Source organism: Ricinus communis, chromosome 2 (genome assembly GCF_019578655.1).
Source record: "Ricinus communis isolate WT05 ecotype wild-type chromosome 2, ASM1957865v1, whole genome shotgun sequence".
Lineage (NCBI taxonomy): Eukaryota > Viridiplantae > Streptophyta > Magnoliopsida > Malpighiales > Euphorbiaceae > Ricinus > Ricinus communis.
Window position 1 is genome coordinate 3,436,266 of NC_063257.1, and position 141,484 is coordinate 3,577,749.

At 34.1% G+C, this 141,484-nt stretch overlaps 18 protein-coding genes and 1 pseudogene across 23 annotated transcripts; 8 read left to right on the top strand and 11 right to left on the bottom strand.

The window, feature by feature from the left end:
* The first annotated feature begins 1,029 nt into the window (after positions 1 to 1,029).
* Positions 1,030 to 10,951, top strand: LOC8288572 (kinesin-like protein KIN-4A). Of its 5 annotated transcripts, none has more exons than XR_007214722.1 (26): positions 1,030 to 1,972; positions 3,328 to 3,474; positions 3,574 to 3,723; positions 3,996 to 4,249; positions 4,619 to 4,806; positions 4,894 to 5,018; positions 5,120 to 5,156; positions 5,261 to 5,352; positions 5,469 to 5,579; positions 5,688 to 5,801; positions 5,963 to 6,056; positions 6,244 to 6,356; positions 6,629 to 6,727; positions 6,798 to 6,911; positions 7,018 to 7,134; positions 7,270 to 7,350; positions 7,657 to 7,728; positions 7,812 to 7,905; positions 8,148 to 8,179; positions 8,265 to 8,362; positions 8,441 to 8,539; positions 8,694 to 8,915; positions 9,138 to 9,318; positions 9,395 to 9,565; positions 9,648 to 10,217; positions 10,301 to 10,951. XR_007214722.1 is itself a non-coding variant. In XM_048370749.1 (25 exons), exons 1-25 carry the CDS (start codon positions 1,796 to 1,798, stop codon positions 9,858 to 9,860), a joined length of 3,195 nt encoding a protein of 1,064 aa, XP_048226706.1. In that variant the 5' UTR covers positions 1,030 to 1,795; the 3' UTR covers positions 9,861 to 10,951. The 5 variants fall into 5 exon arrangements, 2 of the variants coding, with proteins under 2 accessions (XP_048226706.1, XP_015575511.1); XR_007214723.1 differs by having other exon boundaries at positions 9,648 to 10,031; XR_007214721.1 differs by having other exon boundaries at positions 9,648 to 9,972.
* A 482-nt stretch (positions 10,952 to 11,433) lies between these two features.
* LOC8288571 lies at positions 11,434 to 13,773 on the bottom strand. Its single transcript, XM_002510130.4, has 2 exons — positions 13,265 to 13,773; positions 11,434 to 12,181 (listed from the first exon to the last, which is right to left on the bottom strand). Exons 1-2 carry the CDS (start codon positions 13,400 to 13,402, stop codon positions 11,816 to 11,818), a joined length of 504 nt encoding a protein of 167 aa, XP_002510176.1. The 5' UTR covers positions 13,403 to 13,773; the 3' UTR covers positions 11,434 to 11,815.
* A 1,721-nt stretch (positions 13,774 to 15,494) lies between these two features.
* LOC8288570 (probable inactive receptor kinase At5g67200) lies at positions 15,495 to 18,250 on the bottom strand. The gene is made up of 2 exons (XM_002510129.4): positions 16,678 to 18,250; positions 15,495 to 16,177 (listed from the first exon to the last, which is right to left on the bottom strand). The coding sequence occupies exons 1-2, from the start codon at positions 18,113 to 18,115 to the stop codon at positions 15,597 to 15,599; spliced, it is 2,019 nt and encodes a 672-aa protein (XP_002510175.3). The 5' UTR covers positions 18,116 to 18,250; the 3' UTR covers positions 15,495 to 15,596.
* Positions 18,251 to 30,545: 12,295 nt separating this feature from the next.
* Positions 30,546 to 34,616, bottom strand: LOC112534114 (uncharacterized protein At4g06744-like). Its single transcript, XM_048371486.1, has 2 exons — positions 33,299 to 34,616; positions 30,546 to 33,209 (listed from the first exon to the last, which is right to left on the bottom strand). Exon 2 carries the CDS (start codon positions 32,008 to 32,010, stop codon positions 30,697 to 30,699), a length of 1,314 nt encoding a protein of 437 aa, XP_048227443.1. The 5' UTR covers positions 32,011 to 33,209; positions 33,299 to 34,616; the 3' UTR covers positions 30,546 to 30,696.
* LOC125368598 lies at positions 32,685 to 34,588 on the bottom strand (annotated as a pseudogene).
* A 5,347-nt stretch (positions 34,617 to 39,963) lies between the features above and the next one.
* Positions 39,964 to 42,212, bottom strand: LOC8288566 (probable WRKY transcription factor 7). The gene is made up of 3 exons (XM_002510125.4): positions 41,106 to 42,212; positions 40,887 to 41,012; positions 39,964 to 40,767 (listed from the first exon to the last, which is right to left on the bottom strand). Exons 1-3 carry the CDS (start codon positions 41,948 to 41,950, stop codon positions 40,605 to 40,607), a joined length of 1,134 nt encoding a protein of 377 aa, XP_002510171.1. The 5' UTR covers positions 41,951 to 42,212; the 3' UTR covers positions 39,964 to 40,604.
* Positions 42,213 to 51,680: 9,468 nt separating this feature from the next.
* On the top strand, positions 51,681 to 54,833 carry LOC8288565 (low-temperature-induced cysteine proteinase). The gene is made up of 5 exons (XM_002510124.4): positions 51,681 to 52,262; positions 53,119 to 53,354; positions 53,472 to 53,612; positions 53,850 to 54,299; positions 54,416 to 54,833. The coding sequence occupies exons 1-5, from the start codon at positions 51,776 to 51,778 to the stop codon at positions 54,509 to 54,511; spliced, it is 1,410 nt and encodes a 469-aa protein (XP_002510170.1). The 5' UTR covers positions 51,681 to 51,775; the 3' UTR covers positions 54,512 to 54,833.
* Positions 54,834 to 54,972: 139 nt separating this feature from the next.
* On the top strand, positions 54,973 to 57,064 carry LOC8288564 (probable cysteine protease RD21B). Its single transcript, XM_025157900.2, is given in 3 exon segments — positions 54,973 to 56,332; positions 56,512 to 56,557; positions 56,560 to 57,064. Coding segments are annotated over 3 exon segments (387 nt in total). The 5' UTR covers positions 54,973 to 56,038; the 3' UTR covers positions 56,607 to 57,064.
* Positions 57,065 to 59,661: 2,597 nt separating this feature from the next.
* LOC8288563 lies at positions 59,662 to 62,022 on the bottom strand. 2 transcript variants are annotated; one of them, XM_015718459.2, is made up of 7 exons: positions 61,436 to 62,022; positions 61,229 to 61,282; positions 61,016 to 61,147; positions 60,829 to 60,961; positions 60,680 to 60,721; positions 60,515 to 60,571; positions 59,662 to 60,429 (listed from the first exon to the last, which is right to left on the bottom strand). In XM_015718459.2, the coding sequence occupies exons 1-7, from the start codon at positions 61,576 to 61,578 to the stop codon at positions 59,857 to 59,859; spliced, it is 1,134 nt and encodes a 377-aa protein (XP_015573945.1). In that variant the 5' UTR covers positions 61,579 to 62,022; the 3' UTR covers positions 59,662 to 59,856. The 2 variants fall into 2 exon arrangements, with proteins under 2 accessions (XP_015573945.1, XP_002510168.1); XM_002510122.3 differs by having other exon boundaries at positions 60,829 to 60,937; positions 61,436 to 62,010.
* A 12,022-nt stretch (positions 62,023 to 74,044) lies between these two features.
* Positions 74,045 to 76,093, top strand: LOC8288562 (protein SRC2 homolog). The gene is made up of 7 exons (XM_002510121.3): positions 74,045 to 74,496; positions 74,583 to 74,687; positions 74,807 to 74,933; positions 75,012 to 75,083; positions 75,170 to 75,218; positions 75,337 to 75,619; positions 75,825 to 76,093. The coding sequence occupies exons 1-7, from the start codon at positions 74,454 to 74,456 to the stop codon at positions 75,887 to 75,889; spliced, it is 744 nt and encodes a 247-aa protein (XP_002510167.1). The 5' UTR covers positions 74,045 to 74,453; the 3' UTR covers positions 75,890 to 76,093.
* Positions 76,094 to 77,231: 1,138 nt separating this feature from the next.
* On the top strand, positions 77,232 to 80,289 carry LOC8288561 (mannose-P-dolichol utilization defect 1 protein homolog 2). Its single transcript, XM_002510120.4, has 8 exons — positions 77,232 to 77,581; positions 77,686 to 77,839; positions 78,167 to 78,239; positions 78,325 to 78,391; positions 78,499 to 78,558; positions 79,077 to 79,137; positions 79,234 to 79,275; positions 79,821 to 80,289. The coding sequence occupies exons 1-8, from the start codon at positions 77,435 to 77,437 to the stop codon at positions 79,922 to 79,924; spliced, it is 708 nt and encodes a 235-aa protein (XP_002510166.1). The 5' UTR covers positions 77,232 to 77,434; the 3' UTR covers positions 79,925 to 80,289.
* A 1,112-nt stretch (positions 80,290 to 81,401) lies between these two features.
* On the bottom strand, positions 81,402 to 83,476 carry LOC8288560 (F-box protein At1g47056). Its single transcript, XM_002510119.4, has one exon. The coding sequence runs from the start codon at positions 83,194 to 83,196 to the stop codon at positions 81,586 to 81,588; it is 1,611 nt and encodes a 536-aa protein (XP_002510165.1). The 5' UTR covers positions 83,197 to 83,476; the 3' UTR covers positions 81,402 to 81,585.
* A 1,892-nt stretch (positions 83,477 to 85,368) lies between these two features.
* Positions 85,369 to 88,787, top strand: LOC8288557 (protein DCL homolog, chloroplastic). Its single transcript, XM_002510116.4, has 3 exons — positions 85,369 to 85,910; positions 85,985 to 86,099; positions 88,375 to 88,787. Exons 1-3 carry the CDS (start codon positions 85,489 to 85,491, stop codon positions 88,540 to 88,542), a joined length of 705 nt encoding a protein of 234 aa, XP_002510162.1. The 5' UTR covers positions 85,369 to 85,488; the 3' UTR covers positions 88,543 to 88,787.
* A 6,727-nt stretch (positions 88,788 to 95,514) lies between these two features.
* LOC8288556 (cyclin-D3-3) lies at positions 95,515 to 97,593 on the top strand. The gene is made up of 4 exons (XM_002510115.4): positions 95,515 to 96,312; positions 96,423 to 96,624; positions 96,734 to 96,864; positions 96,961 to 97,593. The coding sequence occupies exons 1-4, from the start codon at positions 95,773 to 95,775 to the stop codon at positions 97,222 to 97,224; spliced, it is 1,137 nt and encodes a 378-aa protein (XP_002510161.1). The 5' UTR covers positions 95,515 to 95,772; the 3' UTR covers positions 97,225 to 97,593.
* An 8,650-nt stretch (positions 97,594 to 106,243) lies between these two features.
* Positions 106,244 to 108,586, top strand: LOC8288555 (probable isoaspartyl peptidase/L-asparaginase 2). Its single transcript, XM_002510114.4, has 4 exons — positions 106,244 to 106,514; positions 106,835 to 107,068; positions 107,782 to 107,868; positions 107,963 to 108,586. The coding sequence occupies exons 1-4, from the start codon at positions 106,353 to 106,355 to the stop codon at positions 108,461 to 108,463; spliced, it is 984 nt and encodes a 327-aa protein (XP_002510160.1). The 5' UTR covers positions 106,244 to 106,352; the 3' UTR covers positions 108,464 to 108,586.
* Positions 108,587 to 108,975: 389 nt separating this feature from the next.
* Positions 108,976 to 109,553, bottom strand: LOC8288554. Its single transcript, XM_002510113.3, has 2 exons — positions 109,395 to 109,553; positions 108,976 to 109,315 (listed from the first exon to the last, which is right to left on the bottom strand). Exons 1-2 carry the CDS (start codon positions 109,404 to 109,406, stop codon positions 109,079 to 109,081), a joined length of 249 nt encoding a protein of 82 aa, XP_002510159.1. The 5' UTR covers positions 109,407 to 109,553; the 3' UTR covers positions 108,976 to 109,078.
* Positions 109,554 to 109,915: 362 nt separating this feature from the next.
* Positions 109,916 to 112,951, bottom strand: LOC8288553 (D-3-phosphoglycerate dehydrogenase 3, chloroplastic). The gene is made up of 5 exons (XM_002510112.4): positions 111,890 to 112,951; positions 111,406 to 111,782; positions 111,201 to 111,311; positions 111,002 to 111,097; positions 109,916 to 110,683 (listed from the first exon to the last, which is right to left on the bottom strand). Exons 1-5 carry the CDS (start codon positions 112,428 to 112,430, stop codon positions 110,012 to 110,014), a joined length of 1,797 nt encoding a protein of 598 aa, XP_002510158.1. The 5' UTR covers positions 112,431 to 112,951; the 3' UTR covers positions 109,916 to 110,011.
* Positions 112,952 to 120,635: 7,684 nt separating this feature from the next.
* LOC8288552 (probable carbohydrate esterase At4g34215) lies at positions 120,636 to 122,396 on the bottom strand. Its single transcript, XM_002510111.4, has 2 exons — positions 121,610 to 122,396; positions 120,636 to 120,979 (listed from the first exon to the last, which is right to left on the bottom strand). Exons 1-2 carry the CDS (start codon positions 122,204 to 122,206, stop codon positions 120,776 to 120,778), a joined length of 801 nt encoding a protein of 266 aa, XP_002510157.2. The 5' UTR covers positions 122,207 to 122,396; the 3' UTR covers positions 120,636 to 120,775.
* Positions 122,397 to 125,906: 3,510 nt separating this feature from the next.
* LOC8288551 (probable carbohydrate esterase At4g34215) lies at positions 125,907 to 127,281 on the bottom strand. The gene is made up of 2 exons (XM_002510110.3): positions 126,522 to 127,281; positions 125,907 to 126,236 (listed from the first exon to the last, which is right to left on the bottom strand). The coding sequence occupies exons 1-2, from the start codon at positions 127,113 to 127,115 to the stop codon at positions 125,928 to 125,930; spliced, it is 903 nt and encodes a 300-aa protein (XP_002510156.1). The 5' UTR covers positions 127,116 to 127,281; the 3' UTR covers positions 125,907 to 125,927.
* Between the last annotated feature and the right edge of the window lie 14,203 nt (positions 127,282 to 141,484).

Here is a 141,484-nt window from a genome sequence, read left to right on the forward strand (position 1 = left end):
ATGGTGGTGCTTTGATTTTACATAAAAAAGATGAGCTGGTCTAGCAAATGTTTGAATGCCCAAACCTGACAGTCAGACATGAGGATTAACCTTTAAAAGACATTTAAAAAGGAAAAAAAGAAAAACGAATTAATTATATGTGCCACAAGAGAACCCGTAAAGAAAATAAAAAATAAATAGATAGACAAAATTTATGGGACCATATATAAGAAAGAAAAATAAAAAATGGAGTCTGTGTTTATGAATTATTCTGAGCGAGTGAGAGAAATAGGGGGAGCGGGGGGTCCACAAGCAAAGGATTTTATGTAAGCAACTAGAAAGAACAGCATGTGAGGAGGGGGAGACCACCAGCTGGCTGTGTCTATTTTGTGGGTCTCTGTTTCCGTCCTCTCCCTTTACTTCTCTTCCCCTCTTGTCATTTTCCATCACTCCCCTTGTGCTCACGGACTCATACAAACCATATACCATCTACTAAAACTACCCTTCACCCACACACATATATGTATATATGTAACAGGAAATGCAAAACAATTATTTTAAAAAGGGTATTCTTCAAGACTGCCATTTCATTAATTAATTACGATGATGTTTCTTAATAGATATTTGAGGAACACGAATACGTCCGTGAAGAGATAGTCACCCTAGTCAAATTAAAGATTCAATTAGCACCTCAAAAATTGAATGGGTGCATGTGCATTGTAAGACTAACAAAAATCATATTTCTTTTTTAGAATTTTCTCATGTTCAAATATGAATCAGGAAAATCTCAATCAAAACTTTAGAAAATCCTTCAGGGGTGCATCTTAGTTACAGTCAGTAAATGAACATGTACAGCAAGAAACGTATAATGGGCAATCTCCAAAAATTTCACATGCAAAGCGTATACACCTGATCTTACTGGGTGCCGGAAGCTTCTGTAAAAACTAAAAACTAAATAAAATCAGTATTAATGATTCGACATCACGTGGCTTATGTGCTGTGATGGAACCTTTTTTTTTTCCTTACATTATTCTAGGGACAATCATGAATCATAAAACATCATAATACGTTGAGTTAGCTGCACTTCCATTTTCACTTCCTCTTAAAAGAAAAAAAAGAAAAAAAAAAAAAAGAAAGATAGAAAGAAAGAAAAGAGAGAGATGGTATTTTTATTTAATTTTTATATGGGCTAATACGTGAAGTGGAGTAGCTAAAAAGGGTAAAACGGTAATACCGGTGGTGGGAAAGAAGAAGGAAGGGATGGCAGCAGCCAGCAGCACACTGCAGGTGAGGTGAGAGAGAGCCGTTGAGAGAAAGGGCAAAATGGGAAAGAGTGATATGAAAGTTTTTACAACAAAAGCAACCGTGTGGGCAGGTGCTGGTTAGCGCAGTGAAGGCTAAGGAAAATGATAGTGGTTGTTGTCTTAACAGTTACCACTTCCTTTACTTTGCTACTACTGCTGCTACTTCTAATATCCCTCTCTTTTGCCGCTATTTCCCCAACTACCCCTTTTCTTTTCTCTCTCTAAGACCAAAACTAAACCAAAAAAAAAAAAAAACAATCTTTTGCATTGTTTATGCTTAGCCTCAGCTTCTCTTCTTGCTATAGCCTACACTGTTCTTGTTGTTATTGTTGTTGCAGTATCGCTTTCTTGTCCTGAAATTCTCCATTTTCTTCAGACAATGAGAACGGGTTCTTTTCACAGACTACACTAGTGATATTTTTCACTTTCTTTTACCTCTTATATTTTTCTCTCTCCATCTATCTCTCATTCTTTAAATTCCTACTCTCAAAATCTTCCATTTTTCTTGAACAATGGAAGCTCCTCCTTCTCCTTCCCCCGGTGTTCCTTCTTCTCCTGGTACTAATAACAGTAGTGCAGCTGCAGAGGATTGCTGTGTTAAAGTTGCTGTTCATGTCAGACCACTCATCGGCGATGAACGTGCTCAAGGCTGTCAAGATTGTGTCACGGTCGTATCAGGAAAGCCTCAGGTTTGTACATGCCCAATCAAGAATCTCACACTTCACTGTTTCTCAACTTACGTCTATCCCTTTTCAATACATAATTCTATAAATCCTTCTTCTTTTAGTTTTCTGTCGTGAGCCTGTGAATTAATTAGTGTCTTTTGGAGATCTAGATCTTTAGAGTTGGTTATTGGGCTCGCGTTGATTTAACTGTTTAGTTTATTGAAAAGTGGCAAATTTCAGAATCATGCATGATTGGGTTCAATCAAAGATTAATTACTGAGTCTGGATCAGAAGCTAGTCAGTGCCTGGCGTTTCCATATTTTTTTGGTTAGCTTTTCATAATTGAGGAATGTACATAGTATTAATAAAGGCTTGAATGACTATGTGAATGGTTCATTTGTCACTTTAGGAAGTACAGTAGATTGAATTTCTTGTTAGAATTCCAATTTTGGAATTGCTTAAATGTGGTACTTTGTTTGCTTTTTACGAAATCTGCTGAATAATCAGCTACGTTATCACTCACTTCTGCAACTTCCTTTTCTTTTTTAAATTTCTTTAAATTCCAAGGAAAACCAAATTGACTTGACAAAACATGCTTCTGAAAGTTCTGAGGTTTTAGATTGTTGTGATAGGCAATAACCACTACGAAATTTCTGTTTAGCTTAGCTCCAATTCAGTTATTCTTTCTATTCTTTGAATTGGTAATATCTTTAACTAACATAGCCTACTAGCATTGCTTGTTGTATCTCTTATATCGTGCTTATTAATTTCCAACTCAGATCAGATATACTCTCTCTGCTCTGTTACAACTCCTACCGATTTCTCTTATCACCTAATTCAATTGTAAAACCTGCTCAAAGCTTATTTGTCGTGTGGGAATCATACCACTGCCAGACTTATTTTCTTATAGACGCAGCATTTTCAAGCTGCAAAATTCTATGGTAGTTCAAGTTTAGACCCACTTACTATTATTATTAAGCTTCTGCAATAGGTGGACTATCTAAAGAGTTCAATTTTATGCGAATTCTAGCCACCAATTTTCAATCCTTCACGCAAACTAGTTTATGATGCCACTATGGTAGTATAGATATATTGATCACATTATGTTCACATTCTGTATCATCTGATTCTTAATGGATGCTTTCTTTTGCCATCTTTTCCGTTCTTCTGCTATGCCGATATTGCAAAGATCACAATTATGGAACACTTTCAACTTATTATGATGCCACCTATTCTTTGGACACCATAGAATGCTAAAGTCCATAATATCATAATTATGGAGCTTTTTTTTTTTTTTTTTTTTCTCTGGATACCCAGTTTTTGGATTGTCTATTATGTCCTGACAGATCTGAGATATGTTTGTTGTCACTATGGTGCAGGTACAGATAGGCACTCATTCATTTACGTTTGATCATGTTTATGGGAGCAGCAGTTCTCCCGCATCTGCTATGTTTGAAGAATGTGTTGCTCCACTAGTTGATGGCTTATTTCAAGGATATAATGCGACAGTTCTTGCTTATGGTCAGGTAAAGATTTACTTTTTATGGAAACTTATTCTAGTGGAACAAAATTAAGTAAGCAGTGCAGTTTCTTTTTCCTTATGATCAACCTTTGATCTGTTGCAGACGGGATCAGGGAAGACGTATACAATGGGCACCGGATTTAAAGATGGTTGCCAAACAGGAATAATTCCTCAAGTCATGAATGTTTTGTACAGCAAGATTGAAACTTTAAAGCATCAAACTGAATTCCAACTGCATGTTTCTTTCATTGAGGTGTGTACAAACATCCCAATATCCCCTTCTCTGAAAATTAGCATCATCAGTCATTGTGTGTGGATGAGTATAGGCTTTCAAACGCAGCTAGGCTGTAATGTTATAGTAATTCCTACCATATTTTGATCTTAACCCACTAGCAAATTATTGTTTAAGCTTCTGCTTGGTCTGGAGGCTGGCTTATTAAATCTTAGTTACTTGCATTTATGTGCATCTCTACAGATATAGAATTTTTGTAGCAATCATCTAACTGGAAATTTTTGATGCAAAAGATTCTAAAAGAAGAAGTACGTGATTTGCTGGATCCGACTTCTTTGAACAAGCCAGATACAGCAAATGGGCACACGGGAAAAGTAAATGTCCCTGGGAAACCACCAATACAAATTCGCGAAACATCAAATGGTGTCATAACACTAGCAGGATCTACTGAAGTTAGTGTCAGTACGCTCAAAGAAATGGCTGCTTGCTTAGAACAAGGATCATTGAGCAGGGCAACAGGGAGTACAAACATGAACAATCAATCAAGGTAGATTTTTGCATCTTATGAATTGAGTATTAAATATCTTATTCTATATCTTTATCATATGAGAAGATTTTGTGAAATCAAATTTCATTTTGTATCTATCGGTGCACGATATGCATTGCAACATTAGGAAAAGAGTTATAATCAAATTAGTTTTTTCAACTATGGGGCCTGTTAGTATACCAGAAAAACAGAGAAAGTAGGAATATATTTTGAATCAGGTAATGGACTCGATTATGATGATGCATCAGTAGATTTTATATCACCAAGCTAATTCGAAGATACTGCATCTCATTCAATTCTTATTGTTGAAGCTGGAGTCAGTACCACTGTCTCAAGTGATGTATAATTCTGGTGAATTTGTTTACGCAGTCGTTCGCATGCAATCTTCACCATCACACTAGAGCAAATGCGTAAGCTTAACCCTGTATTCCCTGGCGACAGCAGTCCTAATGAGGGCATGAATGAAGAGTATCTATGTGCCAAGCTGCATTTAGTAGATCTTGCCGGTTCAGAGCGAGCTAAAAGAACTGGTTCTGATGGTTTGCGTTTTAAGGAAGGTTGGTGGCAGTGCTTGTGATTTGTTGCATAAGAGATTTACTTTCTGGTTTAAACATCATCAACGAACAGTTTTATTTTCTAAATAGGAGTTCACATCAACAAGGGCCTTCTTGCGCTTGGTAATGTTATTAGTGCACTTGGTGATGAAAAAAAGCGGAAAGAAGGTGTTCACGTGCCTTATCGGGATAGTAAATTGACTCGACTTTTGCAGGTATTTCACACTCTAGAAATGCCAAATCCCTCATCTTAGTTTAAGGCCCTTCCTATTAATTTTAAATTCACATAATTATACTAAATTCATATCTTTGGCAGGACTCACTTGGTGGTAACAGCAAAACTGTTATGATAGGTAATTTTGTATACTTAAGTATTCAATCCCTTGGGATTCCTTTTGCCTTCTCATTTGCTTTTTCAATGTGTTTATAACACCGAGTGAAATTTTTCCTTTCCTAGCTTGCATTAGTCCTGCTGATATTAATGCTGAGGAAACTCTTAACACTCTAAAATATGCAAATCGTGCTCGCAATATCCAAAATAAGCCTGTGGTAAGTTTTTATAATAGATTCTGTTTTTCTTCAGAACCCTTTTCTACATGTGCACAAAGATATAATGCGTTCATAAAGCATCATGCACAAACCTTTTCTGTTTTCATTTTTGATAGGTGAATAGAGATCCTATGTCCAGTGAGATGCTAAGGATGCGCCAACAACTAGAGTATTTACAGGCTGAACTTTGTGCCCGAGGAGGAGGTTCTTCATCAGATGAAGTTCAGGTCTCTGGGTTCTCTAAGTTTACATATTCCACATTTTTTTTTCATGCAATTGCATTATTTTGAGGAAATACATGCACTGCAACATATTTTAGTGTTCACCTTGTGTAGGTCCTCAAGGAAAGGATTGCTTGGCTTGAAGCTGCTAATGAGGATCTTTGTCGGGAGCTTCATGAATATCGCAGCAGATGCACTGCTGTGGAGCAACGTGAAACAGATGCTCAAGTATGTGATATATGCTTTCTGATACTGATGTTTCTCCTTATCTATTATTTCTATGTGTCAAATTGGACTAAATTCATGGGCATAAATGATTGGTATATCAAATCTAGGCTTTGTTAATCAATTATAAGCTGCATATGTGAATGTGAACTTTTATTTCTCAGGATGGTAGCACCTGTTACGTAAAAACTGATGGGCTTAAGAGGAGTTTGCAAAGTATAGAGTCGACAGATTATCAAATGGGAGAAACCATGTCAGGTAAAATTCCTGTTTTCTATTACTTGCTATTATATGGTCTTTCATATCTTCTCATTACATTTATTTTGAAGCTCTTTTTATTCTCCTTTCTCTGTTTAAGTTTTACTTTTTTAACAAAGCACAATTTCATTCCTTTGGCTGTAAGTTGTAACACTTCTGTTTGAACTGTAATTGTCAATTTAAGCAGGTGATTCCAGGGAAATAGATGAAGAGGTAGCAAAAGAGTGGGAGCACACGCTCCTGCAGAATACAATGGACAAAGAGTTACATGAATTAAACAGGCGATTAGAGGAGAAAGAGGTATAATATGTTTCTTATTTATGATGATAAAAGCATATTTTTCTGGAAGTACTTACCTGAACCTTTTTATATGCTCATACTATTTCTTTTAGTTCTTTTCTCTTAAATTTGTTTGGCAACTCTCAATTAGAGAAATCCATAATACACAAGGTGGTTTTAGTAATCTGCTTCCATCCAACTTATATTTTATCTGCTAAGAGTCACTGTTACTCATTATATAACATATCTTATTTAGTTTTATTTTTACGTTGTTACTTTTGCCAAATGAACAGTCAGAAATGAAACTTTTTGGAGGTGTTGACCCAGCAGCTCTCAAGCAACACTTTGGCAAGAAAATAATGGAATTGGAGGATGAAAAAAGAACAGTGCAGGTAGGAAAGAATTTAGCTTACTCCTTGAGATTAAAGAGAGATATTTCACTTGTTCATATTATTATTGCAGCAAGAGAGGGATCGTTTGTTGGCTGAAATTGAAAATATTTCAGCTAGTTCTGATGGTCAGACACAAAAAATGCAAGATATACATGCCCAGAAATTAAAAGCACTGGAGGCACAGGTGACCATGCTTCAAAGAACATTTCATGTGTTTGCCTATTTGAGGACAAAAAGATCTCATAAATATGTTAAAGTTGTAAACAATCTTCACAACTTATGTGCACCAGATTCTGGATCTGAAGAAAAAACAAGAGAACCAGGTTCAGCTTTTAAAGCAAAAACAAAAGAGTGATGAAGCAGCAAAGAGATTACAAGATGAAATTCAATCCATAAAGGCACAGAAGGTAAAGAATATTGCAATGTTTCACATTGTTAGCTCCTTACAGAACAATTTCTACTGTAAATGTTGCTAATTTCTTATCTTTTTTTGTTTTTTCCTTCTTTTATTTTTGTTATTCTCTTCTCTTCTGAGGGTGTAGGTTCAGTTGCAACATAGGATCAAACAAGAAGCAGAACAATTTCGACAGTGGAAAGCCTCTCGCGAAAAGGAGCTGCTGCAGGTGCTTTTCCTTTTTATTTTGTTAACCTCAAGATTCTGCTCTACCCCTGGCCTAATTTTGCTATCAGCTGGTTTGTTGCCTGCAATTAGATTAGAAAGAATGCTGATCGATTAAAGGTTTTAAATAATTGGTAGAAAGGCATTTCGATTTCATGTATGTTACAGAAATCTTCCATTTGTTCATGAGGAAACAGCAACATCTTATAAATACTATTGTCCCATTACTGTATTTTCTTCTTTACCAGCATATTATGATCCAGCTGTCAATGTAGAGCATGTATTTACTCTCTTTTATTTGCTTCTGTAGTTGCGAAAGGAGGGGCGAAGAAATGAATATGAAAGGCATAAACTACAAGCTTTAAACCAGCGCCAAAAAATGGTGAGCTCAATACTGTTTCTCGAATTTCCATTACTTTATTTTTTGCACATTTTCAGCTGTTTATCAGATTTTCTTTGTTTCAGGTTCTTCAAAGAAAGACAGAAGAGGCTGCAATGGCCACCAAGCGACTGAAGGAGTTGCTTGAAGCTCGCAAATCTTCTGCTCGTGAAAACTCAGGTATGCTTATTGTTTTATGTTGTTTTCGTGTCTTATGATTTGGAGATCCAATGTTTTCATTTTGTACATAACTCCACTCATTTGTAAGACATAAAATGTTGAACATTTCCCATCATCAAAGGATAAGCAATCAATTTTAACTACTTATGCCTTTTGCTAGAAGTATTTGAATGCTTGGGATGTTCATGTAGTGATTCCTTTCCCTTTATATGTCGAATGACTAATAGTATGCCATCTTCCAGCTATTGCTAATGGAAATGGAACAAATGGACAGGTAAGGGTCTTGGCTTCCCTCCTTAGTTTATGTTCGTCTAGTTATCATTATCCTGTATTTTATTTGACTTTACGTGCATATGCAGAGCAATGAGAAATCCTTACAACGTTGGGTTGACCATGAGCTAGAAGTCATGGTGAATGTGCATGAAGTTCGATTTGAATATGAAAAACAAAGCCAAGTGTATGTATTTAATCTACATTTAACTTCGTCTTGTAACCCATTCAAATAGTTTTATGTTAATATTGCTGCAATCCACAGACGAGCTGCACTTGCAGAAGAGTTAGCTGTGTTGAAGCAAGTGGGTGAATTTACCTCAAAGGGCTTAAGTCCTCCAAGAGGAAAGAATGGTTTTGCCAGGTACAAATTCTGAAAAGTTATTTGTTTTAGTTTTTCAAACTTCTTCCCCTTTCCATGTAGTACAACTGACGCATTAAACATCATCAGGAAGATAGAAGAGCATCATTTCTAATAAATTTCGTAATTCTTTGAAGTGTTTCTCCTGCTTTTTCAGGGCTTCTTCCATGTCACCAAATGCAAGAATGGCCAGAATATCTTCACTTGAGAACATGTTAAGCATAACATCTAATTCACTTGTTGCAATGGCTTCACAACTTTCGGAGGCAGAAGAACGAGAGCGTGGCTTCACTAACCGTGGCCGTTGGAATCAACTACGTTCAATGGGAGATGCAAAAAACTTGCTTCAGTATATGTTCAACTCTTTGGGAGATGCAAGGTGCTTTTTTTAAACATCTCTCCTGAAACTACATTCAGTGTCTGGATCTAACTTAACTGTTTTAAATTCAGCATAGTCTTTGGCATACTGTACAAGAAATAGAAAAAATTTACAATTCCATGTTGAATCATGGCAGTTGGTGAATTTTCAGGAATTGATTTAGGAGCAGTATATACTTTATCTCGGATTATGTTGGCTGATAAATTCTATTCACTCAATTAGTTTTCACATATTGAGCAGATGTCAAATATGGGAGAAGGAAATGGAAATCAAAGAAATGAAGGAACAATTTAAAGAACTTGTAAGTCTCTTGCGACAAAGTGAGGCACGGAGAAAGGAAGTAGAGAAGGAGTTAAAACTGAGAGAGCAGGCTGTTGCAATTGCCTTGGCTACATCAGCTTCGGTAATATGTCTTAAAATTGAAATTATTTTACCAAAATTTATTTTTAACATATCTTTAACAACTTTCAACGCTTCAGGCGGGTCATGAACAGGGAAACTCCCCCATTTCACTGAAACATTTTGCTGACGACATGAGTGGTCCCTTATCTCCAATGTCTGTTCCTGCACAGAAACAGCTAAAATATACTCCAGGAATTGCTAATGGATCAGTCAGAGAGTCAGCAGCATTCATAGATCAGACGAGAAAGGTTTGCTTCTTCCTTATTTCACAGTAAGCTTAAATCTGGCTTCTCATTTAATTAAGAAATAAGGAATTTTCTGTTGGTGCAGATGGTACCTCTTGGGCATTTGTCAATGAGAAAATTAGTAGTTGCAGGACAAGGTGGAAAGCTATGGAGGTGGAAGAGAAGTCATCACCAGTGGCTTTTGCAATTCAAATGGAAGTGGCAAAAGCCGTGGAGACTGTCAGAAATGATTAGACACAGTGATGAGACTATCATGAGGGCAAAGCATCGACCGCATGCTCTGCCACGTGTGGTGTGATTCTCTGTTCACTAGATTATTCTTTCCCAATACTCATCTTTGACCTATAAGTATGATCCGTCCCATGCCACAGAGCAGACCTACAACCAGATTGGTGTATACTTCGTGCAAGGTTATCTTCAATCCTTCTCTTTTCCTCGCAAGGGTAGTTTGTGCCTGTGCGTGCTATAGGTAACCAGTGCTGAAAATTTTATCTAAGAATGCACTAACCTAGGCAGTTGGCTTTCTCCATTATGTTAAGCGGCTGCAACACAAATCTTCCATTCAGAGTCAGGAAACTGCAGCTGAGGAAATTACCTTCCTGCTATGGTTGTCAAATTGCTTACTGGAAAAATAGCTAGCTAGCATTTTACCAAAGTACAAAACCAAGTTATATATATATACTTAACAAAGATCCACAAAATATCATTTCAGTGAAAATGCCCTTTTCCTGTATGCAGTGCTGGGAGTGGCTGTTGTGGAGCTCTGCTTATGGTTGTCTTGGATGAGCTGATTTTGAAAAATTTAGGTTTGTAATTTTGGGATTCTATTGCTGTGATTAGTGCGCTTGGAGCATCTTGTAGAGCACTGTTAATGCTGCCGATAATTTAGCCAAATATTTACGAGGATCCGGAGGCCTGAAATGGTGCTAGTAGTGATGATACACTGGTAAAACAATATCTTCCCCAGATTTATAATGTTTTGGTATATATCAATATATATATATATATGAATATATATGTTGTGTCAATAACAACAGTTTGAGGGAAAAAAAACTGTCCCATCAAGTATAGAAATGTATAACAAAGGTCTAGTCTTCTTTTTTTCTTTTCGCTTTTCCACAATTGTAAGTTTGTTTCTAATTTGTTCCAACGTTTGTTATGTGTAAGCACAATATTGATTCCGTTGAAAGGATTGCACCTTGTAGCATTTCTGTCTCAGGACAAGAAGCACAAAGATGTTGTAGATTTTAACATTTACCGGGTGCATCGATTGTATGTACAGATAAGAATGATTTTGTTCCCCCTGTGTACAACTGTTACAGACAGTAACCGATGAACTAAGTGCAAACTATGACATTATATTGATACAGTTAAATAATTTTTATTTTATTCTTTTTATTGTTAAATATGCAGTTCCATTGTATGTGAATATCTGAGAACTCTGAAATATTAGTATTACCTCGTCTACATAATAAACCCTGGAAAATATTAACATCATCATAAGTTTTTAGCCATCAACCCCCTCATAGTCCCCTGCATGGAAAAGATGCAGCAGCATATTATTGTCAAGAGGAGAGAATCACACAACAGCCCACACCCGGGTTGCTTATGTCTTGCGTGTTATTTTATTTGTATTTGAACAGCGGCTAAATCCTTGCCAATGTAGGGGAAATTCCTCCTTCCATCTCCAATGCCGTCCACGTGCATTCTGTATTCTCTCTTCCAAATATGTAAAAGAATTGGTGGAAGACTCCACTACTAAACCTCAGTACAAAAACAAAAAACTCGAACCTGATGTTTTTTGCGAATTTGCGCTAAAGCAACAGAATATTATTGCGAAAAAGGAAAAAAAAGAAAAGTGAACTAAAAGATGTAAAAGTAACACCATTAAGAAACTTGAAGAATAACTGCCTTCAATATGATTACAAAATTACATATAAGTACACTAATCTGATTCATGTGATTATTCAGATTCTTCTGTCAAACCAATTGCAAACACTCTATAACTACTGTAACAAGGGGAGCACATCTTTTTTCCTGTTAAAAACTTTTGGCCCGTGAATGGCCTGTAAACTATTCTTCATGCAATTGACATTTTGACCAAGGATGGCCACATCTGGCATATCGGATGATGAAAAATATCCTTTGAATCATGTCCTTTATGTACTCAAATGTATAAGTAGGCAACGGTAGGGTAGGAAAGCATGTCAAAGAGAATTGCAATTTATGTACTCTTTCTATGTTCTCTCCCCATCAGATATTGCAACACCAGTAAGCATAGTGCTCATCTCTGCGATGGTTACTAACAAGACCTCCGCACTGTAAACAGATGAAGCTGCTCCCATCTGAGAATGCATCCAACACAATTTGCATCCTTCCTGTTTCTGCGAGTATAGAGTTTCCATGAGCATCTGGTGTAACTGATGGTCCACCTACATTATGTGCTGATGGTTCAGATTTGGAAGGCTGGGCTTCAACAATTGCACACTCGGCAAACAAAGAAGCAAGTTGATCAACAGCAGTGTTCTCTTGCACCCTGTTTCTATACAACTCACGAGCACGATGCAGGGACTGAAACACAGCCTCATCCCCACCTTTGGTACGCATTGCCATGACAACCTGTAGCAAGCACTCCATAAGGACTGGATCTACATAATTTTTTAGATTTGTTTCTTATATATTAAATTAATTTCCGCCTTTTTGTGGTCTGTGCACAGCAATTTATAGAGATCTACAAATTGTATGTATATGAACTTTCGATACTAATCTTAAGAAAATATCACTGAACATTCTATATATGTTAACAATAAGACCATATAATGAGTGCCATAGCTAACTACATTGCCATAGTAGTTAGTCTTCATATGGAATCGATTTTTAACCCATCACATGCCGAAAAAAGCATCCCCATAGGAACGACAGCACTACAGACTAGTCATAGCTGCAAAACTGACTGGCGGGCTTTTGTATGATTGTATGGCAGGCAATTCATTAAAATCAGCAAAGCAAGAAAAAACAGGGAAATGCCAAATCAGAGCCCTTCTTTACTTCCGTTCTAAGAGATACCAATAACGTCATGATTCCCATTGTGTTACAAGATGGGGTTGCCTTCTTTTTTAAATGAAAGACGGTAACAAAATGCATTGCCAATTTCCATTATATGCAATACTTATCGAGCCGGTTGGAGTTTAAAAAAGGAAAAACAAAACAGATAGCAAAAAAGAAAAGAAAAGAAAAATTAGAAGGCATTTTAGAACTTATGTACATATCTATTAAGCCATTTAGTACACGAATAAGTCCTTAGATATAAGAAAAGTGAAGTCACAGAAAATAATTAAGAAACCAATACAGGAATAGCTAACAAAGCTAATCTGGCTACCATTTGAATAACATATACTCATTTTTTCCTTTAAACAAAGAAAAAAAAAAGTGAAAAGGATCTAAAGCATAGTCAAACAACTTGTGAAGATCAAAAGTAAGCGAACTCATTTCTTAATTTGGGCAAAATGGTCCAAATAAAACATGAAGATTAATAAATGTTAATCGAGAACATACATAAGATGTTAGAACTAGGTTAAATATAATTATTATTTTTTTTTTAAAAAAAAGCATATATAAAACTCAGAACAGAAATGCTAATTCTGATACTCAAAATCATGATTAGAGAAAAGTAGGCAAAAGGATAAAAGTAATTTGTTATACCGCTTGAAGAGCCTGAGTAGGTTTTCCCTGATTTATAAGCTGACGAGCCAACGCCAGCAACTCTCTTACGGCGTCGTTTTGAGGCACCGACTCTCTCTCCGTCATCTCTGTGTCCGTACCGTCCATGGCATCTGGCATTTTTGTTAATTATTAGGTTCAGCTTTTCCCAATGTTTTTTTCATTCCTTTTCTTTTGCTGAATTCAAATCAAAACGTCCAGAAATGCACACTTTGTTTTTAATTTCTTTTATTTTTCTTGCTTTTAGCTAGATGATTCTAGCAATTTCTGTTGTGGCAGAAATTATGTTCTCTTCAAACTCTCCCAAGATGAATCAATTTCTGGACTGGGCTTTTGCGCTTTGGGCCTATCTCCTTTTCCAAAAAATGTTTTTCTTTTTTTATATTATTTTCATTTTTAATTTTCTATCCTTTATTTTCTGGACAGACGAACAGAGAATGCTTTTCCTCATAGCCTATGTTTGGAATGAAGGGAGGAAAATAAGAGAGTAGTTTAGCAGAAGAATTATGCTATTAACTAACTATTGCAGCAAGCACACATGGAAGAAAATCTTCTCAGGCTGCAGAACCAAATTCAACAAGTCCAGAACCACCATTACTGCCAATAGAGGTCAAAAGCAATAATTGTTGGTGGGCACCTGGGCTGCTGTTGGATCTTGGACAACAGTTGGGTAATTAATTGGAAAAGCATGACTACTGTGTTAGATATTTAGAGCTGTTGTGTATGTTTAGAGTCGTGTCTATTTAGCGTGACGATTGTGTTATATTTATCACAATAAAAACAAAATCACTGATACAACAAGTCATTACATAAAATTATAATAATTAATTGAATATCTGTAAAATATAGACAAAAATGATGACATTCATCATCGAGAAATAATTATCTAAATCAATTATTACACAACTATTCATGTAATAACATATTATATATATATCATTACCTTACATATAATACATTAGATCATTATTGGTTAGACATTTATAATTATTTTAATTTTTCGTAATAAGAAACTAAAAATTATAACATATATTAGAATTTGAAAAATCATCCATTGTTTAACACTTAGTATAGGGGTTTGAGATCCAGAATTTGGAATCTCACTTTTAATTCACGTTGAAAGAAGTCTTACACACAAGTTATTATCAATATATCATCAATTAATTATTAGCTTCTCCAAATATATCATATCATATCACATGATAATTGAACGGGATAATTTTTTAATCTTATAAAATCTTTAAGATAAACCAAGTATGAATTAGAAGATAATTAGAACGCATCAAGAATGTTTGAACTAATCAAGAATGTTATCATGACTATAGAATTCTTCCCATGTGACTTTGCACATGGCTTGAGTTCATTCATTTAGATATACTTCGTTATGAATTATTCCCCTGAAGGATGATGAGTTGCCGTAGATGGCAAAGAAAAAGTAGGAATCAGGGTTCTAAAATGGAGAGAACTTTGCTAGACATCAAATAAAACTCTGCTCTAACAAATATTGGTATGTAAAACCTAAAGAAATAATATCGTCACGACCTACAACCATAATTTAATTCCTTAAACAAAAGAGAAGGTTTTGCAGTGGTCCAAGGCAGCAATTGCTCTGATCTCCCTGAATCCGCCATGAACACAGACTGGATTCTGGCGGAGCCATCATCACATACATAACATAGTTAGATATAACTAAAAAATGCAAAGAAATGTTCTCTGCAGTACAACCATACTATGCGTATGCCTTTTTTAAAAAAGTCTTTAGCTTGCACACATAAATATTAAGATGCTCTACTCACAAATCTGTTGGATGGATACTCTTGTCTTGCCCAACGCTCTACTCTGATGTATTAATAGATTTTAAGTGAGATTTTACGGAATGGGCAGCTTATTTGTGCTCTTACATAAATGTATATTTCTGTGACCTTGCAAGTTGCAGCTACACAGCCAATATAAGGACCCCATTGTACCCACAAAGTCAATGAGAAATGACTGCTCCATTTGCTACATTCTGTCAAGGTATAGCTGTAGTTCAAAATATCGCCATTGAATTTGATAGTTCACAAACGGAGTCCCATTTCATGTTAAAGATCCAAATTCAGTTGTCTCTAGAATAATCATACAACAGATTTATTGCTCATTTGATACTGTCCAACATGAAAAACTAATTTCTTATTTTCATGTACAACAAACTAATTAAGCGGTTAGGCGAGAATTGAATGTAGATCAAAGACTTGCATATAATGTAGGATGCGTCTTTATATCACCCTATTCCTTCACTCTATAATAAATATTGTAGGGGGTACATATAATAACACTAGGACATGACAACATGTTGGTCCACTTCACTATCCTCCAATAGTACAGTTTCTTTAATCTCTTGTAGCATCTTTAGTACTTGCCACATAGTGGGCCTTTGCTCGGGGGAGGTCGAGCTACAAGCTAAAGCAACCTCAAGAAGCATCTCTAATCTACTATCTTCACTGCCATCATCTTCCCTAGCGGACCTTACCCAATCCATCATATCATCAGGAACTAAAAATGGAAGCTGGGACGGAGGCTTTCCAGTTAACAGCTCTAACAAGAGAATCCCAAATGAGAACACATCAGATTTGGAGGTTGATTGGTGAGTTGAATTACGAGTTTCTGGTGCTTTGTATGCCGTGGCATCTGGGTTGTTATTGTCATCTTGTAATGACTGTGAAGTAGCGAGAACGGCAAGGCAGTAATCGGCAATACATGCCTCGAACTCAGGACCCAGAAGTACATTTGAGGACTTGAGATTGCCATGGACAAGCCTCCATGCTTGGTGGATGTAAGAGAGGCCTTGTGCTACATCCTCTGCTATCTTTAAACATGATGTCCAGTGGAGTGGTTTTGCTCTTGTTGATTTCGAACCTGCATTTCCACATCATCCCTAATTATTATTTTCATGTTTTGACCTTCTGGTCAATCCCGATCGAAAAGAAAAAAAATCTTATCCACGAGGCAGCACATTTAAATACTACAAGAAAAGACTAAAGGTGAGGGTCCCACTCGTTAACGTATACGTGCTCAGAATTAAGCAATAGCTGTAGGACCCGTCAGCTTGCGACGAAACAAAATTCTATCAGGCAGGTGGAATCCACGCGCTAGAGGCCACTAGCTCTAATTAAACAGCTAACAAGATTCTATTCTATTATGCTCGTAACACGAAAAAGACACATCCATCAGGAAAGTGCTTTAGTTGATTTAATAATCAGAGTTTTAGTAAGACACAAAAATTACGCCAATTCCCAACGCCGTCCAGTAGCGAGATTCTTGGTGTTGGGGCAAAGTTAAGTTAAGAATTAAGATACAACCAAGTCTAGTCTAGTGTAATTGAGTTCATCATAAGAAACTGAGTCGAACTCGCTTACCGTGAATGAGAGAAAAGAGGCTGCCGTTAGGTTGATAATCATAGATAAGAAGCCTTTCTTCTCTAGCTTGAAAATAAGCTCTAAGAGGAACTAAATTTGGATGCCTAAGTCCGCCAACTGACTCCATGTGCCGCTCAAAATCATCTTTGCTGTTGCCTTGCAATTTACTAGCATCAAGCCTTTTAACACACACAATCAGACGATTATCTAACACCGCCTTATATGTGGTCCCAATTGTGCCTCTACCTAACAACTCAGCTGAAGCTCTCATAAGCTGATCCAGCGTGTAAAGCTGTGCCTCACCCGCACAGAATAATAAACACCCACTCTTCCCTACATGCATCCCTTGCACTCTTTTCACCTTCTCTTCTAACTCATTTTCTTGCTGATCTATTTGCATCACCGCCGCTACAGCAGCAACGCCGCCGCATCCGTCTGATGTAACTGTCTCTTTTGATTTCTTTTGATTCCTCTGTTTTCTCACAGCCATTGCAAAGCAAAGAAGCGAACCGATGAAAATAAATACACCTGATGCAAACCCGATGATTAATGCTGTTCTCTTGTGTTTTGTTTTGGAGCTCGGTTGCGATAAGTCAACGCCATGTAATTCGGCACTTTGACCAAGCGTTACTGCAGGCGGCGGAGATGAAGGCGGCGATGAACCGAAAAATGGGGGACTAGGATGGCATTCTTTGTGTATAATCTCTCCGCAAAGATTAGGATTTGATAGAAAGGAAGAAAGATCAAAACGAAGTAACGTAGGTGTAACAGGAACTGCACCAGTGAAATTATTGTAGGAGACATTGAAGGTTTTAAGAGATGACTGGTTTAGCGGAGGAATGCTGCCATTGAACCGGTTGGAATCGAGACGGAAGGAGTACAGCCGGTCTAAAGAGCTTAACCAGGTAGGTATAGGTCCGGATAAATTGTTGTGGGAAAGATCGAGAGTGCGGAGCCTGTGGAGCGAACGGAGAGAAGGGGGGAAAGAAGCTGTAAAAGAGTTGTGATCAAGAAAAAGGGACTTGAGATTAACGAGTTTTGATAAATCAGGAATGGGACCGGTGATTGAGTTGTTTTGCAGACTGAGGACGCGGAGCTGGTCAAGGAGAGTCAAAGTGTCGGGAGCAAAAGTACCGCCAAGATCTAAGTTGTGAAGAACCAGACGGACCACTTTTCGCTGGAAACATTTAATTCCTACCCATTCACAGAAATGGGAGGTTGTGTTTTGAGAATAAGGCAGATTGCTGTTTAAATCGACAGTAGATTTGAATGCGAGAAGCGCAGTAGCATCAGAAGTGGTGGAAGCGGCGGTGAATATGGTAGAAAAGGAAAGCAAAAGAAAGGCATTTGAGAAGAGAAGACGAAGCATTTGTGGGATTGACTGGGGAAAAGGGCAGGGGCAAGTGTGTTGTTGAAAAAGTATTAGTGTATTTTTCATTTCATTCCCATTCCCCGATATGAGTAAAGACTGGATGGTGATGGGTGAAACGAAGGGTGCGCTTCATGACAAAGCATGTAAGAGCTGAGAAGAAGCAGCTGTCGGGTCTGCATGCCCTCAGTATCACGTGAAGTAAATGAAATTAAAACGGAGTTAACTCTATACTCTCTAACTCTGCATTTTATTACATCAAATACTACTACTTATATTCTATTTATTAGTTACATAAGTATTATATCCATCATTTTTCTGTTTTAAGTTTAACAGTATGCTACCAACGAGTATTTTTTCTTCCAAAAAAATCTTTGACAGTGACCGTCTTTTATTTTATTTTTTTTAAGTTAAAGAGTAAAATCTCTAGCTAAGTTCTTAACTTGTTATTTATGTTTTAGAAAATTTGAAGTAAACACTAACCTATCATTTGTTTCGTCCAGTAATAAGATTTTAAATAAATATAACATTTAAGATAAATTATAATATTTAAAAGTTTAAAAAAAAAAAAAAAAAAAGTGAAATAGAAAGAATTGGTAGGATGTTCTAAAGAAGCAAAGGGTTTAAGAATCTAAAAGGCTTGAACACTAATGAGTCCCAATATCTAAAGCTTTTCAAAAGCTAATTTGTTCTGCCTTTTCCTTGGAGAAGAGAATCCGTGTGATACACTGGTTATAAGACGGTGTGGCATGTGAATTTACAGTTAGCATGCAGCAGTAATGCATTCGAACCTAAACTGTTGACTAGCATTTGATTGCTTTAGGAGTTGATTGATAAAAAATTCAATTCCTGATGTAAATACAGTGAATTTATGGAATTTGTGGTTCATTGAAGAAAGATATTTTACATTATAAATTTTTTTATGTAAACTTAGTATATATATTACAATAAATAAAATAATAATATATAAATTTTAAAATTAAATAATTAAAATATATTATTATTATTTAAATTAATAATACATATCAATCAATCTACCAATAAAAATATACAGCAACAGCAACGTTAGACTACCTGCATTTCATCGCACCTCTCCGTACCCTCTAGGACAAAAGTTCATACATCATACCATACATGTAGAGTACAAATAGATGGGTATTGGTGAGTGTCGATTACATAAATCATTCATTCATATATTACTCATTTAAAATTTATTTAGATATTCAGATTTATATAATCCATATAAATCTTCATCCATCCATTTATCTAATTATTTAATTAGTATTAGTTTAATTATTTTAAATACATTATTATTATTATTATAGAATTTATTTTTATTATTATTATTAGTATTCAAATTTAGTAAATTATTTTAATTTTATTATTGTCATTATTAGAAATAAATTTAACAAATACAGTTCTTTTTTTCCTCAATTTTATTTCTATAATTTTATTAGCATCACTTTCTTTCTAGTGAAATTCTTTTTATAGCTTCTTAATGTATAATTAGTTTAATATTTTTTTTATTATTATATTAAATTTATCAAAAAGAAGTATGTAAGACCCATAAAAATATTTTGGTGAAATTTTTTTCTTTTCTTCTTTTTATTTTTATATTTCTTAATTTTTTATTATAATATAATTTTGTGTCAAGATATATCCATTTATTTTTATAAATAACAAACATGACAAGTTTCATTCAAAAAAACTCTATATAACAAATCTCTTTTACTTTCATATTTTTTTATTATTAAACTAAATTTTATTAAATTTAATTAAACTACTTAGCTATTCATCTCCTTTATTAATTATAGTACATTACTTTCTCTATTTTGAAATAAGTGTTATTTAAAAAAAATATTATTTTAAATTAATATTATTTTAAGTAACTAATGAAGTATTAATTACTTCTTCTTAATTTTATAGTTATTCATTGTGAGAGAGAAATTAATAATGGTATAACAAAAACAAAATATATTAAAATAAAAAAATTATAGAAATTTTATGTATTTTAATAAATTGATATTTTATTCATATAAAATATTTTTATAATTTACTTTCTCTTGATTGAAGCCATTGATGTTCGATTCTGATCAGTTTGATTTTTTCGAGTGGTCACCCTTAATTATATGGGATAGGCTTTTCAAAAGCTACTATAACTATAAATTTTTTCTTAAAAAGTTATGTAACAAGTAAAAGAATCATTGATTTAAAAGATGATTAACAGTGGACTCAAATTTTAGTAAGAATAAAAGTAGACAAATAGAGAAAAAGAAGTGGTAAGCCTCAGTGAATTTTGTCTTATTACATAGGTCCTTGGTTCGACCTCCTAATGAGAATTGAGGTCCTTGCGCAGGCGTCTCATCCCAAAGACTTGCTTGCTCGCTGGGAAGGATACAGATGGGGTCCATTGAAAGCAAAGTAAAAACGAGAAGAGAAGGATTGTGCTTTAGTTCGGCTTAGCTGGTCTTCATGGCATGAAGAACTCGGGTTTGACAAAAGAATAAAAATCAAGTTGAGTCGACTGTGATTCTTCTTGTTCCACCAGACGAAGCACGCTACGCTAGTCGAAACTTTCAGCTGCCGTTTCGGCTTACGACTTTTTAACTTGAAAGTGAGCGAGCCGGTTGAGTTTGTTTGGCAGTAGTATTCCTACCATAAAAAAAAAATGCCTATTATCTAATCTAGAAGCTTTGCTAAAAGCAAGGTCGCTCTGCTTCGTAGACAAGACTCGTTCTGTACTTGACTTACGAACTACTTTCAAAACTTTAAAATTTCAAATTTAAATAATATTTTATAAAAGAAGATCACATTTAATTGCTAATAATATATTTTTAATCAATCATTGAAGGATGAAGATCACTTAATAATTAATCAGACCCTCTTTAAATTATTAATTAATCAAAAGAATGATTTTATTGAAAAGAAAAAATAATAATAATAATTCAAATAATGAATCGTAAGAGTGACAAAGAGAAGTAAGCATGATGGTCCAAGCATTTATTGATTCATTCTGTCCCTTTCTTTTTTGAAATATGTATCACAATTACTTTACAATTTGATATTTTAATTTGAAAAGATATTTATTTACAATTTTAATTCAATAAATAAATAATATATAAACATAAAAGATAAATAGTTCTTAAAGCGTGTCACTATAGCAATTTTAGAGCTTTAAAATCTTAAGTGTATTTTTTAATTAACTAAAAATATTGACTATCTGAAAGAATGTAATTACATTGATAATATAAGTTGCAATTTTTAAAATCTAAAAATGAGTAAATAAAATTTGTTGTTTAAAGATCATTATTTATAGTTAAATATTAAAATTATTGAAAAAATTATATCTGTAGTTTTGATTGGGACAGTGTTTTGTATGTGATATAATTTGCAATGTATACTTCCCAAATTGTCGAAATAAAAATCATGGAATCAATTTATCTTTTTCACATATCTCTTTGTTTTTTTTCTTTAATAATATTTCCTTATTTTGCCTTTCTAGTTATAAGAGTTCAGGATTATGGGTGGGTCTGGTACTGCAACCAAATTATAAGATTGCAGGCCTTTTGTCCGATTAAGATTAGGGTAGATGATCGGAATGATCCCGATACAGACACAAGACTCAATTAAATTTCCCGTCCAGGCTGATACGGCAGATGGTAGCGTGAATGGGAACAAAATAGACAGATCCATCCTCTACGTTTCATTATCTAGTGGAGCAGCAGTCAATATGCATTTCTGGACTGAGCAGTTTTCAATTCTTGAGCAGGAAATGGTAATTGGCCGGATGGGTCAGATTTTGCTGTTTCGTCTTCCTCTACCAAGAATGGAATAATAAAAATAGCAGCTACTATAAATAATTATAATTCATAATTAACTTTTAAAATATAACATAATTAAAGTTCGGTTAAATATCATTAAATCAAACTTGAATTTGAGTAGTGTAATTAATGAGTTAAATAAAATTTGAATAATATTCTAATTTCGTTTGAAACTAATAAGATTCTATTTGAGTAGCCTGTATGAGTATTCAATTTTATATAATTTAAACACTATTGGTATTACATCTAAGTAATGAATTTAGAGCTCACATTCAAAAACTTATTCACACTTATTAGAAGTTTAGTGTAAATTTAAAAGAAAGAATGATAAAGTTAAACTGAATTAAACCCAAGTGCTTTATATATGTAATTTAATCGACTTTAAGTAAAATAGATTTAGAAGAACATGTTTTTTTCTTAAAAAAAAAAAAACTATAATCATTTTTAATTTTTTTGCAATTTTTTAATTCTTTTATTTATATGTTTTTTATTTTTATTTTTTTTATAAAATATACTAATAATATATATAAAGAATACCAAAATAATATCTTTTATTTTAAATTATTGTAAAAATCAGTCAAATGGGGTAGATTTATCATTTTTATTTTCTATACTTATATTTAGTATTTTTATAATAATTAATATATTTTGATGACATAAAGATGTATGTTTTAAAAAATACTATAATATATTAAAAATACTAAAATGTTATTGAAAACACATAAAAATATAATTAAAATAAATAAACAAAGAAATATAAGAATGCTAAGAAAGATTATAATTTTGTACTTATAGCAATTATTTAAATTTTTATAATAATAAAAATAAAAATATATATAAATAATAAAAATGATATTATTATAATTTTATTAAGAAAAATAATACTAAAAAATAAAGTATAATTTAAAAAAGTTATATAAGTATTTTTTTCCAGATTTTAAAAATAAAGTTCACAGTTCATTTTCTGTATACATATAAAAATAAAAAATAAAAACCTGAGCCTAAATTTTAAACTCAAATTTGGAGCTCAAGTCAAGTGGTGCTCAGGTTTGAGACTGTATTGGCTCCATTTGGCTCGATTGCACCCTACTCCACTTTCCTGTTTAATCCAGAAAAACAGGAAAAACAAAATCCGGCCCAAAGTTTTGAGTCTTGAATGGTATCAGTTAAAGGGTACCGTATTTCAAGAAAGTAGCAATTGCTATAACATGGAGCCCCTCCCTCCCTCCATCAGTCTCTGTTGATCCAACTCCATAAACATGTCTAGTGGCGAGACAAGTTAAAAGATGCCTTCATTTGATATGAAATTTTATAAATTATTTTTTTTTAGAAAATTGTACAATGTGAAAATTTTTATTATTTTTCTTCAATTATTAATTCTTTAAATTATACACTACACTTTTAATTTTTATAAGATTATAATAAAATAAATTATTATTATTATTATTATTAAAATTATTAATTTTTATTTTACCACGTACATTTATTTTTAACAATAAAGTTTTTATTCTTTAAATTATAATAAATTGAGTTTAAAATAATATTATATGAAGAATTAATATTTTTAAATATATTTTTTATATATTTATGAAAGCTAGTTCTTTACCCACTTTGTTATCATTTAATCGTCAATTATTTTGATTATAAATAATAATATAAGTTAAATTTATATATATAATTAAATAAATTTTTAAATATTTTATAATTAATTAAAATATTTGAAATTAATAATAAATTAAATACTTTTAACGTCTTTATTAGTTTTTCCATATTTTAAGATTCTATTAATACAAAAATATAAAAATTATAAATAAATTAATACAAAAACTATAAAATTATACATAAATTTGAATTCTACATATCAATAATAAGTACATGTGTCAAAACTAAAAATTATATATATTATAATATAATAATATGTTAAAAAAACTATTAGACTAGATACATATTAATATTCTTTTGTTCATTTACATGTACTAAAAGCCGGGCGGATAGCTACCCGAGTATGTGAGATGGCAAGACTGAGCCGGGCGGATAGTCTTGTCAAGTGGTTACTGAAATTTAAAAATGTGAGGAAATGTAAGGATGAGTCATCTGATCCTAATATGATAGAAATAATGTGGAATTGAATTATTTGACTTGGTTGAGTTTGAGATTATTTGCATTACGTGAGATGAAATTATATGTTTATGAGAATAACCGAAATGGTTGATTTTGTGATTGTTAGTTAAGTGTTGGTATAATTTTCCCGTATTGATAAAGATTTGATAATTCTAGCCTAATATACTATAGTTTAGTAAATTAAATGCTTATTGAGTCGCTAGCTCATTCCTTAGCAAATTTTTTTTTCGTTAGTGCAGTTGTAGATAGCCTTACCGTGCATTGCTCTTTTGCATTAGTCAATATTATCACGTGGGCCGGAGGAGTTATCTAAAAGTATTGGGGCATTTTGGAAACTTGTGTGAATTAAACTCACTGTATAAATATTTCTTATATATATTAAGTATGTCATGCCACTTAAATTGTATGAATGTATATTGTAACTAAATAGTAAATTATGTTTATAAAGTTATATATATATATATATATATATATATATATATATATATATATATATATATATATATATATATTGCTATTCAATAGGAAGTTTGAGTTGGGGTGTTACATTCATTGAGGGCAAAGCTGCTTGCCCCATGCTCGATACGGGTGCTATGCACAACTTCATGGACGTGCGGCCCAAAGGAGTCGCACGATTAAGGCTGTCAATTCGGAGGCAAAGCCTGTGCATGGCATTGCGGAAAATGTGAAGGTGCAAGTCGGTGATTAGCAAGGTACGCTAGACTTTATTGTTGTGCCTATGGATGATTTTAAAATTGTCTTTGGTCTAGCATTCTTCTACAAAGCCTATGCCATTCCGGTCCCTTCTATGATCTCTCTAGTGATCCTCGATGCTTCTAAGCTTCGGGTGATTCCCTTGAAGAGCATGGCGAAATCCAAACCTGTTGTAATTTCTGCCTTGCAATTCAAGCGGGGTCTCAAGAACGGGGAGTGTTACGTCACAACTATAAGAGAACTCAACGAGGAGGACGATGTTGAGCAATCTACCCTGCATTTGCCACAATCCATCGAAGCAGTCCTTGACAAATATAAGGACGTGATGCCACCGAAGCTGCCGCAAAAGTTGCCACCAAAGCAAGATGTGGATCACCACATTGAGCTCGAGCCTGATGTGAAACCTCCTGCCATGGCACCTACCGCATGACACCTCCGGAGCTGGCTGAATTGAGAAAATAGCTCCAAGACCTACTTGATTCAGGTTATATTCGGCCATCGAAGGCCCCATACGGTGCGCCAGTCCTCTTTCAAAAGAAGAAGGACGGTTCGCTACGTATGTGCCTAGACTATCGGGCTTTAAACAAGATTACCATCAAGAACAAGTATCCAATCCCCTTGATTGCCGACTTGTTCGATCAATTGGGGAAGGCTTGATACTTCTCAAAGCTAGACTTGCAGTCTGGTTACTACCAAGTCCGCATTGCATCTGGTGATGTGCCGAAGACAGCATGCGTGACGCGATATGGAGCTTTCGAGTTCTTGGTCATGCCTTTCGGCCTCACTAATGCCCCTGCCACTTTCTGCACACTCATGAACAAGGTACTCCATCCCTTTCTTGATAAGTTCGTGGTTATTTATTTGGATGACATTATTGTATACAGCAACAGTCTTGAGGAGCATGTGCAACACCTCAAGCAAGTCTTCTAAGTACTCCGCGAACACGAGTTGTACGTGAAGCGCGAGAAATTATCATTCGCGAAAGAAGAAGTGGAGTTCCTTGGCCATCGAATCAAGGATGGCAGGTTGATAATGGATCCAGCAAAAGTCAAAGCCATCCAAGAATGGCAACCTCCTTCCAAAGTGCCCGAGTTGCGATCTTTTCTTGGGCTGGTGAACTATTATCGGTGGTTCATCAAAGGCTATTCGGCTATCGCCGCCCCATTGATGGAATTACTCAAGAAGAATAAGGCATGGAATTGGGGTGAGGAATGCCAAGCTGCATTCGAAGCCTTGAAGGATGCTGTGTCAATGGAGCCTGTCATGATGCTGCCCGATTATGGAAAACCATTTGAGGTGCACACGGATGCCTCGGATTATGCCATTGGAGGCGTCCTCATGCAAGATAGGCACCCTATCGCCTATGAAAGTTGCAAGCTCAATGAAACGGAGAGGCGGTATACTGTCCAAGAGAAGGTAATGACTGTCGTCGTCCACTGCTTGCGCACATGGAGACATTACTTGCTCGGCAGTAAGTTCACTATCTTAACGGACAATGTGGCTACAAGCTATTTTCAGACTTAAAAGAAGCTGAGTCCTAAGCAAGCACGCTGGCAAGATTTCTTAGCTGAATTCGACTACAAGCTTGAATATAAGCCAGGCAAAGCCAACATTGTCGCTGATGCGTTGAGTAGAAAAGCGGAGTTAGCTTCCATTGCTGCTAGCACGCCGAAGAGCGACTTCCTTAGCCGCATCAAGGAAGGAATGCAGCAAGACACTTTGGCCAAGAGCATCATCAAGCTAGCGATCAAGGGAAAAACTCGACGATTTTGGGAGAAAGATGGCCTTCTCCTCACTGTTGGCAATCGAGTCTATGTGCCGAAGTGGGGAAATATGCGGAGAGAAATTCTGAAGGGGTACCATGACTCCTTGTGGGCTGGACATCCCGGCATGACTCGCACACTTGCGCTAGTCCAGCAAAACTACTACTGGTCGTAACTCAAGGACGATGTGGAGGCCTATGTTCGGACCTGCCTTGTATGCCAACAAGACAAGGTGGAACAACAACAGCCTGCTGGCCTACTTGAACCTCTTCCTGTCAGTGAAAGGCCGTGGGAGAGTGTCTCAATGGACTTCATTGTGGCCCTGTCGAAATCCGAAGGGTTCAGAAGTATCATGGTTGTTGTGGATAGATTTAGCAAGTATGCTACTTTTATCCCTGCCCCGGCAGACTGCAAGGTAGACGAGGCAGCTCGTCTCTTCTTCAAGAATGTTGTGAAGCTGTGGGGCTTACCGAAGAGTATAATCAACGATAGAGACCTTCGGTTTACCAGCAAGTTTTGGCGAGAGTTGTTCAAGTTGCTGGGCACAAACCTCAACTTCTCCACAAGCTTTCATCCGCAAAGCGACTGCCAAATGGAAAGGATTAATGCCTTGCTGGAACTCTACCTAAGGCACTATGTTAGTGCTCACCAGCGAGATTGGGCAAAACTGCTTGACGTAGCCCAATTCTCGTACAACCTCCAACGAAGTGAGTCCACAGGTAAGAGTCCCTTCAAAGTCATTATGGGACAGCAGCCATTGACACCTAATGCCATTGCTACTGGCTATGGAGGAGCCAACCCTTTCGCCTATAAGTTTGCAAGGGAATGGCACAAAGAGGCAGATATAACAAGGGCATGCCTCGATAAAGCAGCAAAGCGCATGAAGAAGTAGGCTGACGTGAAGAGATGCCCCAAGGAATACAGCGCTGGCGACTTGGTGATGGTGAAGCTGCTGCCTAATCAGTTCAAGTCCCTCCGCAAAGTGCATAAAGGCTTGGTAAGAAGATATGAAGGCCCATTCCCAATTGTAAAACGTGTTGGTGCTGCTGCCTACCAGCTCCAACTGCCCTCGAGATTAAAAATCCATAATGTCTTCCATGTGAGTATGCTCAAGCTATACCACGAAGACAAGGAAGACCCGAGCCGTGGCGAATCTAGAAGAGCTCCAACAGCCGTTGTCACCGAGTTCGACAAGGAGATTGAATGCATCCTTGCAGATAGAGTGATAAGAAGAAGAGGAGTTCCCAACTACACCGAATACTTGGAGGAGGTGAGAAGCCTATAAATACCCCCTCCATTCATCATTTGTAACATACAAGAGGATACAAGAGGAAGGTTGGAAACTTAATAAAGTTCTCCATATTTACAAAGCTCAAGTGCTCTCAACTCTCTACCCTACCCAAGTCCTAAACCCCTGCTGCCTACTTTGCTCACCTACAATCTCTCCTAATTCACATCTAGGCTTACTTAGTTCGACTTTGTCAAGCAAGTTAACTAAGTGTCGCGCGACTTGGCTAACCTCTAAGCCGAAGTTTCGTGACAGTAGGCTTGCTTTGAGCAGTCTAATTTCTTCAAAGTAACAGCACCGGAGGAACGACCCAAGGCTGCGAGAATGTCGCCAGTGGGCTTGCGCTGCGAGATTCTCGCCAATGGGCCTGCGTCGGCAATGGGGGGTATGCGTGAGGATTCCTTACCAACCGCCGACGAGCTGCCGGAAGGATCATTGTCGAAACCTGCCCTGCAGAACGACCCCATGAACATGTTTACTAATTGCAAGGGGGAGTGGGGGTCGCCATGCCCCCAGTCCCTTGATGTCGGCGAGAGGGGTGGGGTGGGGCTTTGCCCCCTCATCTCTGTCGTCGGTTGTACAACCAACCGAGTAAATGTTATAATTTGCGCACAAAGTAGTGTGTAGCAGAAACCTTCTATAATTGAGTTGGAATTGAAAGATATAACAAATAGGCTCACAGCCCTTCTTCCAAATAGTAACTTAGGCCTCGCGCCGCTTGTTGATCTAATTTTTTAATAAGAAATAAGTTATTCATATTTTATAGGAAAAATATTAAAAATATATTTTTTTGAATTTTTTTTATCAAATCTGTAGTTTTCTTTTTATCTTTTTAATTTTTATTGTATTAAAATATTAAAAATATGATTTTAAAATTTTTTTAAATTACGATTTTGATTTTTTTTTAGTTTTTCTATGTTGCTTTTGAGTAAAACTAAAAAATGATTGAAAATTAATAAAAAAAATAAAAAATAATTACATTACAAATTTTAGAAAAATATAAAAGTAGCATTTGTTAAAAAAGATTTATACAATAAAAATGTTATTTTTAATAAATTTAAAATATTTTTTTAAAAAGTATTTTATTTTATTTCAGCTAAGCTTATTCCCTGTAAAAAAAAAAATTAGTAGCAGCAGTGCCTAAGAATCACAAATAACATAAAGTTTGACATAATCCAACAAATTTTGACCATGCCCTAACTTGCCTTATCCATGAAAAATGATAAAAAAACCTCAGTTACTGCTGTTGTGGTTAGAACCGAAGATGTTCCTGAATTTGGCTCTCTAATTCATAGTAGTTTATTGGTATTGGACCAGAAACCTCTTTTCAGTGTGTTTTGCTAGGAGACAAGCTAACAAAATTATTCATTTGCTTGCTAAGCAATCTCTTTTTTATATTAGTCCCATGTATTGGGTTGAGCCACCGAATTGACTTGGAACTCAATTTTTGATTGATGTTATGTTTTCTTCTTCTTAATGAAAGTTTGTTTTATATATATATATATATATATTTTGCTTTTTTTTTTATATGACATAAATAAAATGACACGTAAGGCTAACATCACAAGTGTTCTAGCATTTGTCTTGCATCCTTTACGGGGTGTCTCCACCTTCAATCTGATGATGATGATGCTCTCTCTGCGTACATGAACTATGTATTTTCTGCTTATGTTCTTTTCTCGACAGTTCTTGAAATATCAGAACTAGCAACTTTGCAGCATATAATTGCCCTTATATAATATCTTAATTAAATTTTGAATTTCAAGTGATAATCATTTCGTAGGAAAGCTGATATTCTGATTCATCTGTTTTCAATTCCAAAAAAGAAATCTAAAAAAATTAATTAATTGAATGTGTTGTCTATTTAATCATTTTAATTCATCAATTGGTCAAATTAATAAGGCCAACGAGAGTGCAGGATAGTTGGCCATGAGAGATTTACATAAAACTTGGCAGCAATTTGCATAGTATAATACATGGGCATAATTTCATACAACCGAAGCATATTGGTATGTGGAACATTCTTATTACCATGGAAAAGAATATTTAAAAAGGAAAGGATGCAATTTCAAAGGCATAGTCCAATGAAATATTCTTAAAGCTTATCATGAAACACAGCAACACCCACTTACTTAGTATCAGCCGCTCTCCATTAAAAGAAGAATTAAAGAAAACATAATAAAACTAAGAACACTGACCAGTGACAAGGCTGTGCATACTTTTCTATCCTAGCTGCTTTTTCTTTAATTAGTGGCCCACTTTCTGAGCTGGACCACATGGTTTAGGGCAATGTGGGTTAGTTCAGCATTCTTCTATGTCTCTTGGAAGACCTTCAAAGTCTCCAGGCCAATCATCATTTGGAGTAGGGTTGAGCAGTGCCCCATTGAAAGATACTTGCATCAGCTATATGTGAAAGTTGCAATATAAAAAAAGCTGCCCCCATTCACACTCAGTGTGGGCAATTCTGGGACCAGATCCTCTGAAAGAAAATAAATAAAGAAGCACCATTCTTTTTTTTTTACCCAAAGCGTGCATATTGATTCCTCATTATATGCCCACCATTATCTTTGTAAATTTAAAACACAGTACATATTTGGCTGGGTTATCGAGAGGTATAAATCTTGTCCTGCACCTGGCATTTGTAGAATGATTGCTTTGATGGAAAATCATTTACTATGTTACACACAAATTAACCTGCTATCATTTTCCCAGCCACCGTGAACTATTGGCTCTGGCTCTATTGAAATACGTGGATCGAATGAAACCAAATGCTTGCTTGCTCAAAAGGAAGCAAAGGAATTGACGTGGAATGTCAAACTTATATTGCATAACTCAGAGTGAAAGAATTAATGACTATTTATGCAAACAATATCTTCAAGAATTACAAATACAAAATAGTCATGTGGGTGCAAGAGGGAGCAAAATAAGGATAGGGCAGTGTGGTCAGGGCGAAGGAGCTATTTTAGGAATCATAGAACTAAAAGGAGGCTTACAAGGAATGTAAGTGTAAGACCACATGTGCGGGCAGAACCTGGGATGTGCAAAGAAATTTGCACATTCCATTATCGATCTTTGAAAGGGAAGATCAGGAATGCAGTTGTTTCTAACATCAAGCACTCCTTTCGCTATCAAAATCCTACACCATGGCCCAACTGTTGTAAAATAATTATCAGACAAAGATAAGTTAACCAAATTTTCCATCTTGCAGACCAACTCTGGCACCATACCAAACAACAGATTACCAGCAAAATTAAGCTGCTCCACCTTCTGTAGACAAGCCAAAGATAAGGGTAATGAACCAGTTAGTCGATTGTTGCCTGCATCGAACACTACGGCCTCTTTCAGTAGGCCAATCTCATAAGGTAAACAACCTGTTAGCTGATTGTTTAAAAGTAGAACCTCAGTTAAAGAAGAAAACGCCTTGAAAATCCCTCCTGGTAATGGACCAATGAATTTATTGTTGGCCAAGGTGAGATAAAGAATATGCGTGTTTACTATATTGTCAGGCAAATTTGTCATGAAATTGTTGTTGTTGAGAAAAAGTGCATCAAGTTCTTGTGTAAATAATTGAGGTGGGATTGCCCCAGAAAAGAAATTGAATCTAATGTCCAAGAATGTTAAGCCATTCATGCCAAGGACAGCTGTAGGAAATGGACCTGAAAATAGGTTGTTACTGATGTCAAGCTCGTAAAGATAGGGAAGTTTAGCAATATCTGGTGAGATGGTACCAGAAAAGAAATTAGAATTTGCATGAAAGAGTGCAATATCAGGAAGCTGATCAAGAAAACCATCAAGAGTAGCAGCAGAAAGTTGGAACCCATTGAAATCTATAGAGGCAACAGCTATGGCTGACTTGTTATCTGGAGGATTATCACAAAAGAAGCCTTTGTAGCTGCAAATATCTGAGCCCACCCAAGTCTTAGTGATGCCAAGAGGATCTGAGGTTATGATGGACTTGAACTTTTGGATGATAGGGTATACAAAAGCCAGCCTTTCATCAAGAAATACCGAGAGTTCCGTTTTGAGAGGTAGAGTTGGGATTGGGGGTAGAGGAACTACCAATTTTGGACAGTCTAGAGTAATAGGCATTTTCTGATTCTTGTAGTTTTCATTGTTGCAGCTTTTCCCGGTGCTTTTTGCTCTACTACTGATAGGAAATTCTAGTGTTTCTCTATTAGGGTTAATTGCTACAGTGTTGTTGAGAATGAGAGAAGTGAGGATTATGGAGAGGGTTGAAGCTAGTAATTTGGTGGACATTTTGATTGCAGAGATGTATGTAAATTGAATGATATGATTCTTTGTTTATGGTGAGGAGGTGGGAACAAAAGCAAGTGCCAGGACCAGGAGAAGCCAACTGGAGGAGGGAATGAATTATACTTATAAGAGATTGCCACATCCGGAATCATCCATGGAAGTTCTTTACCTACCTTAAATTAATTGTTTTAGCTCTATTTATAACATGATTTTCTTATTTCCGACCAGAAAATGAGCCACTATCACTCCCATTGAAATAGGAATCTCCATCAACAATCTCAAAGTAAATGGCATCAAAATTGACCATAACTTATAATCTCTCTCTCTCTCTCTCTCTCTCTCTCTCTCTGTTTTTCCTTTTTCCTTTTTCCATCCATTTAATAGTTATGCACAAACAGCATGGTACATTGGTATCATATTAATGGAGTAGGCATTAACATTGAAATAGGAAATTCTTTTTCTATCTTTGTTTAGAATTGAAATAACATTGCTGACATAGCCAAAATGGAGCTAATTTTATCTTCCAAAATCAAAATTTGAAAATAAAATAAAATAAAATCTACTTTCATTGCCCTTCTCAAAAAGAAAGGAAAAGGAAAGGTCACTTTGCGAGTGGATTCCAATTTCCAGTTGACGGCAATAATGGGTCCAACTGGGTGGTTCTGGTCTTCAATCACTTAGTTTTATGCTTTGTTACAACAAATTAATCAAAATAATTATTACTTTGCAATTGCATAGTGATTTTAGAAATATAGGTGTTCTTTTCTTGATCACATGTTCGGATCAAGCAATATGAACCATGAATATACTAACCCTGTAATAGCTCAGCCCAAAACCTACAGGCACAGAGACCTGACCTCATCTGGGCCTAAATCACACAGCCTGTTCCAACATTCTGTGCTTGAATCTACTGGTTTGAGGGCTGCGATTGTTCGCTTTAAAGCAAAGATCATTGTTGATGAGTCACAGCTTATAAGATTGAGCCCATCTAATATGCATCTCTTGCATCAGGGGTCTGTAATTGCTTACACCGTTTCTAGACAGAAAAACTGATTCTGTCCAATTTCTGTTCTTAACAGTAGCAATTTTGATGATAGGGACTCTTGAAATATATATATAGCAGCGACATAAGGCTCCTCTGCTAAATTGCACGTCCTATTTACACTAACAAGGATCATAGAACATGAAGCGCAATATAACACCTACACCATAACAGCAATCTATTAACCATTACTACCAATCTATTATTTCAAAATGAAGAATCCATCAGTGAAGTCCACTCTGCACGTACCATACATTAATGAGGCGGCTTTTCCAGGGCTTTATAGGACCGTGGAGCAGGAGCTTCATCCGCAGTAGGAGGAGATGTAATTTTCATGGAAGAAGCAGGAAGAGTACATTAAAAAAACGAAAAACTACTCCCACGAGGGCAACTCCTAGTCTTTGCAAAAAACCTCGCATACTCAACTGCTGGTCTTTGAAAAGGTAGCCCCCTGATGCAGTTCCTGTTCACATTAGTCTTCTTGCTCTTATCAGTGTCCTGCATAGATGCCCAACTTGGATGAAATAGTTATTAGTGTAAAATTGAATGCATTTGTTTGCCTGCGTAAAACCTCAGGTATAGGTCTATAAAACATGTTATGAGCCATGTTTAAGTACTGCAGCTTTACCAAGCAACCAAAAGGCTGGCGGATCTGACCCGTTAATAAGTTGCTTCCAACATCGAATACTGTTGCATTCAGAAAGTATGCAATTTCGAATGATAAGCAGCCTCTCAGCCTGTTGCCTAAAAACAGGATCTCTATCAGTGTATTCCAGGCTCGCCCGATACTTCTTCGAATTGGTGCTGTAAAGTTGTTGTTAGCTACAGTGATATAGAGTGCTGGAGTGTTGCCAAAGTTGGCAGGAATTGTCTGATTGAACTGATTATTATTTATGAAAAGGACATCTGTGTCAATGTTGAATGCTTGAGCTGGGATATCACCAAGATAGTTGTTGAAACGAATATCTACGACGGTTAACTTTTTTGCAGTAAGAATATTTGCTGGGAATCCTGCCATGAACTTGTTGTTAATCAAATCAAGTTCGGAAAAATCTAGCGTAACTGATTGAGGTTTGGATTTATGGGGCCGCTAAAATTGTTAGAATTTACATGGAAAATGGCTATATCAGGCAAATTCATGATAGAGCGATAGAAATTCGAGTTGCCACCAAATCTAGCGCCATTGAAATCAATAGCGGCTAGGCCAGTGATGTTCCAATCAGGAACGGTGTCGCAAAAGAACCCTTTAAAAAGGCAGTAATTGTTGCCAACCAGGTCACTGTATAGACTTTGGGGTCAGATGTTATATTTCTTTTAAGTTACTGAGTGATAAAGAGAATTCTGGCTCTATTAGCTACGGGACCAGGGTTAATGTCAGTTCGGCGTGGCATGAGACGGCGTGAAGGAGGGTAAAGTGGTGGCCTAGGCCGTACGCGAGAGAAAGGGAATAGGCCGAGGTGGTGCTGAATTTGGAGTTTGAGCAAGAGAGTGAGAGGAATATGTTTGTAGAATTAAGATAAGAAGGAAAACTGTAGACATGGCTAGCGAGCTTCAGTTAAGAGAAGTGTAGGATGTGGGAGGAGCTGGCAAACAGATGACTACTTATATATTAGTTGCTCATTGCTTACTCTTAGTCACTGTTACTTTTTTAATTGAGGTGTGGGGTTCACTTCTTTATTCTTTTGATATAAGTGCAGGCCAGGTTCTTAATTCTTGTTTTTAAGATATATATATATATATCTTACAAATCTTCACATGAATGTTGATAATACTTACAAATATTAAGATCATAATCGCTTTATTTGATCCCAGGCTTAGCCCAATTGCAGATACTTGATGATTATTAAAACATGCACTTCAGTTTCCCAGTAGTTGTTTCTACTTAATCTCCTTGTCTATTTCAATGAAACCTCGTACCAGACATTTTTTTCGAGCCACCGACAGTGAACAGGGTCCATAGTAAAGTTTCTAATGGGATGGAGGTAGTGTAATTGAATTTTCTTCGTTTCCTGAAAGATATGGAAATCTTCTGCCTCAATTATTAGTCAGAATTTTATATTTTACAATAATAATTGTCTGATAGGGAAGGTTAAGAGGCTATATATATCCAAAGCTTTGATTCACTTTAATCACCAAAAGTATTAAAGTTAAAGCACTAATTTCTTATCGTTTCCTGTCTTGACTTGAAACAAAGACCTAAGAGGGATAATTGAATGCTTATTAGATAAGGGGTCTGGGAATAAAGACGTCTCCAATATTTTACCAGAATGTTCGTTTTCCTCTCCTGGAAATTGAAACTCTCTCATTTCACCACAGTATTGTACACTAGATTTCATTACAAAATGTCAATCTACAGTCCAGTTCATTCCAAGCAGTTGGAGACTGCTCTTAAGAAAATAAAACCATTCAAAGACTCTTTATGTTCATAAGGTGCACTCATGATATTCCAAAGTAGTCGGAGACTAGTTCGAAGAAAATACGACTATCAATTTTTGTTTCCGTGTATCAGAGGGACCAAACAGAACGCTCAAACTATGGACGCCGATTTAGATGTTTCTCGATACTCCAATATATGTGAAGAGAGTTGCTTTTGATCATGTCAAAGCCGATATGTCATCCTCTACGGCTTTAGTGTTGTTTTTAGCTGCAAATATATACATTTATTTAACAAAAAATTTCACCTACTGCATTGTTTGAGCATTTCGGCCAGAGCCCTCATTGATTTGGTTCTGACATGAGCGTTCTTTTATAGTGCTTTTGGGGCAGTATTAACCCGCACCTTCCCATGATCAAACGTCCTTGTATTCCAAGTTTTTCCCCTACTTCCTTTTTTGTTAGATGCCTGCAACCTTCACAATCAATAAGGTCTAAGGCCTTTTCTTTTTTTCCTTTTTAAAGAAGAAATGAGTGACCAGGGGCGGTTTTAACATAAGTGGATCAGAGTCACTGGATACCTTTTGTGTTTTTTGATCTGGTTTTTACATAAGCAGGGGCGGTTTTGTGAATTCTTTGACAGCCAGCATTGCCCAAATTTAGTATCACATTTATTAGATGCGAGTTGGTTGCGTTTCTCCAGGCCGTATAGATAAATTGGTTAATCATGTTCGTTGTGTGATTATATTAAGGAAAAAAAATCATGGAATGATTGCTTCAGTCTTCGTTGACATTGTACCTTAGATTACAAAAAGCCGTGCAAAGTTGCAAACGGAATGACGACCAATTATTTAGTTTTAGTTTAGAAATATTCTTTACTGACTAATTATATTAAGATATTTGATAAAAATTTAATAAATAATAGTTTATAGCTAATTTATTAATTTAATTTATTTTTTTATTTAAATACTATTATTTTTATTAAAAATTTATTAACAATAATTTATTTTAAATTAATTTTATATAATTAAGTTGTTATATTTTAAAATAAATAATTATTATTTTAAAATTATTTTTAATAGTTAAATAATTATATTTAAAATTATAATATTTGAAATTAGAAATTTTTATTTAATAGAATCTAAATTTATCTTAAAATAATTTTTATAAATATTTTTAATAATAAATACAATTGAGCTAAAAAATCAATTATAATATTTTTAATTATTATATTATTTTATATTATTAAATATAATAAAATAAAATAAACTATTTTTAATGATAAATTATACATTTAATAGTTATTTAACATATTAACAACAACCACCGCTAATAAAATTCTATCGAATAATTTAATTTATTAGTCATCAGTTATCGGCCAACCGCTACCAGTTGAACCATATAGTATTTAAACTGATATTGGATTCATTTTTCCAACATGGGTCGTTGCTATAATTCAACAAAACAAAATAGGTCACTAAAATGATTATTATTTTTTATTTTTTTTTATCTCGAAGATCAGCAACTCATTTTTGCCCATAAGCCAACTACAAGATTATTGAATTTATAAAGACAAATAAAGTAAAATTTTTAAAAAAAATCATAAAAGTGCATAGCAGTATTCGCTAGTGTTATTTACGCTAAGAGAAAGAAAGTCAATCGTCTGTTTCCTTGCAAGACTCAATGTAGATTGAATAAGTAATTACGTAGACCCATAGTTATTTGGTAGGTACTTTAGTATCAGGATTTTAAAATGCCAAAAACGGGAGGGAGGGGGCCGTCCAGGCAAAGATATGGACAAATTCTATATAATTTTATTGTGCAAACAGGCCTGCAAGCTTATATCTAATCCTTCTTTTCCTTGGAGTCAAATTGTGAAAGCAATATATTTTTCTAATTATTAATAAGGGAGGTAGATATAGTATTGGTAATGGGAATAACGTTAGCATTTGGATTCCCAAGCTTTCTAGATTTAGTGTGCTTTCCCCTAAACCTGAAAATTATAGATTTAGATGTGGTATCTGACCTCTTCAAATCAGCATAGAGAATGGGATGTGAGTCTAATAGGAGCCACTTTCTTTATACAGGAAATTTAAATCGTATTCAGCATTCTAATTGACCTTGCTAATAAAGAAGATAAAATAATTTGGCATGTTGATTCCAAGGGGTGTCTGTCTACTAAAACAGCATACAAATTCATTTGTAATCATTTTAATAGCAATCAGGACCATTCTAGACCTCCCTCTTATAGACCCTTATTAAATGCATATTGGAAGTCTATTTGGAATTTCTAATTTTCCCCAAATCTTAAGACCTTTCTCTGGAGAGGTTCTAGAAGTTGTCTGCCAGCTAGAGTCAACCTGTTCAAACGGAAGATTGTAGATTCTCCTCTTTGTCTAGTTTGTAATCAATCAGAGGAGAGTGCTGAGCATATGTTGACTCTGCTAAGGCTACATGGTTGGCTTCTAATCTCGAATTTGTGCCCAACTGCTTATCTATGTCCTCCTTTTCTGATTGGTGGACTCAATTATCAAAACCGGGGAAGAACAGTGGCAGGAGTGATTTCATCATTCAATCTGCTGCTATTTGTTGGCAAACATGCAAGAATAGAAACAATATTTTGTTTAATAACGTTTTGCCTAATCTCTTTTGCAAGCTGTTTTGAATGCGAGGAAACTTATAGGGAATATGTTAGCAGTGCTTTGTAAAGATCAATGTCCAAGCTCAGAGCAGAGAGCCCCCCATAATTCCTTGAAATGGAGTCCTCCAATAAGGGGTTTCTACAAGTTTAACAATGATGCTACTTTCGATGAATTAAAAGGAAAAGCGGGTGTGACTATTGTTTGCAGAGACTTCAGAGGAAAGCTTATAGATGGAGGCTCTTGTGTTATTCAGGTTTCTTCTCTTCTTTTTCTTGTAACTATGGCCCTTCTGGATGTAGTCAATCTAGCTTTAGAAATGAAAGTGTCGAATTGTGTTTTTGAGTTAGATATTTTGATCCTTATAAATTCTCTAAACCTCGTAGACTTCTGTTCTTGGGAGATTGAGTTTATGATTTTTTTTTATTTATTGGAGAAGGCTAAAGCCTTTTCACAGTATTAGGTTTATGCAGGTCATCAGGCATATAAACAAAGTTGGTGATTGGATAGCTACATCAACTCCGAATTCTTGTATTCCCAATTGATAAGCTGCTAACAAGTCTTGTTATCTTTGGTCCCTTTGAAAGGGAGATTGCTAATATAATCTTTTAATGGTAAAAAATAACATAGGAAAGAAAAAAGTCAAATAAACAATTTTGTCCTTATTGGAAGTTGGGTTACAACATAAAAGATAATAATTATGTTAAAGCATGGGTGTCATTATATTAAAGCATGGATGCTAGATTAGAAATAAATTATTTGATGTTATATGATATCAGTGGCATAAATTCTTTTATAAATTTGAAAAATAAAATAAAAATATTACTGATTTTTATATTTATATTGTATATAATTGTTAAATAAATAATTTATTATTTTAATAATAAAATTTTATTCAATAATCTATTAGTTTAATAATAAAATTTTATTCAATAATCTATTAAATCTAACATTTACTAATAACAGAGATGAGCAGGCCCATCAAATGGTGTAATGATCATAAGCCTAAAAGCTAGACAATGGCTTAAATGAGTGGATTCATGTCCAATCCCTTTTAGCTGTTATCCGAGAAGATCTTGGCCCATTCTAAACCACGAACCCTGGCCCACTGTTATTGAAATCGATAACTAATGGTGTAGCCAACGATGAATTATCCTGGCATGGTATTTGGACGGATTGAAATCCCAATTCCATTTGTGGTTTAACCTAAACCTAAAGGAGAATCCAGAAGATACAGACACAATACATGCGAGTAAGCTTCGGATATACCATATGATGAAATATAGAGCTTCAAAACTTTAGCTTTCAAATTTACGCTTCTTATTTGTTTAGCATAAAAGTGTGCAATTAAAGTAAAAATTATCATAAGAGACGATCAATAAATATTTTTAAAACACCGGCTAATAGTAATGTGAAAAGAATAAACGTTAAGAATTAATGAAATGTTAATTCAATTGCATTAATCATTAAATCATCTCAAATGTTATGAATCCATGCACCGGAATCCAAACACATAAAAAATATAGGGAAATGTGGAGGGACAATCATCATAACCCCAACCGACCACTTTGACTTTGTTCCCAAAAATAGGTGGGTCACAGTTGTACTCTCAAAAGTCGCATACACATTTACTAAATTTCAGATTCTCCACCACAACTCCCAAACCCAACTAAAATCAATCCATGATCACAACTCCACCTAATTGAATACATCTCTTTCCTTACAAAGATGCCACAATCGAAGTAAGAAGAGAGATTGGGCCAACCATCATCCACTAGGCAAGCTAAGCATCTCTCTCTCTCTCTCTCTCTCTCTCTCTCTCTCTCTCTTCTCTATAATAGTACATTACTCCTATTACACTATTGGGTTTGGGGTCAGAAAGTCAAACAATGCAACAAAATAGAGAAAAAAGAGGAGTCAAACAATGCAATAAAGGAGAGAAAAAAGAGGACATTTCCCCCTCAAAAAACAAATGAATAAATTCTTATACATTGCCTTGCCCTTTGACTGCCCCTTTTCACTTTCACCCATCAAATTTAAAATTAAAAAAAAAAAAAATTGCATATAGCATGAGTGGAAAAGGGAACAACTTCAAGTGGGCAACCTTGCGAGATCCACCACCATTTAACTATTTTTTCATATCTTTATATATATATATATATTAAAATGCACAATTTTAAAAGATGAGTATAAGAGCATAAAAAAAAATTAAAAAAATTAAAAACCTCCCCACAACTTGCATGATTCAACTCCCCCACCAAATCCACGATATCTACTCTTTTCTTTCTTTCTCCCTTCTTTTTTTTTCCCATTTCAAGACAAAGTCTTCAAGGGGGTTTATAAAAAAAGAGAAAGAGGACAAAAACATAGGAATCCTATATCTTCTTTCTTAGGCAGCCTAATGTAATGTACCCACTAAGCCCCTCTCTCTCTCTTCTGCATTGACTATCTGAGCAACGAGTATCATCATGAACGGATGTGATTAAACTATCCAAGAACTTTTCTCTTTTCTTTTCACAGCCGTTGGATGAGTTGACTTCACTTCAAGATGATTCAAGAACTCGTACCGCAGTCGCATCAGCGGTGGAGTGTGAATGATTGTGGTCACCTTCGTAAGTTACAATCAGCATCATCGGATCATCCAAAGCTCTCTCCACATGTTTGCGAGCTGGGCATCCTCTCATGCTACTGCACTTATAATATCCCCTGCAAATATAAGATGAAGAACATTAGTAAATCCTCTTCAAAAAAATTTATGATTCGAACCCATTTAATAATCACTAGAATTAAGAAAGATAATTAAAATAGAAAACGTTTAAACAAACCTCGGATGAGGAGAGCCTTTGATAGGCTTTTGGCCATATTTTCTCCAGGAAAAATCATCAGGTGGAATATCAGCCATCTTATTACTAATTGCAGGAACCCTGATTACTCTCTTAACTCTCGATTTCCTGTTTGATCATCAATAACTATAAATTTAGAATAAACCCATCAAAATAGATCAAGAAAAGAGTTTATGATTGTTAAAAAGTCGGATGACAGACCTTTTCTTGGAGCAATGGCAGCGGCTAGAAGAGGAACCGCACTTAAGAGCAGCATCGTCCATGGAATTACACTTTCTTTTGAGAGAAGTAGAGGACAAAGGAGGTTTACCAACAGATGAAGCAGGATTGGCAAATTGAAAGCCAGAGGACATAGAGCGTTGTAAGCTATCAGTTTCCCCAGTTAAAGAAGACATGAATGAAGTGGCAGCAGAGATTGATGGTGAATTAGAGAAATTAATGGAAGGAGCCGCTTCGCTTCTTTCTGAAAACCCATTCTTTGTAACTAAAAGAGGAGCCTTTTGCTGCTGGTGCTGATGTTGATGATGGTGATGGTGATGATGATGATTGTTAGGTAGAGGGGGTAACCGATGAATCGGGGTTGGTTGGTATACTCGAAAAGCAGAAACTTGTTCTGATTGCTGTGAATTAAGAGGTCCAGCAGAGGGCCCTGGATCTTGAACTTGCTGATGCTGTTGTGGTGGTTTTGGATGTTCTTGCTGAGTAGGAGAAGCAGGAGATGAAACAGGCGCTCTGCGAAAGCGGGCATGTCCAGTTCTTGTAGTTCGACCGAGCAAAGAAATGACTTTCTTGAAGTTGTTGACAGCGGCATCTGTAACAGCCATGATATTATCTGTAGATGGAGGATTAGTATCACTAGAGTTTGAAGAAGAAGAGAACGTTTCAGAATAGTATTGTGGTGGCTGTTGAAGTTGATTTTGCTGAAGTAATTTAATAACCTCCTCAACGCTTTGGATCCCAGCAGTGGCTGCTTCTCTCACAGCATTTTCTTGCAATTTAGTTGCAAAACTATCACCAGAATAACCCATCATAAGTTCCACAGCCATCTTTCTAACACCATACAATATGATGTGCAATCCCCACAACAAATAGAGAGAGAGAAAGAGTCATATAAATATAAAGAAGACCGACTGGAGAAGAATAGAATCAAGAGGGCAAAAGAGAGGGAGAACTTCAAAGAAAAGAAAAGAAGAAAAAGCAAAAGCGGAATGTGAAAGATGACAATTAGAAAAAATATAGAGAGAGATTTGGAGTCAAACTGATGCCCTCTCAATGGCAATGCAATTGCAAGCCCACGGAGTGACTGACCAGTCTGCTTTAGTGTTATTTGTATTCCTTTGCCGTCAAACATTCCAACAAATGAGTAGTCTCCACGTGGCGGGTATTGTCAGGATATTGACCGCCTCTTTTATTTGGTGGGCCCCACGGTAGAGGATTGGAGCCGGTTCGGATACCGTGTAAAAAGGATGGAGATAAGGTCTATAAGGTGCTAATGGAGCCGTTAGATTTGATGACTGGGTAAAATCGGAGAAACGAAAGAAAAGAAATATGGGTTGGAGACAGTGAGGTAGAGTTGACCTTTAACAGCTTTTAACGCAAAAGTCGTATTAAGGGTATGTTTACGTGGGACCCCTTAGGGTTTCTCCTTTACCAGACACCAGAAGCTGCGTCAAAGCCTCGACCCTCAAGTCACATGGGATTCTTCCTTCATTCATCAACCAAAACTATTTTAATTCGCTTTTTTCCTGTTCCATTTTCTTTTTCTTTAAAAAAAATAAAAGTAAAAGTTTGAAATTTGTTACAATTATTACCGTTGATAAAAGGAAACCAAAAAGTTTCAACGTTGCTAGATGTGTGTTTGGTTTATTTGACAGGGTCCCACTCAGCCATGCATGGACCTACTCGGTGATGCATATAGCCTATACGGGTAAAGATGCTCGCAAGTGGACATTGACAAAAGCTTTCTTTCTCATTGAGTAATAAAAAAAGAGACTAAATTTATAGCAATATAGAACATAAATATAATAATAATAATAATCTAGAAACATTATCATTAAAGTCAAACTTTCTTTATTAGTGTTGTTTACTAAGAATATGAACAAATCGAATATATGATTTTGTGCAATATTATCATATAAGTGTTCAATAATGCATATTGCTTAATATCTTTCAATCTTAGTTGACTTTCTAATTGTAGTGGACATCATTTGTAAGAGTTGGGAATCTCATTGTCTTATTAAAGAAAACATTTGAGTCTAGTTGATATTTACTAATTTGAACAAGAGATTTGGACTCAAATATTTGTTCATACTGTAACAGTTTATATGGCTTTACTGATGATTTTCTTTTCAGAGATTAACAGAAAAAAGACTTAAAGAAATAGACGGTTCAGTGCTTTTTTAACTCTTGCTGTGTTTTATTGTATATGGGATTGCGGTGTGAGGGGGGAATCTCGATTTGAACGAACAAACACATGGAGATGAAGAGGGAAAGGAGCAGATGTTATGTAAGACCTTGCAGAGTGGAAGACACAAGGCAAAAGGAAAACGCAGGAGATGACGTGTTCTCTTGGAAATCTTTGACTTATTTTAATGGGAAAAATAGCAACAGCAAAAATAATGGGTTTGGCACAATCATTCACCAACGACTCATCAAAGGAGTCAACCTCCATTTACTTTTATTAGTACTATTATCAAAAACTTTTATCTCCACTAATAGGGTTTCTTTTTATTTAATATTTGACACTCCTCGCTAAAATAAATTAATAAATAACTAATATTGCTTCTAGTATAATTACCATGTTTAACAGATAAATAAAAGTAATTATCATATTTAAGATAATATTCTTTTCTTGACAACTCCGCGAATAGTACCGAGTAAACTTTAAATCCACGACTCGTGAGCTGTTTGAAGCATTGGCAATCTCCTCTAATAGACTTTTTGTAAAGACTACCCACTGCCAAAATTCAAAAGCCAGGGTTTGAGTTTTTCATTTCTTTCCCCACTGTTTGAGCAAAATAATAACGACCCAAAAAAAAGACAAACATTAACAACAAAAGAATAAAATAAAATACAACAAGGGTTACCTCAATTTTTGTGGATCTAAAGTGCAGACAGCTGGGGCTACAGCCACCGGAGAAATTGACACAAGGAACGAGTCTGAATTGTTGAAATAGTGTGACTAATTTGAATTACATAATGCATGTGGTGTTGGATTTTATATAAATAATCAGAGCAGTAGATATGGAAATACGTGAAGCTCATTAGTGGAAGATGACTGAAATTTCAAATTGGAAATACGTGTAGCATTGATCCCCGGAGGATTTTCGAGTTAATTTTGTTCAGGTGTGGTTTCTAAATTCATAGGAGTATATTTATTTTTTCTTGAAAAATCCTTTAAAAAAAGAATGGTAGATCGAGAATATTATTTATTATGACAGGAGAATGGGTTCTTGGCTTACTTCCATAATTTATGGTAATGTTGGTGAGCAAATTTAGAAAGTCAGCACTTTGCAGTCACAAATCAGGCATGATTAATGCCTATATTTTAAAGTGTAATTCGTTCATAAATTACCCATCTCCATACTTACAATTATTACCTATTGTTAACTAAACAGAAAATGCCTATTTGTATCATCAACTTCTGCAGCAAAATGTACACTTAAGATACATTATTATGGAATATTGATTCTGATTGAAAATGAAAAGGAAGAGTTAGGTGTGTCTGATTTAAATGCTGGGAGCTAGTTGATAATAGTTATCATTTGTATCATCTCTGATCTATTAGCATATTTGATTTTTTTTTTCTTTTAAATTATATTATTCCTATAAAATAAATGAATAACAAGATGACTTTCTTTCTAATTAATTTTGATACATTTTCTTTTTAAAATTTGTCACGAAAAGATTTTATTAATAGTTGAATATTTATGAAAAGGAAATTTTATATTTATGGGATTTATATTTGACACCTTACATTTCTAAAATAGCTTCTAATATATTTTTCTTATATATATATATATATATATATATATAAATATATACAATCAAGCTATTAATAACAAATAATTTGTTAAATATTTTAGAGAAAAGTACCCGATATTAGGAAGGAGCTCATATAACACTTCTCAGTAAGAAAATTTAAAGTTTTGCTTAAAAGAATTGATTTATTTAAAAGAGTGGGAGTAGGTTTGGATGGTCAAATGATAGTGAACAAAATGTTCAATAAATGTGACACTTGTTGTCCTCAGTGCAAGAGCAAAGCTTTAAATTGCCAATGGCCCGTGATAGTTTCATTGATGGGCTGGACTGAATCTGCATCTATCCTAATTCGGTTGTCCTTGTCTATCACTTTCTTCTTCCAGGCCTTTCCTCCCCACCGCACGATTATTCATTTTCTTTCTCGTAATAAATAGAATTTTGATACTTTTAATATTTTAATATTAAATATTGATACACATTTTATTATTTAAAATTAATATTTATGTTTCAATCACCTAGCAATTTTATGTATAGACAAATAATATTATTAAGTCTACAAAAATTTTATGTTAGAAGAGGATATGCAGTGTGCTGATTGGATAAGTTTGTAAATCTAAAACTACCACAAATTGGGTTATTGTCCTCTAGTACTTCAATGTTCAAGTGCCTGTTCTGGCCCATCAAGAGTTACTTCATGGTCCTTGTCAAAATTTAGTTGGATAATTGAGCTTCAATTCGTTTTTGTATGGTTGAAGCAACTCACTATAAAACTTCAATTTGTAAAGCCGCCGAGTAGACAGAATTAGTAAAAATTATATAATTAAAACTGCATATGAATCGAACGAGAAAGAAAAAGAATAGAGAAAAAATTGATATAATTGTGATTCTCTATTAAAAAGGAATATGAAATAAAAGAGGATCAAATTCCCTTTATTCTCTTTTAGACGGTAAAATTATTTATATTCCAATTTCAAATATAAAAAATTTCAATTTAGAAAGAAAAAACTAATTAATTTTTTTTATTTAAATTGTTACATGATAAAAAATTTAAAATTTAACCTGATTATTTAGTATAACCAAACACAAAAATGTAAATATTTTTTATCTTCTTCCTTTCATTGTTTTTTCTTATCTTTAGAGTACCTTCCCTTCCATTTCTCTTTTCATTATCAAATATACTGTAAAGTTGCATTGCATGTCAGGAAAAACAATTAAATTAAAATTAATAAATACTTTATAAATATAATATCTACCAACTGTCATGTGCATATTTATTTTTTATTGATAAAATTCACGCATAGGCTTATAATCAGTTTTGTTATTTTATGATGTCGAATTACGGCTCCTTTAATATAACATTTTATTGTTTGGCATAATAAAATAAACTACATTAGTTTCAAAAGAAAAATCAACTACATATGGAGGGGAAATAGCCTTTTTAACAAATAATAGAAAAGCTATTCCTTGGCCATGCAACTCCAACCTTCCAAAATATAGTAAGGCACATAACATATATTTTTTGTATTTGTGCTCGCATTATTTGATAATTCTTAATATGTACTTCTTTTTAAAGTAAAAAAAAAAAAGATATGAAGTTATAAATTATGATAAAAAAAATTATTTCACTATTAAAAGTCTCAACTGATAAAAATTTAGCCATCATTATTATATTTTTCTATTTGATAATATAGGTTAGAGTTTAACAACTTAAAACGTAATTATTTAACCTATAAATCAATATTATCATATCAGTGACTTTTTAAATCACGATTTAACGGTTAAATATTAGATTTAGAAATTTATTAAGCTTCAAATTCACGTTATCAAACACAAGTAATATAATAATGATATCGATCGGTGTAAAGATAGCTGAATTCTTAGAAAATTGAGACTTTTTAGAAGTGAGGTACTTTTTTTGCCATAATTTATTAACACATTTTTTTTTTCTAAAAAATAATTATATACTAAAACTTGTCAAATATTGAAACCACATGATATTTTTATATATTTAATGATATCAAAGTTATATATACAAATATTACTATATAAAAAAAAATATTTTTTTAGTTAAAATTTTAAAATTTATAATTTATTATAATTGAAAATTTATTTTAATTTATAACTTGCCTAAATTTTTATCAATATATTTAGAATATCACTTCAATAGAGGGTTTGGTGTACTCAGCTAGCAGGGGGGACTCCTACACCTCTTTAATTGTATGGGCGGGTAATATAAGCTTTGAGTTGAGATTATTCATTCAACAGCTTTTGAGGGGTGAGGATCTCCTGTCGATCAATTCGGACAAAGGTGAAAGGTTCTGATTGGAATGGATTTTCTCTATCAATAATACGTGTAATTTGGCTTGGTTCTCATCTAATGCTATATCTCCCCAGGTGATAGATGAGGTTTTTGGAAGAAGATAGATAAGGTTCAAGAATATACGAAATTAAGGCTACCACGTAACAGCAACCCAATCACCTCCAACAAAAGAATAATAAAAAGCCATGTGATGTACATATCAACAAAAAGATTTTCCATTTTGGATCAATTGTTTAAGTTTGAGCTTACTACTAAAATTAACATGGGATTTATTTGAGAAAATACTTTTACACGAAAATAGAAAGATTTTGATATCGCATCAAAATGATAGAAATTATAACAAATTTTACATTATTCTAGGGCGAATAAATTAGTAGTTATTTGATTGTCTTTATGTATTTAAAGTGATTGTCTTTATCATTTTACTTCTTGCAACTTGGAGGGTGGCAGTTACACTAACAGTCAAGTGGAAACTACACTTGCCCAGCCATGACTACAGACTCTGAAGATTTGTGACATCAATGCATACGCATATTGGTTTTCAGCTGATGGAAATTGAAGGCCTAAGCGTAAGCCCTTTTCGAGTTTTACGATGCTATTTATGATGGAGCCGTTAAAAACTGAATCAACGGTAAATGAGGACTCGTAACTGTCGACCACAAGTGGGTCCAGTCCACATCAGACATTAACAAGTGGGGATAGGGTTGGACCATCATTCCCAGCTGATGCCGGGAAGCTCTACAAAAGAACAATAAAGAATCTGCAGAAAGTTAAAGGTAACCCACTTCAATGGGAGAGATCAGAGAGCAGAACTCAGTTTCAAGTGAATCTGAAATCTGAAAGCAGTTGGGTGTTTCTGAGAGTTTAGGGGAAGGCAATAGTAATGGGATAATGGTGGAATTGGATGACACAGATTCATGGCCCTTTTGGATGGCTGTGACATTCAGTCCGCATCGAAACAATAAACAACTGGTTTGGGATCTCAGATCATCCCACCTTTATGGGCTGTAGGGCCATTGCTTCCTCTCTGTCACGGCTCATTGACTGGTTTCACATGGGTGATGAAGGTTTAGAGAGGCGCCTGCAGACGGATAAAACTTTACTAATTTTAGGAGAACGAAGATTCAGTTTTATTGCAGTTGCTGCTGCAGAATTTTTAAATAGAATGAATCAACTTGCTTCTCATGGACCGCTTGTATCTGGATTGAATCTTTGCCTCTATTGCCTTTTCCTTTCTATGACCTTATGTTATTATTTCAATAGATAAGACACAAGGAATAATGCTAGCCTCTGAATATTGCTATAATAATATGTCAGTTGCAATTCTGATATATATAAACACTTTTCTTTTTTGGTTGAAATAATAAAAGTTGGGCTTTCATTTTCATTTCCAAGAACAGTTTCCTTTAGTTCAAATATTAGAGTAAAATATATTTCTAGATACGTTGCACCTACTAATTGATAAGTTGCATAAGCTATTAAAAAAGTAGATATTAATTTATTATTATTCAAAATAAACAAAGAATATATACAAAGAAAATTTCTTATAGTTATGTTTTATATGAAATTATTGTTAGATAGTAAAAGATTTCGGCCTTGATTTAAACTAGTAGTAAATAGAATAAGTTATATATATATATATATATATATATATATATATATATATATATATATATATATATATCATTGTATAAAAGAATATTTTATTAATATTTTTATTATTTTAAAATTTTATTTATATATAATGTATCTTATTTTTAATTGTTATTATTTTATCTAATAATTAATTAATAGTCAACATTTTTTTAATTATAATTTTTCTATAGTTATAAGTTTTTTATTTAATTCTTCGGACGTATAATTATTCTGCTTTTCTACCGATTGAATTTCAACATGAATATTGTTGGAAAGCCACGAATCAATAAAAATGTTAATGACCTATTTGGTTTTTCCCTGTGGAGGCATGAGCATTTGAACCAACCTCATGCACTTATTATGGAAGATAGAACCATAACTGCATTTTGTACTTTAATTACAAATTGCATTTACGAAAAATGAGATTGCCGTTGCCTAATAGAATTGTAAACTAAGAAGATATTAAACAGAAAAAAAAAAAAAAAAGTCAATTAAGCCACATCTTTCTTCATATTGTCGTGAAAGGAACCGCCTTCTATTACTGTCGTTACTTTAGGCATGTTGTAAAAATTTCCACCACATACTTTTGTTTTCTTTAATAATTTCCCACCCACTTCCCAATAAAATATCAAATGAAACCAATCCTGAGCACTCGAAGTGAAATGCGATACTCCTGTTCTATTCAATATAAAATTAAATATTTAAATCTGTGTTTAATTTCATGTATTTGAAGCTTCAGATTTAGATTTGAACTTGAAACAATCTCTGTAGTGTTTTAATTTATTAAACATTTTTCCTTATAAGTTTTTCAATTGAAATATTTTATTAAGCTTTCAAAAAACTAGTACACCTTATTAAGTCTTTGTTTAAGCAAAAAAACAAAAAGCAAGGAAAATTATTAAAAGCAAAAGAAGAAAATTGAGGAGAATATTAAATATTTATTTGAAATAGTCATGTCAAAAGGCTATCAAAAAGAAATATCTTTCAATCAGCGACATGTACAACTTTTCGTATGATCAGAAGGTATCTATTTTTATTTTTCTTGTCCATTCATAAATTAATATTATTAAAGATTCAAAGAATAACCCACCGCATGGCCCATCAAGTTTGCAATTTCAAAGCTTTCTTTTTATTCTCGTCATTATGGATTCTTCTGCTACATAGATTTTTTTTTAAATAAAAATAGTAAATGTAAAAGCTTTTTCCTTCCAAAGCTTTCTTTTCATTTTATTTTTCTTTTATGTAAAATCTTTTTGATAATATATAGTTGTATTTGGCCGTTGCATATATGGACCTGAAAATGACTTGTGGCCTTGAGATGAGTAAGAATTTAAAAATACTACCAAACATTTGTTGTGCTAGTGATTAATTCTTTTTGGCCATTCAAACCACAAATAAAGAAATAGATTAATGCTGTTCCTGTCAGGCAATAGCAAGGCACAATAATTCACGCCATATGATAATGTTTGTTTCTTAAATCTGTTTACTATATCCCCTCTTTCTTCTTTGTTAGATATATATATATATAGTTTATATCCAATGCAAGCTAGTCATATGACTCGCCGTTCTGTGACAGACCTATCAGTATTACCTTACACTTTTTGTACCGTTTAGACTACTTGGGCTTCCTCAGTACTAACAATCTCTTGCTATTGATAAAATTCACTATTAAAAGTTGTTTATGAGAAAGAAAAAAAGCTTTTCAGAAGGGTTTTAATTCTACAAGTTAATTAGTGAGTAAATTTACAATGATAACCGCGCATGAACAAAACTGAGAAAGCGAAAGAGGGGCGAAATTATTGATGCTAAGTCGAAAGAGGAAAATACTCTGGCGGGTCCTACTGAAATTGAAAAAGAGGGGCAGTCCCACTCTCGGACTCCCACTTGCTTACTCAACCTACCTCCAAATGTCCAGTCCAGGTGACGTGGCCATCCTGTTTCCCTCACTTTTTTTAACCGCATACCATTGCTCCTGGTTATTCATTGGTGCAACATCTCTCAGTCCCGTTGAGCTTTAATCCAATCCGACCCGTCTTATTAAAATATCAGAGCCCTATTTTAGAGCAGCATTATTTTTTCCCTTTCAAGAAGATACTTCTTTTTAGCTTCTTATAAATTATAGTACACTTTTTTTATTATTATTAATTTTAGAAATAATAGTTAAATATGTTCTATATTAGTTAACATATGTATTAAGAGTGACGAAGTAATCAAACAATAAAATAAATTTACCGAATTGATATTTTTAAAAAATTTTAGATTTTATTCTATATGCTTTAAAATAATGGTTTGATTAACTGTTCATCCATCCATATATATATATTATAATATAATTTTAACACATACTGATAGAATAATGTAATGACGCTATTTTAAAAAAAATATTATATCAATTATATTTTTATTGGTTAATTAAAGAAAATTAAAAAATTTCAAATTATTATTTTTATTAAAATTTGCAGCTCTATAAAACTATTTAATAGAGGTTTAAAAAGAACAATAATAACAAATTTATTTTGCAAGTCTTGTACAAATTAAAAGTGGGCTATTTCTTTTGGGAGATAAAGTATTGTACCCACATCTGCCTCACAAAATAAGCGCGTGAACATCAGTTGCTTGACCACCGCTCCTAGTTCCCTGGGACTGGTTGTGGCCTCCCATCTCAGCCAATCAAAGGACGTCCACGTTGGCTCCCTAGTCTCTGTTTGGTTTCATCCGTCATTTATACTTTAAAGAAAATTTCTAAACTTTCATTTCCCAAAAATAAAATAAAAATCCTCAAATTTATTTTACCAAATCCCCAATGGCTTACTATAGATTATGTCAATAAATACACCCTCTCCTTTCTCGCCTTTATAAACCCCGCTACAGCTTCTTCATTCCAACATATCAATCCATTAGCAAATCCACTTCTCCCAAAAAGCAAAAACAAAAGATGGGCCTGTTTAGTTCATCGTCAGCCATGTTCGTGTTCTTGTTTTTCACCTTCACCTTATCTTCAGCTTTGGACATGTCAATCGTGTCCTATGATCAAACCCATCTAACTAAATCAAGCTGGAGAACGGATGATGAGGTTATGGCTATATACGAGGAGTGGTTGGTGAAGAACGGAAAGGCCCATAGCAACAACAACGCTTTGGGAGAGAAGGAGAGGAGGTTTCAGGTTTTTAAAGATAATTTAAGGTTTATTGACGAACATAACTCTGAGAATCGGAGTTACAAGGTTGGGTTGAACCGGTTTGCTGATCTGACCAACGAGGAGTACCGGTCTATGTACTTGGGAGCACGAAGTGGTGCTAAAAGGAATCGGTTGTCTAGATCCTCTAATCGTTACTTGCCACGTGTCGGAGATTCGTTGCCGGATTCCGTTGATTGGAGGAAGGAAGGTGCTGTTGCTGAAGTCAAAGATCAAGGAAGCTGTGGTGAGTTTTCCTTACAAATAAAATACGTTTTTATTTAAATTTAAATTTTTTTAATTCATTTAATTGTTTTGTTTGATTATCTATATTTTACAAATAACTTTATTTGGACAAGCCAAACAAAGAAATTGCTGAAGAATATTAATTCACATCAGCTGAATTAATTTTGTTTTATCCTTTTTGACATCCGATGCTGTATTAGTTTTGGATAACTAGTATTTGTATTAGGGATTTCTGAAAATAATTAAAAATATTAATTCTTTTTCGGGAAGACAATTATATAAAAATATCGTCAGAGGTTAACTATAGTTTTTTTATAAATCCATGGCTGCCCTCGTTACAATTAAAAGAAAAAGAAAAGGCTTATCGTGTAGCTCTTAAAGAAAAATCAAGTAACTTTGTAAATTATGCAATTCAAGAAAATTTCTTTTATGAAGTATTCTGATTAAAGAATTAATAGTTTATTATTGAATTTAGTAGCTACAAGTGAAATGATTGCATGATCTTTATGAATTGGTTTCCTTTCGGTTGAGGGGTCATGAGGAATCTAAAATTTCGGTGGGTGGACCCCACCCCACTAGCGACATTAGCTATTTGGACCCGGCACCTTCGCACTCATGCCCAACAAGTTTGGATCTTTCATAACTCACCAAAAAGATATGCAGCCTTGAAATAATAAAGGAAAAAAGAAAAAGAAATACTCTTCTGTGCGCCAATTTAAAACCTCAGTTAGTGATTAATTTTATAGCGAGAAATCAGTTGCTAGATCATCTGGAAACTCTTTGGGTACTCGAATCTTTGTGTGTAAAGATGTCTGTGTACACTGAGACCAGTTACTGATTATTGATTTGATATGAAGGGAGTTGCTGGGCATTCTCAACAATTGCTGCTGTGGAAGGGATCAACAAGATTGTTACTGGTGACCTCATCTCTTTATCTGAACAAGAGTTGGTGGATTGCGATAGATCTTATAATGAAGGATGCAACGGTGGTCTCATGGACTATGCCTTTCAGTTCATCATCAACAATGGTGGCATTGATTCTGAAGAAGATTATCCTTACCTCGCTCGTGATGGCACATGTGACACTTACAGGGTTGGTGATCTTTTCTCTACAAGTGAAAAACATACTTGCACGCAAAAAAAAGTTAGAATCGTATTCTTTGTACAAGAGATGTGCTTTCTAACTCTTTTGATCTTTTGGGTTTTGTAGAAAAATGCCAAAGTTGTTACAATTGATAATTACGAAGATGTTCCTGTTAACGATGAGAAGGCATTGCAAAAGGCAGTTGCAAATCAGCCAGTGAGTGTTGCAATTGAAGCTGGTGGCCGGGAATTCCAGTTTTACCAATCCGTAAGGATTTTCATCCCATTGCCTCTCTGTCGTTTTAACATCCATAAATGATTCAGAATTGGGTTTATAGATATTACGAACATCTAAATAACTGAACTTCGTTAAGGTCAAGTTCTTCTTTGATTAATTGAGCATTCAAATATTCTTTTGATCGAACTGCAATTAATCCCCGAGTTGCTAGATTCATTTCATATGTATGCTTATTTTTTTCCTTTTCCTCTGCTCTTGATCTTTCAGGGTATTTTTACCGGAAGATGTGGGACGGCACTGGACCATGGTGTTGCTGCTGTGGGTTATGGCACTGAAAACGGAAAAGATTATTGGATAGTCAGGAACTCATGGGGTAAAAGCTGGGGAGAAAGTGGTTATATCAGGATGGAGAGAAATATTGCCACTGCAACAGGAAAATGTGGAATTGCAATTGAGCCCTCTTACCCTATCAAGAAAGGCCAAAATCCCCCAAACCCTGGTCCTTCTCCTCCATCTCCAATAAAGCCTCCATCTGTCTGTGATAGTTACTTTAGCTGCCCAGAGAGCACAACTTGTTGCTGCATCTTCGAGTATGCTAAATATTGCTTTGAATGGGGATGCTGCCCACTTGAGGGTGCTACCTGCTGTGATGATCACTATAGTTGCTGCCCGCATGACTATCCCGTTTGCAACATTAACGAAGGAACCTGCTTAATAGTAAGGGCACTTAACTTCTTAGTATTTGGCAACTTGTGTATTTGCTTTTCCTGTATTACTTGCAGTTTCTCTACTATAGAGTCCTTATGTGTGGAGTGTTCCTTACATTGCAACAGGGAAAGGACAACCCATTCGGAGTGAAGGCAATGAGGCGTACTCCTGCCAAGCCACATTGGGCTTATGGGCTTGAAGGCCGAAAGAATAGTGCTTAGGCAAAAGTTAGGTCTTTGAGGCAGTAGATGGTAGAATGAAGAAGGGATAGAAGTATCACACCAGTTGCTAATGCTGTCCTTCTTGGTTTCTACGAAGCTGCATGTCTTCATACCAGCATTGAGATGGATGGTGCACTAAAGCTTATTAGCCAGATGCTGAAGGTGTAAATAGCTTCTTCCTAATTTATGATGTTGCATTTTAAAAACAGATTCCCTTGCACTATCCATTTGTAAATGTATCATTTAGCAAATATGGCTTTCATGATTTGGTTTGTCACAATTCCTATGATATTCTGAATTTGCAAAACATCGATGACATTTATCTTTTCTGCGTAATTAGAATTATTATTAAATATGTGATTCAATTCACTTTTTTTACCTTTTTTATGTTTATATAAGTGAAAGGGCAATCATATGTAATTATTATCTAATTGATAATTTATAGATTATATTTGTCGCATTTTAAAATTAATGAAGAGCAAATATTTTATGACATTCAAACTAAATCAAAAATTTTACTTTCTAAAATAATAAATTTTTTGTATTAAATACCTTTAATTTTTATGATAATTTGAGAAATATACTTTTATGGAAGATAAATTTGTGTAAAAATAAGAGTCTAGTTTTGTGTGAATATTTATAAATACCATCTAAGGGTTGTTTTATTACTTATATTTTTATTTCTATTTTCTTGGAAATAATAGTTTAATGTTTTAGCAAATAGTATTTTCCGTTTAATTTTCTTTTTAAAAGATACAACCTGGTTAAAAATAAGTCATTTTTATCAGGAAATTAAATATTATATAAAATAAAAAGTTGGTGGATTGTAAAATTGTGTCTTTATTGTCATTTCAATCGTGGTTTGGATGAAAAGGAAATTGCTAATTTTCTTTTTAAAGAAAAAAATAGAATGAAAATGCCTAATGGGAAAAACGTCCTCCGTGTCAGTGATTCTCTCTTTCATGGGGGGACTGGTCGTTAGCCTCTCTGTCCCAATTAAATCAGATCCTGCCTTATATTTTTATGTTTTAAGCTCATCCTCATTTCAATTTGCCAATCCATTATAGAAATTTACTAATCATTTCCCATAAATAAAAATAAACGTCTTTAAATTATGAAAATTACATGCTCTCTTTAGTCTATATCAATTATTAAAATCCTCCCTCAAATGAAAAGAATAAAAAAAAAAAGAAAACAAATAAAATTCAACATCCTCTTAAATTAAATTAATAAATACATTCTTTTCTATTCTGGCCATTGACTCAGTACATCATTTTCGTTACAACTTCAGACTCATTTGACTAATTTATTATTAATAGCTATAATTATTATTTTTAGATAATAATTGATTAATAATATATTTAGTAAAATTATTTATAATTAATTGTTGTTTATATATTTAACGAATAATATAAACATTAAATAAAATAGTTAACACGATAAATTTAAAATTAGATAGATGACTCATCATCTAATGCCACTCTAACTAGGAATTTAGATCCATGGGTAAAAGCTGGTTATATCAGGATGGAGAGAAATACTGTCAGTGTATCAGGGAAATGCGGAATTGCAATGATGGCCTATTACCCTATCAAGAAAGGCCAAAATCCTCCCAACCCTGGCCCTTCTCCTCCATCTCCAGTAAAGCCTCCAACTTTTTGTGATAATTACAACAGCTGCCCTGTTGCGTCTATGAATTTGATAAAATACTGTTTCGCATGGGGATGCTGCCCTCTTGAGGATGCTACTTGCTGTGATGACCATACTAGTTGTTGTCCGCATGACTATCCCGTTAACACTGTCGAAGGAACCTGCTTAATAGTAAGGGCACCTAACTTTTCTGTCCTATAAATCTTCGTATTTGGCAAGTTATATATTTACTTTTCTTGTTTTCAAGTGAAAGTATTGTGTGGTATATGTAGTTTTAAAGTTACCGGATGTACAAGTGTCTTTCTATGTACTGATTCTTCTTATTACTGATTTGGGAATTCCTGCAATAGAGCAAGGACAACCCGTTTGGAGTGAGGGCTATGAGGCGTATACCGCTAAGCCACATTGGGCATATGAGCTTGAAGGCAAGAAGAGCAGTGCTTAAGCAAAAAGGCAGGTCTCTGCGGTAGTGGATGATAGAACTAATCATGCCACTTCTTGATGCTCTCCTTGGTTTTTTACGAAGCTGCATATCCTTATACCATCATGTTAAGATATATGGATGGTTTACTAACGATTATTAGTCGGGCGCTGATGATGCAGATAGCGTCTTCCCAGTTACCATGTTGCGTTTGAGGAACCGATTTATGTTGGTCGGCTTGCACAGTCCACTTGTACATGTTATGATTTAGAAAATATTCCACCATGATTTGGTTCCTGAACACCGATCAATGTTACTTGCATCTTGCAGAACTTTAATAATATTTATATATTCCGAATCTTATTCATCTTCTTTTTTCTATTTCTCTTCGTCTCCCCTAAGTTTAATTTCGATATTCATTAGTTCAAACAAATATCAAATGTATGTACCCGAGAGTGTTTTATAAATTGTGTTACACCACTCTGAAGAAGACTTTAATTCAGTTAAAATTTAAGACGAAAGCAAAGCGTTGATGCTTTTTGGTTTTTCAGGTATTGGATGAAACGTGCATTATGAAAAGAACAATGAAAAGTGTTGTATATTGAAAATAAAAATTCTGAGTTCTTTACAGGAAGATGTTGATATATATACATGATTTGTTGTAATGAGAAAAATATTGTAACGGTTGCTTAACAGTTCTTTCTGCTAAGGGTATGGGTTGAAGTGACATTTCCTGTACAGCAGGAAATGTTGCTCCTTTTTACCTAAGGCCTGTGATGATAGGTCTGCACAAGCAACCTAGCTTGTGCAGCCTCTCAGACCTCAGCTTCTTTTCCTATTGCTTCAACATGCATCTTTGTTTGACCATTCACGATCTCAACTACATCACAAACTAGATATTTGTAATTAGGTTAGGATCTTTTGCAAAGTACTTTTTGTTGGGTTCTTCTTCTTACTAGATCCGCATGCCTTGTTTGGTAGTAAAACAAAGTATCTTTCTCATGCGAAGTGTTATGGAAGTGTACCTCAGGACCTAAGAATTCAAGCTTAAATTCTCTCCCTCTTTTTACCATAAAATTAACCATGACTTCGTAATATTATAACTTTTTCATAACTAAGACTTTATTTCTATTAATACAAAATATAAATAATTTATTCTTCTTGAAGAATTTAGTCAACACAGTTGATCTGCAAGATAAAGAGAATTATAAATCAAGCTCTGTATTTGAAAACCATTTAAATACTTAAATCAGTAAACATTTAGATTTAGAATAAGTGTTTAGTAATTGCATTACTTGAGCTTGGTGTAAGCTTCCAATATTTATAGAGCTTGCTTACAAACATTGAAATGGTGGGATTAAACTCTAAATATTAGGGCGCACAACTTACTGTTCTATAGGAAGTGGAAAAAGTGGGTGTGACTCTTTTCTACTCATGTAAGACGAGTTACTTAACTCGCCAGGAATTTCCAAATTGAAAGAAAATGCATCAATAGGAAAGCAATCTTTTTATAGTTATGAAATATCGTATTCGTTTTCTTTTAACTCAACTAATTTTTTAAAAAGATTTTCTTTTTACATAAAATCCACTATATTTTCATAAGATCATTATTTTTCTTGTTTAGAAAATCTTTTTCTTTGTTTGCAAAATCAATATATAATTAGATTTCCGGAGAGATTTTAGTAAAATGATCATAGAAAGTTTATCGAATATGATAATTAATTAAAATCCATAGAATATGATTATGAATTTAAAATGGCTTGCAAATATGAGTCAAAGTGTGTCGAATTCTAGTTTACTTTTTTATACAAAAAGTATGTCAATTTTGATTTCTTTATTTCTTTATTTATTTTTGTGTTAGATGTAAAGAGAGTTAGAAATTAATTATGTATAAATGGATCTATTAAGTAGTTATAAGTTATTGATCTACTTTAACAAGTACATGTTAGGACAATCTTTAGAAAAAGAAACCAATAATTGATTATAGCAGGTGGAAGGAGGATAAACGTAAGCATCTAACAACGACGGCGACCAAATGAATGTGTAATTAACAAAGATAATATCATAACAGCTAATCCTGTTTGGGTTTGGACACAAGAAAAGGGAAGAAGAAGTTAATGAGAAAAAAAGAAAAGGGTTGGGGTTTAGGATTGGGGACCATCCGTATCAGTGTCGGGGTTGGGTACTAAATGTCGCACGAAACCATCTTCAACTTGATCCAAAACCTCAATTATCTGTCGTCATTTTTTGTCATCATTTTGATTTCAGGGACCATTTTGGCATATGCTTCACCACCACTAACCCCAAAAGGATAGGGATACACCACGGATGTTCAACATTTCTCCCCTTCCCCTTCTATCAGGGGATGCTCCAGACATCATTAATCCCTGTAATTCAAAGGCATCCCATCAATCATTCATGCCAATACTTTGCATTTTTAATTATAATATCTAAATTAATGATTAATCGAGCTTGTCTTAATTGATATACCTGATTGACTTTAACTATGCATATTGCCGTCAAAACCTTAATAAGAAATCATTAACGAAAAACATATATATCATATTATTATTACAAATAATTAGATAATGGTACATTATATTATATATTATAGTAATATTTTAAAAGAAGTGAATTCAAATTTATCTAAATTGATTAATCTTAGCGCTTGTAATTATTTCCTATCTAGTTTCAGATGAACCACTACTTGATTCTACTTCTTTACACTCCTACTTGCTATTTATTCTCATTATTTTCTTTATTACAACTTCTTCCTACAACTACTTCATATTTCGTCTAACAATTTTATTATTATTTGCTATATCTTTGCTCTCCTTTCTATAATCTAATAGTTGGATTGGTAAAACTAATTACAGTAACTCTTGGATTCTGATTCCTATCAGAAAAGCATGCTGCATGCAGAAAACAGTAGTCAATTTAATTCATTTATTTTCGAAAGATGAAACTAACTTTGGACGCATCAAAACTATGATTTTTTTTCTTAAATATATTTTATTTTCTCCAACTTATTTGTTGTGGGTTTTTTTCTTTAATTGAGGGGGACATGATACTAATTTGATTCGTTAAACAACAATCTTATAGTTTTTATTACATGATAGTTTATGAACAAAGGCGTACGTAGATGACCTAAGATCAGGAAATATCATCCAACAAAGCAAAAGCCAATGATAAATACAGTTTGGTACTCCTAATTAATTGAGGTTTATTGTACTTTATCCCTGCCTCAGGAGTCCAAAGCCAGCTACTCCATTTTCTACTCTTGACTAGGGTTTATGGAACTTTTTTCTTCATGAGCAGCATCTAATTGACATGAACAAGACTCCAGGTTTCTATTAGAAGGTGGAACTTCTCTTGCTAAACCACAAGTATCAACTTTGGAACTCTGGCTTCTACGGTTACTGTTGTTGCAGTTAACTAGAGCTGTGTCAAAGGCTTCAATGCTACCACAGGATGATGGAACGACAGAAGGTAGCTTGGATAGCAAAGCTCCCAGACTGCAAGACATGGTTGGCAAAAGAGTTGGAATTGACCAAATGGGTGCTCCTGCAATTCCATTTTGTGGGTTGTTCCAACCCAAGCTGATGGACTTGATAGGATTGTCGTCGAATCTTTCATCAAACAATCTCTTTTCTCTAATTATTTGGTGCTTGTTATCATCAATTGAGAATGTTGTTTCTTGGCTCTCTACCATCCTGGTATTGGGTTTAAGAATGTATGGATGCTGGATTGGTAGGTACGGCCTTTGTATGGCAAAGACTCCTGGTATGCTCTGGAGATAGCTGAATTTCCTTTGTACATTAATCACCAGATTGAGATCTTCCGCTATCTGGAATATCCAAAGAGAATCATAATCTGAATTAGTGCGCACTGAACAGCACAGAGAGGGAGGGACAAAGAATGAAGAAAGAGACCTTGTCAAATGAACCCAACTGAATGATGCCTTCTCTGACTGAAATGATAGCAATTGTCTGTGAATCAATAAAAGTTGAAATAAACTTTAAATGGTTAAGATGTTTGTTATTCTACTTCTTTTCTTGATCTTGGTTTTCTTGAATGAGCTAGTGAAAAGAACAAACCTGAATGCCTGAATTAAATTGGAACTCCCACGCTCTAGGTTGCTGTAATCAGGAAAAATTTATTTGAAAACCAAGTTAGAAGGGAAGGGTACACTTTACACTTGCATTGGTTCTGTTAAAGAGTAACATTTTGCATTTGATCCTCTTACAGGCTCAATAGACATATTCCACGAGGAGATGAAGTCAGGATCGTTCTCACTTGAGGTTTTTTTCAACACCCATTTATGACTGTTATCTGCTGCAACTTTCCCTACTAACCTGCAATAGTTGCCACATAATATCCTTCAATAATTTACCAATGAAATTGTGTGATTTAAAGGACCGCAAAATTCTCACCCTTCGCCATAGTTATAGACCTCATGAGACATTTTGAAGAAAACATATGATCCAAACCTCCCTTTCATGTACCCACTTCCTGCTTTCTCACACTCAAATAAATCGCAAAATCCATCCTCCCAAACAAGAATCCTGAAAGGGAAAGAAAGGTTAACCAAGATGCCAAAAGTTGTAGTAGAAAAGACTTAGTTTTTCAGTATTAAAAAAGGTTACCAGTTTCTTTTGTTTCCTTTGGAACGATCAAGGGCAGTGCCTCCGTAATCCCACCTGCAACAAAAGCAATGTGGCCTATAGCCGTCAGGCACACGAGAATTTGGACTAAAAGAGCTATTCCTTAACACTCATTCTGATAACGAAACCAGGCTTATTGGGCTTCTTTTAGTAGTGAACAAAAATGACTCTGGGAATCACAATTCTTACTTTGGAGGAGGATAATTCCTAGGCAGTATTCTCCAAAAGACTGCATAAACCCATTTAGAAAATTTAGAAGAATCTGAGCACGTACAAAGGCTTCTTAGTGTGTGCTGTAATAGACAGTTAAGCATGGGAAATCCACCTTCCATACTCACACACGCACAGAAAGAGAGAGAGAGAGAGAGAGAGAGAGACGCAGAGAGAGAAAGGGAACAATGAGCAAGCTAACACTTAGACAAAGAGTCCTAGTTTAGAGACACATTTATTAAATGAGAAAAGAATTGCCATAACCCAAAAACCAAGCGACAGATGACAAATCTGAACGCGCTCTAGCTAACCCATTTTTATTGCGGAGCACTTAAAACTTAAAAAGGGGAGGGACCTGTGCAGTTAGGGGTTTAAAATGGGTTCATTTCCACATTTAATACGCATTAGACGAAGGGCGAGTGCGCATGTCCCTTCTTGGGCAGACAACTTCTCCTAGTTGTAGATGGAACCTTCTCTCTTTTGTTTGTTTCCTTTGTGAGTACGATGGGACTATTCTGACTTCTACCGCCCTAAACACATTTAACTCTTTTTCTTTTTCTCATTCTGAAACTTTTTTTTTCGTTTGCTCTCTAATTGCTTGTATGAAGAAAAAGAAATGCAGATTTAACAAAACAAACCTTTTAACAACTTCTTGTAAGCTAACTCTACAGAAGTGCCATCAATTCTGAACGTCGAAAACGCATAATGTAATTGCCATTAGCAGAAGATGTCCCTGTAATTGTCTGTCTTATACTAGCAGTGGTCCTGAAAGGTGTATTGATTCCATCACTGTGTATCTACCAAACTTTGCCTTGAACATGGCCCGCCCTATATGTGTATAACAAACTCTAACACTTGTCCCTATCTTAAATACACATTAGTATTGGCTAAACTAAACAGTTGGTATCTCAGATCTTCCATGATTATGCAAACTAAATACAAAATTTAGGGACACTCAGCATAGGTAGCTAAAAGACATGACCATGAAAATAACATTTCCTTGACAAAATGGCACATACCCCACCATGACAGACCCTATATGATAATTTTTCTCGACATAATGCATGGGACTAGATTAAGCAGAAAGAGGCTATAATATATATATACTTTTAGATAAAACTACCTTCCTCAAAGACCATGACAGAATATCAATCAAGTTACAGTGGGTTTGGAAGTTTATGTTAACAAGCTTCAACGGCCTACAATTAACCAATTGCACAATTTCATTAACTAAGGCGAAGGAGTTCAATAGAAACACAACTTTCTTGGTACCTACTTCCACTACTTATGCCCAGGCGTGAGAAATGAATATTTGCTAAAGCTGATCAAGGGAACAGAAGTTGGATCATTTCTCAGAAATCATGAGAGCTAGCTACTAGGAAACATACTCTTAAGGGATATTTTGATGAACAAACTAGCGGTCAGTGCGACAACTTGACCAAGCTACATTCCATGCTCCAACTCAGCTTCCCAATCTGAGAGCACCTACTTTTAGCACCTTTGCAGAAAATGCTTTTCCATGGGGAAAGAAGCATCATTACAACTAAAGGAAAGCAATCTACGGTTAGATTGATAGACCTACAAATGTATCAATTAGTCAAACACCGATTCAGATTTCCACAAAAGAATCAAGCCTTATTTTGGCCACCTGAAGAAGGTGGTTTCCATAATCAGAAAACTGATTGGGAAAGCAATGCCCCCACCCCTTTTCATGGGTACTGGTTCATTGGCTAGACTTCCAAATTCCAATTTTTTACCTATACGGTTGCTCTCGATTACTTGCATAAAGATTTAGATACCTAATTCCGGTATAAGCTAACTTTCTCAAGCATATAAAATTTTAAAAAGGAACACTTGTTCATTTCTCTGCACTTAAGTAAACCTAATTACCTTAAAAATTTAATTATTTTATAAAGCTGGGCATCCATAGCCATAATAAATGAAATCAGCATCTAAGGTGTGTCATACTATAGACCCACAAAATATCGCCAGTCAATTCACATTTATTACCCAAAAGATAATCTCACCAACTCAACACAATAAACTTTAGATTTTCACTTTAGAAAAATAAAGGAGGCACCATATAAACTAGCAATTTTACCGCAAACTGCACAATTGTAATCCTCCAATTAAAGTAAACTTGCAAAGTAAAATGGGAGGGTGGGCAATGAAAGGTGATATCAACATCTGCATTAGAAACGCAGAAGATATTGGTCCAGGTTGAAAAACACAAGATAGGGTTATGGTGCCCCATGGTGGGGGGCGGGTCAATTTAATGACAGCTACACGTAGTAAGGCAAAAGAGCATCCCATTCCTTTGAAAAAGGACAACAGCACGGCACTCACCGCCCACAATTATCACACTCCCCTTATTTTCCTTATCTCTTTGGATTGAACATTTCAATAATAAGCTTCCATTGGTGCAAATCTTTACGCCATCTCATCCAACAGGAAGCCATATCCATTCTATGCTGTGTTCATTGCCCTACTTCTGTTGCATTTCTGTGCAGGCATCTTTCACGCTGCCACAAATAAATATGATCAAGTGTTTTCCGCTTGAGCTATAATCCAGTGTATGAGTATAAAGGTTTTATTACTTGTGATTTCTCACTCTCAATTCTGGCAATCAAGATCATAGAGAGTACCAATTACGAGCTAAAAGTATTTTATTTGCAAGACTTAACGAAAGCGTCATATTTACAATTACATTTGGAAAACCAATTCATTCAATCATATTTTACAGTTATATTGGGAAAACCAATTAATGCAACATTGAACTGAAGTAATTCAACTCAAAATACACCTTAAGGTCATATATACAGCGAATACGAAGAAGAGGAACATAAGTAAGCTAGAGAATCACTAAAATTTAGTTTTTATTCATTAACAACTGCAATATTTAATTAAGAATACATATTAGTGTAAGCTAATTGAGCTCAACTAAATTTTATAAACCTCAGTACAATGAGAATCATTCAATTTCAAGAGCCGAAATGTCCAAAGATCGAAACACTTCTTCTTTCAATGGTTTTTCTCGGCAACCAAGCAGAGAAGAGAAAGAAAGCAAAGGAGGACAGCGACTTGTGGGGTTTGGGCGGGGAAGAATCTTTGATGATTAGGATCACCAAAACTAGGGATATGTCAGAAGCAGTGGATGTGTCGGCTGCGAAATATCTGCACCTGGATTCATAATTGGCCGTTTTCGATCGGAGAAGCGCGCGCCTGCAGTGTTCTGTTTGTGCTTGATGAAACGACAGTGGGTACGATTGCTTAAGGGTCGTTTTCTTGGTATTCTAAACGACACACAATTTTATTAATCATCCATAAAAGATTATTTTGCAGGCAAAAAGACAATATTTAAGAGGTGTTCGTTCGTTTTCTCAAAAAGAAGAAAAGAAATAGTTGTTCGTTGGTGAATAAATAGGATAGAAAAGGAAACTGAAATAAGTAAATCTCCTTAAATATAATTCTGAAATTGAAACAAATTTCTCTATTAATAAGTACTAAATTCTCGTCTGTTTATAAATAATTAAACGACTAAAATAATAATAATTTATAAGTTAAATGTATGTTATTTTTATATATTTATTGCCTATAATAAAAATAAAACAAATATTAAAAAAAATTAATTTATAAATAAAGTTCAATTTTTATGAAATAAATATATATAAAATAGAGATTTTTTGTCTAGATTTGATGTATTATGCACTAAATTTTTAAATGATTGTAAAATATTAATTAATTTTAATTAATACAATCAAAATATAAAACACTCATATGTAGATTTTTTTTCTATTAGTTTTAAATGTATATACTAAAACTAAATAAGAATTTTCTATAAAATAATTTATTCATGTTCTATTCTCAATCTTATTTTTGATTTTAAAATTGACTCGAGATCGTTGCTATATTTAAAGAGTCATCATTTTCTTACCTCCATCACGTAGCAAAATATATCAAACTCTTAAAAACTATAATTTCTCATTTTTTCTTTATGTTTGTCAAAATGGTTTAACTTAGGTGTATAATCGAGTTGAGCTAAGTTGAAATATCATTAGAGTTATGCTCGATTTAATCTCAAAATTCTTCGATCAAATATTTCCTCTTAGCTCGAAATTTAATTTATTGATATATTTGAGTTTAATTTAATTACTTTATAAAAAATATAAACTCAATTAAGTCTCCTTTTAATTTGAATTCAATTTAGCTCAAACACAATTAGTACATAACCTGTCAAATAGTAAAAAATAATAAAAGTTTAATTAGATTTATAAATTTTGTCAAACTAAATATTGTCAACTTGACAAACTACTTAAATGGTTCAAGTTCAAATTTAATGAGTCAATTTTAAATATTTATTATATGCCTTCTTTTAGTATACATTTAATGTAATTTACATCTATTAAATTATAGCTATTACATCTTTATTTTTTAATCTTACCATTAAAATATGTTACTTAATACTTACTAAATAAGTAATAAAAAATGAGAGATTAACTTATTACCTTTACAAGTGGCTACCTTCTTCATTATGTCTTCCTTCTTTTTTCTATTTCTTTTCTTCTTCCTTTTTTGTATTAACCATGGAGCCAAATTTCGTGGAATTTCTCGAAGGGGAAAATTCCTTTCTTCTGTGATAGCTCCCATTTCAATGTCAACTTTCTCCTTTGAAATGGGATAGCTAACAAAACCATCCCCAAGGTTTGGCATGATTATTATCGCCCCCTTTCTTGATCCTCTATGAATGGACGGAATTTATTCATTAAAGGTGGGATTTTGGTGAAGAATACTTCTATCGCATTTCTTTATGGATTCTCCTTTTTATTTATTGTACCTCATTTAATCAATCAGTTTAATATTGTAATTTTTAATTTAATTTAATAAGTATTTAAATTTATTTTTTTATGATATTTTAACACTCCTTAATATATATTTTCCTTCAATCCGTCTACATGCAATACATAAATATGTTTAAATATTAGAAAAAAATATAATTCTAATATTATGTTATGTTAAATTGAAAGTTAAAGGTATTTAGATATTTAAAAAAAAAAAAATTGAAGCACTAAACTAACTAATCAATACAAATTCTCATAGGTGGTCAGCACATGACAAAATTAGGATGTGGGAATAGGATTTTAACAAAATTATCTCTCAAAAGAAAAGCCAAGGATACAAGCAGCTTGAACATGGTTCCTACATTCATTAAGAACAAAATGAACACCAAAGGACAAAGAAATGCTTATGGCCCTATAACCCAGGCAATGAAATCTTCATTTCTGATAAAGAACAAACTTTCATTCATTCCTTTACATGTGCAGCACAAGAAAAACAAAAACAGTAAAGTTTTCTTTAAGTTTATGGAATGTTGTTGAAAACAATTTTCAGAGTATTATGCTAAGCTTGCCAGTCTACCTCCTTTATGTCTATAACACATGTATCAAATAAGCTCATAACACATTTCAAATATAAAAGGTGAGAGGGGACTCGTTAAAACCTGATAACTTAATACAGCAAGTGAAAAATTATTTTTTATTTATCCATTATAGCAGGTCACATTTATATGTATAGAACACCCAGATGTGTGCTAGAAGGACTCTTATCGTATTGATTTTGAACAGCTCACAGGTTAGTGGACTGAATTACGTTCCAAAACTGGTTTTGTATTTGGTGCTAGCACCGTAGGTGCTTCGGTTTTTATAGCCGTTGGATGAACGCCTTGACGTTTACTCATTGCCAGTTGTTATTTGTAGGAGTTTACTCATGTCGTTTAATTTGAGAGACCTTTGGTATTTGGCATTTGACAATTTAATTTTTCGTTCAAGAACAATAGCCAGCATCCATCTGTAATATTAAGAGACGTTATTGTTTAACTACATCTGAACATCGTGGTTTGGGGTGGACTCAGAAGTAGGAACCAACAATCAAATTTGTCAAATATACATTTCATTCACAACGAACATGTTGAACATAATTATATAAAGCTTATTAACAATAAGCTTGAAGTGCTTAATAATTAAACAAATGACAAAAGAGAAAGAGATGCCTGTGAAAGATGATTTTATTTGATACTAAATATTGCCTTATATGGACACATATATTTTCTACTTTCATGAGATTTACAAAATAAAAAAGAAAATAAATAGCTTAACAACCCAATTCATAGCTAATTTATAGGAAATAAAATAAGCCAAAAAGTTACAAACCCTTATCAAGAATTATTCTAAAACAATAAGATAAACTTAATCAACAGGGAATCCACGAGCTGGTGTTGATTTATTCAATACTCCCCTTCAACATCAGCTTCTGGTCTTTTCACCATGCCAAGTTGATTATAGAAATTTTCAAGTTTATTGCTGCCCAAGCCTTTTGTAAACAAATCTGCAGCTTGTCTTTCTGTTCCAACATGCTACAACTGAATTTCTTCTTGCAAGACCTTCTCTCTGATAAAATGATAGTGCACCTCCACATGTTTAGTTCTTACGTGAAAAACTGGATTTTCTGCTAATCTTATGGCTGACAGGTTGTCGCAATATAAATGAATGTCATACTTTATTGATTGATGCAAGTCCTTCAATAATAACACAAGCCAAGTGCTTTCTTAAGCTGCCATCGCCGCTGTTCTGTATTCTGCTTCTGTTGTTGACAAAGACACTGTCGGTTGTCTTTTGCTACACCAAGAAATTGCTCCAGACCCAAGCATGAAAACATATCCAGTAGTTGAACGTCGAGTATCATGGTCACTTGCATAATCGGCATCGCATTAGCCAACTAACTTGCAATCTCCACCTTTCTTGTACATAATACCATAGCCAAGTATATTCTTTACGTATCTCAAGATTCGCCGAGCTGCTTCCAAATGGGGATTCTTTGGATTTTGCATGTAGCAACTTATCAGACCAATTGCAAAAGAAATATCCGGCCAAGTCAAAGTTAAATAGATAAGGCTACCTACCAACCGCCGGTACATCGTAGCATCTTCCAAATCTTTCCCTTCATAAGCACATAATTTTACATTTCGCTCCATCGGTGTCGTGATTGGCTTGCATTTAAGCATTCCAAACTTTTTCAATAAATATTTGGAATATTTTTGTTGCTTGAGATATATTCCTTCATGCGTATGATCAATCTCCAGACCAAGGAAATGCTTGAGCTGTCCAAGTTCTTTCATTTGAAACCGAACTAAAAAATTCTTTTTGGTTTGGAGAATCTCTTCTTCATAATCTCTTGTGACAATTAAATCATCTACATACATTAGCACAATAGCTAGCTTCACTCCTTCAGCTTTGACGAACAAGCTCGAATCTGCAGATGTCACCAAATAACCACTATAAGTAAAAAATTTAGCAATTTTACCATACCATGCCCTCGGTGCTTGTTTTAGCCCATAGAGTGCCTTCCGAAGTTTACACACATGCTCAGGATGATCTTTACTCTGAAAACCTATTGGTTGATTCATGTAGATATCCCGGTCTAACTCCCCATATAAAAATGCATTCTTCACATCGAGCTGCCACAGGTTCCAACTTTTACTAGTTGCGAGTGCTAATGGGACTCGTACAGTAGTAAGCTTTGCAACTAGACTAAACGTTTCATAATAGTCTAGTCCATATTGTTGAGAGAATCCTTGAGCTACCAAACGAGCCTTGTGTCTCTCTATTGACCCACCAGTGCGATGCTTTATCTTGTACACCCATTTGCAGGAGATAGGCTTCACATCTCTTGGCTTTGGTACAAGCTCCCATGTCTGATTTTTCTCTAAGCAGAAATTTCCTCTTCTATAGCTTTATTCCATTCATGATTCTGACATGCTTCCTTAAATGTCTCTAGTTCCGTTGCATCTGCTTCTTCTACTAAGGCGGCATTTGCGTATCTAGGATTAGGCTTTCTGATCCTTGTTGATCTTCTAGGCGTAATTCGTGTTTTTGCTTCATTAATGTCTCCTTCTTCGCTTAGTTGTTGATGGACACCGGTTTGGCAAGGACTTTGGGCTACTTTTTCATTGATCTCACATCTTGATTTACATATTTAGTTTCATCCGATCTCAATTGAACTTGAGAAGTTTGCAACAGATCAGTAAAGACATATGAATCTGAAGATACCTCTTTGTTTGAGGACCACCATGAAGGGGCTTCATCAAACACTACATTTCAAGATGTGTAGCATTTTCCAGTTACTAGATCGCAACAACGCCACCCTTTCCTTTGACTATCATATCCTACAAAGACATATCTAACAACCTTTTTTTCCATCTTGCTATGTAAGTGATCAGGTATAAATACATAGCATATACATCCAAAGACTTAAAAAATGACCAACAGCAGGCTTTATGTTCCATATTTTTTCAAAAGGTGAGAGAAAACATAACCTTTGTTGAGGAAGTCTGTTGATCACAAATGATGCAGTTGTCATTGCTTCTGCCCAAAATCTGCCCGGAACATTCTTTGCATGAAGCATGCTTCGACAAATTTCTGCTAAGTGCTTGTTCTTCCTTTCGGCTATGCCATTTTGCTGCGAAGTGATGACACATGTAAATTGATGGCGTATTCTGCACTTCAAGAGAAACTCTAAGAACTCACCTGAGGTGTACTCTCCCCATTGTCTGTACGTAGACAGTAAATACTTATACCAATTTCTGCTTCTGCCACTTTCTTGAACTCTTTGAATTTTGAAAGAGTTTATTTTCTTCATAAAGTAAACCCAAACATACCTCGAGAAAGTGTCAATGAAAGTTACCATGTACCTCATCCCACCAATGGAAGCTTGTTTAACTGGTCCAAACACATCAGAGTGAATCAACTGTAGTGGTTCATTGGCTTTAAACTTTGACTCTTCATACGAATCGGTGTTATTCCATATTTGACGCACATGCGTTGTCTGACCTCACTTCAAGTTGTGGGAGTCCCTATAGCATTGACTTTCTCATCATCACATCTAGCTTGGAATAGCTAACGTGACTTAGTCGCATATGCCATAGATCTGTTGTCTCGTTCCTCCTCGCCTTGTCTACGTATGCTGTTTCTGCAGACATCACATAAACTGATTCCGACCTTTGCCCCTTCATGATTGGCTTTTCTATGATCTTAACATGATTCTGATATACTTTTACATTTTGTGGACCAAACAAAACATAATAATTAGAAGATGTTAATTGTGCTACTGAGAGAAGACTTTTCTTCATACCTGGGACATGATAAACATTTTGGAGCAGCAGCTCTGTATCATTACAATGGGGAGGGATTACTGTATTACCAATGTGAGCGATTGGCAATTTTGAGTTGTTTGCCGTCACCACTACCCGGCTTCCTTTGTATTCTGACATGTTCAACAACTTCTCTTTATCACCGGTCATATGGTTTGAGCAACCTGAGTCAACGATCCAATCATTCTCATAATCAATTTGATTAAATGTTGTTGTACATGCTATTTCTTCTTCATCTGCAGCAAAAAATGCCTCAGCATCCCACTCGTCTTCACCTTTGGAAGTTGCAACATTGCTCTCCACACCCTTCTGCTTAGACCAGTAATCTTTCGCCATATGGCCCTTCTTTTGGCAGTTGTAGCACTTCCCTTCAAACTTTCTTCCATTGCCAAATTTCTTAGGACCTCCTTCTTCATGGACACTCGATTTACCTTGATGACTTTTTGCCTTGTCATCATACCTTTTGGAACCACCTGTGACATGTTGCTTAGAATTCCACCTGCCTTTATTGGCATAGAGTGCCTCTTATTCACTTTTCAATAAGACTCCTCCCATTTGCTTAGCTAAAGCTTCTTGGCCAACTAGCAAATTTTTGAATTCTACGAGCGACGGATGATTTTGCCATCCTTGAATGGCAGCAATAAAACTCCTAAATTCTGGCTTCAAACCATGGACAATGATCCTCTTTATCCTGGTAACGCTAATAGGAGCCTCTAGATCCAACTCAGAAATCTCTCGACATAACAACTTCACTTTATGGAAATACTATGCAATCGTCATGTCTCGTTATGCCATCGACAACAACTCACTCTCTAAGAGTTGGAGTTTCGTATCGTTCTTCTTAGAGAACAGCTTAGCAAACACATCCCAAGCTTCTTTGGGAGTTTTTGTATCTCGAATATACTCCAGTACATCCTCTTCAACTGTCGTCTTCAAAACGAACATTGCTTTCCCCGCTTTGATCTTCCACTTCCGCAATATCCCATTCGCATCTTCAACCTCCTGTTGTTTTACTTCGTTTCCAGATACAACCTCCCATAGATCTTGGCCTTGCATGTAGGACATCATACAAGTAGACCATGAATTATAATTCTGGTTATTAAGCTTCTTGATTCCACCAACTACTTGAACGTCATCCATCTTGTGCTCAAAATCAAGCTCTGATACCAGATTGTTGAACAGAGTTAAACAAATGACAAAAGAGAAAGAGATGCATGTGAAAGATGATTTTGTTTGATACTAAATATTGCCTTATATAGACACATATATTTTTCACCTGCACGAGATTTACAGAATAAAAAGAAAAATAAATAGCTAACAACCCACTACATCTATGACTTATTCATAGCTAATTTATAGGAAATAAAATAGGCCAAAAAATTACAGACCCTTATCAAGAATTATTCTAAAACAATAAGATAAACTTAATCAATAGGAGACCCACAAGCTGGTGTTGATTTATTCAATACAGACATACTTTTCTGTATCAATAGATACTATGGAAATCAACATCTCTCTGCTATTACCACAGGCAAAGCATTAAGGACAACTTGTCAGTCAACTATAAACGTATGACATTTTGCATTTCTTTTCCTTATTTTTTCATTCCTGGAGTTTTCTCAATTTCGCTGCAAGTTCTCGTGTCGGTTCTTCACATGTATATTTGTGGTAGAACATGTCATGTGTGGATGAACAATCATATAAACAAATGGGGCGTTGATAGTGTGCATTTTATGCATACTAATTATCATATTTTCTTGGATATTATTGAAGTATTTATGCTTAATTATGGATTTCAAATGTGATTATTGATTTTCAGTTAGAAGGAACGCTTTGATGCAACACGAAGTTGAAAGGATGATATTTGATGAGTTTTCATAGAGATTGATGCTTTGGAGAATTTTGGATAAAATGGAGAAAAAATGGCAGAAGATCACTTCAGTTAGAGCGTGCCCACGGCATATTTCAGAAATTCAAATTTGTAAAAAAAAGCTTAAAGTGATACTATTTGCCAAGTGACTTTTTTTTTTTTATTTTTAGAAATGTTTATTTACTAAAAACCCCTCACAACTTAAGGTTATATTAGGAATTCTTAGGGACCAAGTTGTCCTATAAAAAGAAAAAGATGAAAAGAGACAATGAGAGTTTTTTTTAGGTTTTGGAGAAAAGGAGGCTGCAAACTAGTTTTCTTCCTATTATCCATTGTTTTCCTTCTTTGCTTTATTTTCTCTACAACAATTATGTGTGGTTGAACTCTTTTCTTTCCAACTCAAGGTTAATTAAGGTTTGAATTTATATGGGTTGTGAGATTTAATTGTTCTTCATTATTTTTTCAAATCTATTAATATTCATGTATCTTCTATGTCTATTAGGAATTCTATTTTTGTTGTAAAAAGGCCTATTACTCAGTTATCAAGATAGTCTATGCCAAATTAGAATATTAAATCCGTAATTATTTAATTATTCTAATGATTAGTGGTAGAAAAACATACCCATGTTATGTGGATACATGATCTAGTCTAAATGAATTCATCTTATGTATTTGTTGGCTAGGGTTGGGTTTCTCTAAATTGCATTGCTATTGGTAAATTAAATCTTGGAAGCTTTTCTAGGGTTGTTTATTCAATAAGAGAATTAATCAAATGGCTTCCATTGATTAACGAAAAATTAAGGAGAAATTAGGTTGTTAGAGCTTCTCAACAATTATAACCAATTTATTAATGGATTTGGAAATTATATTTGCATCAATGATCAATTCAATGAATTAAAACTGAGATTATACCTTGGGTTGGAGTTTTCTCATATCGATTTATCTTCTCAAATTTTATTATTGCTTCTAATTAATTTTTAGTTTAATTTGTTTTGATTCCAAATTTAAAATCTCTCTAATTTTATTTGAATTTTGTTAAAGAAATAAATCTTGCCAATCTCTGTGGATTCGACCCTACTTGTCACTATTTACAAGTTATTTTTATTTGAAGAGTAGGAGTTTATTTTTGTTGGATTCGACACCCATCAGGCGTTCTTATGTGCATCAATTATATAATAATTTTATATTGCATGCAGTAATTTTTTTATAATAAAATTATTATTGCATGCAGTAATTTTTTTATAATAAAATTATTATTGCATGCAGTAATTTTTTTATATAATAAATTTCACATTGATTAGTAAGATTCACATACAATATCTTCTTCTAATTTTATAATTGTTTTATAAAAAAAATAAAGAAAATTGATATCGGTCGAACTACATCGAATATTACTTCAATAAATATACTAAAAGTCGCATATAATACAGACCTCAAAAGATGGACTTAAACGAAGAAACAGAGAAGCTCCAAAAGTATACGGCGGAGTTGGCATCTTCACCCGGTAACCATTGACTTTGTGTTTGTATATAAATATAGTTGATTAATTGAGCCAGTCTATGCGTGAACCGTGTCAGCACAAAGAATCAGCCACACCTTTTCTTCTATTAGTATTACTGTGGACCGTTTAAATCCATCATTTAGACCCTTCTAACCGTAGATAAATCACGTTTAAAAAGTTTTTTTTTTTTTTTCGTTTCTGATTGCTGATTACTGTATGCTGAGCAAGTTGATATGAATGTCATAAATCAATTAGTATTCCCTTTTGATTGAGGTGGCAGAAAACATTGACTAAACCAGCCATGTCAACTCTCTGCAAGGATGATCACCTACTTCCATCAATATATAGACACTGCCTGGGCCATCAATTGCATTGCAATCACCACTTAGCCTAGTTTGAGCATACAATTAGATACATATTTTTCATGTCGATCTTTGGAGTCCAAGGCTTGCCTCTTGAGGTCACTGGTATGTGATGTGATTGTTAAGTGATAATATGCTTATTAATTATTAAGTCAGTATATTCAAGTTGTTTAATCGAGTTCATGTTGCAGTTGTTGGTTGCTGCAATCTGGATGACAAGGAATGGTTATCAAGACAAGACCCTTATGTCAGTCTTGAATATGGAGGCGCCAAGTATAGAACCAAAACTTGCACAGGTGCCCATGCTTATACTAGTACTTCGGTTATTTCCTTTTTCCCAGGTTCTTCCATTTATGTGTTGTTTCTACTAGAAGAAAAATATCGTATTTGAAGTAACAAAATTGATTACATTTAGATGGAGGCAGAAACCCCACTTTTCAAGAAAAGTTCATTTTCACACTCATTGAAGGCCTGCGCGAACTAAACGTTACCGTGTGGAACAACCGCACCCTCTCTGCTGATGAGCAAATTGGCAGTGGAAGGTTATTTCTTAGTCCTACATTTTAAATGTTTTTCATTCGGTTCGTGCATTCCTAATTTTGATTATTGAATGGATATAGGATTCAGCTCCAAAAAGTCCTGTCGCAAGGTTACGATGATGCCTCCTGGCCGCTACAGAGCAAAGCTGGCAGGTTAATCAAACAGAAAACTGGCATTACTTTCTGACATTTTCCAATCTCGTGATTCCTATGTTTCTGATGCATTCCTTTCAATGCAGACATTCAGGAGAAGTTCGACTTATATTGCACTATTCCAATGCCAATAATGTAACTTCCATCCCGAAAACTTTCTTTACCAACTATGCTATTGCATATTTATGTATGAGGGCTAATGAATGTAAACCAAATGGCACTAGTTAATAACTCTTTTGAATCTCCACTGCAGCATAAAGCGAAATTGGCTACATCCGCGCCGCAATATGCAGCACCACCAACTGCTATGACCCAAGTCCTGCCATATAATCAGTTTCCATCAGCACCTGCTGCCTCAACAGCCTATTCTAACCCATCTCCTTACATGGGCTACCCTCCTAATCCTGCAACATATCCGCTATCTCCATTTGTTGCCACTCCACCAGCTGGCTATCCTCCACAGGCATGTCCTCCAGCAGGGTACCCTCCACAAACATATCCACCTCCTACTCAAGCCCCCGCATATTATCCTACAGGTATATTTCGGTTTGGTGTTCACACGTTCAAATACAAATCTAAAATGATTAATTCCCAAAAAAAGAATATACGGTGCGTATGATATTGCGGGGATCGAGAGAGCTTTTGCACATTCTTTCTTCCTAACAGAACTATATTTACCCTGCAGTGCTTCTTCTGTTCTTGTTCAATGTCTAACTATCTGTATGTTGCACATAATTGCAGGACCATCAGGAGTATACCCTCCACCGCCATCCTCATTCGGAATATACCCGCCACCTCCATACTGAATCATAAAGTTTATGCAATGATTTGTGCATAGATTAAGTCTCTTGAAGAAGTATTGGTTCATCTACAACTCGAGCATTTATTCTGCTGAGCTTTGGAAAGCCAAGCTTAATTAGAATTTTACTTGTTTTGTTACTGTATTCATGATTCATGTATGTTTTGACTTCCAGCTGCTTAATGGCAATCAATTTCCATTTTCAATTTAATCATATAACAATTAACGAAAGCTCCCTCAGTGCAAAATACAAGGAATATAAACAGTTCATTAATCCCAGTTGTAATTTGGCTTTAAGATCTACATTCTCATTCAGTTTTATTGCTGACCACTCCTCCCTTGACTTGACTTTAAAAAACATTAAAAGAAGAATACTTAAAATAAACGATGGCTGAGGAATGAATACATTATGTTAACAGGAAAAAAACAGCATAATATCTAAAACAACTAATCCTTTTTAGATTTTCTTTTTTTGAAATACAATTTAAAACAACAGGAAGAAAAAAGAATACTAATTCAAGTAATAAAGAAATTTACTAAAGATGTTTACCTTGTAACTTATTAACAACTCCTCAATCTTCTAAACTCGGTTTGGACACCAAATGTAATAAACTAAATTTATAATAGATGAAAAAGAATACAAATTTGTCATAATCGTAATTCTAAAACTAAAAAATCAATTGCTCACCTAGAATCCCCGCTAAACTAAAAGACATTTGGAACCCTGTGGGCATTCTTTGTGATTTTTCTAATAAAAAATATTTTTCAGTTATTTTAGGCCTTAAAAATGTATACTTTTAGGTCCTATTCTAAGGACGCCTTTGAAATTAATAATTGGATATCAATAAATTTAAGCACAGGAATCTTAGTTCATCTAGTACGAATAGGAGATCTATATTATATAATATATATATATATTTTCTAATTTAAATTCCAATTAGTAACTTTTAACATGTATAATTTTATAAAATTGATTGTGTTCTATATGTTTAATTTTTAATTATTTTTACTATTTTATAATATATAAAATAAATAATTGAGAATAATTACTTTTCTTAAAAAATTACAAATTAAAATGATCTGTTATTGTGTATTTTAAATTATTTTACAGTATTTCTTGAACTGCAGTACGAGTGGAATTTAAAAGATAAAAATTAAAATAATCACTAACAATCACTAACATTTCACCTTATATTGAAAATAAATATTAATTTAATATATTTATAAGAGCTTACACAAATTATTATTAACACTTTGGGATTTTTTTTTTTTTTTTTTTTTTTAAGCTTAGGGATGCGAACAAGGTCAACTCTAACTGTTGCTCATTTGCAGATTTGGGCTTTCAGATGGGCTATTTATCGCTCTCGTCGTAGTACCAATCTTTAGTGACGCCCTGTATATCTAAGTGTGACTAAATAGACATTAATCACCATTAATAAGCAGCCTGTATTCTAGCCAATGCGTACAACTCATTTCGGCTGCTTCGGCGTGCCCTTTTTATAGAGCTTGGTCCATTGTAATTCACTTCAGATCCAAAGGAAGAAAGAAAAGAATGGAGTTTTTAGGGATTGATTTCAGCTGCGCAATTGGGGCTCTCAGAGACGGTAAATTCCCTCAGAAAGATTGCTTGCTTCCTCTCATCTCAAAGCTTCTTGGCTACTCCATCGTTGCTGCTTCCACCACCGTCAAAGTCCCTCAGGTTACATAGTTCACCTTACTCTTTATGATTTTAATATTAATTGTGCCCTTGAATTTTGATGTAATTGTTTACAAATCTGATCTTTTATGTTTTTGTAAATGCAGATATTGAAAATCTTGAAGCACAGGAGTGTCAGAGGGCTTAGTGTTTTGGGGTTTGAGCTTGAAGTTGTAGGCTATACTATAGCTCTTGCATATTGTCTTCACAAAGGACTTCCCTTTTCAGCATATGGGGAATTGTCCTTTCTTTTGATCCAAGGTTTGTTCTTTTTATTATCGCTCAAAAGTTCAGGAAATTGATTTAAGAGATTGTTATTTGTTTCGATTATCACTTATTTGAAAATGAAGTGGAATTAGTGCAATTCATCTCACTTAATGCATGCTTTAATAATAGTGAGCCTAGCAAGCTTAATTTGATGTAATTCAATGCTAAAAACTACTACTTCAATTCAATTTTAATTGTGCTTGTCCTTTTCAAAACTTCTGCCTTTTTTAGAGTAGCTGGGTCAGTTTAGGCCAATTTGATGTGATATTGCCTCCTTCTTGACTGATCTAACGCAGTTCCTCTTTTGCTCGAATCTTACAGCTATAATTTTAGTTGCTATCATCTACTACTTCTCCCAACCTGTCCCTACAGTGACATGGATCAGACCGTTACTGTATCCTGAATGGTGTATTTTTCTCAAAGTACTGATTGCAAGAGCTATAAAATGCATCAAAATTTTCCTTATATTAGTGTTTTAGATATTGTGCAGTAGCACCTACTGTTTTAGGTGGTCAAATTGATCCTGTTCTGTTCGAAGCTCTCTATGTAAGTACTAAGTAGACTTTGGTATTCAATCTCCATTTAGCATATTTATTGGGATGCCTACCATTCTTTTTTTCCCTTTATGATGTTTAATGCTGCATCTGTTACAGGCATCCCAGCATGCAATCTTTCTCTTTGCCAGGATTCCACAAATATGGACAAATTTTTCTGTAAGTTGGAATTTTGAAGGTTAATTTTTCTTGTTAAATTTTAGGATATTTCATAAGAGCTCTCTTTCAAACTGTTAACTTTTGATGAGACTTGGCATCTTCAATGCTTGTATGACCAGTAAACCATTTCCGTGTCTGGTTTGAGAAGTTGTTGCTTATGAGCAGCTAGTGTATATGCCAACATTACAAAATCCCTGGACTAGGTTACTGATTCTGTGGGCATAATGGAGGCTGGTCTCTTTAAATGGATCTGTGGGCATTTTGGAGGCTGGTCCGGCTGATTCTTAACAAGTTCCACAGAATTGGATATGGAATGTAGTGTGGTGTGATGAGAGTTTTAAATCAGTCTTCTCCACAAATTCATGAGAAGGATTAAGAATGCTGGATGAGCAAAAGAGAGAAATCAGTCTCATTTTCTTTCTCAGTATAGTCTTTTGCCTGTTACGTTCTCATTGGCAATATTGTTATTGTTGGCTACTTACATCTTGTAACTGATAAAAAACTGTTCTTTTTTGCAGAATAAAAGCACTGGGGAGCTTAGCTTCTTAACATGTCTAATGAATTTCGCAGGTTCAATGGGTGAGTTGTATGGTCATATCAGTTAGCTTGGTTACATATAGAGCATGTACATACAAGTTTAAGATTGCTTCTTCCTTTCTTTTTTGTTCTTTCCAGTGAGAGTTTTTACCAGCATGCAAGAAAAAGCACCAACAAGTGGTATCCTTTTCGATATTCCATGTTATTTCTCTATCTCTCTCTCTCTCTCTCTCTCTCTCTCTCTCATTCTAGCTAGTTGTTTGAACGCTTTAGGGCATTTGAATTTTGCAGAAACCATCTTTAGGAGCTAACTAATTATGATCCTTATTGCATACTTCCCCCAAAAAGTAATAGTAGTTATAATTTTAGTAGCAGTAGCAGTAATCATGATCTTTACAAGTTCATAGAATGATACTATGAGAAAATCTATAAGATTAATGCTTTTGGTCTCAAGTGTGTCACTGTCATGATGGGAATATGAGATATTGAATTATCTTAAAGTGTATAAACATAATCATCAATCAGGAATTAGGCTGCTTTTTTTCTGATGGTTGCATTCTTCATAGTCCTACTCTATCTAAGCTATACGAGCTACTTTATTAAGCTAGTTTTATTTATGCAGAGTATGTCCGTCAAAATTTGGCGTGTCCTTGAGCTCTATAATCATCCGTTCTTTTGGTTATTATTGTATATTTATCCAGTTACTGTCCTTAATTTTTCTTTAGTGATTTTGGGTTCTGTTATCGGAGTCACCGCCCATGGTACCATTCTTAGTCAAATTATTTTGTACCAAAATCAAGTAGCGAAGAAGGAGAAGAAAGAAAAGTGAAAAGATACCAGTTCATGGCAAAGCTTTTGCTTCAATTAAAGGTTTTTGGAGGCCTTAAATGCTTTAACCTTAAGGAAATGTGTCATCATCTTCTGTAAGGTAGGAATACAAAAGTAGTAGTGAATTCACATCTTTATTACTGTTGTAAGTGGGATATTTTACACCAATCAGGAACGCATAAACAAGACAAGAGTTATAATTAATTTGACAGTCTTGAAGAACGTATACGCCATGTAGATGCTGTAGTATGTATTTCATTCCATTCAGTTTGTGACTGTTGCATACATGTCTTTAGGCTTCACCTGAGCTTGCATTTTGTATACCTCTTGATCTTTTATATTTAATTAAACAATGATTTTAATTTATATTTTAATTATAAAATATTTTAATTTGTTTGTACAAGCACAAACTTCTGTTTGTACTTTCTCCCCAAAAAAAATGACCATTAAGAATGTCATCCCTTGCACACAAAAATTCATCGAGAGAAAAAGAAAAAGAAATATTCCTGTGATTGACAAAATGACACCCGCGACCCTTTATATTGAAATCATCACATGCAAACTGATAATGAACGAATTTGATAGGCTCATATACATCAGTGCATTGCAATTAAAGACCGCAGGCCAACTATCTCTAATTAATTAGCAATTATGAAAACGCACATTGCTTTCGAGTGGGATAGATGACACTCCCTTTGCAGTTGGGGCCACAAATTTTATAGAAGACCAAAAACTTAAAACAAAAGGAACATACAAAGAATGCGTTTCCTTGACAGACCAGCTTCTGAGCTAAGCTAAGCTAAGCTAGTATGTTTAAAATAGTAAAGAAGCTGCCAAGCTGCAAATATAAAACAAGCAACAGCTGAGAGAAAACAGTTGTACCTATTCCAAATGCACCACCATTTGCTTTTGGTTATGTAAAATCCCATCAGATGGCCAAAGAAACCAACAATTGGCAGACTAGCAACCTTTTAATCGCACTCTAGTTGAAATTTTCAATTTTAAATGAAATGAAATCCAGTTGTAAATGAGCATGCTCCAGGCTAGATGCATATAATGTCAGACCAGGAACCATAAGAGTATCCCATAGATGCATGGATTTTACTACAATCTTCCATTTTACTGCAATCCAATTAATTCTATACAACCTGTTCCTAAAAAACAAGATTCATACATCTCATCGCCATATCCATATCCCATACATCTCATCGCCATATCCATATCCCATACATCTCTTGCTGCAGCTTGAAACCACGATTTTATCACTCCTAATGTCATCTTACGTGAACAACCATAAAGCACAATGGTACCCAAATGAAAAAGTGCTAGCAGCATAAAACAGAAGTCGTGTACCAAAATAACTCTGGTAGAATCAGAAACACATCATGTAATATGTTTCGCAAGTGCAAAACCATGCTATGCTAATATCTTATGTGCAAAACCTGCCAAATAAAACACTAAACAAAATGAACAGCAACTTAAAACGAATAGAAATGATATTTTGTTGACAATGAGAATTTCAGTTGAAAAGAAAATAAACAGCAAGCCAATATCAAATGGAGTACATCAAGTATGTAAATCAGACGACGTGATGCAAAATAATGCAAATAGACCAAGGACCAATATTTCTGCTATGCAAATTCTGTTAGTCCTTGAATCAAATTAACTTCGAGAACCGGTATTACCACTAGACCACCTTCTCAAAGTGCAAGCCACTAAATTTCTCCCACTCAAAAGCCCTAATCTGGACTTGAAGGAAGTTGATCTTCCAGCAGTGCTTGAAGAAGCAACAGATGGTACTACCGCTGCTATTTGTCCTGGAGGAATTTCAACTGCATTTTCCTGCACCCCACCATCACTAGCACTTGCATCATGATGTTCATGCTCACCGCTATCTAAATTCACAGCTAAAGATCCCCTACTCGCTCTTAACCAATCCGCACCCTCACAAGTCACACCTCGGCATTTCTTCACCTTCACTTTAACCAAATTTGGACATCCACTAGCAAGGGCTTCCATTCCATGATCCGACACAGGACAACTCTTAATACAGAGCTTTTTCAGAGATATACATTTAGCTGCAATACAAGAAATCTCAGCATCACCAACAGTATCACTCCCACAGAGTGCTAATCGCTCAAGATTTTGACAATTGGAAGCTAACATTTCTAAACTGCTCTTGGTAGGATTAACTCCAATGAGCACCAATTCTTGCAAATTAGGGCAATTCTTGGCAACAGCTATTAATCCATCATCACCAATTCGATTGGCTTTCCATCCATCAATATGAAGCTTTCTTAACAACTTACATCGCTCGGCGATGGAACCTAACCCTAAATTAGTACACTCGGGGGTTTTAACAAGATGCAAAATCTCCAGATCCAAACAATTGGATATAGCAGAAAGTCCAACATCACTTACCTGGAGCCTTTCAAGATGGATCTCGACCATACCCGTGACCCGATCCGATATCACTTGAAGAAGCTTATCCCAATCACCAGAACATCTAAAAAGCTTCAAAGTTCTAAGATTCTTAGATCCAATAATTAACGGACCAAAACACTGTCCATTATAAAGCTCCTTTAAGCATATGGTTTTAAGAGAATTGGCGGCTAAACCCGGTCCAATGGGTTCAGCGGCGGCTCCATCAGTTATTCCACGAAGCCGTTTAATTGAGAGCTCCTCAAGCGACGCACAGTTATCAAGAACAGCATTCATACCTTTAGCACCAAACGTACACGATCCACAGGATAGTTTTTTCAATCCTTTACAATTCTTCGCAAACGCCGCCATACCTGCATCAGTTACATCACGGCACGAACGGAGCTTCAAGCGTGTCAGGTTCCGACAACGTAGTGAGATCGCTTCAAGTGCCTCGTCTCCGATACTCGCGGATTTGCGGTCACATCTGAGAGCCAGTTTCGTAACGGCGTCAAATCGAGTAAACAGAGCAGATATCACCGGAAGAAGATCTGATTGCGCGTGAAGAGAAAGCCTGTGACGGCTTTGTCCTTCGATTCTTAGCCACCGACGGCAGACTAGCGAGCATCGTTGTCGATCGCTAGGGCTGAGGGATTGAAAAATGCAAGCTAAACATTCATCTGGTAGATCCGAGATGTAATCTGGTGATTCATTGATGATTAATACGACGTCGTCTTTGTCATTTGGTTCTTCAGTTTGCATAGGAGAAATCAGAGCCGTTGATTTTGATTTTGACCGGTAGATAGATTCGCGACGAGTTAAAATTGCGGTGGATGAAGATGACTGGCCCATCCACGTGACTAGTACACCACCGGAGTGGAGGAGCTTGTAGAAGCTGTTGCTGTTGGCGGTGCTGTTGCAGAGACGTTGATTTGTCTTTCTTCGAGATGTTCAATGACGGAATTGAAACTGGATTTCATTCTTCTTCTTCTTTTTTTCCTTTTTTTTTTTTTTTTCTTTTTGGGCCTTTTATCCTTTTTGAATAGAATGGTCTCCTTTCACCCAAAAAAAATATATTAGAATAGTCTCTACAGTGTGAGCTAATGTATAGAATGGTCGTCCTCATGCGCTTATCATGGACCTGACTTTTAGTTGCTTTCGAAAGTTTCAAAATGTGCGGTTTATAAAGGATGACCCGTGATGTGGAAGCAAGAAGACTTTCGTTTAACGAATGGTACTCTGGTATCGTGCACTTGGAATAATTTATCCTGCAACCAGTAATCAAATTTGATCTCTTTACATTTCTTCCGCGAAATCTTTCTTTTCAATTGTCATTATTCCTAATGATTCATCATATATCAGTTAGTTCAAAAAAAATTACCGGCTTAATACATTATCTCACCCAGCAGTTTTCTAAATTAACATATTTCATCCATGGACTTTCATTTAAATCTATTGCACTTTTAAACTATAATTTTTGACCTATTTCACTCCTAATCATGTAAATCACTAACTAATTTAACATAAAATTAATCATTTATAAGCTTTTAAACACATTGAAAGGTATTTATATTCCAAACTCGAATTTTCTGCAGGCTAAAAGAGGGAATAGACCACCATGGATCTGGTCTACCTTGTTGCACGGAAGGGAGGTTCTAGCTCCTAACCTGAGGTGGAATGTTTGTAATGGTAGGTCTGTGAATGTGTGAGAAGGGAGATGGGTCCCTGGCAGCCATGACTTTAAGGTAGAGTCCCCTCACCTTGAGAATGACGACGTTATATTGGTGTCTGATCTCATTGACACTGAGGAAGTGGAGTGGAAAGATCTTTTAAGGAGGCTTTTTAATAGCTCTGATCAGGAAAGGATTAGGAGGATTGTAATTGGGCCAAGGGAGGTGAATGATGATTTAATTTGGGATGGATGCCCTTCTGGGGCTTATTCTATGAAGAAGGGGTACGCGTGGCTTATGGAGAGTAACGGGAAGGGTCAAATTCAGGGGATGGTGCCTAGGATGGAGAATAAGGAGTACTGGAGATCAATTTGGAAGTTAGAGGTGCCTCCGAAAATTCAGTGTTTTTTGTGGCGGTGGTCTACTGGTGCTGTGACGGTCTCAGATATCTTGTTTAAGAGACATTGTAGCCCTTCTAATTTGTGTATAATTTGTGGCAATGAGCCAGAAACTATTTGCCGTATGTTGTTTCATTGTAATCACTCTCGGGCTACTCGGTTCTTAATCTGATATTGGCTTGAGATGTGATGCAAATTTTGTTTTTGATTTCAGCACTTGGTGGAAGGAGGTCACTAGAATGGCTAAAGAAAGCTATAGGTCGAATGTTTTTCAGTTGGCAGCTCATGTGTGCTGGTCCCTGTGGAAGGCCATAAATGAATTTATTTTCTGAGTTGGCAAGATTGATCCAACCAAAATGCTGATAAGTGCGAGAAAGTATTGGGAGGTGTCTTTGGGATCAAGGGCTCATTCTGATGCGGTTGAGCTTTCATCGGTGGAAAGGAGGGGCAGGATGAAATGGTCTTCTCCACCTGAGAATTTTATTAAGTATAACTCAGATGCAGCTTTCGGTTCCCAGTCTGGAAAAGTGGTGCGTGCCTTTTTGTGTAGAGACTCGTTTGGATATCGTAAGATGGGCAAACCAGGTACAGAGTGTGCAGCTCTCCTCTAGTTGCAGAGGCTTTGTTTCTGAGGGATGCTTTCAGGCACGCTATTTAATGGCGAATGGCGAATGGCGAAGGTTCAGTTTGAAACTGATTCCTTAGTGGTTGCATCTTGTGTTAACAACCACAATAAGGATTTCCCATCAGAGAGTAGGTCGGTGATGAAGGAGGTTTAGAGTCTCGTTAAGAGGATTACTACTGTCTTCTCTGTTTCATACATTCTCAGGCAGGCTAACCAAGCTGCGGATTGGATTTCAAAACATTCGCATTTGTTGCATAACCCAGCTTGGGTCATAGTCATGCCTGATGAGTTGAGAAATATTCTCTTACTGGATGTCGGTTGTCACGAGTATGATTATTGTCATTCTTGAGGAAAGAAAAAAAAAAAAAAAGAATTCCGCATTTTAATTAATAAAAACTATTATTTATTTGAATTTCTCAATAAATAAATAAAAAGAGAAAAATATTTATTGATGGACTGGGCCATTGAGCTTGTAAAGCGATTCTGGGTCCATATCTTCCAAAAACTCGAAAGACCTCCACGACCACTCGACTTGACCCAGAACCGCATTGGTTTCAATTGGACCAAAATGGCCGCACCTCTACTTCTGAGGAGCATCCCGCACCTCCGCCTCCGGCTTCAAAACCACCGCATACCCGCTAGAATATTCTCTCCGCTTCGGCGACCATGGAGCAGCGCAGCTGATTCAACGAGGCTGGACGAGGAAGGATCGAGTGCGGATAAGAATACAGCTGTACTCAGCTCGCTGGAGCCGACCAAGTATCCAAGATGGGATGATCCTGATTATTGTAAATGGAGAAACAAAGAAGAAGAGATTATGAATGATATTCAGTCTATCACTGCTCTCGCTAAAGAAATTCTCCACTCTGACAGGTATATGTATAACCGGGACTTTGCTTTTAATTTAGCTGCTAGCTGCTCATTTTCATATGTTGAGTGATTATCAGGTATTTGGATGGGGAACGCCTAACAGATGAAGATGAGAAAGCTATAGTAGAGAAGCTTCTTGCTCATCATCCTAATTCTGAAGATAAAATTGGATGTGGTCTTGACTCCATAATGGTAACAATTTTTTAATTATTATTATTGTCATCAATAGTAAACCAGCTCAGAGACTTTTGCTGCAATGTAATGCCAGTGTCAATATACAAATGGCATGATACATATAAGATGCCCAAATGAAGTCTGCTCCCAGTTTGAACTTTGTCTTAGTTAGAGTGCAATATAGCATTTATTGTTATGACATGGTAGGATGCAAACTTAAAGAAACTGATATTAATGGATGAATTCATAGTTTATCCTTCTGATCTTGCTGTCTGATTTACTGAAGCAATACTGTGAATGCCTAGTATACATTTGGTTTGCTCAAGGATGCTTTCTTTGTGATAGATCATCCTATCATTGCAATTGGATTTTAACATTTTGGCTTCTAATTACTGCTTTCTTTAAAAAAAAAAATTGTACATGTGCTGATTGTATGATGTGCATTTTAGGATGAGCATTTAGTTGTTGAGTCTGAATTTTACGGAGTATATATATATACTCCGTCTATGTTGTGAACATACACGAATTATATATTAATTGAGTTATTTGAATAAATGAACAAAGAAAATCATCATCATAGAAGTGAAACAATTTTACAAGTTAAATGTTTCGCTGGCTTATTCAATTTTTAGTTTTTGTGGATTGGAATTTCTTTTTTTAAAAGAAAAAAATTAAGCACCTTTAGATTGGGCTTTTAAATCCCCAGAAGAATTAAACAACTTAAACTTTATATGAATTAAGAAGTCATTTTACATATGAGATTCTAATAATTTGGTTTTAAATTTTCAGAAAGAAATGAATTTGACCTAAATCAAAATGTTTATGGATCTTATTTATTACCAAATAAACTGAAATTCATATGTTCGTAAGATAATTGGGTTTTAACTGAACATTACTTGCCAGTACTGTAATACTAGTTCTTTTCATAGGTAATGTGTTACTAACCGTCTAATAAAGCAGGTCACTCATAATGTTTTTTTGAAACCCTTGATCATATTCCTGAATTAGCACAAGGGTGTTAATGAGGAGTGTGGCAATTAATCAGTTGACTTAGAGAGTTGATTTTTTGTCTGTGATATAAGTTCCAACCAACATCTAGAGAAAGAACTCGAAATTCACAACAAAATTTTGGTAAACAATTTATCAATTTTCCCATCATTATGTGAATTTCAAGCATAAAATTGAAAGGGGGTTATTGTATGGGTGAGGGTGGTGTGATTAGCATGGTTGCGCTTGGTTGTTATTTGGTCGTATAGATGACTGGCCATGTTCCTTTTACAATGATTTGGCTCGTGGTTTATAATATTTGAATCATGGTGAAAATTTTCATTAATTGATCTATTCATCATAATTCACTATTACTGTTGATGAATGAGGAAACTGACAGGCCACGTCATAGCCCTTTTCTCTACTAAATTTTTCCTGCCATAATCTTGTATACACATACATCACTACAATTTTGAGGTTATAATGAAGTGATTTATAAAAAAATTTGTAACCACTCGAATACGTTGTTTATAATTCTCTTCCTAAATTATAATCATGTTAAATGGCATGGTCATTCTGTGAATGCATAATTTCTTGGGATACATAGTATATCTTGCTTTCTTAGAACATTTGCCGTATCAAACTCAAATTTAGAGCAAACTGTGTGTTAGACCTGTTCAGCACAGCACTGAGAATTAAAATTTCCTGGTGATGCTTGATTCAAAGTTGCAAAATTATCGCAGATGATTTCAGTTCAGCAGTTCTCAAGCAACTGCATGCTAGGCAGCATTACTTCTGCAATACTTTTTCCTTGACTTTTTATGGTTCTTTGTCTTTTGAATTTTCAGATAATAGGGGCTCTCCCTTCTAATGCTTTCAACTAATAGTGCTATAAATTTTGGTGCTTTTCTTCACATGCACCTCCTCCTGGGAGAATTTGTGGGGTGGGTTGTTCCTCACATGCTTGGTACACGGATTGGTGGATAAAATCTTGACTGATGCTATCCTCATTAATCTTTGTCACATGGGATGGAGTCCTCTATATGCTTTTACTTTTGCGTTATCTCATTTTTATCTTTTAGTACAATGCATTTGTGTGAACAGAAATGACAGCTGACTTTGTTTCACCTGAATTTTAATTCCAGCTATTAGCACAAGAATTAAATCACTCATTATGCTTTTCTTATTTTGAATGTTTGAACACTATGTGCTATATGAAGAAATTGTGAGATAACAGATGGCTATTTTCCTATTTCTGTTGGTATATGAGGAAAATAATAGTCACCACAACTTCTCTTTCTGCTAGGTTGATCGCCACCCCCAATTTAGACACTCAAGATGCCTGTTTGTTGTAAGAATTGATGGTGGATGGATCGACTTTTCCTATCAGAAGTGCTTGCGAGCATATATTCGACATAAGTACCCAGCGCATGCAGAAAGATTTATTCGAGAACATTTTAAGCGTGGCAGTTGATTATATATGTGTGCTCTGATGCTTAGATTGTACTTCAGTTACAAATTTGGCATTGCTAGAGATAATTAATATTTTAGTATATGCACATATGAACACAGAATTGTCTGTTGGTGTGTGGTCTGTAAACATCCTAGATCTCTACCACTTTTTCAATGTAGTAGATAATTCTTGACTAGCACTTACTTCCAGATTTTTTTGCAAATGAGGACAGAGAAAATGATTGAAATCAAACCCTACTTTGTTGACTTGCATCTCTTTTTTCTTGGCTTTTGCTTATACTGATCATTAGACCCGCATTTTATTTGTTTGTGGCGACTTCATTATTGCTAAATTGTTTTTGTATCAAACATTTCAAGAACCTTTTCACACGCCAGTAGATGAAACTGTTTTGATTAGAAAGGAAAGAAGGGATACAGCATACAAGTGTAGATGGAATTCAGCCCATCATAATGGTCAACAACCATTAAAGCATACAAGTGTAGATTGTAATATGATTTTTGTGATACTTTTCTTCTTCTTTTTTTCTCCTATAAAGTTCTAGGATATGCTTCTGGGGGTTTCCTGATATTGTGGCCTGTTTAAAGGCTTAGGGAGCATCAGATTGCAAAAAGTTTTCGTTGCCTAGATGACTGGACGGGTGGAACCACTGGCACCCACTCTTCTCTGATGCCCAAGTAATCAGTAAAACTTGTGAGCTTTAACCAAGTTGGTCTTCACTCTGCAACTCTAAGAAAGAGCTACTTTCTTGTAGTGGTTGAGGGCATTATACTTGGGGAGTTAAAATAGCCAAAGCCCAGCTGTAGCTGGGCTAGTTTTCCAGATGGAATTCTATTGGTCAAACGGTGGGAGAGCTATCATTGGCCGACTCTGAAATATGAACAGAGTGTGGTTGTTTTGGACGACATTGATCTTTCTCTTTTCTGTAGGTTGTTTTCGAGTAGTCAAAGCACGCGTGGTTGTTCTCGGCAGAGTGCATGCTAATTGCTAAATAAACTCTCGATCTACCCATTCATGTACTTGTGTATCCTAGAATTTCATTGGTGCTGTAATACCATTGGCCTGAAACTTTCTGAGAGGAAGTTAAGGGGTAGCAATAAGCATCTGACAGTGGTCACGGGTGGCAAAGCCCAGAATTCTTAGCTATTTGTTGACAAATGTTGAAACATCACTTGGTTCAGTTCTGTAACCGCAATGCCCAGTAGACCAGTATTCCCTTCCTAATAAAGTAAGTTTAGATGGTCAGATGATAACGTGAACTGCAACTTGAGAATTAATTCTACAGTTCTACTGATATTCATCTTTTATTATTTGGTTGCGTTTATAGTATATCTGAGCAAACATACAAAGCTATGTAGCTGCTTTACATGAGGAATTTAGGTCAAATCAAGCGACGTCAAATAGTCTTGGCTCTGTTTTTATTCGTCAGTGGTGTACAGTGATCAACTGGCTGTATAATAATGCAAACATGAGGAGGGAAAGGAGTGGGAGAAAAGAACCGAGAAACTTACAAGTCGAGGGTAAGTAATAAAAGGTCAACTCCTCATTATCATATGACAACTTAAAAACCTTATTATAATCTTTGGTAGTTACCATGAATCAATCAAAAATTCAAGAATGAAAAGGTTAATGTAAGGTATGCTATGATTATGGAGACAAACATGATCATTAGACAGTGACTGCATGAAAGTGGACCCCTAAGTTAGGAGGGTCCCTTTTTACCCAGCTGGACCAAGAAAACCTAGGTGGGCCCTTACTCCACAGTCCATTGCAAAAGCAAGACATGGGACAGGAAAGATGATCAAGTTCTTCCTTATTTGAAGGGTTGTGATCTTTTTTATTTAGCTGGTCCCATTAGCTAAATCGTACGGGCCTAAGGATAGGTCAGTGTTTGTGAGCGATAGGGGACTGCATATGAAGAGTTCCAATAAAGGGCGTTATTGCTTTCTGTTGTTTCATGTATGGTGATTGAAAATTTAACCCACACTTTCTGATTCTTGAAGAAGAGTGCGGGCTTTTATATCTGATATCTTGACTAGAATGATGAAACAGCTTTATGTGTTAGAAACTAGTGATATAAAATTTCGAGATGATCATGTAAAAGGAAAAGAAAGAAGAAGAACCCTAAAAGAAATATAGAAAAGATAAAGGAATGAGTTCTTTAAACTGCTGTTTTATAGACTTGTTGTATGCAAAAACAGTAGCAAACTTTGTTGAATTTTCTTTTCTTCTTTTTTTTTTTTTAGCCCACAATTGTCTTTTTCCTTTGTGAGTGAACTGGAAACCAATACAACCACCATGAGATCTACCACCACCATTGATTTTTATTCACCTGTTTGCACCAACCCCTTTTATTTCCTCCAAGAATTGATATTTCTCCATCTACCTAGGTTCATTTCTCGAAGATCGAGCCTATAAAGGAAGAAATGAGGAAGAAAAAGAAAAAGAAGGAAGAAAAGAAAGCAACACATCACAGCGGAAACCCTACACGCGTCTCAGTAGGTAAACAGCACGAACATTGCTTACTATGGCTAGCAATTTTAATATCGTACAGTAGAGTTACGTTGGCAAAAGGGTAGAGAGCTTTGTGATTGGACTTGGAGACAGGATATATACAGTTTCTCTTCTGCGGTTTTACACTGTTCCTTATGGCTATTGCAGAGAGTGAGAGAGTGAGACTTTTCTTTACGTACAATGTAAAGAATGGAGTTATCTGTCCACTTTGGAAACTTCATTCTCCAAAATTTTATTTTCTTTTGCTCACACACCAATTCTTTTCCTTGTGAACTTTCTTTTCTCTTTTTAAATGTATCTTAGTTCAAACTAAATAAGCTTCGTATATATAAATATAAATTATTTTCTATAAAAAATATTTTTCTAAAAAATATAGAATTTTTTATATCAGTTTGTGAGTTTCTTCCAATAAATAAGTTTAGTTACGTATTTTATATTTTTTAATAAAAAACATACATAATTATTAATTAAATATTAAATTATTCGCACTACATTCAATATACTCACTAATTAGTCTATCAACAAATCCGTTCACAACCTAATATATAAAATTTTGTCTAGTTTAATTTTGCTCCGTTGCTTATGAAAAACAACTCTGGTTTGAATTTGTCTCGCTATCTATAAAAAATATCATAAATAATTTCAATCAAATTCTTGTTTTTAATATCAAATCCAACTTTTAATAGCTCGTAAGAAGTTTGAGTTATTTATTGCTTTGATCACAAAACTCTATCAGTAGATTTTAGTATTCTTCTCAAAGAATATTAATATTTGTTTTAGAATTAGAATTCTTTAAGGCGAAATAAATACAACAAAGGTTGTAACAAAATTAGACGAGACAAGCAATAGATCATATACAAGCCAAAGAGAGACCCGAGACTTAAGAAAACTACAATCCCTACAAAAAGAAGAAGTAAAAATATACAGAGACCGGTAAATGTCTCAGTTGTCCGAGAAGTCGTCAGTGAGATGACATTATTTTGACTAAAACAGCTTCAAACTTCCACAAAATAATGAGTTCCGAAAGAGCATTTCTTAATAAAATGATCCTTTCAGATTAATGGATGCCGTGAGGGAAAAAAGAAAGGGATTTGGGTGGGCCAATACATAATTTAGGATTTTCTTACTAGCTTGAATATCTCCGGAAAGAGAATAGACAACCATGAAAGTGGCAGATGAAGAAGCTTATCATAAACCACTAAACAAAACTCTAAAAAATACTGGTGACAACCTTAGATTTGATTTGGAAAAGAAAAGAAAAAAAAAAAGTAAAAAGGTGTTATTAATAATTATAAATACAGCATCTCATTGGTTTAAAATATTATAAAAAATAATTGTTCATGTTAATATTACAAGATTTTAAAGAAATGTCATGTAATACTTTTTTCAGTGCAAGTGCAGGTGGACGTTGATTAATCTTCTCCATTTCTTAAAATTAAATTTCTATTTCAAAAAAAATATATTCCATGTCCAAAAGCCGCGACACATAAATGTAAAAAATGAGGGGAAGTTCAATTATTCAAACCCTAAATAATATTCTTGCCCTTCAACCTTTTTTTACCTTTGACATAAGTTAATAATAAATAAATATATTGTTAAATTAATAATTTCTCATTATTGTCTCTTTTGGGGAGCTGGGTCCATTTTTCCTTTCCACCACCATTTTCTTTTTTATTTCTTTTTTCAAAGGTGGGAAAATAAGAATATTCTTTTATCTTTTATCTTTTATCTTTTTTGTTTCCTTTAGGTTCTGTCCTTCAACCCAATTTCATTTAGATGCAAGTATGAGACATGCGATGCCATTTCCTGATATCTCGCATAAATTTGTTGTTTAATTATTTACTTTATTATAAGAAAGTAGTTTGATTTTATTGTTTAATTTGACGATAAATACTTTATAATTCAAATAAAAGCAAGGGATATATTCCAAAATTAGGAAAATATCTGAATTATCCAATATGAAGAAAGGAACAGCTGAGAATAATAATAGGTTTCAAAATAATTATTTAATTACAAAATATAGTATATCTATATAAAAAAAATGACATATATAATATCTTTTTATATTTAGAGTGTTATCGTTTCTTTTGAGTTTTGATTGTCTCCCAAATCTAAAACTTGAAGTAATTAGTTTATAAGTTCTGATTCTACTAATTGTTACATCTCTGGTAATAGTTTTTTATGCTAGTTAATTTAGTCAAAGGGCTTAATCAAATTTATTAGTTATTCTTATTAGATTCTAGGATGCTAAAATTAAATAATTTTTCTTTCACTTAATAAATTCTTACTATGTGTAATACTTAATATCAAAGTTTAAGAAGCAAACTGAATTTTTATGGATTAAGTTTTGTAATTTGATTGACTAGCATCTTAGAAAAACATATGGATTTTAAAATTAAAATAAAGAAAAGAAATAGTAATTTGCTGTTATCCATTTATGCAGTTGGCATTTGTTTTTGATATCAGTGGGATTGAAATCATGATTAGTCAATTAAGGACTAATTAGGAGTAGTATATATAAGTTGTAGATAAGTCGGGTATTGACTTCGAAATTAGGGGGCCAAATCGGCATTTTAAGCCAATAAAGAGTTATGATATCTGCAAGAGAGGCAAAAGAATAGAAGCATTAAATACGCCCGGACAACCTCATAATAAAGAAAGCTATAAATTGAAAAGTGAAAAGTACGCCCATCGTAGCTCCAGTTGTAGTGTTGCAGAGCGCAGACTAACAAAACCTTTTAATAATTCTGCTGCAGTGAGCCCTAATGTTATTTTGACTTGGGTCGTCATTCATGTGTTTAGAATTTTGCTGCACTTTAATCATGCCATTATCATGTTTATTTGCACTTTTTTTGTAATTGCAACCCACTCTCTGCCTAAGCTCGAAATTTGAAGATAATTCTCCAGCTTGATTTCTTGTTGTTTGTCAATTGTCACACAACATTAGAAACACCACTCTTTCGTAAATATCAAACTGTCACAAGTGTGTTTCAGCATGGCATCATCCCTAAAAACCAAAATCATTGAGTAGTGCACTATTCCTAGTCCTCATAAATTGTACATACAGGGATAACTTGCTGTTTTTTCATTAAAGACCTAACGCAACTGCACCAATTTGAGCTCCCTTAATAAAGTCATAAACAAACAGCTTTCTTTTCAAAAATTCTTTCTGATAACCGGGCTTGTTACACTTGTTTCAGAATTGAACTGAATTTATATGTGGGTGGAATCAGTCTAGTAAAGCAGCTGCATCAGATAAAGGGTTTCTTATTGTATTTTGATTTGGACTTTTGATAGAGAATCAAACATTATATTATCTTCGAGTGTCGGGTACGCAGCACTTTCACTCAGTACCCATGCTAATTCACCCGCAACAAATATTAAGCAAGTAAAAGTAAGAATATCTCTCACGTATGGTCCACTTATCAACCAAAAGCCAAAAGCTCTGCTAATATATTCTCCATTCCTTTTTTTGACATTTATTAAATTTAGCCATTCTCCATGGTATAATAAGAGATAAGATGGTCCTCGGATGTCGGGGCAATTCTCATTGTCCTTCATAGAATTGTACTATAAAACCTAAACTTTGATGAAATTCCTATAGAAGCTCTTCGGGCTATTCTTCCATAGAGACATCTCGTGTTTAGTAGAACAAAGCCACCAAAGTAGTTTAACACAATAGTTATAATATTCTGCAATTTCATTAGAAATGTGATTTAAGAGAGTACAAAGTTTAAATCTATAGGTTATATTGCTCAATATCTTTATGAATTCAATGAATTAAAGAAAAATAGCATTGCACCACTAACTACACCTCGTTATTTCAAGCTTTCACGTTAGTTAAATTCTTAGATGGAGGATTTATCTGAAAAGGCACTGTCATTTACAGTGGTGGATGAGGATCTCATAAAGATGGCGAATGGCGAATGGCGAATGGCGATGGTAATTTATTTGCAATTTCTTTTTCTTTTTAACCCTCTTTAATCGTAATTATTGAGAAATTTAAGGTAATATAGTGCAACTTTTTTATTTAATGAATTACTAGGACGCATGATGCTAATAAGTTATCATGTCTTACTAATATGAGGCAGCTTTTTATTTAAATATACACAGGAAATACCAATATCAACATTCTATCGGAAAATGGTTTGAAAGGCCCAATTGAAGTTCAAATGGTTTTGCATTATAAATTGAAATTGAAGGATGAAGATGGGAATTGCTCCAAGTTCTGGGGACCATAAGTGAAAATCCCCGTGAAATAGAGGACGAGTGAAACGAAAACATTCAAGATCAAGATCCTCCTCCATTTGAATTTGAATTGTAGGGTCTTAAAATCCCAAAGGTACAAGTGTCACGTGTCGAGTAATTAAGCTGCATGGCCCATGATTATTTACCTCTGCTATATATATGATAGATAGACACTATAGTTCCCCATGTGAAATAAATAAATAAACAAATAGAAAGTCACCAGCTTCAAACCCACAAATAAAAACACATCCTCGTGGTTTCAGTCTACTGCTCATTGCCCCTCTTCTTGTTCTTTGTTTCCTTTCTTTTCTTTCATTTCATACACAAGGGAGAGAGAGAAAGAGAGAGAGAGAGAGAGAGAGAGAGAGAGAGATGGCTAGAGCTGAGTCTTTAGTCCTCTCTTTATTATTCAACATTGTCTCTGGCCTATAATGAACCAAGATCTGAACCTTATCTTCTTCTTTGAAGAGGATGGCAAAACGATATTGTGTTCCAGAGTCATTTGCACCAACAGAATATCAACCAACTCCTACATTTCTTAATGACGCTCTTTACTGCTCTGAGGAGAATTGGGAGGATGAAGAAGTTAGAGAGGACTATTTTCAAGAACAACAACTTGCAGAGAGCTTTTGCTTTAATACAACTTCTAGAAATAAAAAACCGGATTTTTCTCCAGTTTTAGTACTAGAGCAAGACTTGTGCTGGGAAGATGAGGAACTTTCCTGTTTGTTTACAAAAGAAGAGCAAAATCAATTGTACAAAAAACTAGAAACCAACTCATCTCTAACTGAGTCTCGCCGAGAAGCTGTAGAGTGGATGCTCAAGGTCAACGCCCACTACTCTTTCACTCCATTAACTGCTGTTTTGGCCGTTAACTATCTTGATAGATTCCTATTTAGCTTTCACATTCAAACAGAGAAGCCATGGATGACCCAACTTGCTGCTGTGGCTTGTCTTTCACTCGCCGCCAAGGTCGAGGAGACCCAGGTGCCTCTTTTATTGGACCTTCAGGTAGATTTATTGTATTCTGCGGTATACCAGTCCTTAAATCTTTGACTCTTTGTTAGATTCAACTTTGTATGTACAATTGTTCTAAGTGTGGAGTTCTTTGATTTGTGTAGGTGGAGGATAGCAAGTATGTGTTCGAGGCTAAAACTATTCAAAGAATGGAGATTCTTGTGCTTTCCACTCTCCAATGGAGAATGAATCCAGTAACCCCATTGTCATTTTTTGATTATGTTACAAGAAGGCTGGGCTTAAAGAACTATATCTGCTGGGAATTCCTTAGGAGATGTGAGCTCATAGTTCTGTCCATCATCTCAGGTAAGCTTTATCAATTATTAAAGATGTTTTCTTGTCCTTAGTTGAGAAAGTAGGCTTCTCTATAATTTGTTTGGGTATCTGACCATTATGTTTCTTTGAATGCATGCAGATACTAGGTGTATGCGCTATCTTCCTTCTGTAATTGCTGCTGCTGCAATGCTGCATGTAATTAACAGTATTAAACCTTGCCTCGGTGCTAAATTCGAAAGCCAGCTATTGGGTATTCTTGCAATCGATAAGGTGTGTTTCATTTTATTGAATCCTAGCTTATTTTCAACAGGGATATCATGTTATGTTATATACTGAAATCTTGAACTTTTGACAATGTTTAAACAGGACAAGGTGAATGATTGCACTATCCTTGTACTAGAATCGCTATCCACTGAACATGACAGACAATCAAACAAACGCAAGTTTGCTTCTGATCCAGGAAGTCCAAGCGGCGTAATGGATGTGTCGTTTAGCTCAGATAGCTCAAACGATGCATGGGCAGTAGCACCATCATCAGTGTCTTCTTCACCAGAGCCTCTGTTCAAGAAGAGCAGAGCACTGCAGAGCTTAAACCGAGCAACTGCTGATTTTCTAAGCACAACTCTCTAAATCCCAATCACTTTCCTTTTTCTTTCCCTTTCCTTTCAAGATCTAGCTTTGTACGGCTAATAATTTTTATGTTCTTTTCTTAGTCATGTGCAAGTTAAATTGCCTACCATCTCTGCTTAACTCCAGTTCCCAATACTTTCAATTCCTAGAATTTGAGTAAAATGGGAGTTGGAGGCAGAGATGGTTGGCATTTTATCATGAAGTAAACTTAAAGACCATAAACAAAAAAAGCAATGGAGAGTCCTTGCAGTAAACCCTACTCGTCTTTAGGCCCTTTCTCAAAAAATATGTTTTGTATCATATATGTTATATACGTTCAGAAAAAGAAAAAAGAAATCTGATAGCATGACCTTATTTATTCGTTAAAAATTCTCTATTAGTTTGAACAAAAGAACTACGGGGGTGCGTCTATACCTTATTTATTCGTTAAAAATTCTCTATTAGTTTGAACAAAAGAACTACGGGGGTGCGTCTATAGAAGTGAAGTCTTGGTCTGGGGTTACTGAATACTGATACAGTAGAAAAGGAAAAAAATAAGATTGAAGAGAGTGTTTTTCTGCATGTGAGTGGAAGAACAAGTTGTCGGCCACTGACAATATAGGGTGTCTTAACTTCTATTATCTCGGGACAAGAAAGTATTACATTGATGTTTGACCTCGTAGGATGAGCTGATATATATTTTATTTTGGATTACAAATACAAATGTTTGCATGGTTTGCCTAATGGAAGAGACTAGGGAGTGAGCGTTCTTAACCCGTAAATATGATCTAATCTCTGCGATCTTTGTCTATAAAAAACACTTCTCCTGACACCTACCTACCTATTCCATCTTATACACGCAGAACCACCTCCACTTAGCATTAGCAAGAGGTTTATAGCTTTCATTTTCATCCCCGAGGCAAAGTGGAATTCTGTGATACATCATCATACAAAGCTACAAGTAGTTTCCTTTCATTCTGACCTTTGCTTTTTCTTTTTCTTCGTTTCTTTCTTAGCCTGATAGCGGCAACACAGCAATAAATTAAAGATTGTATGGATAGAGGCCGGTCATCAAGTTCAAACCTATAAGTCTCCAAATATATGTGTTTATGTGTATGTATATGTTTTGTGTCGTCGAATTTGACGAGGAAAAGTCAATAGAGAAGTTCCCCTTGATAGGGATAAGCACCTAACCCTACATGATCGAATACCAAAACATATGAGACCAAATTCTTCATGTAATTAAGACAATTAATTCAAGGATTGAAACATATGCATGTGTATATCACATTATTTTAGGTTCATTTTGCCAAGGAATGGTGATTAGGAGCGCATGGTATTTTTATCTTCTTAAAGGAAGATTGCATCTACATGTGCTTTCTACCACTTTAAAATAAAGGGAATCATGAGCTGGCTTTATTCTTTTTTCTTAAATAACAGAATCCTCCCATTAGATTTCTTAAAAAATTACACTAACATCCTAAATTATATTATCTGAATGAACCCTAACTGTCGGGTCAAAATATGTGTATTTTGTATTTTTAGATATCATAAAATTGGCTCATTTTCATTTCTATTGACCATTTTTAGATAAAGCCGGCGACCGAAGCCCCGGTGAACGGCGGCCGTAACTATAGCGGTCCTAAGATAGCGAAATTCCTTGTCGGGTAAGTTCCGACCCGCACGAAAGGCGTAATTTATGGATTTAGTAAAATAAAAAATCAATAGATCTCTCTCACAGGGAATAAAATAATAATAAAAAAACTAATATTAATCGTTCTCGTGTGATTTAAATATTTAATTATTTTAACAGAATTAATATCAGTAGTTAATACGTTAAATTAGTGGCAGCAAGAGAAATTAATCAGTATATAAAAGGGAACTTGAACATGACTTGAGTAGGGGATAGAGATTTATCATAGAGATAGAGAACAACTGTAGCTGCTGAATGTTCTTTCCAACACATAATTTCTTAGCTTAATATGACGTAAAATGAATCAAAGTGTCAGCATATTGATTAATTGTACTGGTGTTAAAAGCAGTGGATTATGAAGAAAGTGGAGCCAAAAAGAAAGTACAAGATTAAGTGGCACTAGCTACATAAAAGGAGGTATATAGGAGAAGATTAAAAAGGGTTTAGATACAATTAAATCCACTAATAACATAGCCATTAAAAACGGAAAGAAAGAAGAAGAAGAAGAAGAAAAGAAAGAAAAGGTGAAAGGTAGAGAAGAATATTGAAATTGGGGGACAAAATCTTTTTGATTTTTTTTCTTTTTGCTGTGTGCGTGATGTCTTTGTTGTTCTCTTGTTCTTTGCTTTTAGTTGTTAGGGAGTATGGAGTGCAGTGTATTTCAACTCTGAAAGCTGAAAAAAAAGAAAAGAAATGAAAAGACAATGATAAGCTCTGGAGTGATGGGGAGATGATATCGGTTGCATTCTTTGTTTTATAAACACTAGTCCATACAATCTTTTGACCTATTGAGCAAAGATGCACTAAAGTCTTCTTCAACATTAAACAAAGATCCATATTCGGTGCAGCTGCAGCTATACTCCCATTCTACCTAAACCAATCATATTTCACATTACATTGATGTCCAGCCACGTGATTTGAATAGAAAATTCAGTCATTTGATGCCTAGGAAAATTGAGAGTTTCATCTTTCATTTGTTGGTGCACTTGAATCTTCAATCAAATTTCCAATGCAGGTTTTAGGTCAGGGGCTGAAATCATGTCTCTTGAGTGTGGAACCATAAATTTGTTAAAAAATGTTTCAATGTACTTAAAGGCCTTGAGAGAGAGAGAGAGAGAGAGTATTATAGAAAAATAGTCGTTGGATGGTTTCTTAATTAGTAGGCATTTGGTTTGAATGGTTAAGGGCTAAAAGCCTAAAAGCATGGCCATTATTGCTAAATTTGATTATACCTGCCTACAGTTTACTCACTATCAGTATAGAAAATTGATAGGGTATATGCATGTGAGGCGGAGTTGTTACCAGCTGCACCCTGCATCTCAATAAAGCAGTGCTCAAATGGTGGAAAGGTGGGTCGGACTATGTCAAATTCATGTTACTCTATAATCTTAAGGTTTTATATGGGAAATATAAATAATCCGAATAATAGTCAAATAACATGATATGATATCTGAAAAATGATCAGCAGAACATTGTTATATTGACAAAACCGTGCTGCAGAATTAATAAATCTTCACTTTTAATATCATGAAATTCGAATATGAAAAAAATTACAAGTAACATGCATAGTTGATTCTGACAGTGAGTTCTTCTGAACAATGTATATCTAAGTATCATCTGGGATTTAATCGAAGTTGACAGCCCATTGAGTCGTTGGAGAAATAAATGACTTTAGCTACCTCTTGCTTAATTCTTTTTCTTTTTTATTTTTTAAAATTATATCTATAATGCAGCATCCTTTATTAAAAGTTGACGGCCCATTAACTCTCTGCAGCACACACTATGCAGCATGCAGCTAGCAATTCAATAATCTCCAATGACCTTTCGTTCCTTTTTTTTTTTTTATAAAAAAAATAATTAGAAAAATAAATCTCCTGTGGCCTATACTGGGATAATTAATATGATTATAACATACATATTAACTGAAAATTTTGATTAAAATAAATTCATATTAAACTGGGCTTTGACAAAAGTGACTAAGAGAGGGAATTAAGTAAACTTACATCCTTTCAGAAAAAAAACAAAAAAGAGTTATTACAAGAAAGAACATAAAAGAACAAAAACTGAAACTGGGTCTGAAAGATTTATGGAGTGGACCCAAGAAACATATTTGGAAGATAATAAGTTGATGGAGATGAGAAGGAATGGAGGATGCTTTAGTCCATCTACTTTCACAGGGAAAGCACATTCCATACGTGAATGGTATAATTGTTAAAAAATCATGTGCTACTTCCCGTTGTATCAAATAATAATAATAATGAGACACAAAAAACAGACCAGGTGGAAGTGATAATGTTTTCGCACCATAGGATGAGTATCCAATGGGCTGAATTGGGCTGGGCTCTACCAATCTCTGCCATTTGGTGTCAACATCTTAGGTAACGCCAAACACACTATTCTGCCGCTGTAATGTAAAGACAGATCTAGATTTAGTGTCTTATCTTTTTTTTTTTTTTCTTAATATTATATATATAATTCTTCGTGTTCATTTTTCATTGATGAGAGATGACCTATATATGTAATGGAAGAGTAGGGAATAGATATTGGGGAGACAAGGTCTATCATTTCTAGACGAACCCTATTCACATGGTCCAATTCTTGGGACATCATTTCATTTAAATGAGCCATGGTCCTAAACTTATGGGTCTAATTTTAATAACAAAATAATATTTCTAAAGTGAACTCTAGCCTTCTTGGACTATTATTGATTTTTTGCAAGCGCGAATCCGCACCAAATGATGCGGTAGAGTAGGTGTAGCTTTTTTATTAAATGCCTTGTTGCCATTGCTTTGACGCATGAAATAAGGATTCAAACTCTCGCAGCTTTTTCCCCTCTTAGCCATTTACTTTCTTGGGTACAAAAATAGAAGTGTATATAAATCAGTCATGAATTAAGAACTGAGAACTAGGCTTTCTTTCTTTTCTTTCTTTTACTAAATGTGTAAATAATTTGTCACGTTTGAGAAGAATACAAAGAGGTCGGGTGGTTTAATGAGGAAAAAAACACTAGGAAAACATCAACAGAAAAGCCAAAAAGGGACAGTTAGTAGCAGAATACCAACTGTAATGGAGCAGTGTGGTCCAAATGGTAGGGTAGATGGGCCATTCTTGTACCACACATTACACAGAATGCATAAACAGATTTTGTAATTGAGTAGGGACATATGTATGGAAGACTTTAAGGGTTGTGAGTTGCAGCTAACATTAGCTAGATGTAAAAAGTGCAATTGGCTTTTGGGCCTCGAGGGTCCTTTTTATTGGCAGAAAAGAAAGGGACGTTGGTAGAATTTGGGTGTTGTTCCCAGGCGGTTGAGGCCATTTTGAAGACCTAAAATCATTTAAAAATTGGCGGCAACAAACCTTCTGATATCATATCATGATATCTGGGTCTATGTTGGCTGCCTAGGATGTCCAACCCTATCAGATCTTCAGAGATTTTACAATTCCGAATAAGATAAGGTATAACTCTTGTCTAGTTAGATTTCAACTAGTAGACGTGGGGTCAGTTAAACTTTGTATAAGATCTTCTAGAGATGCACTTATTTAATATAAGAGCTACCATTGATCCAGACATTAAGCCGGTAGGTCAAATGATTGGCTAACAAGTAGCAGCTATTAAGTTGGAATGGGCTGCCAGTTTTGAGCTGAGTTACACTCATTAGCAACTCAGCCCATGGATTTTTCAGTATCTGAATCAAACAATTGTTTTGCTGCGGAAATGTCCAGTTGGCCCAATAACTGGCGGCTTCACACCCTTTTATATCCAAGGACGCCAGGGCAGTTCTATGGTAACATAAACTTTAGAAGAAGTCAAGGTAATATAGATTTCAATTAAAACCCCTTTACTTTCTTGATAAGTATCTCAGTGGTTGTAATTAGTTATACTATAACATGTTTTAGAACAAATTATACTATCAGATGGTAGGACCAAAAAATGATGTAAATTTCCAGTAGCAAGAATAAGATTATAAGATTCGAAGCGCTTAGCGTGGAAGTTATGATAGAAGTATAATTTTAATTTCTTGAAGACTAGAACATGAGCCAATAGAGTTAGGTTTATGGGGTTGTATTTGTGAGATGATGCATCTCCAAATATCATGGCTCTTGGTGTTGGTGTCACTCAAGAGCTTCTCAATGTCACTGCTCCGCATTATTTATAAGTAATACCCATAATCCTTTTTCTATCTCATGCATCTCTAACTCCTTATGTTGGAAGCAATACAAATTAATGGCTGTTGATGTGTTGCATTCCTACTTTTTCCACTAACGTTATTGGCGTGGATTGGATCAACTCGGTTTTGTACAATACAAGATAATCTACAAAACAATCACAATATGAAATGGGTGAGGTTATTACTTAAAAATCAGTCTAATGCTCAAGTCATAAACAAACAATCAGCTAAAAAGACAATAAAAAAACATATCCCAAAACTAACAGTTATAATTTCCTATATTATTGGAGGGGAAGTGTGAGTTTAAAGTTTTTTTTTTCTTTTAATACATAGATAATATAGTAAGAGTCTTATAATTTAATTAACATTTTAAATTTAAAACTTTTAAAATAGTGTTTATTACACGTTTTAAATTTATTTAAAATATAAAAATAAAAAATAAATGTATTATTTGTTATTATTATTACAATCAAAATATAAAAGTTATTTTAGAAGAAAAGTAGGTAGAGAAATTTACAAATAAAAGAAGTGCATGTACGGTATATTTTACTTGAATTGTGGGACATGGCTTTGGTTAATAAGGCATGTTATCTTTCATATCTTAATTATAAGATACTAGAACAGAGAAATTTTAAGAAGGAAAATAAATTGCTGTATAGAATCTGCGATATATAAATCCAGAAAGATCAAGTGCTGCATGCAAACTTTATATATTAATAATCTTTTTTAACATTTCACACAAAATTCTAATAATTAATTCACTTCCCATACTCCGGCTGAAAAGCCCAAAACATGTGTGGTTGTTTGAGAATGATGTAAGAAAAGAAGTGGGAGATACCAAGTGACAGAAACACGTGATAGGAATCTTTTACAGAACAGGACAAAACTGAAACGTGTCCTTATTCATAAAGTTAAAAGTATCTAAACAGATTCCACCAAATTTGGGGGGGATGGTGACGGCCACCCATTTTCTATGTCCCTTTTTCTTCTCTTCGATTGCTCAAAGTAAAAGGTATTTCAGTAAATGCGATCTTCATAATCTTCCACTTTAACCATTCCAGTCTATTTAGCGTAGTCTACTTGCTTTCTTTCTTTTCAATTCCTTTGTCTGTGGAGCCTGCGCCGGGTATCTTGGAATCCATTTCATCCACTGAAATTATTGTCCTTTTTGGCAATTAGTGAACCCTTTAAGAATTTTATTTCTTAATTACTTTACATTTCTTAATTATTATCTTTGATGTTAATGGACCCGCTGTTTTTTCCATGAGCAACAAAAGAATCTACTTAATTGTTATTACCTTCAAAATCAAATGGATCAGCATCCTCTGCATATAGATATTATTATTATTCATCATAATGATCATAAAGATTTTTATGCGAATCAATTTCACTTATTTATTTTGTTTAAGAATTTATAAATACTAATATAATTTTTGAATATTTTAAAAAATTAAATATGAAAAATAAATTCAACTAAGCTTCATGATAGGAATAGCACCATAATATGTAATGAATTGTAAGAGGACGAGAGCTAATGAAAGAAGTAAGAAAGGAATTTAGAGGACACTGCGACGGCTTATTCTTAGCTGTTGATGAATTGATGTTTCTTCATTATCTTGACTATTTGAATAGGTCTATGCAAATCCAATGGCTACCTCGTTGCTTACTCATCATTTTAAGCAGATCTAATTAATAATCAAAGTTCTTATCACTTAAGTATTTCTTTTCTAATTATCACAAGTATTTTTTCTAATGATTATAATCAAAATCCTAACGCAAATAATCTGCCTCTATGGGACCTAGTCCCATCTTATTTTATGATTTTGGCCAGCCTCCTACCAGCTGCCCTAATATAAGTTAGAGGCCGCCGTAATCTTTTCCTCTTTTTGTGCCGTTTCTTTTTTCTTTAAGCCAAAACACTATTAGTAATGCAGCAAGTGGCTTTGCTAATTGCTAAACATATGAGGAAGAGAAAAGGCGGAAACTCTTTGTAAAATTTATGTAAGACATTGCTGGTACATCTATCCATATACATATAAAGAAAGCCAGCTAAATTATAGCAGATTCTTAAGGTTCTAACAAAAAGAAATCTCAAGTTTTATATTCTCTCTTATAGATTTTTGAGTAGTGAATACCTCATAAAAACATGTTCTTCAAAAGAAAAAAAAAAAAAGGGTTAGCTTGGGAAGGATAAAACAATATTATCATAAGAGCGGAACCGTATTTATATATTTGAGATTGATTGGGTTCTTCCCCTTTTCTTAATTCTTGTTTACACATTTAGCAACTTACCTGACAAAATCACACTAAATATTAATGTTTCTCTGATTTTTATATCAAGAATTCAATTTGGACATTATTGCACGAATTAATAAAATAATCATCTTGAAGCGGGAGTTGGCATCATCGTCCATATCCTTCAACTAATTTAATCTTGAAATTAGACTCTCTCAAAAGTTTCGCAAATGTTAAAAAGACACTGCTTGATGCACTCCGGCCATTCAATTAGATATATAATTCAAATTTTTAGTTTGAAATATGTATTATTATTAAGATTTCTTTTATTATTAGAAATATATATTTTAAGTATATTGGTACGTACAAAACAATAAATATATAAAATTAAATTAGAATGATAATCTTTTCTTAAATATGTGAAAATATATAATGATATTATATAGATATAATATTTTTCAGCAAAAGATTGTCAAATTAATAATTTTATTACTTAATAGAAATATTATATAATAAATTATATTAATTTTAAGAGGTATATATATTACACAAATTGTTTTTACCGAAGAAAGGACTCAATCTTAGAATATTAATATTGTTCGCTTGTGCTAGTTACTCGCCATGGATTAAGGCAAAAAAAGAACTTTCATTTTGTCGAAGTGAAAATAGAAAGGGTAGGACCGTAAATTTAGCGTTGTAAAACGAGAAAAAGAACGCAATTGGAAAAAATGGTGTCAAACTTGAAAACACAAAACCGCAACAAGTGGGCAGAGAAGGACAGACATACACACAGCCATCTGTGCGTACCCAAAACTGATTTTGTTTTCCTTCAAGTTTTATTTATTTATTTTTATTTAATGAAAACTAAAACGTATTCAAATCCAACTCAGAGACATCTGGTGTCCGCAAAACTCCTATATATATATATATATATATATAGTGGCAATTAACTCCCATCTGAAACCAGAGAGAAAACAAACACATTCAAACACATACAAACACATTCAAACACATACAAACACCAAAGCAAGCCAGAGAAATAGAGAGAGATGGGAAAATGGGCAATCGCGGTGCATGGAGGCGCTGGTGTGGACCCTAATCTCCCACCACAGAGACAAGAGGAGGCTAAACAACTCCTCGCTCGCTGCCTCAATCTTGGCATCTCTGCTCTTCGCTCTAATCTCCCTGCCATTGATGTCGTTGAACTCGTTGTACGTCTCTTGCATTTCTTCTTATTGCATTTGTTCGTACGAGTCTTTTTCCTTCATAGAAAATATTGAATTTTTAACCAAACCTTGACAACTTAATATATAGTTCAAACCTTTTAACTGCAATGGATGCCAGGTCCTCAATTCGCAATTCTTATATTTTCTTGAAAACGAACTGGCGTGAGGAAAAGAAAAATCATGATCTTTTTCTTCTTAACGTACTTTTTCTTGACCGACTTACGTAGACCTTCTGTTCTTCTCTCGCATTCTCGTGAAAAATCATTACTTTTCTTATTAATTTTCTTTTGGTTGCTTTCGTTTAGGTGAGAGAACTAGAAACGGATCCTTTGTTTAATTCAGGCCGTGGATCCGCCTTAACAGAGAAAGGAACGGTAGAAATGGAAGCCAGCATCATGGATGGGCCAAAGAGAAGATGCGGCGCCGTATCAGGTGTGACCACTGTTAAAAACCCTATTTCCCTTGCCAGACTTGTTATGGAGAAGTCTCCCCATTCGTATCTGGCCTTTTCTGGCGCAGAAGAATTCGCCAAGCAACAGGTTTGATCCAACTCCTCCATACACTTCTTTTATTTATTTGAAAGAAAATGATTTCCTATTTTGAGTGTGTAATACATGAGTTACTTGGAGTCATTTTTGGCAAGTGTAAAACACTACTAAGCAAATCAACTCCATTCTTTTCTTATTAAGGGTACAAACCACTCCATTACCACTATATCTAAAATTCACAAACCACTTGAATACCACTAATTTCAAGTTATTGACATGGTTATCAACTGCTACAGAAATATTTTTGCTTCCCTATTCTCCACGTGTCATAATATAGTTACTAACCTGATTAACACAGATAATAATTACTCCCTCCATTTTACTAAATTATACTTTTTTAATTATTAATCTGATAAATAATTATTAAAAATACATTTCACAATAGATATTGTCATAAACAAAAAGAAAACAGATTTTAACTTCAGATTTGTCAAACTTCTATAAAAAGTTTAATTAGAATAAGCTGGAAAATAATAATAAAAGTCGATGACATTAATTGTAAACAATTACATTTGTTAAACCACATGTAAACTAGAAGAGGATTATTTTTTTATTAGGGATAGAGTAATAATAATGAAAATAAATTACAGACTGTTCTTATTAAAAGACACGTGTCAAATTTTAGCAGTATGATTTTCACACAAAAAGAAATTACAAAAATAATAATGAAAATAGACTGTTCACATTACTTTCCCGTTGAACAGGGTGTTGAGTTGGTGACCAATGAATACTTTATCACCCAAGAAAACATGGGAATGTTGAAATTAGCCAAGGAAGCGAACTCCATCTTGGTAAGTAGAACTAACTCTTTAATTTTCCTAATATTTTCAAACGATAGAAATCCGGCGGATTCCATTTTAATTTGCTTCTTTTGTACGGATCCAGTTCGATTACAGGATTCCAATTGAGACCTGCAGTGCAGGGGCTGCTGCCGCTATGGACACCCCTTTGCAAATGAATGGTCTCCCAATCAGCGTGTATGCGCCTGAGACTGTAGGCTGTGTGGTGGTGGACAGCCAGGGCAGATGCGCTGCAGCCACATCAACAGGCGGACTAATGAACAAAAAGACCGGCCGCATCGGTGACTCGCCCCTGATTGGGGCTGGAACCTACGCTTGTGATGTTTGTGGAGTTTCATGTACAGGGGAAGGCGAGGCCATTATCCGAGGGACACTAGCGCGTGATGTAGCGGCTGTAATGGAGTACAAGGGGTTGAGACTGCAAGAGGCTGTAGATTTTGTGATAAATGAAAGGCTAGATGAAGGGTACGCAGGGTTGATAGCTGTGTCCAGAAATGGGGAAGTGGCTTGTAGGTTTAATTCCAATGGTATGTTTAGAGGATGCGCTACTGAAGATGGATTCATGGAAGTTGGCATTTGGAATTAGCTCTGTGTTTTCCATTTTCGCTTTAGTATTGTGTGATGTTTGGTAACTACTACCCTCTCCATCTACCAATTCAGTAGAAGCTCAATAAAATTAGTTGCAGTGATTAGGATTAAAAGGTTTAAATTATCAAATTTTACAAGATAAATATAACTTCAACTCTGAACCTAACAGTACGATACAGTACTAAATTCTCCGACAGGCCACATTACTAATCAGTAGTACTTCTATTTTGCCGTGGGATCAAGTGCCTAAAATTAATTCATCGACCACTTGTGATACTCTAGAGCCCAGGTACCTTAAATTATTGTACTAAAAATATCAGTTGCTCGTCTATTCTTAATTTGGTAGTGGAGTCGCAAAGAAGAAAATGGTGCTTAGTGTCGCATGTTTCAGGTTTTATATCGCAGAAAAAATCACCTCATAGAACATTCAAAGAGTTGTCTTTTGGCAAGTGCTTCAATTTGATTCTGTCATCTCAAGATGACCATAATATCTCAAACCGAGACCAAAACTCTCCAAGGAAACAAAACTTTTATTCTGTGTTTTTAAAGCTGACAATATTATACACGCACGCATATAAGAAACATACTCGCATCATCTACTACTCAGGAGAGTTCATTTGGTGGTGTCGTCCTTGCTCTTGCCGACGATGGCATCCTTAGCAGACTCGATCGTATTTGTCACTGCAGCAGCTGTTCTAGCCAAGACACCAGAATCCTCCTCCTTGTTGCGTTTAAGGTGAACAACCCCAACATTTTCCTTCCTGGGTTCGTCTGCTCCTGCTGGTGTTCGGTAATCAATTGTATCCACCGTGGTTTCTATTGCACCTTCTTCGTTTACCCTTTCAGTTCCCTGCCAAACACAATCAAAAAATATTCAATTTAAATCATTCTGCATGTAGAAAAATTTAGAAAGTCGAACAGTTCAATACTTGTGTGTTCATGTTGCTAGTGTTTCAGACACCGGAAGCTTATCGAGAAAAATTGCAACCTTTGCTCTTTTGAAGTCAAGGAATATAGGATAGCTTGATCATTCATCCATAAATACAATACATTTGCTTTTGGGCTGGTAGTAGCAGGTTAAGACACGTATCTATGTGGTGGCTGCTTCTGATTTGCTTCATTTTATGAGAGGGTCAGTCAGGTGGACACGTGACCATTTATGATCTCAAAATCAATTAAAATTGAAGTATTTGAACCGCTTATCACCTCTTATTAGGCCTGAGGTCAAAACTTAGGTTCAAAATCACTTCTTAGGCCGAATCAGGATTATCAGCCGAGTAAAAAAGCCCTAGATTCGTGAGAAGCATACAACAGAGATTTGTAACAAACTAAACCGCTCAAAACACTCGGACAATATAACGACCAACTACCAATGGAATACTTTGGCACCTAAGGAGATGTAAGAATACAGCATAGACTAAGAACACCTGACATGCCCAAGAGACAAATATTGAACATAAAACACAATCAATCTTGTATTAACTACAAAGGAGTATCCCAAAATGGAAATGAAAGAACTTGAGGAATGTGGAAATTGGCTGTATTACTATAACTTGAGGAAAACAAATTCTTCAACTAATGGTATTTCCCCAATTCTCTTCAGTGCTTCCTTGTTGGGCTCCTCATCCACGCCAATAGTCATAACCGCCTGTTTTCTTGGAGCAATCCGCCCAACAGTCATGAAACTCACGTTTACATTCTCCTCACCTAGAATGCTGCCAACTTTGCCAATCATACCGGGTTGATCAATCTGCCTGCACAATATGAGGCTGCCTTCCAGGCTTACATCAACACCGAATGATCCTACCATTGTAAGATGGGGCTTCCCCTCTTTCACTCTTCCCTCCACTTTAATCTCACCAGACTCGGAAATTGCAGTGCCAAATTTAGACTCTACATTAGCAATTTGAACCTGGATATACTCAAGCGGATTTTCAAGTGAACCATCCAACACGATTCTCTCTTCTATTATCTTTATTCCTCTCTGTTTAGCAGTGAAGTCGGAGTTCACCAAGTTCACAGAAACATCAGAGATAGGCTCAACTAAACCCTTGATGATCATGGCTCGAAGCAGTCGCGTATCAAGATCGTCTGGATCTCTAGAAGAAGCATAAGTCACCTTCACTGATTGCACACCACTTCCGCCTGAAACTAGTTGCACAGCCAGCCTTCCAAGTTTTTCTGCAAGAACAACAGATGCTGCGAGTTCTGAAAGAACCTGCCAAAACGGGAAAAAGAAAAATCGAGAATGTTGATATTCAGTGACTACTTTACACTTGTAAATAAACATGAAACAACTCCTCATTTACTCCATTACCAGAACCATAAAGAGCTAAAGAACCTCATCTACTTATCATGTACACATTGTCATTTTCCATTGTATAACAATTTCAAGAAATTTGATTAAATTAGTTAACTTCAACAGTAACTGATGATTTAGGGACTATTTCCAAATTACCATCGTAAAGATGAAATGCATGAAATGTTAAATGCAGCGACGAAAAGGTAGGTGTTGAAGACAATAAAGGACTCATACCTCAGCAGGAACCATGGGTGCATTCACTGCAGTGGCAGCAAGCTCCCCCTTCAGGGCCCCAATGACAGCTTCTGATACTTCAATGGCCACACCCTCCTGTTTAATTTCCAGCACCATAAAAGCAAGATCATAAATTAGCACAGGTAAGTAAGACACCTTGTACTATATAGTCTATAAAAAAATAAGTGGCCCAGCACACCTGAGCCTCTGTAGTGCTAGCACCAAGATGAGGGGTCGCAATCACATTTTCATGCAGCACCAACTTGCTACCTTGTGGTGGAGGCTCCTCTGTAAAGACATCAAGAGCAGCCTGCACAAATACTAAATAGATAAATATTTAAATAAAAATTATCCTTTAGAATAAGGAAATTAGTATAGTCAAAATTGTCCCATAAGACCAGAACCTGACTAACAATCCCAGAATCCAGAGCCCTAACTAGAGCATCCTCATCGATAACACCCCCACGTGCAACATTAACGATTCGGACACCTTTCTTCATCTTCGAAAAAGTATCATCATTAAACATTTTTGATGTAGCAGGAGTAAGTGGCATATGCAAGGAGACAAAATCTGCCAATGATATAGCTTCTTCAAAGCTTGCCAACTCCACGCCAATTGCACGTGCCCGGTCAGCAGGTGCATAAGGATCATGCGCAATTACATGCATTCCAAGGCCTTTGGCACGCCTAGCAACTTCTGATCCGACCTTTCCAAACCCTATTACAGCTAGCGTTTTCCCTACAAGGGACACTCCTACATATTTGCTTCTCTGCCACTTGCCTGAATCATCATTATTGAATTTATATAAAAATATCAAAATTAAATCAGGTTTCACAAAGCACACTAACTGCTCGTATAAATGCCTGAACGAAACTTTAAACACGAACCAGATTTAAGAGACGCATCAGCTTGTGCTATATTTCTTGCCATAGCAGTAAGCAATGCAATCCCATGCTCCGCAGCTGCAATTGTATTCGCTGTAGGCGCATTTACAACCAAACATCCATGTTCCGTTGCTGCAGACAAATCAACATTATCTATTCCAACACCAGCACGGCCAACAACCTTAAGTCTGCCGCCAGACCGTTCAAACACTTCTCGAGTAACCTTAGTTCCACTTCTCACAATCAACGCGTCACAGAGTGAGATTTTAGTGCATAATTCCTCTGGGCTAAGGTTGTAAGAGCAGTCAACGTTAGCGAATGATTTGAGAAGGTCAAGGCCAGCCTCTCCGAGTTTTTCGGCGACAAGGACTGTGGGCTTTGCATCCATCAAGGTAGCCAAGACTAGGAATTTCTGTGAGCTTCTGGTTTGGCGGCGGTTGAAGGGAGTGGTCGGTAAAGGAGGGAAGGAGGAAAGAGAGAGTTTCCATGAGAGTTTGTCTTGAGTGAAGATTAGGTTCGAAGAAGATAAAGATGTACCCGCCATTATTGTTTTAACAGTAAAGCCCTTAAGCCTCTGTTCTCGTTTATGCTGTGTTGGTGCTTCTGAAATGAGAATGATAGGGGAGGATTATTACAGGTGGACTGTTGTGTGTTAGAGTAAGGACTTAACTGCTGCCAAGTTAGCAACATGTCAGCAATAAAGATTGGGTTGACAGATTTGGCAGGAAATTACCCAGCATTAGTTTGAGCCTGCCCAACCAATCAAGAATTGCGTTGTTGCAGAACATTAAGTTTAACTAATGTTTTTGGAGAGGGACGTATAGATAGTGGTAATTGACTTTTATTTTTTGAAATTGTAGAGACTGATGGTACTGAATGCTGACGATGGAATTGGAAGTGAGAAAAGAGTTGTTCAAAGGGACCAGTAAAAATATCTGATGATTTAGCAATTTTGGGTCCATTTTATTTGGGCGGATGGATATGCCATTTCTTGTGGGATATTTGGGTTCATTTCAGTTACCATATGAGGCGTAGAACTGGTGGTCGGGAGCCAAAGTTTCAAGTTTCATATCCTATTGAAGATAAGAGTTAGAAACTTGAAATATGAATGGAAAAAAAATCACTTTCTGCACGAAACTTGTTAGACCAAGTGCATGGTGTTAGTTTAATCGGCCATTCACCAGCACTAATCAAGGGTATATATATATATATATAAATATACTTATGTGTACCGGAATAGAATTTTCCTTTTACTTGATATATTACTAGTGTAAAGTACAAAATTCCAAATGGTAAATCACACAACATTTGAAGGACTTTTGGTTGGGTTTTACTCCGAATTCAAGTGATATCTTTTTCTATTATTGGTTATGCTGATGTGTGTATGTTCTTTATCAGTTTTCAGAGAAGGTAATGACATTTTAGTTCGAGCTATTCAGTAATCAAATATCTGATTGGTCCATTTTTCCAAAGAATGATAGTGTAGATCCTAAACTTTAGCTTGTCTATTATTATCTTAGATTTAGGCGATTCTTTTTCTTAATAGTTCTGTTGGTATTTATTTTTCACTTTCAAGTTTAAGGTGGTTGTTCTAATTTTATTATACTTTGTAAAGCTATTATGTATTTTGACTTTTGTCTTATGTACTGATTAGCTTTTATCTATTGTGCACCTATTTTATTTAATGAGATTTTACTTTTGTTCAAGTAAAAAGACCATCATCCAAGAGCTGTGAAAACGAAACCAGAAAACATCTAGCTAGCTAGTTTCATGATAATGGATGCAAAGCAATTTTCAACTAATTTTTCTGCTATATTCTGCTGAATATTGATCGTAATCAGGCTTTAATCATGATTGCTGCGAGTATTTTTCCTAAGGATTGTTTGGTGACTGAACTAATTTGGGTATATAATTTCTACATAATTGCTCTGTTCATCATAATCTCAGTACCTATCTTTGATGTATGAAATGGAAATTTTATAATAATTTCAAAATGAGATATATGTAATACATTTCATATTACCCAATAAATTATAATCCACGGTAACTATAATTAGTTCTTTATACCAATCAAGCTTTTTGTTGTTACAAATGAAGAGGAAAACTTTACCAATCTAAGCAAAATATAATTCCAATCAACATATGCATTTTTTATTTGATTTTAAGAGAATGACTAACATGGTAGGTTGGGTTCCTCGTAATGTTTTAAGATTTGGTTTGATAACTTAACAACTGGTTGAAAATCTACCATATTATGGGCCTTGTTTGGGAATATATCAATAGCGGATTCCATCTTTCCCATTGGTGATTATGTCATGCGTAAACCTCAATTTTAGTTGTATGTATAGGAGCATAGCATAAATTATTTCGATGCTCTTTTCTTTTTTCTTTAATGAAATCTTTCAATGTTGTTATTGCTATTAAACTAGTAGCTTGGGTGTGGTAAAAATCAATTTGTATTCAAGGAAAACCATCTTCGTTCTGAGTCGGATGAAAATTTTTACCTTGTGTATTATGATATTATATATATATATATATATATATATATATATATATATATATATATATATATATATATATATATATATATATTATTGATTATTCAATTTTATAATTTTTTAATATCAATTTATAATATATAATTTTCAGAAGTAAATATGTATAAAATTTTATTAAATATATTAACTATAAAATTTTAATATTAATAAAATATAAAAAAAAAATTAAATGGAGATTCCATTCTATTACCAAACACCGGCTCAAGAATTATCTATATGCTCTACCCACCGTTTCACTCCCTTATGAAATACGAATGGGAATTCCAAAACCTTTGTGAAGTTTCTTAACTTCGTCAATTGTATCATTATTTTTTAAAATTTATTAGAGCCCATTATATGAGATATACACAATAATAATTATTTCCTTATACAAACTATGTACTTAATAAATTTATAGTAATATTTACACGTTCGAATTTAAATTTATTCAATACATACAAATAAAACTATTAAACATATATAAGTACATATTAGAGAATGGTATATCTGATATATATTTATGTATAGTGTTAAAATAATAAATTAAATTTTTAAAATTAATTTAAAGCGTATCAGATAATGTTGAAATGGAGAAATCAGTGAAGCAAAACGAGATGCTTTATTGAATGATCAAACAGAAATTTAAATATAGTAGAGCTTTAGTTACTGCTATCCTAGAATCTTGGCCTTAACCAACTACTAACACAAGATCAGGAGCTACTAACAGCCCACTAGAATAGCTAACAAACTGGCTAAAGCTTGACTTACACAGTCAAATAGAACTTATTAAGATAAATGCATAATTAATAATTTGATCCAACATATTCTCCCCTAAACTCAACTTGGATCATGTTAAGTTTACAAACATCAGCAGACTCCTTCAGTTAGCCACTAATGGTCATGGCAGAACATTCTCTAACACCCAGCATGGCTCGCAGATGCTCAAAAATATCCAGCTTCACAGCCTTTGTCATAATATCAACAATTTGATGACTTGTTCCACAATGTACCAACTCAACAACCTCCTTACTAACAAGATCCCTGAGGAAATGAAAGCGAATGTCTATGTGCTTGCTTCTACCATGTAAAACTAGGTTCCTTGATAACTTGATAGTAGAGACATTGTCACAGAACATAGTAGTTGCTCCTTGTATACTGCCAAGCCAGCCCATTTGCTCCAGAATCCTCCTTAGCCAAATACATTGGGTTGCACATGAAGCAACAACAATAAATTCAGCCTCGGTGGTAGACAGAGTAACCACTGGTTGCTTCTTAGAAGACCATGAGATGGCTCCACCTGCTAGGAAGAAGACATATCTACTAGTGCTGCGCCTATCATCCAAGTCTCCTGCGTAGTCGCTGTCAGTGTAGGCAATCAAGGCTTCATTCTGCTTCTCCCTCTTGTACTGAATGCCAAACTCCAATGTGCCTTTTAGATATCTTAAAACCCTCTTTGCAGCCTGCATATGTGCCCTGGTTGGTTTAGCCATATATCGACTAAGTAGGCAGACCACATACATCACATCTGGCCTGGTTGCTGTCAGATACAGTAGGCTTCCAATTAGTTGCTTGTACTGTGTTCCATCAACCTAGATGCCATCACCCTCTCTAGTGAGCTTCTGTCCTGGAGCAATGGGGTTTCTAACAGAATTGCATTCCGGAAGCCCAAACTTTACTAGCAAATCTCTAGTATATTTTTTTTGCGAGATGAACACTGAATTTTCAGCTTGACTGACTTCTACTCTAAGGAAATACCGCATTTTCCCTAAATCTGTCATCTCGAATTTACTCTTCATATTCACCTTGAACTCAGCAACCAGCTCCTCATTGCTACTGACAAACATTAAGTCGTCTACATAAAGACTAACCAACAACACATCAACTCCTTGCTTTAGAATGAAGAGGGTATGCTCATGTGGACACTTCTGAAAACCAGCCTGCTCAAAATACTTCTCAATCTTGGAGTACGATGCTCTTGGTGCCTGTTTTAAGCCATACATGGCTTTCTTAAGTTTATAAACTTTATCCTCCTCCCCTGAGCTTACAAATCCTTGTGGCTGCATCACAAATACCTCATCTGTAAGCTCACCATGAAGAAAGACACTCTTCACGTCAAGTTGATAGACTTGCCATCCATGATAAGTAGAAAGAGCTAACATAGACTGAATTGTGTCCCACCTAGCCACTGGTGCAAACACTTCATTGTAGTCTATTCCATATTTTTTGGCATATCCCTTTGCCACGAGTCTTGCCTTGAATTTTTCCACCTCTCCATGCTCATTGACCTTTGTCTTGTACACCCATTTAACTCCAATTGGAGTTACTCCTACTGGCAGAGAAGTCAATTCTCAAGTGTTGTTTCTTGTGACAGCCTCCATCTCAGCTTTCATAGCTTCTAACCATTTATCTGACTTTGCAGCCTTTTCATAGGAAGTGGGATCAATATCATCCATTTGCAAGGCATAACAATCATCAGAAGTGAGCATTACATTCCCTATTTCATAGTCACTGTGCCAACTTGGTATGGTTCTGATTCGAGGACCCAAAGCATCCATTTCAGGTTCAGTTGGATAGCTGATTGCTGCACTTGGTGCATCTGTAGTTTTTGCAGCTGGTGGTTCTACCCTCTGAATGGACTCTCCCTGTTCATCATTCTGAGATTCTTCTTCTTCTGAATCATCTATCTCATCAGTAAAGCCATCCCAGTTGAGATTCCCTTACTGAGTTTCCTCAGTCTCCCATGTCCATCCTTTAGACTCATCAAAGGACACGTCTCTACTGATAAGAATCTTCCCTGTATCTGGATTGTACAAACGACAAGCTTTTGATTCTGCTGAGATGCCCAGAAAAATGCATTGCACACTCCTTTCGTCTAGCTTCTTTCTCCTTTGTTCAAGCACATGAACAAAACTTAAACATCCAAAAACACGAAAGTGATCCACAAAGGGAGGCATACCACTCCAAAGCTCTTGTGGAGTCTTGTCTTTGTTGATGGAGGTAGGACTACGATTCAGAATGTATGTGGACCAGGCTACTACTTCACACCAGAATGTGCTTGGCACCTTAGTGTCGCCAAGCATACAACGAACCATATTCATTATGGTTCTGTTTCTCCTCTCGGCAACTCCATTATGTTGAGGAGTTAGAGCTGCTGTTAGTTGCCTCCTTATACCAACCTCCTCACACCAATCTCTGAATTCATTAGATAAAAATTCCCCTCCTCTGTCTGTTCTGAAACTTACAACATAAGTGCCAAATTCTTTCTCAGCCAAGCATTTGAACTTCTTGAATACACCAAAGGCCTCTGATTTAGCAGCAAGAAAATAAACCCATAATTTTCTACTAAAGTCATCGATCAAGGTAAAGACATACCTTTTTCCACTGTGAGATGAAGGTGTTATGGGTCCACACAAGTCACCATGAACCAGCTGGAGCTTCTCAGTTGCCTGCCACTGACTTTTCTTAGGGAATGGCTTTCGATGCTGCTTTCCTGCTAGACACACGGTGCATACAGTAGGAGAGCTTGCTGCCTTTATAGGAGGTAGTCCCTTCACCATGCTGCATCTTTCAAGCTTCTGTAAGCTTTGAAGATTTAGGTGCCCAAATCTCTTGTGCCACAACTCTAAATCTTCCTCTTTGCTTCGTGTTGTATTCAAGCATTGGCTCTCATAATTAATTGCAGCAGTATTAACAGAGGCAAGTAAAACAAACATACGATTGCTCTGCATTGTAGTAGAGAAAAGAAAGCCTTTTTCATCATTGAAGATTTTGCACATACCATATCTGACGAGGAAGGCAAGTCCTTTCTCTTGCATTTGTCCAATACTGAACAGATTGTTGGTCAAACCGGGCACATAAAAGACTTCCTGCACCAACAAAGGAGTATCTTTAACCCTTAGTCTGATGTTCCCTTTTCCCTGAACCAGCAACTTCATTCCATTCCCAAGTTTGACACTGCTCTTGAAGGAGGTATCCATGCTACTAAACCATCATTTATCACCACTCATATGATTGCTACAGCCACTATCAAGGAACCATCCGGCTTCATTCTTTACTTTAGCAGTTTGATTGGCTCCCACAGCACTGAGAACTTCTTCCTCTGCATCATTTGCTGCCATGAGAAGCATCTCATCATGTCCAGAGACATGATTGTCAAAATAATGAGTTTGTGCTGCCCAATCTGGGCACTCATTTTTATAGTGACTAAGTTTGTGACAATTATAGCACTCAACCATCTCTTTATTCCAATTTCTGGCCCTTCCTCGTCCTTTTCCTGAAGAGTAATTTCGTCCTCTCCCTCTTCCTCTTCCAGCATCAAAGCCAACTTTGAGCGTCTGATCTTCAGTAATAGCCTTCTTAGTGAACTTCTGTTCATGGACCAATAGGGAGCTTTGCAGTTGGTCTACAGACAACATGTCTATGTATTTTGACTCTTCAATGGAGACATAATTGAATCTTTCAGTAAGAGTTCTGAGGATCTTCTCTACTATCTTTACATCATTAATCTCTTCACCACAGTTACGCATGGCATTTGAAACAACCATGACTCTTCCAAAATAATCATTCACCGACTCCCCTTCCTTCATCTCCAAGACCTCAAATTCCCTCCTTAGTGCTTGCAGTTGAGCACGTTTGACCCTCGCACTTCCCTGGAATTTGAGCTTCATGGAGTCCCACAATTCCTTAGCACTTGCTTTCTGGGAAATGGTCTTCAAAATGGTCTTGTCGATACTACTCAGCAAGTAGTTTATCGCCTTGAAATCTTTCAACCTCAGCTCTGCCAGAGTCTTCTCCTGCTCTGCAGTTAGCTTCTCTCCAGCGCCAGGCTCCTTGAATCCGTTCTCGACAACGATCCAATACTCCTTGGACCGCATCGGATTCTCTATTAGAAGACTCCAATGATCGTAGTCTCCATCGTACTGCGGAATGCACGCCTTGGCAAATCCAAACTCAGCCATTCTCACTCAGTGTTTCCAACCCCAAGTTTACACAATTTGATCGAAAGTTTTGCTATTTGGCTCTGATACCACAATGTTGAAATGGAGAAATCAGTGAAGCAAAACGAGATGCTTTATTGAATGATCAAACGGGAATTTAAATACAGTAGAGCTTTAGTTACTGCTATCCTAGAATCTTGGCCTTAACCAACTACTAACACAAGATCAGGAGCTACTAATAGCCCACTAGAATAGCTAACAAGCTGGCTAAAGCTTGACTTACACAGTCAAATAGAACTTATTAAGATAAATGCATAATTAATAATTTGATCCAACAGATAAAACTCTTATAGATGGTAAAGTATTTTCTCAAAAATTCTGCACACAATTGTACATTCAAAATTCAATTTCGAGATCTTGATTAAATTAAAAGAAATTTTTATCATCTACCTTATGCATTTTTCGTTTTATCTTTTTTTCTTTTGTTTCAAATTATAATGAGTAAATATATTGTTACGGAAATAAATAATTTGTTGTAAAAAGGGAAAAAGAAAAAAAAAAAAAGAAGAAGGTTTGTTGCTTGATGCTCTATTTCATATATTTTATTCATTCTACTTCAGTCACGGGTGGAATCCATTGAAGGATATAAACAGAAGAGAAGTCATTGGTATATGGTTTGACATTTCTTTGGCTATTCAGTTCCACAGGCCAGTAAGAAAAGTGGGGGCTTTTCTTGCAAATTTTATTCTTTTGAGGAACAAGAAAGAGTGGAACATGTTTCTAGAAAGCTTAATGTTGACTGCATATATAAAGACTGGTCCATAATATTTATTTTATTTTACAAGATTCTATAATACATTTGATACATTGATAAAAAATTTTAAATGACTTCTATTGTAGATAAATAATATATTCACTTTAGTTTGTTACTTAAGTTGCTGTTTAGACTGCTTAAGTCCCTGGTGGATGTCTTTATATTTTAACATGTAACTATTTTATTAAATAAAGTGGGTTAAACTATTTGAATAACTTAGACTTATTAAGAAGCATATAAACATAAGCCAAAAATATAGATTTAATCTACTTTTATATCTTTAGTTTGGGATTATATGATGAATTTAATTATTTTGGCTCAAAATAAAAAATTTGATGCAAAATCTATCTTATTAAAAATAATATATTCTCGATTAGTTTTCCTTTAGCAGCAAAAATTTAGAGAATTTGAAATCACTTTCTAAGTTCCTCGATCAAATCATAAAAGTAAGTAATTCAAAATTTAAGAACTTCATATACTCTATATTATGACTCTTTTTGTTTCTGTCGCAATACCATGAAATTGTATATCATTTTCTAATTGTGGTCATTAACAAAGTAAGATTTTACTTTGTAAAAAGACAATCCATGTGTAGTTATAATTAGAGCATGTGGCCGAAGGAAGCAACATAGGCATGAGCCAGGTGGAGACCAAGGTGAACCTGTGACATAGTTGTAAGGTGAAGATGATCGCTTTTGAGAGGCAATCCCTTTGCATCTATGCACCTCACATTAGGCATCTTGATACCTAACTGAGCTCTTCTCACCATCTCTATGAATTGGCCTTCACCTGAAGCAACAGCTACCTACGGCACAGCCACACCAAATATTCAGGAATTGTGTGTGTGTGTGTGTGTGTGTGTGTGTGTGTTTTCTTTTAAATGTTCTGTAATCAAATGGTTCCTTCATTTATCTATGAGATATAGGTCTGAATGCATGATTGTGCCTACAATTAACTATGCTGGTATAGCATGCCACTCATGATTACTTGCAATTAACTGAGCAATGTATTGTGACCCAATGGCAATTCTTTTTAACCCTCAGAATTCTCATGAAGCTCCCCACTTTGAAAAGCATGGTTACAACCTATAATAGATTGACTGTATTTGCTCGGATAAAGACAAGTTCATGTGAACTAAGACCTAATTCTGGGAAAAGGAACCTTACGAGCTACCTAGTTTTTGGCCTCTTGCCTAACTTTCTATGATCACGAGAATTGTTACTCTGTTTCTCCTGAGCTAAAAATTATTGTGTCCCTGCCACAGTGATTCCCTCCCTAAATTTATTGCAGAAGGCACGGTTACTTATATTCTACCAACCTAGGAAGTATCCAGTTAACCCAACATTGTGCCTGAAAATTTCCTGGAAAAAAAAAAATGCCTAGGAAGAAGATCATGAATTGCAAGAAACAGAGGAAATTAAAGCAGTATACCAACCTGGATTACAGGAAGATATGGCGTGTTGAGATCAGAACGCAGATTAGCAATAAACCTCTCGAAGTTTCCCTTGTAAGCCTCAGCATCCTTTTTCCACACCGTATCACTCTCTCCTTGATACCACAAAATGGCTCTAATATTTCCACCATACTTCACTGACTCATTTGCTCGACTCACCAATTCTTGATACAATCTCGTCCCTCTAGCCCACTGGCTAATTTTGGTTCCACCAACAGCACAAGGAACCAGACCCACCACGCCAATCCTCAAGTCATTAGCTTTAACGCTATTAGCAAATGCCATCCCTGGCCCAACCCCACAAGTCTTGCCCACATCAATGTCTGCATGAAGTGGCTCTCGAGCCACTCCCCACTTGAGTTCAGCACTCAAGCGAAGTATTGATGGGTTCGACCTGCACTCCGGCGGCACATTGCCGTTCCATTTGCCTTTTTCAACACCACCTCTACCGGCCATGTTGCTTTGGCCTGCTAGGATAAATATGTCATTAGGAAAAAGGGCAGTTGCTAAAATGGGATAGGATGATAGTAACACAAAGATTAAACAGAACAGCTTGCAAAATTTGGCCATGGATTTCATTTCCAAACTGTATAGAGTGTTGAGATGTTAATAAGTAACAGAGGGTTGGAGGTGCTATGTTATGTTTGTTGTGATAGACAATGAAACATTATTCTTTCTTACAATTTACAAGTTGGAGCTTGCACGCTGATTGCCATGAATCTATTTTATTCTTGGACAAAGAAATATAATTATAGTTAGCCATGATTGATAACAGTAAATGGTATGTTCAATAGGAAGATGTTATTATAGTAAGCAATCATTAATAAGAAATAAGATTTCTTCTGGTTTAATTAACTTTTTAAATTTTAATTTTAATTAAAATAATATTTTATTATTTATAAAAATCATATTCAAAGCGTTTTAAAAATTATATATATTTTGAGTTTAAACAATCACTTTTCAACTACTTCATGTTTCATACACATTTTAAAAGAAAACAACATAATTACTTGATATACATCACAAGTTGATGGAGTTCCCAACTTTTTTTCTTTATGAAGTTAATTCTTCAATTTTAAAATAAGAGGAGGTTTTCAAAATAAAATAGAGCCTCTTACATCCGTTTGATGTCTGTTGGTGATCAAACTTAAGAATTCTTTTTCTTTTTTCTTTCCCGAACACTAGAACTTGGTTTTATTCATCATGCTAAATAATAAATTTGTAAAACTTTTGTACTAAGCTGATACTGCATCCAAAACCACTTATTATAAAAGCTGGGTCTTTGTCCATTTTAATCTACTTGTAATAAAATGTGCTTTGGTGTGCTTGTATCTATAAGAAGTCACAGATTTTCTTATTTTTCTCATACTTCAGTATTTTTATAATTACACTGTTATTAGTTTATATTTAAATTTACTAATACTTTTATTTAATAAGCTTTAACTTTTTAATGGCTTGTAATTCTACCATCGTATGATACTTTATTAGTGTAACTTTCATCTACGGTTAATCATATTAATTTTCATGGAATCTTGAAAAATAAAAAATTAGAAATAACAAAATTTGATTCTTTCATAATTTTATTCTAATTCCAATGAGTTTTTAATGACTCAAGAACTCTGTTTTTTACCATTTATTCAACAATCTTGATTTTGTACCCATTGAGTTTTGTATGAAATTTAATGATAGTAAATGTTAATTAATTTAGACAGAAATTGATATTAATATAATTCTCTAAATAGTAAATATCATTAAAAAGACATGAGTTTTTGTATTAAAAAACTGAATCACATATATTTTATTAGATTTTTAGAAAAGTTATAAGAATATCCCTATTTTTTTTTATAAAAAATATGATGTAAATTTTTTCTTTTTATTTTTACTGTGTGAAAGTATTAGAAATATGTTTTTTTTTTTAATTTTTTTAAAATATGGTATTGGTTGTTTTTTGGTTTTTCTTTGGTCTTTTTTAATAAAACAAAAAAATAACCAAAGAAAAATCAAAAAACAACCATATTGTATATTAAAAAACTTAAAAATAATATTTTTTTTAAAAAAAATTATACAATAAAAATAATATTTTTATTGATTTTAGGATATTTTTGAAGATTTCCTTACAATTTTACGATGCTTGCATATTGACCATATTGAATCCAAAACTTGGAACTGATCAAGTTAATAGGAACACTTAACAATGCCGATTTCCAAAAGAGAGAGAAAATAATGGCAAGAAACCAACTTTCTTAAGGCAGAATGTAAAAAGCCGTTCGAAACTAAATGGATATGAAGACGCCCAACTAGCAGTAGCCCAAGGCCTTTGGGCTAAAGCTTAGCCATTACGACTTTTTTAGGTTTCCCTATTGAAGATCTCAGTGCGTTGGAGATGGCAACGATAGAGTATTTTGGGTATACAATCATTTCCATTTAATATTAAGATAAGTCTTAAACTTCTATAACCGGATTTAGATCAACTTGAGTTTAATTTCTGCTTCTGATACTTATGATCAGAGATAACAGTCGGGTGAGTGTTTTTTGGATATATGATATTATCAAACTCTAATAGGATAAATTTGAGTAATAACAAACGAATTTGAAATTTAATTTATTATCTGTATAGGTTTTGATTTGAACCATCGGCTGTCCATTGTCCCAATTCGATTATATTAAATTTTATTATATCTTATTAGATTTTTATTATTTATAATATTATTTTAAATTTTATTTAATTTTATATTTGGGTTGTATTAATATATGACTATTTAATGGTGGATACTTAAATTGTATTAGTTTATATTTTGTATTCTTTTATTAATTTTTATTAATATTTTAGAATTTGATTATTATAAATAGATATCCATTTAATTACTCGAATATTTATACAAATATGTATTTAACAAGTAAAGTACCTGCTACCCATTTAAATATCTATAAAATATATTAAATAACTATTTAATTTAAACAGATTTTAATCGAGTCTAAGTAGTATGCAAACATTTATCTTTAGATTTAAAGCGACTTCAAGTAATAAAAATAATTTTTTAAGCAAATATATAATGAATTCATATACTTGTGTTTTAATCGAGTTGGAGTTCGAATATCTTAAATGGTTATGAGAAATTCTTAGATAGACCTGGTTTATTACGTCATATGTAGACTAAATCAATTGCATGATGATAAATAATTTTATTTATTATTTATTATACTTTCATTGATTGAATTTTAATCATGAATTGTTAATAGTAATAAATAAACTAACCAATTGAGAATGTAACAATTAATAAATAAAACTACATATCATCATGCAATTAATACAGTCTACCCATAACATGGTAAACCGAATCTATTTAAAAAAAAAAAAAATTAATCATCCTGTTCTTAAATGGCTAATCTCATTTCTTTAGATCTTCAATAATAAATTTCAAGCAAACGCAAAAAATAAGAGCAAGTCCTGGTACGTTATTCAAGAGAAAAAAAAAAATCATACTATTAATAATTTCAGTGGGCCCCTGAACATTTTTTTCTTACAGGTAACTGAAAGTAAAAGATGGCATTTGGGTTGTTCTTTAATTTCACTTTCAACTTATTTACACGGGACAATTTTATTCAATAAATTATTGTCATCTTACAATGCATTACATCATCCATTCTCTATCCCTCTCCCTTGTTCTCGTCACCTGACATCTCAAGCGGTGGACTTGGGGTCCCAATTTATCCTTATAGCCTTGTTGCATTTAGAAATTGAAAGCTTATTATTTGGATCATAATCTGTGGTGTCCTAATAATTACTAAATAATTGGCTAATTGTTCACTTCAGTACCACCTCAATATCTAGAGATTAGGTATATTTTTAAAATACAAGACAATTATATATAAAAGAAAAACGTGGAATCAAAATAACTATTGTACCAAGTGATGTATAAACAATAATAGAAGTCTAAATAAAATCCTTGAATCTTATAAATAACAATAATTCTCATTGCAAGTTCCAACAAGTTAATCTAAATAAAGAAAATCTCAAAATGAAGAGATGTAAAATTAATCAGAAAACAGAACTCGAGATTCCAACTTGGTAAAGAAAATATCTCAAAGTCGCATCCCATGGCATTACAATTGTATGAGAGCCATCTTATAACGGGACGAAGAGCATCTCATATACTAAACTAATGTATTCCATATATAATTTTTGTGTTTCTATGTTCTTAAAGTGCCGGCTGCTAGACCCATTCAAGAATCCGAATATTCATTTGGAGTTTAAATTTTATATTTATACCAAATAAAATAAAATGTATAAAAAGAACAATTACTTGTACCAATAAAAGAAGATGGAAAAAAATAATAAACCTAGCCAATGGTAAGAAATGAAAGTAGAATGTCTAGTTGAAGAATTGCTGCTACTGCTGCTAGTGCGGATTGGGCTAGACCGAGTCTGAAGGAAAGCATCAGCTAACATTTGCCCAAGATGAACCTGAGCTGGAGTAGTAAGGTGCAGCCTGTCTGGCTCCAGCGGCAGTCCCTTTGCGTCAACGCAGTGCACATTCGGTAGTTTAATCCCCTTTTGAGCTTCTCTTATTGTATCTATAACAGGTCCCTCTCCTGATGCCAGTGCCACCTACCAAAGTAACAGTCAATAGTTATATTAAGTAGAACTACAATCAACTAATTACTGTCACATTCTTTATAGATTAACCACATAGTTTGACTATTAGTAATGAATTGCAACCCATCAAGTTGGTATGTGCAAGTAACGAGATTAAAGAAATATTGGGTGTTAAATCATGAAACTTGACTTGTTATATATGAGATAGGTCCAACTGCTAAGAAATATTTTGCTAGAAGTGGATTTCTGACACTTAAAACTGCAGCACAACTTATATTTAGAAAGATTAGGCCATACCTGGAATATTGGAAGAAAAGGATGCTGCAGATCAGCCCGGACATCAGTGAAAAACTTCTCTAGTCTCCCCTTATAAGAATCAGCATCTTCCTCGATCAGGGTATCACTCTCACCTTGATACCATAACATTGCTCTAAGAACTCCACCGCTATACAAGGCCACTCGAGTCCTCTGAACTAACTGGTCATAAAGAAAACCTCCTTTCTCCCACTGACTGATAGCAGTCCCTCCAATCGCACATGGCACCAGACCCACAACACCAATAGCCGGGTCCTTAGTTAAGACAGCGTTAGCAAAAGCCATTCCTGGTCCAATTCCATTAGTCTTGTTATAATCAATATCGGAGTGGAGAGGTTCATGGGCTAAAACCCATGTGAAGTCGCCACTTAGCCTGAATACTGATGGTTCCGGTTGGCACTGAGGAGGAACAATGCCATCCCATCTGAGAATGCCGGTTTTGGTGTCGTTGACAACCCCTCCACGGCCAGCCATGTTGCTCTGTCCGGCGAGGATAAATATGTTTTTGGGTAGCTGTTGAGATGTCACCGAGATGTTTGCTTGAGCTAGAAGAGCCATGAACAGCAAGGAAAGCATCCTTAATTTAGGTTCCGTGCCTCTCTTTCTCACTTTGCGTTGTTATGTCGCAAAAGTGATTCCTTTTGGAAGCAAAGCATCGGATTTCTTATTTACACCAAAAATTGGTTGATTTTTTTTTTTTAATTGAATCGAAAAATTACGACTGATTACGTAGAGAAAATTATTTATTGAAACCTTTTCGTCACTTAGAATAATTTATTTTAATTTTTAATTAAATATTAATAGTTAAGTTTAAACTTTATAAGTTAAGTAATATGACATTATTATAATAATATAATTCATTTTTATTAAATATGCCTATGAATTATATGATATATTGAGTCGATTTGACCTGAAAATCTTACTGGAATTGATAATAGGGTTACTCTATTGTAATTTTATATGGAGTGGGTAACTAATGCGTCATGAGCTAAAAAACTATTCCAACAAAGAAGTCCCATGCCTTTTCTAAAATAATATTTAAGCATTCGACATTTCGACTCAATGATTTGCTGGCAACTGGCAGATCTCAACTTTCCACGAAGGCAAATAAATATTTTTTTATATAATAATATATAATATATAATTTAAAAAAATATATTGTACTAAATTTTAATTTTATATAATATCATTTTATCTCATTAATTTTATTTATAAAATATTTAAATATTTTATTTCTAAATTTAATTATTTTACCAATAAAATTAAAATATTACTTAAAAAATTTTATGATTTATTACAATTGAAAGTTTATTTCGAGTTATAATTAGCATAAATTAAGACCTTAATTTTCTATTAATATATAGAGATTATTCATATATAGAATATCATTATAGACAGATTTTACTGTATACAATAAAAGTTTTTTATAGTTATATTTGAGATCAAATAAAAATTATGACTATAAAGATGTCATAACTTAATTGAGATTCAAATACTAATTTTTTTTTAAATTTAATATTTAATCTTATAGGTGAAATAATAGATAGATTGATAAAATATATTAATATCTTATTATATTATACTATAAGATTAATGAGACTAGACCTATTCATGGACGTGGTACCCGCCCGGCCCTCTCAAGTCCGCCTGAAAATTTCTGAGTCCGAACACTTCTTTTTTTATGTCAAGCCTGGCCAAGCCCAAATCCATAAAAGCCCACTTATTTTTAGGCGAACTTAGAAATATCATTTCTTTGAAGTCCACCAAATAAGTCCGACTCGACTCGAAAATTATAGAAAAATATAGTATATTTGTTATTGACGGGTCGGACTTGATCAAAAATTTAAACCAGTATAGTCGGAGCTCGAGCCTAGACTTGAAAACTTCAAACTCAGGCAAGCTCGGCCTGACTTGATATTTAAACAGTTCTAGATAAGACCAAATCGTACTATAGTAAGATAAAATATAATATAATATAATATATATATAATTTATTACAATAAAAAATTTATTATCATATAGAGATTATTATATATTATATATATTATGTTTAAGATAATTAAAATAGCAAACAAACTGAATTAAGTTGTAAAAATAGCTCAATTTAGTCAAACTACATTTTGTTCTTCCTTTAAGGACCCGACAATCGAACTTTTCTTTTTACTGTTACTACACCCACACAATATATATACACCTTACTGAACAACTCTTGCTAGTGACGAACATACTTCAAGTTTTACAACAAACGCCAGAATGATCTTTTGGCTATGTTATTCCTGTTAATACTGACTGCAAAAGTAAAATCTTACTCAAAGTTTCAAAATGTCGAAAATTTGTTGCTGTCTGGTCCACAGCATTCAAAGTATTTCAAACACGTGATGTGTAACAGCATATGTAAAATAAGTTTCTTAGATTCATACATGTCTATGATCATTGCCATTCACCTGGTTATCCGGTCGTTGAGCATGAAACAATTGGCTAAGTTATTGTCCATATTAATTTAGTTTTTTTTTAAGCTATTAATCAGTCTTACGAATCACTATGTGCATCAATGATTCTATCTTTTTGGTCCCATTACACAAAAAGTTAATTGTAATTTAAGTGCGGATTCAGATAGAAGAAAATTACCTACCTTATAACCTAATTTTGAGATCCAAAATGTGATGGTCAACGAGATTAGAAGTAAAGTTACCTATCATTAGACCTAATCTTGAGGTTGGTCAACTCAATTTATAACAAGGTTTTCCTTTATTTATTCATGTATACTCGTCTAAAAAGATCATCCCACGCGAGCGGCAGCTTACTGATATTAAGGTCTTTGGATCTGTTCGTCATATTTGACATTGAGCAAAATTAGCAATCCTTATAACATGGATTTCGGTCCATCATTCTGTATAGACCCAAATCCATAAACACGTATAGGTGGAGAGAGCCAAAATGCACGTTTCATTAATTGAAAAAAAAACCGCAAGCATTTGCTGTGTTTCAAATCTGAACGTGGGAAAGAAACTCGTCCCACATTTCCACCCAAAAAATAAATGTCTCACGTCCTTTTTACCTGTTGCGTTGAAGAATTAATATTATGTTAAAATTATACATTGAATAAATATTTTTTATATATTTATAAAATTAGGTGTTTATATGTGTGTGTTATATAATTGTCATAATTATTTTAATTATAAATAATTATTAAAATAATTATTTTTTTATTTTTTATTTTAATAAAATTAAGTTTGATTCATTATAATTCTATAATTATTTTTAAATTTTATATAAATATTTTTTTTGAGACAAAACTTTTGATATGTGTCACTATTTATTTTGACATGTGTATTTATTTTTAACACATTCAATTTTTATTTTTAAAATTATAATAAATAAATTTGGAAATTAATATTATATTTAAAAATAATATATTGAATAAATATATTTATATTTATCAAAAATAGTCATTTATCACCTGTTGTACGGTTGTCGTAATTATTTTGATTATATATAAAATCAAATAGAATTTATAATATTTTATAATTATTTATAATATTTTAAAAAATAATAATAAATTAAATATTTTTAAAGTCTTTCTTAATTATTTTAATATTTTAAGCTTTTATTAATACAATAATATAACAATTATCAATAAATTAATATAAAAAACTACAAAATTATACATAAACTTGAATTCTACGAGCCAATAATAAGTACACGTATTAAAATATAAATTATATGTGACAAAATGTAGTAGCACATATCAAAAGCTTTTTCCTGGACTAAGTACATATTAATATTCTTTTGTTCATTTACATACACTAAAATATTCATTTTCTATATGTATGATATTTATTAGATGTAATATACTATAATAATTAATTTGTTTCTATTTAAATATTTATTATCTGTGAATTTAATATTTACTAAAGTTAATATTTATGTTCATTTTATTTCATGTATTATTCATTAGTGTTAATATTAATGTTCATTATTTGGTAATGTAATATTCATTGTCTATATATATAATGTTCATCAATATTTTAAAATAAAAATATTAATTATTTATGAAAGTCTTTTTTATTTTTGTTATGCATATTAAAAAAATTATGTGATTGACATAAATATTTATCATTCATAGGAACAATATTTGATAGTTTATTAATGGATATTCGCCATTAATGAAAATCATATTCATTACTTCATTCAAACAAATATATATAACATAGAAATAACGTAAATTGTCTTTACAGTTAATAAATAAAAAAAGTCAAGTTAAAATCATACTACATATATTTATATTATGGTACACATATGTTTTTTAATAAAATTAAGTTAACAAATAATAAACATTTAATGTTTAAACAATCAACTTTCAGCTTATGTTAAATAAACATTTAGTACAAATTCAATGGAGACAATTTTTTTTAAAATGCACATCGATGTCTGACGCATATTAGTGTCCAACGCACGTTGCATCAGTATTTAATTTAAATAAATAAATATATATATATATATATCTTAATCTAATTTAAATAAATAAATAAATAATCAAATATACACTCCTAATCTATCTTATTCTAAAAATAAGTCATCCTAGATCTATTTAATTTCAAATTATTTTATATTTACTAATTTTTTAATTACCTAATAATTTTAATAAATAAAATAAATAATTAATTAATTTAGTCTAAATGAGTTAATTTTTTAATTTTTAATAATTTAAATTAATCTAGAAAGTTCTTTAAATTATTTTAATAAATTTCAATTAACAAAATAAAAAAACAATTAAGAAAAAAAAGATTACCAAATAAAAGTAATAAAAAATTAAAAGATAATGTATAAATGAATTTAAAAATAAAAATAGTAAATAATTATAAAATCAGATTGAATAAAATTGAATTGAATTAAATTAAAGATTTGAAAAAAATAATAATTAAAGATATTAAAATAAATATTGAAAAATAGGAAGTAAAATGAATTAAAAATCAAAAGAATTTTTTAATTTGTATTAAAAGCTGAAAAAGTGGATATGGTATTATGAAAATGTAAAACACGAAAGAGTTGGATATAGTATTTAAAATTAAAATAAAAGCCGCACGTGGGACATGTAAAATATATATATATTTTTTTTTATCAAACGGGTCCATTTTATAATTTGCAAAAAATTAGTCTTTAAGTATTAGAAGTTCACTCGAATACAACCTCATCTCCAATAAACTCGGACAAGAATTCCTATTATTGTTGTAAAGTAAATGAGAGACTGTTTTTCGTATATGTTCAGTTTTATCTACGACAATGAAAGAAATGTATTGCCAACAAACTATTCTGCCTCAACTATTACAAATATGGGTAATATACGCCGGAGAAAAGATAATCATTTTCACCCTTTTAAACACTTTGCCTTTAGCCCTCTCCAAATACTAAGTTGACAATTAGAATAGTTTTTCAGGTATAGTGTCTGATAGTGTAACGTAATTGTTTTGGAGGAATATATAAGAACAGTTGGCCCATTTAAGATCAAAACATTGCTCTGAATATTCAGGTCTGTATCATTTATTAATTTTGGAAATCATAATTTCTTCTTAATCATTGTGTCTGTAAATAGCTTATTCAAACCCAAAAAGTAGGATTTGAGTTTCAATATTTGTTAATTGGCTTAGAAAAAAATGTCGGCAAGGAGGCTCCAACTCGACCCGCTCAACTTTGATGCGAGCAGTATCATTTGCTTTTTCTTAAGGGCTGCAAGTTCATTTCTTTGGACCATTAACAGCCCAATTAGATATTCATTTGGAAGTCCACAAAACATACGACTCCACATTGAAATTCTCTCAAACACAAATTGCTCTAATAATTTTTCTTTCAATAGTTACATTCACTGCAACTAGGTGGTATTGCATTCAATAAGTGACACGTGGGATTCGAATGAGAGTATCATTCAACTATACTAATTATAACTAGAAGTAATATCTTATCACACCTTGAGTATGATGTGGCATGATTAACATCAAAATTCTATTCTATTGTCTCAAATACAATCAGGGCTTCATATTCACTTCCTGTTCATCTCACATGTCTGAGTATTCCACATTCAGTTCCTGTCTTGATTGCTTTTAAAAATTGTAAACATCGGCTTCCTTCATTATCGATTTCAAGAGAAAACTATAATATGCTTAGGGGAAAAAGAAAAAAGAAAAGAAGAAGAAGAAAGAAGTAACATATTGAGGCGTAAATGAAAAACTGACATTAAGTTGAATCAACGCTGACCTCATTTTATTCTTTTATAATTCAACATTCAATGAAAGCAAAACCCAAAGCCTGGCCCAAGCAGCCGCCTGACCAATGCAGTGCTTAACCATTTCACATCCAAAAAAAAAAAAAAAGAAAACAAATGAACAAGTGGAACTCATTGCCTAAGTTTTGGTTTTATCTCTATTTCTTCTCTAATGGGTCAACCCAATATAATTATTATTTTTTTGCCAACCCTTTTGACCCCTTCATGTCGTAACCATCAAGAGAAGCAAGTGGCTCCACCTTTGCTTTTGCGTGATCCCCAATTGTTCTTCTTTCTTTCTATAACCCATCCAGTTTTTTCTAGAACAAAATATGTTAATGCAGTTGCAAAATTGATTATTGATAGCGATGGATACCCATAAGAAATTGTTTATGTTTTGCGTTTTTAGGAAAAAAGAAAGACTTTAGTTGATTTCAACAAATCATTTACTTAATTAACCAATATATTAACGTCATCCATCAACCTGTTGTTAGTTGTAATCCACTTTGCTGATTAAGATATATAGTTATATACATAATTACGTAAATAAAGTTGTTATTCCAATAAGACACAAATATCATCAGCTATAATTACAATAATAACAGCAAGTGGAGACAAATGAAGGTTTACATCAACCAAGTTGGATGACTTAAAAGGCGACCCGGATGGTTCCCATCACTCCCATTTTCCTTTCTTTCACCTATTTTTCTAATTGGATTAAAATTTAAAGCACGAGAACCACGATTTACCATTCCTATTTATTAAAATCATCGTATAAAATATAACATAATATTAAACAGTGAATAATATATTAATAAAATATTACAATAATAAAAACACATAAATTAATACGTTAATAAAATAAAATCAAAAATATTATATATTTTTTATAATTTTTATAAAAAATTTATTAAATTATTTAAACTCTATCATATAATATAATAATAATAATAATAATAATAATAATAATAATAGTTTATCAATTTTTATAAAATTATGAATATATATGAAATCATTATAAAATTAGGATTGAACTAGATTAATTTATTAAGATTAGAAAATTAATTATTAATTAATTCTATTAAGAATAAATAAGTAGTAATTAATTAATTTAATTAGATTAAAATAAAAATAAAAATATAATTAGCCATTATCTATTCCCTAAAATTGAATATAGGAGGGAAGTTAGATGGTTTCGGGCATAATAGGTGTAAGATTATTGTATATATAAGAATACCAATTAGGTTTCTTTTCTTGCTTAAAGATCTTGAAAGAGTTTTCAAAAGGAAGCAAATGGAATCGTTGATATTGGAAAACAATAATAAAAAGGTTTGTTTATGGAACAACTGTACAGTATTGAAATCGAATTATTCAAGTGGGAGGTTGAAACTTTGACCAACATTATTGAAGTATTGTTCTGTTTTGGTTGGTTGTTGGAGAATGATATGGTCTGTGATGGACAAATTCTCGTTTACGATACTTATGTTTAGAGTTTTCATTTGTTTTCTTTTTCCTTCCAATAACGTCTTTAGCCGACTAAAGCTAGTCAAATTTTATAATGGAGTTTTTTTTTTTTTTTTCTTTATACATCAATTACTATGTAGAGAGATTATTTATTTTATTTTTTTTAAAATTTAATCTATATACTATAAATAATAGAAAATGACACACATATATAAATATTTTATATTTTAATATTAAATAATTAACATACTTTTTATTTAAAATATATATTAATTATCTATCCGTTTGATATATATATTACTCTAAATCTAAATAAAAATCTTCTGTTATTATATTTCAGGAGCAATGTTGTTTTCATCACCATTTTGCCAATGGATTTATGTAGGCGCCAAATCATCTTTAAATTATTTTAAAATAAGATTCAATGAATTTATCTAAAAAAGTTAGAAATATATGAAAGTGATGAGTTTCATTTTTAGGATCTGGGAGGATGGTGGAGACTCGCTTATTAGGGTCATTCAATTTCAGACACTTGCCTTCCATATATTTATAATCCGATAAGAGGATTAGGGGAGTCATATGAAATGTTAAACACCGCGATCGTTAGTCCCTGAAAATCCGGAATACATGTTTCTCCTTCTTTTTAGTACCATTATCCCCTATATAGAGGATGAATTTCCAGGATAACTCTTATAAATATCAGGAAACTATATATAAGTCGAGTAATGTTGATATATGACCCTTTAAACACTAATACCCTCAATCATACTTATATATTTTTTTTTGAATATTTATAAAAAAATTTAAAAATCAATATTAAATATCTCATGACTTATATAAAATATTTTAAAATTACTATTGAATAATATCCTGAATTTTAAATTTTATAAAAAAAATTAATTTCTTAATTAAATACACCTCTAAGAGTGGTCCTCTAAACCAATACGCCTTAACAATTCCTAATAATTTTGTGAATTATAGGTTTTTATATTCCATAGTTACCCAGAGTTTGTAGTGCATCTAATTTCACTTAGGTGACATTAGGTAGATTCAAAGGTACCAATCTTGTGACTATAAAATGAACAAATTTGAGTTAGAACATTTTAACTTTATTGCGGGGCCATTGTCTACCACTGGGACTGCTTCTATAATGAAGTAATTAAGCTAAGTGATTAAATTGATTAGGTATTGACACAAATAGAAAAATTCTGGCTTGTAAAAGTATCAGTGAAAAATACTCACACAGTATGCCTGGAGAATCATTCTGAAAATTAAGTTAATATTTAGATAAAGACTTGGATAAGAGTATTTAAAAGGGTGAAATGACATTACCTTGGACAAGTAGTCAATAGGTTTTTTATAGTAATTGTCATTGGGTAGTTTACTCTCTAAAAGGTAGCTGGTAGTGGTGTGTGAATATTAGGAAAATGGTTCCTATTTTCATGGTTGAAGTGGGGGACGTGGAGTGTTTGTTACTCAGAAAGTGCTCGATCTGAATTCACAGTCCCTGATCTCTTTTTGCAGATGGTCTGATCTTTGGATTAGCGAGCTATGGCTGGCCTTGAGGTGATATGGTTTGCCGGGTTGTATCAGTTATGAATCGAGTTTTGTGTACGAGTATTGATGTTCTTAAATAACCATTTGGACAACTTATATAGCTATTCAATTTAATTCGGAGAAAAGAAGTAAAGAAACGGTCATACTTTATAATAGAGACTCGGTTAAAAGAGATATTCCATGCGACTGCCACTCACCTTCTTCATACGGACTAATCTTGCCCACTCTAATTGCTGACTAGGCGATCCATTGCCCATTTACCCATGATGCATGACTCCCAAAATTCAAAATCGATGACTCCATTTGGCTTTTGCTCCACTCTGTATGTTGTCAGGGCCAAAACTTCACCTATAAATTTACCAGAAAAGCATTCCTGGAAGGGACTAATTAATGTAGATACAACTCTTAAACACCTTATTCTAACCTAGTAAATCACTTATGACATATCTGACTCTTGGTTACATCATTTTGTATAAATTAAACTCTTTAATTCTCTATTTTGTTTTCACTGTTCAAATTAGGCCAGTTTGCCTCATTTGTGCTCATAACCCATTTCGATTCAAATATGAGATTAAATCTTATTTAAAAAGGAATCCTACTTAAAGAGAACCTTTTATATGAGGTAGCATCCTTCTCAAGGAGAAACCTTGCATCTTTGAAAAGAATGACTATACTATTACTAATCTTATATGGCACCTGATTCCTACTAATTCCAAGAGTAGACAAATTTCAGCTATATAAAGACAATATTATATAATCATCTAACTCTTTTCAAAAATTTCTTTTTTTCTTTAAAAAAAAAAAGCTTAAAGATTAAGTTAATTTAAAAAATTTATCAAATAATGTACATCTGATATGTTGCAAGTCCATTCTCGATTAGTAATCACATTAATGGGATTATCAGATACCGCGATTGATTAATCAACTCTTTATTTTTAAAAACTACAAATCTGAAGGTTGAATTATCATATAGCTGAATTTAATTATCAAAATATGCATTTTTAGTTGAGGATGTCAATGAAATTCTTGACTAATTTCTCATGTGTCATGTTATCCTCATTTTTAAATCTGGTCTGTCATTTAGTTTGTATTAGTCCAAATTCAGTAAGCCTCAGTTGGGATACATGACCATTTCAAGAAGCTAAAGAGCTAATCACAAAACATACCTTTATCATTATATAGCAATTAATGTATACAGCAAAAAGTAATTTTAATTCTCACAGTTCTATTACATTAATTTGGGAGATGGTGTGAGAAGGATTTCAACAAAATAAGGTTTTACATATGGCATGTCTTATTATTATTATTATTTCTCTGTTTTGAGATGCAGTAGACATGCAAACTCGAAAGTGTCTTCATCAGGGTTAAGAGTTTGAAACCTAAGGTGGGTATTAGCCCACGCGCTTTCACATTGTCTTGTTACATTTTGCTTTTCAAGAACAACTTAACCGTTGCAGATGTTGGTTACATATATACTAGATATATATGCATGTATATATATTGGTTAATTTGTTATAAAAAAAGAAAAGTAAATAGGTATAGCAATTGTGAAAGAAACAGTTAAAACTCGAAACTGAAAAAACGAGCCGTACGATAAAGGCAGCGTGCTGGGTCTCAAATAACATCAGGTGCTAGCGAATCGGCGTCGTACAATGAATAGATGGATAGATGCATGCAAGCTAAGCTGAAAATCATGGAAACAAGGGACCCGCATTTTGCGAATCCCAAGACTTTGATTCTCTCTTGGAACTCGCGGGATGAAAGAAAAATAAAGCAGGATATTTTCGATTTTATTTTTCTTAAATACTAAGTGGGTTATAGGTGGCATTGCTATTGACGTGGCAAAGCTTGCTTTTCAAATATTACTACTGCATTTAGGTCCGTTAAGCTAAGTGTCGATTGGACCCATTACTTTGCCACATCACTTGCTAATCGACAATTTAACCTATGGTCCCACGCACGCCACTCCCCCACCCAATAAATACAATAGAAAACAGGAAATCATATGTGTGGCAGTTCAAAGGTACATGATTTTTAAGCATAATAAGCTGTCGGGCGTTTACTCATCATTGATTTTGTCGACGTGGTCTCTTTCCTGGGTTCCACCCGTTGCACAATTTCCGTTTCCCAGCTGGGGATGAAAACTACACCACTGACTATAGCCTATGATCCACAACATATATCGGAAGAACTGCCGCACCAATAATTCATCACTGCAATAACAACACAAGGGTCCATCCATTCTCAGATCCCCATAAGTTATTTGCCTAATTAAACGTACAAATTATACCTACTTATTTTCAAATGCATCGGATTGATGCGGGCGGGCGACGGAGATTTAATTTCTATAATACTAAAAATGGTTTAAGTTACATTTGAGGCTTTTCCAAATATAACCCTATTTTGATTCACTTGAAAAGAATTTATTTATGTGAGCTCAATTTTAGACAAAAGCCCGGATTCCAAATTTTCGAATCAAATTTTTACAAAAACTGATTAATAAGAATTTACATCAAAATTGTATTACTCGTATATATTTCCCTATAGAATAATACATAGCCGTTTTAGATTATAGCATGCCTTTTCAAACGTACAATTACGAGATGAGGAATGCCAAAACAAAACAAAAGGAATTCCTCATGTCAATTAGCCCAGAAATTAAGCACGAAATGTTTGTTTTCATTGATAAGCCCTTAACAGAGTAATATAAATGTTGTTCAGGGTACACAAAGTTAATTGTTAATAATGGGTCTATACTAAGGCCATGACCAATGATTATGCATTTTGAATGCCCTCTGGAGAGCCTTAGACCAGATTTATGCTTTCCTTATTTTATGATGCACAAGTAATTAAATCGGTGCCATAGAATCTAAGCAGTGTATTGTCTAAACTCTATTGTGCTTTTACTAGTTTATAGGAGTAGCTATATATATATATATATATATATATATATATATAATCTTTGGTTATTACTCATCCCACATGCGTGCAATCCTGCGGGATCTTTTTTTCTCCTCATGTGTTGTGTTATTTTATGTATTTTGGTATTGTGGATTCAGGCAAAGGCATCAGTGCCCACTTGCATTCAACATTAAACTAAGTTTTTCTTTTTCCCCCCAATTTGTTTGGTCCATTTGGAACCAGGGTTTATCGGGGCGAGGAATGGGAACTTTTGTTTACATTCGCACTAAAGTCTTATATTAATTTCCATAGGCAATACTTAAATCGTGAGAATTAGTGCAAGGAAACATCCTCCCTCTTTCTTACACCATGTGCTTCTTCATTCACCAACCTAATGCCAATCACATTTCTTAATCATTCTTTTAATTGCAGGGATTAATCCGTATTCCTGTAGTACTTGAAAGGTAGCATTTTCTAAAAGACTGACACTATCACCCAATTGTCCCATAAAAAAAAAAAAAAAGAAAAAGAAAACCCTGTTTGCATATGGCAGCAAGGAGAGAATCCAAAGCATCATAGTTGTTGCATAAAGGCGAGCCACAAACGTGCCCACCTTTGGACCAATCTCCGCTCAGTAGTTGCTCTCATAGATGGACCAGTCACCGGACAATTGCTGATAATGCATTAATTGCTTCCATATAAAAAATTTATAAGAAAAAGAGCGTACCACAGGTTTGTTTATCAAATATATATTTGTACTTCATAAGCAATACAAAAGTAGATATTTTGACAATTTATAACATATTTCTTAATCTTTCCATCAAATAATATGTGCGGTTCATAAATTAATTCTCCCCCTTCAAAAGAATTCTGTCGGCAAATTTATCATTCCCCTCCTTATTTCCCCTGTGCCTTTATATACGTACAATATGACAGTTCTTTTATTTTTCTGTTCAGCAAACTTATACAATACAATATCCATTATCTATATGTAGGTTCAGTTGGCCGCTTACGTAACCTGTTCTTTCATTTATTATGTTGTCTTTTTTTAATAACTCGATTATGTTGCATACATACAGAAATGAATTTTTTTTTATTAAATTTGAATCTTTGATGGAACTTAATAATTTTTATCATCCAATTTATAGAAGTTCAATCTCATTGTCTAGCTAACAACTATATGCTAAACTTAATTAATTTTAAAAAATATTAATTTAGTTAAAAATAATTCAATTGTTTTATAAAAATATATAATAAACTGTATTAAATGTTTAATCTCGTCCCCAATGTCCAAGGAAGTAAAAACAAAAAGATTAATTTGTTTGTTAAAGAGAAAAGAGAGAGGGATTGGAAGAGAAAGGTCACGTGAGGTGCAGCCGTGCGGAGGAGGAGAGTCACGTTGAAGTACGGCAAATGGACAAAGGTTAGGTAAGAAGCTGGGTGCGCGTGGCACGTGAGAGTGGTTATGTATGGCAGGGAGGTGGCATAGACAGCTGTCTTACGCGTAACGACTGCGTGTTGAATATCAGTTGCCCCATCCATCTATCTAGCTCCCTTTTATATCTCAATCTCATGTTATGGCTTTTGTAATTGTATTTTGGCCCGTTCAACTTATTTGTTAGCACTTTGAATTTCACCACGGATTTATTTTTAGAGAAAATTACTATTCACTCTAAGATTTATACAAATTTATAAGTTTAATTGTGTATTTTTATAAATAAATTAGTATCAGTTTTCACGTTAGTTTCTATTAACTGTTATTTTTTTTATTTTTTTATTAGTCAATTATTCAAAGAGTTTAATTTACTAAAAAAAATTTAATTTAGTCTTTTAACTTATTATTAAATATTAAATTCATTCAAAATTAAATTATTATTACATTCTAGTAAAATATTTTTATTTTAAATAATTTAATTTAAATTTCTAAGAGATTAGTTTTTTTTAATTGATACAACAGTTTAGTATTTTTCTTGGTTACAAATTTTACTAATATATATACAAAATTTTAAAAAAATTTAAATTTGAATTTAACTCAAATTTTAATTCACATTTTAATACTAAGAGTTATAATTTTCTAATTTAATTTATATAATATAAGTTGAATTTATACATTAGAATTTGATAATTATGATAAGAATAAAAATAAAGAATTTAGTATTTTTTGAAAAATTTAAAAGTTGCACATTCTCTATTGTTATAATTTAAAGTTGAATTTCACATATGATGCTTTTATATGTTCAAGTTATCCAACTTAATTATTATTGGTGTTTTTTAGTAATTAAATTTGATTATAAATGTGTCATAAATTATTATATATCAATATTCAGTATGTTTGATTTATAAAATTACTTTGAACTATTACATATAAAGGTTAAATCATGTTCAAATTTTATTTTTATCCTAAAAAAATCATGTTAAGAAATTAGAATTATAAATATTATACTAAAAATAAAATCATATTATTTTGGATGAAATTGATATTTATATTACTATAAAAAAATAATTTTAAATATTAATTTAATAAAAATTTAAGTTTGGACTGGTTTGATATTTGATAAAAGTTCAGTAACTAATTGAACTTTTTTTAGTCAATTAACTGACTCATTGACAAATAGAAAAAATAGACGAAATAAGATAATAATTAACGGAAATAAACATTAAGATTTACTTTTAAAACTACAAAGTTGAACTTGTAAATTTTGATATATAGAAAAAATAGTAATTTTCTCTTAACTTTAAAATTTTAACATTTTAATCGGTATAA

Coding starts and splice junctions, on each gene's coding strand:
- LOC8288560 (XM_002510119.4), bottom strand. CDS start 83,196: ATGGGCCAGTCATCTTCATCCACCGCAATTTTAACTCGTCGCGAATCT.
- LOC8288556 (XM_002510115.4), top strand. CDS start 95,773: ATGGCAAAACGATATTGTGTTCCAGAGTCATTTGCACCAACAGAATAT. Junction 96,313..96,422: donor CTCTTTTATTGGACCTTCAG/GTAGATTTATTG, acceptor TGATTTGTGTAG/GTGGAGGATAGCAAGTATGT. Junction 96,625..96,733: donor AGTTCTGTCCATCATCTCAG/GTAAGCTTTATC, acceptor GAATGCATGCAG/ATACTAGGTGTATGCGCTAT.
- LOC8288572 (XM_048370749.1), top strand. CDS start 1,796: ATGGAAGCTCCTCCTTCTCCTTCCCCCGGTGTTCCTTCTTCTCCTGGT. Junction 5,019..5,119: donor AATTGACTCGACTTTTGCAG/GTATTTCACACT, acceptor TATCTTTGGCAG/GACTCACTTGGTGGTAACAG. Junction 6,357..6,628: donor GGCGATTAGAGGAGAAAGAG/GTATAATATGTT, acceptor CCAAATGAACAG/TCAGAAATGAAACTTTTTGG.
- LOC8288553 (XM_002510112.4), bottom strand. CDS start 112,430: ATGGCGGGTACATCTTTATCTTCTTCGAACCTAATCTTCACTCAAGAC. Junction 111,783..111,889: donor TGATGCGTCTCTTAAATCTG/GTTCGTGTTTAA, acceptor ATGATGATTCAG/GCAAGTGGCAGAGAAGCAAA. Junction 110,684..111,001: donor CACCCATGGTTCCTGCTGAG/GTATGAGTCCTT, acceptor CCGTTTTGGCAG/GTTCTTTCAGAACTCGCAGC.
- LOC8288552 (XM_002510111.4), bottom strand. CDS start 122,206: ATGAAATCCATGGCCAAATTTTGCAAGCTGTTCTGTTTAATCTTTGTG. Junction 120,980..121,609: donor CATATCTTCCTGTAATCCAG/GTTGGTATACTG, acceptor GCTGTGCCGTAG/GTAGCTGTTGCTTCAGGTGA.
- LOC8288566 (XM_002510125.4), bottom strand. CDS start 41,950: ATGGCTGTGGAACTTATGATGGGTTATTCTGGTGATAGTTTTGCAACT. Junction 41,013..41,105: donor TGCCATTGCTCCAAGAAAAG/GTCTGTCATCCG, acceptor ATGATCAAACAG/GAAATCGAGAGTTAAGAGAG. Junction 40,768..40,886: donor AAAGGCTCTCCTCATCCGAG/GTTTGTTTAAAC, acceptor TTATATTTGCAG/GGGATATTATAAGTGCAGTA.
- LOC8288557 (XM_002510116.4), top strand. CDS start 85,489: ATGGACTGGGCCATTGAGCTTGTAAAGCGATTCTGGGTCCATATCTTC. Junction 85,911..85,984: donor GAAATTCTCCACTCTGACAG/GTATATGTATAA, acceptor AGTGATTATCAG/GTATTTGGATGGGGAACGCC. Junction 86,100..88,374: donor GTGGTCTTGACTCCATAATG/GTAACAATTTTT, acceptor TCTTTCTGCTAG/GTTGATCGCCACCCCCAATT.
- LOC8288551 (XM_002510110.3), bottom strand. CDS start 127,115: ATGCTTTCCTTGCTGTTCATGGCTCTTCTAGCTCAAGCAAACATCTCG. Junction 126,237..126,521: donor CTTTTCTTCCAATATTCCAG/GTATGGCCTAAT, acceptor TTACTTTGGTAG/GTGGCACTGGCATCAGGAGA.
- LOC8288555 (XM_002510114.4), top strand. CDS start 106,353: ATGGGAAAATGGGCAATCGCGGTGCATGGAGGCGCTGGTGTGGACCCT. Junction 106,515..106,834: donor TTGATGTCGTTGAACTCGTT/GTACGTCTCTTG, acceptor GCTTTCGTTTAG/GTGAGAGAACTAGAAACGGA. Junction 107,069..107,781: donor AAGAATTCGCCAAGCAACAG/GTTTGATCCAAC, acceptor CCCGTTGAACAG/GGTGTTGAGTTGGTGACCAA.
- LOC8288570 (XM_002510129.4), bottom strand. CDS start 18,115: ATGAAAAATACACTAATACTTTTTCAACAACACACTTGCCCCTGCCCT. Junction 16,178..16,677: donor CCTCTTTTCTCTCATTCACG/GTAAGCGAGTTC, acceptor GTGGAAATGCAG/GTTCGAAATCAACAAGAGCA.
- LOC8288562 (XM_002510121.3), top strand. CDS start 74,454: ATGTCGATCTTTGGAGTCCAAGGCTTGCCTCTTGAGGTCACTG. Junction 74,688..74,806: donor TAGAACCAAAACTTGCACAG/GTGCCCATGCTT, acceptor GATTACATTTAG/ATGGAGGCAGAAACCCCACT. Junction 75,084..75,169: donor CTACAGAGCAAAGCTGGCAG/GTTAATCAAACA, acceptor CTTTCAATGCAG/ACATTCAGGAGAAGTTCGAC.
- LOC8288563 (XM_015718459.2), bottom strand. CDS start 61,578: ATGGAAGGTGGATTTCCCATGCTTAACTGTCTATTACAGCACACACTA. Junction 61,283..61,435: donor AGGAATTATCCTCCTCCAAA/GTAAGAATTGTG, acceptor CTTTTGTTGCAG/GTGGGATTACGGAGGCACTG. Junction 60,572..60,679: donor AATTTAATTCAGGCATTCAG/GTTTGTTCTTTT, acceptor ATTGATTCACAG/ACAATTGCTATCATTTCAGT.
- LOC8288571 (XM_002510130.4), bottom strand. CDS start 13,402: ATGCCAGATGCCATGGACGGTACGGACACAGAGATGACGGAGAGAGAG. Junction 12,182..13,264: donor CTACTCAGGCTCTTCAAGCG/GTATAACAAATT, acceptor TGCTTGCTACAG/GTTGTCATGGCAATGCGTAC.
- LOC8288565 (XM_002510124.4), top strand. CDS start 51,776: ATGGGCCTGTTTAGTTCATCGTCAGCCATGTTCGTGTTCTTGTTTTTC. Junction 53,613..53,849: donor AATTCCAGTTTTACCAATCC/GTAAGGATTTTC, acceptor TTGATCTTTCAG/GGTATTTTTACCGGAAGATG. Junction 54,300..54,415: donor ACGAAGGAACCTGCTTAATA/GTAAGGGCACTT, acceptor ACATTGCAACAG/GGAAAGGACAACCCATTCGG.
- LOC8288561 (XM_002510120.4), top strand. CDS start 77,435: ATGGAGTTTTTAGGGATTGATTTCAGCTGCGCAATTGGGGCTCTCAGA. Junction 78,240..78,324: donor ACATGGATCAGACCGTTACT/GTATCCTGAATG, acceptor TTAGTGTTTTAG/ATATTGTGCAGTAGCACCTA. Junction 78,559..79,076: donor AAATATGGACAAATTTTTCT/GTAAGTTGGAAT, acceptor TCTTTTTTGCAG/AATAAAAGCACTGGGGAGCT.
- LOC112534114 (XM_048371486.1), bottom strand. CDS start 32,010: ATGTCCACCAAATTACTAGCTTCAACCCTCTCCATAATCCTCACTTCT.